The sequence below is a fragment of the Triticum urartu genome, chromosome 5A (genome assembly GCF_056163025.1).
Source record: "Triticum urartu cultivar PI428250 chromosome 5A, HENAU_Tu73, whole genome shotgun sequence".
NCBI lineage: Eukaryota > Viridiplantae > Streptophyta > Magnoliopsida > Poales > Poaceae > Triticum > Triticum urartu.
Window position 1 is genome coordinate 561,778,950 of NC_141877.1, and position 144,179 is coordinate 561,923,128.

General features: G+C 44.4%; 2 protein-coding genes and 1 pseudogene across 2 annotated transcripts; 2 read left to right on the forward strand and 1 right to left on the reverse strand.

Annotated features, from left to right (window-relative positions):
• Window positions 1-39,703: 39,703 nt before the first annotated feature.
• LOC147972880 (uncharacterized) lies at window positions 39,704-102,131 on the reverse strand (annotated as a pseudogene).
• Window positions 102,132-104,866: 2,735 nt separating this feature from the next.
• On the forward strand, window positions 104,867-107,550 carry LOC147972881 (uncharacterized). Its single transcript, XM_087523816.1, has 2 exons — window positions 104,867-105,617; window positions 107,276-107,550. Exons 1-2 carry the CDS (start codon window positions 104,867-104,869, stop codon window positions 107,548-107,550), a joined length of 1,026 nt encoding a protein of 341 aa, XP_087379942.1.
• Window positions 107,551-121,325: 13,775 nt separating this feature from the next.
• On the forward strand, window positions 121,326-123,860 carry LOC147972882 (uncharacterized). Its single transcript, XM_087524487.1, has 7 exons — window positions 121,326-121,337; window positions 122,321-122,476; window positions 122,884-123,039; window positions 123,137-123,244; window positions 123,381-123,626; window positions 123,712-123,769; window positions 123,856-123,860. The coding sequence occupies exons 1-7, from the start codon at window positions 121,326-121,328 to the stop codon at window positions 123,858-123,860; spliced, it is 741 nt and encodes a 246-aa protein (XP_087380613.1).
• Window positions 123,861-144,179: the final 20,319 nt, after the last annotated feature.

The window sequence follows — 144,179 nt, forward strand, 5'->3', positions numbered from 1 at the left end:
ACCCAACATTTGACCAAAGACATGATTCGGAACTGATGCATATAATGCTATAAGTTCGGGGTGCCGCACTTGTGAAAGTGTTCGGACTTTTCACACCGCATTGTGGGGTACGTAAGCCCCTGGTGTGTTGGCCGTACCAGAGTGTACGGTTGCAAGGCGTCATTAATGAACACACACACATATATATATATAACAAAAATGCAATAATAGTCGTAATGTCATGCATTGTTTATTAAAAAATTGCATTAAAGCAGAGTGATACAGATAGTGCGATAAGCAAAGAGTAGGACTAAGTCCCTTCCAAGGGCAAGCTGAGGAATGATATTAAATTGAATTTTTCACTCGTTACTGTAATCAACCTGGGAATTCCGTGGTATGACATAGCTGTCTGCCTCCTTGGTTGCTGCATCATCTGTTCGGCAATAGTGCTGCTGGACAGTGTTTCCAGGGATTAAGGTCCTGAAAGAAAAAGCAAAATAACCAAACGGGAAGCCCCTAGTGCGGTTTAGGCCGCGTTTTGGGGCTTGCCGCAGTTGTGCCCCCCTTCCCACCTGTGCCCATGGTATTTTTAATGTGTAATTATGTACGCGCGGCACGAATATCGCCGTTGGGCTGGGATTGGGGTGGCCGCCGTATTGCTACGCGAGCCTAGATCGCGCCGGGTGGTCTATTTGCCGATTGCCCCGAGCGCGCTTGAAGGTGTCTGGGCTTTGAAGCGCCGAACTGGTTGATTGCCTTGAGAGACTGCTTTGCGCTTCTGCTGCGAGGGCCGCGGTGTGCTCCTCTGTTCAGAGAGAGTGCTCTGTGTTTCCATTGGCTGTAATAACTCCGCGAGGTCCTGGCATCTTGAGCTTGAGGTATGCATAATGCGGTACCGCATTGAATCTAGTGAATGCGGTTCGCCCGAGCAGCGCATGATAACCACTGCGGAACGGGACTATATCAAAGATTAACTCTTCGCTTCGGAAATTATCCGGGGATCCGAAGACCACTTCCAATGTAACTGAGCCTATGCAATGGGCCTCTACACCTGGAATGACGCCCTTAAAGGTCGTTTTTGTGGGTTTGATCCTTGAGGGGTCTATACCCATTTTGCGCACCGTGTCCTGATAAAGCAGGTTCAGGCTGCTGCCGCCGTCCATAAGGACTCGGGTGAGGTGAAATCCGTCGATGATTGGGTCTAGGACCAGTGCGGCGAATCCGCCATGACGGATACTAGTGGGATGGTCCCTGCGATCGAAGGTGATCGGAAAGGAGGACCAAGGGTTGAACTTTGGGGCGACTGGCTCCAACGCATATAAGTCCCTAAGCACATGCTTCCGCTCCCTCTTGGGGATGTGGGTTGCGTATATCTTGTTCACCGTCCGCACTTGCGGGGGAAACCTCTTCTGTCCTCCAGTGTGTGGCTGCCGTGGCTCCTCCTCGTCATCGCTATGCGGCCCCTTGTCCTTGTTTTCGGCAATTAATTTGCCGGCCTTCTTGAACACCCAACAATGACGAGGTGGCTTTCCAGTGCCCTATAGGTGCTGGTTCATATTCGTCTCCTACATCGTCGTCCATACCATCGATGTCTTCGGAGTCGAAGTCGAGCATGTCGGTTAAACCATCGACAGTGGCTATGAAGTGGTTGGTGGGTGGGCGTCGAATTTCTTCGTCGTCCACATCCCAATCATGTTGGCCATAATCCGGCCAGGGCTCTCCTGACAAAGAGAGAGACCTTAGTGAATTCAGAATGTCGCCGAAGGGCGAGTGTTGAAAGATATCCCCGGCTGTGAATTCCATGATCGGCGCCCAATCGGATTCGATTGGCACGGGCGCGGATGGTTTGGAGTCCGGGAAAGAGTCCGGCACCTTGGAGTAACGGGCTGCGCAGAGGGTTAGGCAGGTGTTCGGCTCGATCGCCGTTGAGACTGCAGCCCCTGAGGCGGTGTCTAACCACCCGTCCTCGATTGGCGCAGTTGGCTCTAAACTAAGGGTCGGAGCTGATGCGGGCGCGGCCTCTGGGGTACAGTTCGGCGGCAGAGCTAGGTCATACCCATCGCGACAGTGCGGCGCGCCCGGCTGTGGCTCGAATCCGTCGAAGATCAAGTCTCCGCGGATGTAGGCCGTGTAATTCAAACTTCCAAATCTGACCTGATGGCCAGGGGCGTAGCATTCAATCTGCTCCAGATGGCCAAGCGAATTAGCCCGCAGTGCAAAGCCACCAAATACGAAGATCTATCCGGGGAGAAAAGTCTCACCCTGGACTGCATCGCTATCGATGATAGTAGGAGCCATCAAGCCTAACGGCGACGACACAGAGGAACTCTCAATGAAAGCACCAATGTCGGTGTCAAAACCGGCGGATCTCGGGTAGGGGGTCCCGAACTGTGCGTCTAGGCCGGATGGTAACAGGAGGCAGCGGACACGATGTTTTACCCAGGTTCGGGCCCTCTTGATGGAGGTAAAACCCTACGTCCTGCTTGATTAATATTGATGATATGAGTAGTACAAGAGTAGATCTACCACGAGATTAGAGAGGCTAAACCCTAGAAGCTAGCCTATGGTATGATTGTATGTTGTGATTGTTGTCCTACGGACTAAAAACCCTTCGGTTTATATAGACACCGGAGAGGGTTAGGGTTACACAAGGTCAGTTACAAAGGAAAAGATATCCATACACGTATTGCCTAGCTTGCCTTCCACGCCAAGTAGAGTCCCATCTGGACACGAGACGAAGTCTTCAATCTTTTATCTTCATAGTCTAACAGTCCGGCCAATGGAGATAGTCCGGCAGTCCGGAGACCCCCTAATCCAGGACTCCCTCAGCGCTGCTACTAGGTAGTTTAGCAGTAGCGTCTTTCTCTATAGCGTGCTACTGCTAAGCCATTCCATCTCCCACCCCATCTCCTCTATCCGATCCACTCACAGTCACACACACTCACTGGATCCCTCTCTATCCCCCGCGCCGGTCCTCCCCCGTCGCCCTTCCTCCCTCTGCGCCGCCGTCACCTCCTCCTCCTTGCTGGACTTGGTACCGGCCTCCTCCTCCATCCTCCCTCTCCACTAACCGCTGGCCGGCCCCTCCTCGCTCCGCCTTCCTCCTCCGTCCTCCCTCCACTGGCCGCCGCCCGGCCCCTCCTCCTCCTTGCTGGACTCGGCACCGGCCTCCTCCTCCGTCCTCCCTACATTTTGATTTAGTTGATTTAGTAGGCTAGTTGATTTAGAACATTTTGATTTAGTTGATTTAGTAGGCTAGTTGATTTAGTTGATTTAGAACATTTTGATTTAGTTGATTTAGTAGGCTAGTTCATTTAGTTGATTTAGAACATTTTCATTTAGTTGATTTAGTAGGCTAGTTCATTTAGTTGATTTAGTATGCACCATTTTCATTTAGTTGATTTAGAACATTTTCATTTAGTTGATTTAGAACATTTTCATTTAGTTGATTTAGTTACTTTTTTGGCAAAATGTAGGTGGTACCTTGTCATCTAATATGTTAATAGATCTTAGGATTATAATTGTCCATCAAATTGCTTCTTGTGGAAGAACCAAAAATATCTCATGCTACTTTTTTTCTTTCCTGTGAAGTCGATCGTTAATCCTTTACTCATATTGCTTTAGGAAAAATGGCGCCACCACCACCACCACTATGTCGACTATGCAAGTCAAGGTGCGCCAGCAGCCTTGTAACTGGCAAGCTGTTCGGCATCTACTTCCAGCCGGGTTTTCGTCATGCGGTGGTAAGAAATTAGATGAAATGTAATAACTATTTTATTTTTAGTGTTGGCATTACTGCATTGTGTCATTTTGCTTATTTTACATAGATCGTCCCATGCAATGTGAGGTTGAAATTCAACAAGCTGACAGGAGCCACTGTGACATTTGAGGCTCCTGGGGGACGTACACTATGGAGGTCGAGAAAGGACGCAATATGTCGCAGATTGGAGGAGATGGATGGGCCCGTTTCGTCGCTCGCATGCGTCTTACTGGTGGTGAGTTGATCAGCTTCTCCTTCAGAGCAGAAAGACCCAAGCTGGCTGTCATTTATCTCAACCTGGTGGAAGATGATGAAGATGACAAAGATGATGAAGATAATGAGGACCCACTCGATGAAGATGATGAGGACCCACTTCATGAAGCCATCGTAGCTCAAAGAACAAGGCTGAGCGAGGAGGAGGTGTCCAACCTGTGGGACATAATTCCGCCACGTGCTGACTTTGTCGGGGTGCCATTCATGACCCGCCTGGCAAATACCATGGTTGATCGACATGATATGGTATGTTATGAAGGAAATATGCCCTAGAGGCAATAATAAAGTTATTATTTATTTCCTTATAATCATGATAAATGTTATTATTCATGCTAGAATTGTATTAACCGGAAACATAATACATGTGTGAATACATAGACAAACAAAGTGTCACTAGTATGCCTCTACTTGACTAGCTCGTTAATCAAAGATGGTTATGTTTCCTAACCATGAACAACGAGTTTTTATTTGATTAACGAGGTCACATCATTAGTTGAATGATCTGATTGACATGACCCATTCCATTAGCTTAGCACCCGATCGTTTAGTATGTTGCTATTGCTTTCTTCATGACTTATACATGTTCCTATAACTATGAGATTATGCAACTCCTGTTTGCCGGAGGAACACTTTGGGTGCTACCAAACGTCACAACGTAACTGGGTGATTATAAAGGAGCATTACAGGTGTCTCCAAAGGTAGATGTTGGGTTGGCATATTTCGAAATTAGGTTTTGTCACTCCGATTGTCGGAGAGGTATCTCTGGGCCCTCTCGGTAATGCACATCACTTAAGCATTGCAACTAAATGAGTTAGTTGCGAGATGATGTATTACAGAACGAGTAAAGAGACTTGCCGGTAACGAGATTGAACTAGGTACTAGAATACCGATGATCGAATCTCGGGCAAGTAACATACCGATGACAAAGGGAACAACGTATGTTGTTATGCGGTCTGACCGATAAAGATCTTCGTAGAATATGTAGGAGCCAATATGGGCATCCAGGTCCCGCTATTGGTTATTGGCCGAAGACGTGTCTCGGTCATGTCTACATTGTTCTCGAACCCGTAGGGTCTGCACGCTTAAGGTTACGATGACAGTTATATTATGAGTTTATGCATTTTGATGTACCGAAGGTTGTTCGGAGTCCCGGATGTGATCACGGACATGACGAGGACTCTCGAAATGGTCGAGACATAAAGATTGATATATTGGAAGCCTATGTTTAGATATCGGAAGTGTTCCGGGTGAAATCGGGATTTTACCGGAGTACCGGGAAGGTTACCGGAACCCCCCGGGAGCTAAATGGGCCATGATGGGCCTTAGTTGAAAATAGAAGAGGCAGCCCTACATGGGCTGTGCGCCTCCCCTTTCCCCTAGTCCTATTAGGACTAGGAGAGGTGGCAGGCCCCCTCTCTCTCTTTCCCCCTCTGCGAATCCTATTCCAACTAGGATTGGGGGGGGGGGAATCCTACTCCCAGAGGGAGTAGGACTCTCCTGGCGCGCCACACCTTGGCCGGCCAGCCTCCCCCCTCTGGTCCTTTATATACTGAGGCAGAGGCACCCTAGAACACACAAGTTGATCCACGTGATCTATTCCTTAGCCGTGTGCGGTGCCCCCTGCCACCATAGTCCTCGATAATACTGTAGCGGAGTTTAGGCGAAGCCCTGCTGCTGTAGTGCATCAAGATCATCACCACGCCGTCGTGCTGACGGAACTCTTCCCCGACACTTTGCTGGATCGGAGTCCGGGGATCGTCATCGAGCTGAACGTGTGCTCGAACTCGGAGGTGCCGTAATTTCGGTGCTTGATCGGTTGGATCGTGAAGACGTACGACTACTTCCTCTACGTTGTGTCAGCGCTTCCGCAGTCGGTCTGCGTTGGGTACGTAGACAACACTCTCCCCTCTCGTTGCTATGCATCACATGATCTTGCATGTGCGTAGGAAATTTTTTGAAATTACTACGAAACCCAACAGTGGCATCCGAGCCTAGGTTATTTATGTTGATGTTATATGCACGAGTAGAACACAAGTGAGTTGTGGGCGATATAAGTCATACTGCCTACCAGCATGTCATACTTTGGTTTGGCGGCATTGTTGGACGAGACGACCCGGACCAACATTACGCGTACGCTTACGCGAGACCGGTTCCCCCAACGTGCTTTGCACATAGGTGGCTTGCGGGCGACTGTCTCTACAACTTTAGTTGAACCAAGTATGGCTACGCCTGGTCCTTACGAAGGTTAAAACGGAGTCTATTTGACAAACTATCGTTGTGGTTTTGATGCATAGGTTAGATTGGTTCTTGCTTAAGCCCGTAGTAGCCACGTAAAACTTGCAACAACAAAGTAGAGGACGTCTAACTTGTTTTTGCAGGGCATGTTGTGATGTGATATGGTCAAGACATGATGCTGAATTTTATTGTATGAGATGATCATGTTTTGTAATCGAGTTATCGGCAACTAGCAGGAGCCTTATGGTTGTTGTTTTATTGTATGCAATGAAATCGCGTTGTAATGCTTTACTTTATTACTAAGCGGTAGTGATAGTCGTGGAAGCACAAGCTTGGCGAGACGACAACGATGCTACGATGGAGATCAAGGTGTCACGCCGGTGACGATGGTGGTCACGATGGTGCTTCGGAGATGGAGATCACAAGCACAAGATGATGATGGCCATATCATATCACTTATATTGATTGCATGTGATGTTTATCCTTTTATGCATCTTATCTTGCTTTGATTGACGGTAGCATTATAAGATGATCTCTCACTAAATTATCAAGAAGTGTTCTCCCTAAGTATGCACCGTTGCAAAAGTTCTTCGTGCTGAGACACCACGTGATGATCGGGTGTGATAGGTTCTACGTTCAAATACAACGGGTGCAAAACAGTTGCACACGCGGAATACTCAGGTTATACTTGACAAGCCAAGCATATAAAGATATGGCCTCGGAACACGGAGACCGAAAGGTCGAGCGTGAATCATATAGTAGATATGATCAACATAATGATGTTCACCATTGAAGACTAATCCATTTCACGTGATGATTGGTTATGGTTTAGTTGATTTGGATCACGTGATCACTTAGAAGATTAGAGGGATGTCTATCTAAGTGGGAGTTCTTAAGTAATATGATTAATTGAACTTAAATTTATCATGAACTTAGTCCTGGTAGTATTCTGCAAATTATGTTGTAGATCAATAGCTCGCGTTGTTGTTTCCCGTGTTTATTTTGATATGTTCCTAGAGAAAATTGTGTTGAAAGATGTTAGTAGCAATGATGCGGATTGGATCCGTAGTCTGAGGTTTATCCTCATTGCTGCACAGAAGAATTATGTCCTTGATGCACCGCTAGGTGACGGACCTATTACAGGAGCAGATGCAGACGTTATGAACATTTGGCTAGCTCAATATGATGACTACTTGATAGTTTAGTGCACCATGCTTAATGGCTTAGAATCGGGACTTCAAAGACGTTTTGAACGTCATGGAGCATATGAGATGTTCCAGGAGTTGAAGTTAATATTTCAAGCCAATACCCGAGTTGAGAGATATGAAAGTCTCCAACAAGTTCTATAGCTAAAAGATGGAGGAGAATCACTCAACTAGTGAGCATGTGCCCAGATTGTCTGAGTACAACAATCGCTTGAATCAAGTTGGAGTTAATCTTCCAGATAAGATAGTGATTGACAGAATTCTCTAGTCACCATCACCAAGTTAGTAGAACTTTTTGATGAACTATGATATGCAAGGGATAACGGAAACGATTCCCAAGCTCTTCGTGATGCGGAAATTGACGAAGGTAGAAATCGAGAAAAACATCAAGTGTTGATGGTAGACAAGACCACTAGTTTCAAGAAAAGGGCAGAGGGAAGAAAGGGAACTTCAAGAAGAACAGCAAGCAAGTTGCTGCTCAAGTGAAGAAGCCCAAGTCTGGTCCTAAGCCTGAGACTAAGTGTTTCTACTTCAAAGGGACTGGTCACTGGAAGCGGAACTACCCCAAGTGATTGGCAGATAAGAAGAATGACAAAGTGAACATAAGTATATCTGATATACATGTTATTGATGTGTACTTTACTAGTGTTTATAGCAACCCCTCAGTATTTGATACTAGTTCAGTTGCTAAGATTAGTAACTCGAAATGGGAGTTGCAGAATAAACAGAGACTAGTTAAGGATAAAGTGACGATGTGTGTTGGAAGTGGTTCCAAGATTGATATGATCATCATCGCACACTCCCTATACTTTCGGGATTAGTGTTGAACCTGAATAAGTGTTATTTGGTGTTTGCGTTAAGCATGAATATGATTTGATCATGTTTATTGTGATACGATTATTCATTTAAGTAAGAGAATAAATTGTTGTTCTGTTTACATGAATAAAACCTTATATGGTTACACGCCCAATGAAAATAGTTCGTTGGATCTCGATCGTAGTGATACACATAATCATAATATTGAAACCAAAAGATGCAAAGTTAATAATGATAGTGCAACTTATTTGTAGCACTGCCGTTTAGGTCATATTGGTGTAAAGCGCATGAATAAACTCCATGCTGATGGGATTTTGGAATCACTTGATTATGAATCACTTGATGCTTGCGAACCATGCCTCATGGGCAAGATGACTAAGACTCCGTTCTCCGGAGCAAGAAACTGACTTATTGGAAATAATACATACTGATGTATGCGGTCCGATGAGTGTTAAGGCTCACGGCAAGTATCGTTATTTTCTGAACTTCACAGATGATTTGAGCAGATATGGGTATATCTACTTGATGAAACATAAGTCTGAAACATTTGAAAAGTTCAAAGAATTTCAGAGTGAAGTGAAAAATCATTGTAAAAAGGAGAATAAAGTTTCTACGATCTGATCGTAGAGAAGAGTATTTGAGTTACGAGTTTGTCCTTCAATTAAAACAATATGAAATAGTTTCACTACTCACGCCACCTGGAACACCATACTGTAATGGTGTGTCCGAACGTCATAACCGTACTTTATTGGATATAGTGTGATCTATGATGTCTATTACCGATCTATCACTATCGTTTTGGGGTTATGCATTAGAGACAGCTGCATTCACGTTAAATAGGGCACCATCTAAGTCCGTTGAGACGACACAATCTGAACTGTGGTTTGGCAAGAAACCAAAGTTGTCGTTTCTTAAAGTTTGGGGTTGTGATGCTTATATGAAAAAGTTTCATCCTAATAAGCTCAAACCCAAATCGGAGAAATATGTCTTCATAGGATACCCAAAGGAGACTGTTGGGTACACCTTCTATCACAAATCCGAAGGCAAGACTTTTGTTGCTAAAATTCGGAGTTTTTCTAGAGAAGGAGTTTCTCTCGAAAGAAGTGAGTGGGAGGAAAGTAGAACTTGACGAGGTAACTGTACCTTCTCCCTTATTGGAAAGTAGTTCATCACAGAAATCTGTTCTTGTGACTACTACACCAATTAGTGAGGAAGCTAATGATGATGATCATGTAACTTCAGATCAAGTTACTATCGAATCTCGTAGGTAAACCGGAGTGAGAATCCGCACCAGAGTGGTACGGTAATCCTATTCTGGAAATCGTGTTACTAGACCATGACGAACTTGCGAACTATGAGGAAGCGATGATGAGCCCAGATTCCGCGAAATGGTTTGAGGCCATGAAATCTGAGATATGATCCATGTATGAGAACAAAGTATGGACTTTGATGGATTTTGCCCGATGATCGGCAAGCCATAGAAAATAAATGGATCTTCAAGAGGAAGACGGACGCTGATAGTAGTGATACTATCTACAAAGCTAGAATTGTCGCAAAAAGGTTTTCGACAAGTTCAAGGTGTTGACTACGATAAGAGTTTCTCACTCGTATCTATGCTTAAGTCTGTCCGAATCATGTTAGCAATTGCCGCATTTTATGAAATCTGGCAAATGGATAAAACTACATTCCTTAATGGATTTATTAAAGAAGAGTTGTATGTGATGCAACAAGAAGGTTTTGTCAATCCTAAAGGTGCTAACAAAATATGCAAGCTCTAGCGATCCATTTATGGACTGGTGTAAGCATCTCGGAGTTGGAATATAGTTTTATACAGACTTGCGGTGAAGCCTGTATTTACAGGAAAGTGAGTGGGAGCACTACAGCATTTCTGATAAGTATATTGTTGATCGGAAATAATGTAGAATTATTCTGTAAAGCATAAAGGAGTGTTTGAAAGGAGTTTTTCAAAGAAAGACTTCGGTGAAGCTGCTTACATATTGAGCATCAAGATCTATAGAGATAGATCAAGACGCTTGATAAGTTTTTTCAATAAGTACATACCTTGACAAGATTTTGAAGTAGTTCAAAATGGAACAGTCAAAGAAAAATAATTTCTTGCCTGTGTTACAAGGTGTGAAGTTGAGTAAGACTCAAAGCCCGACCACGGCAGAAGATAGAAAGAGAATGAAAGTCATTCCCTATGCCTCAGCCATAGGTTCTATAAAGTATGCCATGCTGTGTACCAGATCTATTGTATACCCTACACTGTGTTAAGCAAGGGAGTACAATAGTGATCTAAGAGTAGATCACTCGACAGCGGTCAAAATTATCCTTAATGGAATTAGGAAATATTTCTCAATTATGGAGGTGACAAAAAGGTTCGTCGTAAAAGGTTACGTCGATGCAAGTTTTGACACAGATCTAGATGACTCTAAGTCTCGATCTAGATACATATTGAAAGTGGGAGCAATAAGCTAGAGTAGCTCCGTGCAGAGCATTGTTGACATAAAAATTCGCAAAATACTTACGGATCTGAATGTGACAGACCCGTTGACTAAAATTATCTCACAAGCAAAAACATGATCACACCTTAGTACTCTTTGGGTGTTAATCACATAGCGATGTGAACTAGATTATTGACTCTAGTAAACCCTTTGGGTGTTTATCACATATCGATGTGAACTATGGGTGTTAATCACATGGTGATGTGAACTATTGCTGTTAAATCACATGGCGATGTGAACTAGATTATTGACTCTAGTGCAAGTGGGAGACTGAAGGAAATGTGCCCTAGAGGCAATAATAAAGTTATTATTTATTTCCTTATAATCATGATAAATGTTTATTATTAATGCTAGAATTGTATTAACCGGAAACATAATACATGTGTGAATACATAGACAAACAAAGTGCCACTAGTATGCCTCTACTTGACTAGCTTGTTAATCAAAGATGGTTATGTTTCCTAACCATGAACAACGAGTTGTTATTTGATTAACGAGGTCACATTATTAGTTGAATGATCTGATTGACATGACCCATTCCATTAGCTTAGCACCCGATCGTTTAGTATGTTGCTATTGCTTTCTTCATGACTTATACATGTTCCTATAACTATGAGATTATGCAACTCCCGTTTGCCGGAGGAACACTTTGGGTGCTACCAAACGTCACAACGTAACTGGGTGATTATAAAGGAGCATTACAGGTGTCTCCAAAGGTAGATGTTGGGTTGGCATATTTCGAGATTAGGTTTTGTCACTCCGATTGTCGGAGAGGTATCTCTGGGCCCTCTCGGTAATGCACATCACTTAAGCCTTGCAAGCATTGCAACTAAATGAGTTAGTTGCGGGATGATGTATTACAAAACGAGTAAAGAGACTGGCCAGTAACGAGATTGAACTAGGTACTGGAATACCGACGATCGAATCTCGGGCAAGTAACATACCGATGACAAAGGGAACAATGTATGTTGTTATGCGGTCTGACCGATAAAGATCTTCGTAGAATATGTAGGAGCCAATATGGGCATCCAGGTCCCGCTATTGGTTATTGACCGAAGACGTGTCTCGGTCATGTCGACATTGTTCTCGAACCCATAGGGTCCGCACGCTTAAGGTTACGATGACAGTTATATTATGAGTTTATGCATTTTGATGTACCGAAGGTTGTTCGGAGTCCCGGATGTGATCACGGACATGACGAGGAGTCTCGAAATGGTCGAGACATAAAGATTGATATATTGGAAGCCTATGTTTGGATATCAGAAGTGTTCCGGGTGAAATCGGGATTTTACCGGAGTACTGGGAAGGTTACCGGAACCCCCCGGGAGCTAAATGGGCCATGATGGGCCTTAGTGGAAAATAGAAGAGGCAGCCCTACATGGGCTGTGCGCCTCCCCTTTCCCCTAGTCCTATTAGGACTAGGAGAGGTGGCCAGCCCCCTCTCTCTCTTTTCCCCCTCCGTGAATCCTATTCCAACTAGGATTGGGGGGGAATCCTACTCCCAGAGGGAGTAGGACTCTCCTGGCGCGCCACACCTTGGCCAGCCAGCCTCCCCCCTCTAGTCCTTTATATACTGAGGCAGAGGCACCCTAGAACACACAAGTTGATCCACGTGATCTATTCCTTAGCTGTGTGCGGTGCCCCCTGCCACCATAGTCCTCGATAATACTGTAGCGGAGTTTAGGCGAAGCCCTGCTGCTGTAGTGCATCAAGATCGTCACCACGCCGTCGTGCTGACGGAACTCTTCCCCGACACTTTGCTGGATCAGAATCCGGGGATCGTCATCGAGCTGAACGTGTGCTCGAACTCGGAGGTGCCGTAATTTCGGTGCTTGATCGGTTTGATCGTGAAGACGTACGACTACTTCCTCTATGTTGTATCAGCGCTTCCGCAGTCGGTCTGCGTTGGGTACGTAGACAACACTCTCCCCTCTCGTTGCTATGCATCACATGATCTTGCGTGTGCGTAGGAAATTTTTTGAAATTACTACGAAACCCAACATGTTATACATACAAATGCAAATTATCCGATGAAATACTTAGTGTACAGTCCAATGATATGGTATGTTGTGTGGAATCTAGTCGATGATATATTTTAGTGTAGAGTTCTATCACATGCTTATTAGTGTAGAATCTAAGGAAACTATTAATAGTGTAGATAATCCATATGTACTTATTTGTGAGGCTATTTATTAATTGAAATGTTTTTCTTAATCAGAAATTAGCAAAGAGCATATCCATGACTTATGGTATCGAGCCTGATGAAGAAGGCTTAGCTGGACTACGCCTTACTGCAAGGGGCTCCATCACAACGTGTACTTACCGCGTGGACACGGACGGTCGCACACACTTAAACTCGGTTGGCTGGAAGAAATTCCTCGATGGAAAGAATCTTCGTGTTGGACAGGCCATCCTAATTACTATCAGGAACACCAACCGCCCAGGCTTGAGGATGATGATTGTCTTTGATATCATCTAGAACTACATATGTGTGTGTGGCTATATCATCTAGAACTACATATGTGTGTGTGGCTATATCATCTAGAACTACATATGATGATCGTCGTCGATATCATCTAGAACTACATATGATGATCACCGTTGATATGACCTTGTACTGCTTGAGGATGCATGTTGACTATGCATTAAATTGTTATCTAGTACTCCCTTCGTTCCAAATTACTCGTCGTGGTTTGAACTAAAACCACGACCAGTAATTTGGAACGAAGGGAGTACTACCCAGTAATGGTTTATGAATTTGATATCTACTAGCAGTACCTACTATCTAGATTCTGAAAGGGAAACTGAAAGGGAAAGGGGTACGGGGGAAAATGATGAAAGATATAGCAGTAGCGAGGGACTGCGAAATCGCTACAGCTAAGTAATAGTAGTGCGTTCATAAAAAGCGCTGTTGATATCGTCAACAGTAGTAGCGCGGGTAAGGACCACGCTATGACTATAAGTTAGCTGTAGTGCCTTATTAGTAGCGCGGCCACCCGCGCTGCTACTAGCCTCAAAACCCGTGCTACTACTAGGGTGTTCCCTAGTAGTGGGTGTTTAGCGCAACGAACCAAGCAATCGGGCTATGTGGCTTTATCACCCTCACTTAGCCATAGTAGTTTGACAATAAAAATGTAGGTGCAACCCCTAGTCAGCATTTAATCCGGACTAGGGTGCTTGTAAACACCTGATCGAATGAAGGCCGATTCATCACATAATGTGGAAAAAATCACAAAAAAAATTTAACCTACGAATAGCTGACCAGCTCTCGCCGCATCATGACAGTCAGTTTTCGGCTTTCTCTACTGAGGTGTTTGCTCGGATAAACTAGAAACACAATCGCAGTAGTTCTCCCTTTACTACCCTAGCCAATAGGACGGAACTTAAGGTAGCAAGCACATGAGTCGGGGAACCCAACTATTGACCAAAGACATGATTCGAAGCCGATGCATATAATGCTAAAACTCGAGGTGCCGAACTGTACTATAAAAGTGTTCGGACTTTGCTGCCATAGTATATGGAGCGCAATGAAGCCCCTAGCCAAAAAGCATACCAAAGTGTACGGGTGCAATCGATAAGAACAGCGAAATAAAATGAAGTAGTAAGTTAGTGCCACATAAGTTGGGCCACAAACTATTTCCATTATGATTTGATTGATACGTCCAAGCGTATTTGTACAAATAGTGTGATAAGCAACCGGGCTATTTGACATGCCAAGATCAGGGGGGAGCTTGCGTGCGGGTCCTGAAAACAGGTAGAAGTATCGTCGAGAAGAACATATAGAGATTCCCCCCGCACGTCTGTGCTACTTGCCGCCTTGGTGTATCCGTCCTTCGAAAGGACCAATGAGCAGGCCGCCGCGAGGGGCCTGTGGAAAAGAAACATGAAAAGGATAAAAAGAAAAGTGAAATTTTTGTGTGTCCAGGGAAGGTCGAGCCATATTGTGGACCACAGTCTGGTTATGCCTCCGTCTCTGCCCATGGTATTTTAAGTGCGTAGTTATGTACGCGCGGTACGTATGCCGCCACTTGGTCGGGACTGAGATGGAGGTCGAATTGCTAGTCTAACTTCTGACAAGACAGACTGTCATGCTGCGGAGTAGTCCGGACTCATTTGCCAGTGTCCGGGAGCTTGGCCGCTGAATTAAAGTTCTGCCTTAAAAGGCCGCTCTATACTTCCACTGCCAGGGCCGCAGTGTGCTCCTCGGTACGGAGGGAGCGCTCCATGTTTCCATTGACTGTTATGACATGGTGTGGTCTGGGCATCTTGAGCTAGAGATAAGCATAGTGTGGCACCACATTGAATCGAGCAAATGTGGTTCATTCGAGCAATGAGTGATAGCCACTGCGGAAGGGGGCGATATCGAAGATTAACTCTTCGCTTCGGAAGTTGTCTCGAGATCCGAAGACGACCTCCAATGTGATTGAGCCTGTGCAACGGGCCTCTACACCTGGTATAACTCCTTTAAAGGTAGTTTTTGTGGGCTTGATCCTTGATGGATCGATGCCCATTTTGCGCAATGTATCCTGATAGAGCAGGTTGATGCTGCTGCCACCGTCCAAGAGGACTCGTGTGAGGTGGAATCCATCAATTATTGGGTTGAGAACTAGTGCGGCTGAACCTCCATGACGGGTACTGGTCGGATGGTCCCTCCGATCGGAGGTGATCGGGCAGGATGACCATGGGTTGAATTTTGGGGCGAATGGCTCCATCGCATAGACGTCCCTGAGCGCGCGCTTGCGCTCCCTCTTGGGGCTATGGGTAGTGTATATCATGTTCACCGTTTTGACCTAAGGGGGAAACTTCTTCTGTCTCCCTGTGTTCGATGGACAGGTCTCCTCGCCATCGTCCTCACTTTGCGACCCCTTTTCCTTGCTCTTGGTATTTAACTTGTCGGCCTGCTTAAAGACCCAACAGCTTTTGTTAGTATGATTGGCTGGCTTATCGGGGGTGCTGTGTATCTGACACACATGATCGAGTATGCGGTCCAAGCTGGATGAGCCCAGATTGTTCCTTTTAAATGGCTTCTTCCGCTGGCCGGACTTGGAGCCACTGAATCCGGCATTGACCGTCGTGTCGTCGGTATTGTTATCGTTGCTTCGACGCTTGTGTCTGTTGCGTCAGGGCTTGCCGTTGCAATTTCTGGCTTCAAAGGTGCCAGGTTCGCTTGCATTGTTATTGCTACGGGCTATCCAGCTATCTTCTTCCATGCAAAAGAGGGTCATGAGTGCCGTGAGGGCTGCCATGGACTTCATCTTTTCCTGGCTGAGGTGTCGAGCGAGCCATTCGTCGTGGATGCTGTGTTTAAAGGTCACTAGGGCTCCGGCATCCTGACAATCGACAATCTGGTTCTTTTTAGTTAAGAACCTAGTCCAGAATTTCCTGGCTAACTCTCCGGGATGTTGGACTATGTGACTTAGGTCATCGGCATCCGGAGGTCGGACGTATGTACCTTAGAAGTTATTGCGGAAGGCGTCTTCCAGGTCCTCCCAGCTGCCAATGGAATTTTCGGGCAGGCTGTTCAACCAGTGCCGAGATGGTCCCTTGAGTTTTAGTGGGAGGTATTTGATGGCATGAAGATCGTCACCACGGGCCATATGAATATGGAGAAGAAAATCTTTGATCCATACCACGGGGTTTGTTGTCCCATCATAGGATTCGATGTTCATGGGTTTAAACCGTTCTGGGAATTCGTGCTCCATTACTTCATCAGTGAAGCAAAGGGGGTATGCGGCGCCTCTATATCGGGCCGCGTCGCGACGTAGCTCGGATGGAATTTGTCTGCGGTTTTCGGCCCGGGCGTTATTATGCTTGTCACGTTCGGCTAGATGGCCATCGTCGCGTGTCGGGGCAAGCCCCCGTGATCCGTAGATCGATTTGGTCTATCCTGCTCTACTATCCAGGTCCTGCCACAGGTTATATGTATATCCCCGAGCTGTTTTATCTCTGCCTTTACGGCGAGGTAGGATGGGCTGGTGTTTGACTTGAGTTGCCGCTTTGTCCCGGCCACGTGGTGATCGATCAGCCGCATTACGCACTGATGGTACGGCTCAAGTGCCTCGTCATCGAATTGAGGTAGCAATTTGCGCTTCGGGTAACTTTTGGTTGGGTGCTCGAGGCCGTATTCCACGGCTGCCAGGACATTTGTCCATCTATCATTGAGCAGATCTTGATCAGCTTGAAGCTGCGGCTACTTCTTTTTCAGGCTCCTTGTAGTGGCTATTAGCCGGTGCTTCAAGCGCTCCTGCTCAAGAGGTTCCTCAGGCACGATAAAATCCACGGTGCCGAGGCTTACCTCATCCTCGGAGAGCGGAAGATAGTTAATGTCCTCCGAGTCTTTGTTTACGGCCTGTTCATCAGGGCTGACTCGCCCATCTTCCCGTTCGTCTTGTTCGGTGGTTGGCTCAATGGGGTCTTCATTGTCCTCGGCATCGTCTAGAGTATTGTTTTCTCATGTGCCAGTATTGTTGTCTTTTCCGCGGCGTGACTTAGAGCGGCGCCGCCATCGTCGGTCCTTTGGCTGTATCTCATGAGGTTTATCCTCGACTGGGTCTTCTTTGTCATCACCGTTAGCTTCTTTCGGTGTATCCACCATGTGCATGTCATACAAAGAGGTGGCCGTCCAACGTCCGGCAAACGGTGGGTTTTGGGCCTCCTATTCTCCGGCATCGTCATCCATACCGTCGATGTTTTCGAAGCCATAATCGAGCATGTCTGTTAAGTCCTCGACAGTGGCTATGAAGTGGGTGGTGGGTGGGACGTAAAATTACCTGGTCTCAGCCCCTAGTCAGAGTTGGGCATAGTTCAGACGTTGCTCCTCCGTAATGACAACGGATCACATTAAGTCCAGAGCCTCGCTTAAAGACGAGGTTTGGCCCGAGAGAAGAGAGCCCGTGGAGTACAATGAGAGGGAGACTCCTTGGCTGAACTCACACGATGCTGACTACGAGGATTCAGAGCCCGTGTCCAGAGAAGAGTTTGGCTCCATGATGGCTTCTAGCGCCACTACTTCCCTCGGCTCTCCCACAATGGGCCTAGTGGCCGCAGATAGTCCAGCGAGCTCAGGGAGCCCGTCTTCGGACCTGGCGATACACTCTGGATCTAAGGCCAGAGCGGAGGTTGGGGGCGCGAATCCTTGGAAGATCATGTCTCGTCGGATATCAGCGACATAGTACAGATTTCCAAAACTAATCTGGTGACCTGGGGCACAGCTGTCGATCTGCTCTAGATGGCCAAGCGAGTTGGCCCGTAGTGCGAAGCCGCCGAACACAAAGATCTAGCCGGGGAGGAAAACCTTCCCCAGGGCAGCATTGTTGTAGATGATTGATGGAGCCATCGAACCTTCTGGTGACGACGCAACGGAACTCTCAATGAAAGCACCAATGTCGGTGTCAAAACCGGCGGATCTCTGATAGGGGGTCCCGAACTGTGCGTCTAAGGTTGATGGTAACAGGAGACAAGGGACACGATGTTTAACCACACTACTAGGAAAAGGGCTATAGCTAATATGGACATTAACGGCGCACCATGTATGTGGTGTGCCACTGCTATATAGCAGTGGCGCACCAGATACAGGTGCGCCATTAGTGTCCTCATTACTAATGGCGCACCACACCTACGGTGCGCCACTACTAACAAATTTTATTTTTTATATTTTTCCAAAACTAGTAATGGCGCACCAGGGCATAGTGCGCCATTACTAGTTTTAACTAGTAATGGCGCACCACACACTCTGTGCGCCACTACTAACAATTTTTTTACTTTTTTTTCAAAACTAGTAATGGCGCACCTTGGCATAGTGTGCGCCATTACTAGTTCAAACTAGTAATGGCGCACCACAACCACGGTGCGCCACTACTAACAATTTTTTTTTGCAACTAGTAATGGCGCACCATGTAACAGGTGCGCCATTAGTAACCAGGGTTACTAATGGTGCATTGGTAGGTGGTGCGCCATTGGTAGCTTTGACCAAATGCACCCCCCCCCCCCCGTGGATCGCCTTTTCAGCTTTTTAAAAAAATAAAAGAAAATGATGGAAAAGTCAAGAAAAAAGAAAATAAGTAACAGAACGAAAGATACAGGGCTTTTAAGATCTAGCAAATGGTGCGCCACTAGTAACAGAAAAAAAATTGGTTTTGAATTTTTTTTGGAAATGTTTTTCAAAATATGATACGTAATATGACCGGGAAGTTTGAAATATTTTTTCAAAATTTCATCACACTCATGAACATGAACAAAGTCCTAGACATCAACAAGGTTTAATATGATTGATATGATAGATATATCAACAAGTGCCTGTTCAGTGAGGTGGTGCTGTGGTTGGATACAACTACGAAGTTAAGAGCATCTCCAGCCGTTGGCCCCCAGGGGGCGCCTAAAATCGCCGCCTGGGGGTGAGCCGGCGCAAAAATTGGGCCTAGGGGCGAGTTGGTCCCCAGCCGCCGGCCCCAGGGCCGCCCCCAGGTGCGTTTAAAAATAAAATTTGTATAGAAAATTTCGGCACAGTTCGGCAAAGTTCGGCTAAACACGATAAATTTCGGCAAACTTGGGCATATATTAGACATGTTCGCGGATTTTCATTACATAGAAAAATAGATAACTAATCTAAAAAAGAAGCTGGCTGAACGCTGAGTAGTCGCCGTCGTTGCCGCCATCGTCGCCTCCATCGTCGGACTTCTCCTTGACGCGGCCATGCCTGGTGGACCCATGACCGGCGTTGCCAACGCGGGCTGGTGGCGGCGGTGCGTCGTCGTCGCTGTCGCAGATGACGACGACTCCGCCTTCGTTGCGGCCGCATTGGTGCTCCACGAAGCGGCACAGGGCGGCGCACTGGCGTTCCTTTGCCTTCTCCAGGCGCTCCTTCTCCATCGCTATGGAGTCCCTGCGCACCCATTCCAGGGCCGCGTCGTCGTCGTCGAGCTCCCTCTTCACCGACGCGAGCCCCGGCTCCGTCTTTGGCTTGACGAAGCACGGAGGAGGGGCGACGAGGAGGCGCGCCGGCCGCCCTCGTTGATGACGATGCCGATGCTGCGAGTGCGCCGGCCGAGCGGCGTCTCCGCTGCGGGCGCGGACTTGACACCGAGCAGGGCCGGAGTACCAGAGGAGTGCGAGAAAGATCGTGAGGAAGAAGAAGAGGAGGAGGACCCGAACCTCCTTGGCGCCCATGGCCCGACGCGTCGGTGGTACTCCGGCCCTGCTCGGTGTACGTCAGCACGCCCTTGAGGTACGTCAGCACGCCCTTGAGTGTGCGGCCGGGGACGCCCCACCACAGGTGGCGCCCCTCGCTGTTCTTCTGGCTGCCGACCACTAGCGCGTCGTTGGTGGATGCCAACCGCTGCTGCTGGCGGCGCTCGAAGTACGCGGCCCAAGCTGCGTTGTTATCGGCGGCGTACTGGGGGAGGGAGAGCTGGGCTTCGGTGAGGGAGGCGCGTACGACCTCGACCTCCTCAGCGAAGTATTTTGGCTTGGCCACGGCATCGGGCAACGGGGGAACGGGCACTCCCCCGTCGCTGAGTCTCCACCCCGTCGGCCTGGCGCGCATGTCCGGCGGCGCCTGGATGTTCGCATGGAACAGGAGCCAGGACTCATGTTCGCGCAGCGAACGGCGGCCGAAGCCGTTGGCCGCCGCCTCGTCTCTGGGGAAACGCTCTGCCATGGCGACGGGCTCGGGAGAGGTAGAGAGGGAGAGGGAGGGGCTGGGCGGCGGCGCTCGGGAGAGGTAGAGGGAGGGGCTGGGCGGCGGCGAGGAGCGGGGCTGGTGTGGGATGATACGTCTCCGTCGTATCTACTTTTCCAAACACTTTTGCCCTTGTTTTGGACTCTAACTTGTATGATTTGAATGGAACTAACCCGGACTGACGCTGTTTTCAGCATAATTGCCATGGTGTTGTTTTATGTGTAGAAAACAAGTATTCTCGGAATGACCTGAAACTCCACGGAACATCTTAGAAAAAATAATAAAAAATCCTCGCCAAAGATGAAGACCAGGGGGCCCACCCCCTACCTCGTGGGCCCCTTGGATGCCCTCCGACGCCAACTCCAACTCTATATATTTGCTTTCAGAGAAAAAAATAGGAGACAAGAAATCATCGCGTTTTACGATACGGAGCCGCCGCCAAGCCCTGAAACCTCTTGGGAGGACTGATCTTGAGTCCGTTCGGGGCTTTGAAGAGGGGGATTCGTCGCCGTCATCATCATCAACCATCCTCCATCACCAATTTCATGATGCTCACCGCCGTGCATGAGTAATTCCATCATAGGCTTGCTGGACGGTGATGGGTTGGATGAGATTTATCATGTAATCGAGTTATTTTTGTAAGGGTTTGATCCCTAGTATCCACTATGTTCTGAGATTGATGTTGCTATGACTTTGCTATGCTTAATGCTTGTCACTAGGGCCCGAGTGCCATGATTTTAGATCTAAACCTATTATGTTTTCATGAATATATGTGATTTCTTGATCCTATCTTGCAAGTCTATAGTCACCAACTATGTGTTATGATCCGGCAACCCCGAAGTGACAATAATCGGTACCACTCCTGGTGATGACCATAGTTTGAGGAGTTCATGTATTCACTATGTGCTAATGCTTTGTTCCGGTTCTCTATTAAAAGGAGGCCTTAATATCCCTTAGTTTCCAATAGGACCCCGCTGCCACGGGAGGGTAGGACAAAAGATGCCATGCAAGTTCTTTTCCATAAGAACGTATGACTATATTCGGAATACATGCCTACATTACATTGATGAATGGGAGCTAGTTCTGTGTCACCCTATGTTATGACTGTTACATGATGAACCGCATCCGGCATAATTATCCATCACTGATCTAGTGCCTACGATTTTTCCATATACTGGTTCTCGCTTATTTACTTTCCCGATGCCACTGTTACAATCACTACAAAATACCAAAAACATTACTTTTGCTGTCTTTACTTTTGTTGCTGCTACCACCACTATGATATTACTGTGCTACTAAACACTTTCCTGCAGATACTAAGTTTCTAGGTGTGGTTGAATTGACAACTCAGCTGCTAATACTTGAGAATATTCTTTGGCTCCCCTTGTGTCGAATCAATAAATTTGGGTTGAATACTCTACCCTCGAAAGCTGTTGCGATCCCCTATACTTGTGGGTTATCAAGACCAATTTCTGGCGCCGTTGTCAGGGAGCATAGCTCTATTCTTTGAGTCACTTGGGATTTATATCTAATGGACACTATGAAGAACTTGTGAGATCCAAAAACCAAGATATATCCCTCAACTACGAGGGGAGGTAAGGAACTGCCATCTAGCTCTGCACTTGATTCACCTTCTGTTATGAGTAAGTTTGCGACACCTACACCTACTTCTGCTATTTGTTCTGATATGTCGCATGTTATTGATGATGCCACTTCTGCTATGTATGATACTTATGATGAAACTGCTTCTATGCCTGATACTACTGTGCCCCTTGGTGAATTTCTTGATGAACAAATTGCTAGGGCTAGAGAAAAAGAAATTATTGAATCTGAATACGATGATGATAGTGATGATGAAAATATGCCTGTTATTCCTGAGGGCTATCTTTTTGATATGGAATCTTCTGCCGCTATTTTAGCTTGCAAAGATAGATATGAGCTTAAGAGGTTATTAGTTAAATGGAACAAAGAATCACTTAGAGATAAAATGAAACCCGACCCTGCTTTTGCTACTTCACCTATTTGTGTTCCTGATAAGGATTATGAATTCTCTGTTGATCTTGATATAATTACTTTGGTTGAATCTGATCCGTTTTATGGCTATGAATCTGAAACTCTTGTGGCACATCTTACTAAGTTAAATGATATAGCTGCCCTGTTCACTAAGGATGAGAGATCGCGTTACTTTTATATACTCAAAATATTTCCGTTCTCATTAAAGGGTGATGCTAAGATATGGTTTAATTCTCTTGATCCTGGTTGTGTGCGTAGTCCCCAGGATATGATTTATTACTTCTCTGCTAAATATTTCCCTGCTCATAAGAAAAAAGCTGCTTTGAGGGAAATATACAATTTTGTGCAAATTAAAGAAGAGAGTCTCCCACAAGCTTGGGGAGGCTTCTCAAGTTACTTAATGCTTTGCCTGATCATCCTCTTAAGAAACCTGAAATACTTGATATCTTTTATAATGGACTAGCCGATGCTTCCAGAGATTACCTGGATAGTTGTGCTGGTTCTCTTTTCAGGGAAAGAACACCGGATGAAGCTGAAATCTTATTGAATAATATGTTGACAAATGAAAATAATCGGGCACCTCCTGAGACAACTCCTGCTCCAATTACTGAGCCTATTCCTAAACCAACTCCGAAGAAGAGAGGTGTTCTATTTCTCAGTCCCGAAGATATGCAAGAGGCAAAGAAATCTATGAAAGAAAAAGGTATTAAAGCTGAAGACGTTAAGAATTACCGCCTATTAAAGAAATACATGGTCTTAATATACCGCATGTTGAAGAAACATATGATCTTAATTCTTTATTTACTGAAGAACCTCCTGATCCCGATATCCCGACACAGGTAGTAAAGGTAAATTCTCTCTATAGATATGATAAAGCTGAAATCCCTCCTCCTAAAATTGCTAGTCAGTGCTTGGATGAGTTTGATAACTTTATGTTTAAGCAAGATGACTTCAATGCTTATTTTGGTAGACAATTAGAAGAAAATGCTTATATGATTAGACGCTTGGGTGATTATATGGCTAATATTAAAGGTGAACTTAAACTTGTTAGCAAACATGCTTCTATGGTTACCACTCAAGTAGAACAAGTACTTAAGGCTCAAAAAGAAGTGCTTGATGAAATGAATAGTAAGAAAAATGATTATGCTGTTAGAGTGGCTACTAGAACTGGTAGAATGACTCAGGAACCTTTGTATCCTGAAGGCCACCCTAAGAGAATCGAGCAAGATTCTCAAAGAAATAATATTGATGTTCCTAGTTCTTCTAAAAAGAAGAAGAAGAAAAATGATAGAACTGTGCAAACTTCTAGTGAACCTATTGCTGAACCACCTGATAATCCAAATGATATATCTATGTCCGATGCTGAAACACAATATGGTAATGAACGTGAACCTAGTGAAAATATTAATGATGATGTTCATGATGATGCTCAACCTAGTAATGACAATGATGCTGAAATTGAACCTGCTGTTGATCTTGATAACCCACAATCAAAGAATCAATGTTATGATAAAGAGACTTTGTTGCTAGGAAACATGGTAAAGAAAGGGAACCTTGGGTTCAGAAACCCATGCCTTTTCCTCCGAAACCATCCAAGAAAAAGGATGATGAGGATTTTGAGCGCTTTGCTGAAATGATTAGGCCTATCTTTTTGCGTATGCGATTAACTGATGTGCTCAAAACAAATCCTTATGCTAAATATATGAAGGATATCATTATTAATAAAAGAAAGATACCGGAAGCTGAAACTTCCACCATGCTTGCTAATTATACTTTTAAGGGTGGAATTACAAAGAAACTTGGAGACCCCGGAGTACCTACTATACCTTCCTCCATTAAAAGAAATTATATTAAAACTGCTTTATGTGATCTTGGTGCCGGTGTTAGCGTTATGCCTCTCTCTTTATATCGTAGACTTGACTTGAATAAGCTGACACCTACTGAAATATCTTTGCAAATGGCTGATAAATCAACTGTTGTACCTGTCGGTATTTGTGAGGATGTGCCTGTTGTGGTTGCAAACGTTACTATTTTAACGGACTTTGTTATACTTGATATTCCCGAGGATGATCGTATGTCTATTATTCTTGGAAGATGTTTTCTTAATACTGTAGGGGCTGTTATTGATTGCAACAAAGGCAATGTCACTTTTCATGTTAATGGTAATGAGCATACGGTACACTTTCTGAGGAAACAACCTCAAGTTCATAGTATCAACTCTATTGGAAAAATTCCATCGATTATATTTGGAGGTTTTGAATTTCCTCTTCCTACTGTCAAAAAGAAATATGATATACTTATTATTGGGGATGTGCATATCCCCGTTGTGGTAACTTAGTGTTATTCGAAATTTCTCCGGTTTCATGATTATCGGAATGAGTTTGTTAACAAGACTTGATCAACCTTGTTAGTGGATTCTTTTTGATGAGCATGAGATGGATGAAACTAGAAGCACAAACTTATGTACCCTCTCTATACTTTCTGTTAATTAGTAGAAATAAAGTAAAAATAGTATTTTTCTGTCTGTTTCCTGACTTATTCGTGCAATATAAAAATATCTCGAAAATAAAAGTCCTTAGAATGACATGCCAATTTAATACGATTTTTTCGGGAATATTTGAGGATTTACTGTGCAAACATTACCGCGGGAGGAGCTGCCACCTGGCCACGAGGGTGGTGGGCGCGCCCCCTGCCTCATGGGCCCACGGTGGCCCTCCTCCACTTATCCCCGCACCCATCTTCTTCCTCTATCTCACACAAACCCGAAAAACCAACTCAAGCACAAGTTCCAGCCACTTTTGCTGTGAGTTTTGATCTCCTTGCTCAAAGCACCTCTCGCAAAACTGTTTGGGGAGATTGTTCCTTGGTATGTGACTCCTCCAATGGTCCAATTAGTTTTTGTTCTAGTGCTTTACTCTTTGCAAATTTGTGCTGCATAGGTGACCATGTTCTTGAGCTTGCATGTCAAATTTATATGGTTCCAAGTAGTTCTAATGCTTGATTTAGGCTCTAGGCACTTGTAGGAGTAGTTGCTATCAATATTATTGAAGTTGGTTTACTTTTGTTTGAAGTTACTAAAAATTTCAGAATTTTTCACAGAATAACAATATGCTTAGGAAGATATTCCAAGGTGGTTCCTCTAAGAAGCAAGGACCCAGGATTGCTATGCGCGATGCTGATGAGGATCCACCAAGAAACGCTCCAGTACGGCCTTGTGAATGCTCGTCGGAAAATTTTATGGACCGTGTGGGAATTAAAGAAGAATTCAAAGAATATTTGTGCAATGCCGGTCTTGAGGATTTTGAGGCTAACAAATGCCCACAGTATCATGATCTCACAACTTCCTTTGTGAGGAGGTTTGAGTATTCATCTTCGCGTAATTCTCCTTCAGTCATGTTTGATCTCTATGACAAATCTTATACCATGGACTTAGAGGATTTCACTTCTGCTTGCAAACTTCCATCACGGGGTAGTGTTAGGGATCCCCCTTAATCTGAATTTAGAAACTTTATTGCTAGTATAACTATGGGGGAATCTAGAGATATAACGCAGGCTACCATAGGGAGCATTCACTTTCCTGCTATACATTATTTTGCTCTCTTCATCGGTAGATGCATAAATGCTAAGGATGAAGCATGTCATATGTGTCCCCCTGATCTTAGCATTCTTAGGAGTGCTGTGTTAGGAGACCAATCTTATCATATGGGAGCCATTGTAGCTCGTAGGTTGCATCATAATAGACATAATGGAGATTTCTTTGGACGAATTTATGCAACCCGCTTAGCTCATTTTCTTGAGATAGACATTCGTGAGGGTGATACGGAGTTGCCTCCTGCATATTTAGATTATGACTCTATGGCTTCGCACCAGTTTGTCGAGAGGCCTAAATCACCTCTCTTATATCGTTTAATTTTTGATAAACGACGTGTTTTCCGTATTACTATCCCTGCTCCTGCCTTCTTTGATTTACAGACAAAAAGAAGATATGTTATTACCAGAGAGGAGGCAAAAGAGTATGTGAAGAGAGCGGAGGCAGCTCGACTCCACGCTGCAGCTCATCAGGCGATAACCGTTGCACATCAGTATGATCCCAACTATTCTTCCTCATCACAGTACGACCCCAACAACTATTATTATGGATATCCGCCAGGCCAGCCGTGGCCATAGACCAACTTAGGCCAAAAGCCTAAGCTTGGGGGAGTACGTATTTCTCACCGACATTACATTTATGTTCACACACACTCATTGCTAGATGTCGGTGCTCATACTCTTTCACTGTAATATCCATGCTAGTTTATTTTCTTTTTCCTGCTTTCTTCTTGTGTGTTTGTTAAACCTTAAGAAAAACCAAAAAAATAGTAGTAGTTTATTTTTCTGCTATAGTAGTAATAATTAAAAAGAAAACCCAAAAATATTTCCCGTTCTTCTTTTTGCTTGTTGGGAGCTTTCCCATGTAAATAGTTTTATTTCTTTTCTTTTATGTGGGGATCAGTAGGAGAAGACCATAATTAAATTGTTGAAGTGGCTCTTATATGCATTATTGTTGATTTAACCAAGAGCCCATATTGCCTTGTCTTCTCCTGTTTATTGAATGCTCACAGATTCCAGATAGTCCAATGCACGTACACTCTTATTATTATTCACACCGTTCGGTCGTGCAAGTGAAAGGCAATTATGATGATATATGATGGGCTGACTGAGATGAGAAAAGCTGGTATGAACTCGACCTCTTTTGTTTTTGTAAATATGATGAGTCCCTCGTTCTTGATTCAGCTTATTATGAATAAACATGTTTGGAATGACAATTAGAGATCATAGTTGCTTGTGCCATGCTTGATTAGCTATGAGTTATAATGATTTACCTTGTGTGCCAACATGCTATTGAGATGATTATGATGTGGTATGATGGGGTGGTATCCTCCTTTGAATGATTTAAGTGACTTGACTTGGCACATGTTCATGCATGTAGTTGAAACAAAATCAACATAGCCTTCAAGATATTTATGTTCATGGTGGATTATATCCTACTCGTGCTTGCATCCAATGTTTATTAATTTTAATGCATGTAGATGGCTGTTGTTTCTCTCTAGTTGGTAGCTTCCCAGCCTTTTGCTAGCCTTCATTTGTACTAAGCGGGAATACTTCCTGTGCATCCAATCCCTTAAACCCCAAAGTTATTCCAGATGAGTCCACCATACCTTCCTATATGCGGTATCTACCTACCGTTCCAAGTAAATTTGTATGTGCCAAACTCTAAACCTTCAAATAAACATTCTATTTTGTATGCTCGAATAGCTCATGTATCAACCAAGTTTGTCCTTATCTTCCGTGTTAAGAGGGTTATTCTCAAGAGGAGTGGACTCCGCTCCTCACTCACGAGAAAATGGCTGGTCACCGGGATGCCCAGTCCCATGCTTTATGCAAACTAAATCAAAATTAGTTGCAAACAAAACTCCCCCTGGGACCTGATGTATGTTGGAGGCACTCGTTGTTTCGAGCAAGCCATGGATTGATGCTTGTTGGTGGAGGGGGAGTATAAACTTTACCATTCTGTTTGGGAACCGCCTATAATGTGTTTAGCATGGAAGATATCGCCATCTCTTAGTTGTTACGTTGACAATGAAAGTATATCGCTCAAAATACAATTTATCTCTATTTCAAAACCGAGCTCTGGCACCTCTACAAATCCCTGCTTCCCTCTGCGAAGGGCCTATCCATTTACTTTTATGTTGAGTCATCACCCTCTTATTAAAAAGCACTAGCTGGAGAGCACAACCGTCATTTGCATTCATGACTATGATTGGATCTCTTTTACCATGAATTACAATGTCTAGTCAGTCCTTGATCTTTAAAGGTGCTCTGCATTTATGTTTTGCGGTCTCAGAAAGGGCTAGCGAGATACCATCTTGTTATATCATATTATGATTGTTTTGAGAAAGTGTTGGCATCCGAGATTTATTATTATGGCTTGCTAGTTGATTATGCTATTGATATGATTAATTATGAGACCTGAGAATTATTGCAAATGTGGTTAGTTTTGATCTATGCTGAAAACTTAAATGCTGGCTTGACATAGTTACAACAACAAGAGCAAACAGAGTTTGTGAAAGTTTTTCTTTCTTTCTTTCAGTTTGTCAACTGAATTGCTTGAGGACAGCAAGGGTTTAAGCTTGGGGGAGTTGATACGTCTCCGTCGTATCTACTTTTCCAAACACTTTTTCCCTTCTTTTGGACTCTAACTTGTACAATTTGAATGGAACCAACCCGGACTGACGTTGTTTTCGGCAGAATTGCCATGGTGTTGTTTTATGTGCAGAAAACAACTATTCTCGGAATGACCTGAAACTCCACGGAACATCTTAGAAAAAATAATAAAAAATCCTCGCCAAAGATGAAGACCAGGGGGGCTACCCCCTACCTCGTGGGCCCCCTGGATGCCCTCCGACGCCAACTCCAACTCTATATATTTGCTTTCGGAGAGAAAAAATAGGAGAGAAGAAATCATCACGTTTTACGATACGGAGCCACCGCCAAGCCCTAAAACCTCTTGGGAGGGATGATCTGGAGTCCGTTCGGGGCTCCGAAGAGGGGGACTCGTCGCCGTCGTCATCATCAACCATCCTCCATCACTAATTTCATGATGCTCACCGCCGTGCGTGAGTAATTCCATCATAGGCTTGCTGGACGGTGATGGGTTGGATGAGATTTATAATGTAATCGAGTTAGTTTTGTTAGGGTTTGATCCCTAGTATCCACTATGTTCTGAGATTGATGTTGCTATGACTTTGCTATGCTTAATGCTTGTCACTAGGGCCCGAGTGCCATGATTTCAGATCTGAACCTATTATGTTTTCATGAATATATGTGAGTTCTTGATCCTATCTTGCAAGTCTATAGTCACCTACTATGTGTTATGATCCGGCAACCCCGAAGTGACAATAATCGGGACCACTCCCGGTGATGACCATAGTTTGAGGAGTTCATGTATTCACTATGTGCTAATGCTTTGTTCCGGTTCTCTATTAAAAGGAGGCCTTAATATCCCTTAGTTTCCAATAGGACCCCGCTGCCACGGGAGGGTAGGACAAAAGATGTCATGCAAGTTCTTTTCCATAAGCACGTATGACTATATTTGGAATACATGCCTACATTACATTGATGAATGGGAGCTAGTTCTGTGACACCCTATGTTATGACTGTTACATGATGAACCGCATCCGGCATAATTATCCATCACTGATCCGGTGCCTACGAGTTTTCCATATACTGGTTCTCGCTTATTTACTTTCTCGCTGCTACTGTTACAATCACTACAAAATACCAAAAACATTACTTTTGCTGTCTTTACTTTTGTTGCTGCTACCACCACTATCATATTACTGTGCTACTAAACACTTTGCTGCAGATACTAAGTTTCTAGGTGTGGTTGAATTGACAACTCAGCTGCTAATACTTGAGAATATTCTCTGGCTCCCCTTGTGTCGAATCAATAAATTTGGGTTGAATACTCTACCCTCGAAAGCTGTTGCGATCCCCTATACTTGTGGGTTATCATGGGCACAGACGAGTGAGGCCACCGGCTATATAGCCGCACCCGTGTGAACGCATGCGAGGGAGGGGAGGCGTCGGTGCGCTGTCTCGTGACGCGCCGCCCATGAGGAATCAATGGCAAGGCTGACCGGCGGCACCCTTGCCATTGATTCCCCACGGGAACCAAGGCCGTTCGGGGAAGACGAGGTGTCGTGTCGCTGATGCGGCTGGCCCGCGGCTTTTTCGCGCCAAAACAGCTCGCCCCGGCGCCCTCGGGCGCCCCCCAGTGCGCCGGGTTCGGCCTGGGTCCGCCGGCGCTGTTTTCGGCCCAGGCCGGCGAAAATCGGGCTCTTGGGGGCGCGACTGGGCCGTTTTTTTGGCGCTGGCGCGAGAAAATCTCCTGGGGAGGCCTTCCTGGGAGCGCGGCTGGAGATGCTCTAAGCGTGCTCGGGCTGGAGTAGTGTGATGATGGGTTTCTGGGAAGTTTGACCACTTAGTGCGATTTGACTTGAGATTAAGCATATTGACCACTTAGTGCGATTTGACTTGTGATTAAGCATATTGACCACTTAGTGCGATTCAACCACACCTGGGTTTTCGGGCGCAACAGTTTTCGAGGGTAGAGTATTCAACCCAAATTTATTGATTCGACACAAGGGGAGCCAAAGAATATTCTCAAGTATTAGCAGCTGAGTTATCAATTCAACCACACCTGGATAACTTAATATCTACAGCAAAGTATTTAGTAGCAAAGTAATATGATAGTAGTGGTAACGGTATCAGAAGTAATGGTAGCAAAAGTAATATTTTTGGTGTTTTATAGTGATTGTAACAATAGCAACGGAAAAGTAAATAAGCGAAGAACACTATATGAAAAGCTCGTAGGCAATGGATCAGTGATGGAGAATTATGCCGAATGCGGTTCATCATGTAACAGGCATCACATAGGGTGACACGGAACTAGCTCCAATTCATTAATGTAATGTAGGCATGTATTCCGAATATAGTCATAAGTGCTTATGGAAAAGAACTTGCATGACATGTTTTGTCCTACCCTCCCGTGGCAGCGGGGTCCTATTGGAAACTAAGGGATATTAAGCCTCCTTTCAATAGAGTACCGGACCAAAGCATTAACACATAGCGAATACATGAACTCCTCAAACTACGGTCATCACCGGGAGTGGTCCCAATTATTGTCACTTCGGGGTTGCCGGATCATAACGCATAGTAGGTGACTATAGACTTGCAAGATAGGATCAAGAACTCTCATATATTGATGAAAACATAATAGGTTCAGATCTGAAATCATGGCACTCGGGCCCTAGTGACAAGCATTAAGCATAGCAAAGTCATAGCAACATCAATCTCAGAACATAGTGGATACTAGGGATCAAACCCTAACAAAACTAACTCGATTACATGATAAATCTCATCCAACCCATCACCATCCAGCAAGCCTACAATGGAATTACTCACGCACGGCGGTGAGCATCATGAAATTGGTGATGGAGGAAGGTTGATGATGATGATGATGATGGCGACGGATTCCCCTCTCCGGAGCCCCGAACGGACTCCAGATCAGCCCTCCAGAGAGAGTTTAGGGCTTGGCGGTGGCTCCGTATCATAAAACACGATGAATCCTTCTCTCTGATTTTTTTCTCCCTGAACACTAATATATGGTGTTGGAGTTGAGGTCAGTGGAGCTCCAGGGGGCTCATGAGGTAGGGGGCGAGCCCCCACCCTCGTGTACAGGGTGTGGGCCCCCTGGCATGGATCTTTCTTCCAGTATTTTTTATATATTCCAAAATAATTCTCCGTTGATTTTCAGGTCATTCCGAGAACTTTTATTTCTGCACAAAAATAACACCATGGAAATTATGCTGAAAACAGTGTTAGTCCGGGTTAGTTCCATTCAAATCATGCAAGTTAGAGTCCAAAACAAGGGCAAAAGTGTTTGGAAAAGTAGATACGACGAAGACGTATCAATGAGTATTACAAGAGTTGATCTACCACGAGATCATAATGGCTAAAACCCTAGAAGTCTAACCCGTATGATTGTGATTGCCTCTACGGACTAAACCCTTCGGTTTATATAGACACCGGAGGGGGCTAGGGTTGTACAAAGTCGGTTACAGTGAAAGGAATCTTCATATCCGAACGCCAAGCTTGCCATCCACGCCAAGGAGAGTCCCATCCAGACACGGGAGAAAGTCTTCTGTCTTGTAGCTTCACGGCCCATCAGTTTAGCCCATGTCCAACAGGTCGGATGCCCGAGGACCCCTTAATCAAGGACTCCCTTAGCCGGCTATATGGGACCGGTAGCGCGTGCGGAACGGAGGCGGCTGGCGCATGGTGTTCAGCAGCGAGACGCACCGTGCGGCAGCGGCGTATCGAGTCCATCTGGAATGCGGCGCGCTAGGGCAGTAGTCAGCAGGCCAAAGCCAGGCGAAGGACACGTCAAGGCCCAGGTAGGCAGCTGGTAGCTACGTGGGCCAAAGGGTTTATGGCCCAAGCAAGCTGGTGGGCCGGTGTACGTGGGGCTGGCCAAGCTAGCAGGGACGCTGGTCGTGTCTCGACTGTGCTCTGCGGACGCATGTGAGGTTGAGGCAGGTCTGGAGGCGCTCAGGTTTTGTGATTAGAAACTAGACAGAGGAAAGAGTTAGTGTTGTGGATGCACGTGAGATTTGTTGGATAAAAAAAGCTACATAAAAGAGATAGGAAGCCTAATGGACCTATGGCCTACAGGAGCACATGGTGGAGTTGGAGATTTTGGATCATTTAATCTTCATGTTTAAGTGCATGCGGGAAGGCTTATGTGTGGAGTTCGGCTTTATTTCTTTGTGCACATGTTGTGTGTAGGGATGATAGCATGACGGTTTGTGGTGCATGTGGAGAGGATGGCGGCGTGCGTATAAGGCTTGGAGGAGTCTGGAGTGCGTCGTGACAGGATCGCGTCGTGACAGGATCATGCAAACACAGGGCATCAAGGCAATGCACAGTTGTGTGAAGCGGACACAACGGAGGGTGGAGCATGGTTGCAGTCAGATAATTCGGCTCGGTCGAACTGGACAGTCTGATGGATCGACGTGGATATTGGTCAAAGAAGAAGACGGTGGTGATTTTGGCGACGACGACATAGGAGCGTGCTGTTGATGGTGGCCGAATTCTGGGGCGTGAAAACACGTGGTGCAGGCTTGAGGGCTTTTACGGCTTCGACAGACTATGGCGCGGGGTTGATTCAAGATGGTGCGCACAAGGGAGCTTGAAGTCAACAGGGCGCGGGATAGCATGGCACAACAGCATGGAGTCATGTTGAAGGTGGATCTGAGGTCTGGTCGAAGACTGCACTCTATGCTGATGGAGGGGCTACAGCGTAAGTCGACAGAGTCGAAGCCTATTTCAGCGTGATAGCGAGAGACACGTGAATCGGACCGGGGCCCAGTGGTCTAATGGAGGCGTGATACTCGACATCGGTCAGTGATGATCGATGGTTCTCTGCGGTGGGAGTTGAGACAGTGGGGGCTAGCTACCCGGGAGACTCGACCAGGACAGCAGAGGCTCGACGCGGTGATAACGGCGAGGCGTGCGGTAAGCACGGGACACAGCGACAGACCAGGGCACCGATGGTTAGATATATTGTTAGACAAAGTGTGCAGGGTGTGCTGAAGCAGTGTTGATGAGTACCGAATTCAAGTTGGTGCTGGGTCTATTGGTGCCGGTTGCTAGACAGGAGTTAACCATGAAGAATCTGACAAAGTGGCAGAGAGTCTGAAATTGTCAAAAGCTGAGAGAGTACATGGCCGTATATTCTATGGTGTTCGGTGCACATGCCAAAGTGCGGATGACAAGTAAAGAAGGAGGCGGAGTGCTATAGCTATCGGACATGCTAGAGACTATCCCAGGAAAAAGGGTGAGACAACTGCGAATTTGACTCAGGGTGACACAAGGCGACAGTGAAATTCCTTCAAGTTTCAGATAGGCGGTCAAGGAAGAGCGATGATGTTGAGTTTAGGTAACTATTATGTGTGACACCCAATATGTGAGTTGTTCACTTTCACACAGGTCAGTGATCGGTGTGTGATGGCATTGAATGGATACTCCAAAAGTTGGGAGCACAAAGTAGAGTAATGAGGAACTTAATTTTGCTCGAGTGTTGACTGTGAAGAAGACGAGAAGGGACTATAGTTGCAGGTGGAGTCACATGGAGTCTGGGAGTAGCGCCGGTGCTCATGGCGTATCTCAAGTCCAATGTACATGGAGGTTCGACGCATGGATGAATTCAAGGTGGTGAAGAATATTCGCCAAGGTGGAGTTTGTTAGAATTGTGTCGAATATTATTGTACAAGGTAGGTTACAATTAGACTTGGTTTTGGACTGTGTGTAGACAGGGTGGAAGTTGTGTCCTAATACGACACTTGTATCCTAGGCCTCTCATATATATCAGGGTAGACACGCGATGTTACCTATGCCAACATAATAGCACAGGCACACAGGGCCGGGGAGTCGGCGGCATGTGCCGGCGCTTGGGCGGCCGGTGTGCGGTATTGTAGCGGTGTCATGGGGAGGAGCACCCATAGTCAGGCCCCGGGGATGTAGCCATATCGGTGAAACTCGTTAACAAATCTCGGTGTCATGCTCATGTGATTGCTTGGTCCTCGGATGATCAACGGTGGTCCTCGGATTTATTCTAACATATCTGATTGGTTTCAAGGCCTCATGGAATTCACTCATTCCCATCTTTCACTCTTTCACGCATCAAACCTCGAGTCGCCCCCCCTGGAATGCGGCGCGCTAGGGTAGTAGTCTGCAGGACGAAGCCAAGCGAAGGACATGTCACGGCCCAGGTGGGCAGCTGGTAGCAACATGGGCCAAAGGGTTTGTGGCCCAAGCAAGCTGGCGGGCCGGTGTATGTGGGGCTGGCCAAGCTGGCAGGGACGCTGGTCGGGTCTTGGTTGTGCTCTGTAGACACATGCGAGGTTGAGGCAGGTCTGGAGGCACTCGGGTTTTGCGATTAGAAACCAGCCATAGGAAAGAGTTAGTGTTGTGGATGCACGTGAAATTTGTTGGATAAAAAAAGCTACGCAATAGGACAGGGTGAAGCTAGTCATCAGGTGGAAGAGATAGGAAGCCTAATGTACCTATAGCCTATAGGAGCACACGGTGGAGTTGGAGATTTTGGATCTTTTAATCTTCATGGTTAAGTAATTGCGGGAAGGCTTACGTGTGGATTGCGGCTTTATTTCTTTGTGCACATGTTGTGTGTAGGGATGATAGCGTGACAGTTTGTGGTGAATGTGGCAAGGATGGCGGCATGTGTATAAGGCTTGGAGGAGTCTGGATCGCGTCGTGACGAGATCATGCAAACACAGGGCGTCAAGGCAATGCACAGGTGTGCGAAGCGGACACAATGCAGGGTGGAGCATGGTTGCAGTCGGATAATTCGGCTGGGTCGGACTGGACAGTCTGATGGATCGACATGGATGTTGGTCAAAGAAGAAGACGGAATTGATTTCAGCGATGACGACATAGGAGCGTGATGCTGATGGTGGCCGACTTCTGGGGCGTGGAAACATGTGGTGCAGGCTTGAGGGCTTGTATGGCTTCGACAGACTATGGCGCAGGGTTGATTCAAGACGGTGCGTGATACGTCCATTTTGCATCATGCTTTTATATCGATATTTATTGCATTATGGGCAGTTATTACACATTATGTCACAATACTTATGCTTATTCTCTCTTATTTTAGAAGGTTTACATAAAGAGGGAGAATGCCGGCAGCTGCGATTCTGGGCTGGAAAAGGAGCAAATATTAGAGACCTATTCTGCATAGCTCCAGAAGTCTTGAAACTTCACGGAAGACGTTTTTAGAATATATTAATACCCCTCTGATGATGAACATGAATATGCTTTGTGAGTAGTTACATTTGTTCCTGAGGACATGGGAGAAGTCTTGCTATTAGTAGTCATGTGAATTTGGTATTCGTTTGATATTTTGATGAGATGTATGTTGTCTCTCCTGCAGTGGTGTTATGTGAACGTCGACTACATGACACTTCACCATTATTTGGGCCTAGAGGAAGGCATTGGGAAGTAATAAGTAGATGATGGGTTGCTAGAGTGACAGAAGATTAAACCCTAGTTTAAGCGTTGCTTCGTAAGGGGCTGATTTGGATCCATATGTTTCATGCTATGGTTAGGTTTACCTTAATACTTTTGTTGTAGTTGCGGATGCTTGCAATAGAGGTTAATCATAAATGGGATGCTTGTCCAAGTAAGGGCAGTACCCAAGCACTGGTCCACCCACATACCAAATTATCAAAGTACCGAACGCGAATCATATGAGCATGATGAAAACTAGCTTGACAATATTCCCATGTGTCCTCAGGAGCGCTTTTCTCTATGTAAGAGTTTGTCCAGGCTTGTCCTTTGCTACAAAAAGGATTGGGCCACCTTGCTTCACCTTATTTACTTTTGTTACTTGTTGCTCGTTAGAAATTATCCTATCACAAAACTATCTGTTACCACTTATTTCAGTACTTGCAGAGAATACCTTGCTGGAAACCGCTTGTCATTTCCTTCTTCTCCTCGTTGGGTTCGACACTCTTACTTATCGAAAGGACTACGATAGATCCCCTATACTTGTGGGTCATCAAGACTCTTTTCTGGCGCCGTTGCCGGGGAGTGAAGCGCCTTTGGTAGGTGGAATTTGGTAAGGAAAATTTTATATAGTGTGCTGAAATTTACTGTCACTTGTTACTATGGAAAGTAATCCTCTGAGGGGCTTGTTCGGGGTATCTTCACCCCGACCAGTAGAGCAAAGAGTTGCTCCTCAACCTACTGAACCTACGGAAAATGAAAATGTCTGCTTTGAAATTCCTTCGGGTATGATAGAAAAACTGCTAGCTAATCCTTTTGTAGGAGATGGAACAAAGCATCCTGATGAGCATCTAATATATGTGGATGAAGTTTGTGGATTATTTAAGCTTGCAGGTGTACCCGGAGATGTTGTTAAGAAGAAGGTCTTCCCTTTATCTTTGAAGGGAGATGCATCGACATGGTATAGGCTATGTGATGATATGGGGTCATGGAACTACAAACGATTGAAATTGGAATTTCATCAGAAGTTTTATCCTATGCATCTTGTTCATCGTGATCACAATTATATATATAATTTTTGGCCTCATGAAGGAGAAAGCATCGCTCAAGCTTGGGGGAGTCTTAAATCAATGTTATATTCATGCCCCAATCATGATCTCTCAAGAGAAATTATTATCCAAAAAAATTATGCTCGGCTTTCTGATAGCAATTGCACCATGCTTGATACTTCTTGTGATGGCTCTTTTATGATGAAGACTATTGAATTCAAATGGGATTTATTGGAATCAATTAAACGCAACTCTGAAAATTGGGACCTCGACAAAGGTAAGGAGTCAGGTATGACACCTATGTATGATTGTGTTAAATCTTTTATGGATACCGATGTTTTCCGTAAATTTAGCACTAAATATGGACTTGACTCTGAGATAGTAGCTTCTTTCTGTGAATCTTTTGCTACTCATGTTGATCTCCCCAAGGAGAAGTGGTTTAAATATCATCCTCCCATAGAAGTAAAAGTAGCTGCACCTATTAAAGTTGAATAAAAGACTATCACTTATAATGATCCTATTGTTCCTACTGCTTATGTTGAGAAACCACCTTTTCCTGTTAGGATAAAGGATCATGCTAAAGCTTCAACTGTGGTTCGTAAAAGCAATATTAAAACTTATACACCTCCTGAGCAAGTTAAAGTTGAACCTAATATTGCTATTGTTAAAGATCTCTTGTCTGATAATATTGATGGGCATGTTATTCATTTCCTTGATGAGACTGCTAAAATTGCTAAACCTTGTGCTAAAGATAAAAACAAACATGTGGTAGGCATGCCTGTTATTTCTGTTAAAATAGGAGATCATTGTTATCAGGGCTTATGTGATATGGGTGCTAGTGCTAGTGCAATACCTTACACCTTATACAAAGAAATTATGCATGATATTGCACCCGCTGAGATAGAAGATATTGATGTCACAATTAAACTTGCCAATACAGATACGATTTCACCTATGGGAATTGTTAGAGATGTTGAAGTCTTGTGTGGGAAAACTAAATATCCTGCTGATTTTCTTGTTCTTGGTTCCCCACAAGATAGCTTTTGTCCCATTATATTTGGTAGACCCTTCTTGAACACTGTTAATGCTAAGATAGATTGCAAAAAGGATGTTGTTACTATCGGTTTAGATGATATGTCTCATGAATTTAATTTCTCTAAATTTAGTAGACAACACCGTGAAGAAGAATTACCTAGTAAGGATGAAATTATTGGTCTTGCTTCTATTGCCATACCTCCTAGTGATCCTTTTGAACAATATTTGCTAGACCATGAAAATGATATGTTTATGAATGCAAGAAGGGAAATAGATGAAGTATTCTTTAAACAGGAACCTATTCTGAAACACAATTTGCCTGTTGAAATCCTAGGGGATCCTCCTCTACCCAAGGGTGATCCCGTGTTTGAGCTTAAACCATTGCCTGATACTCTTAAATATGCTTATCTTGATGAGAAAAAATATGTATCCTATTATTATTAGTGCTAACCTTTCAGAGCACGAGGAAGAGAGATTATTGAAAACTCTAAAGAAGCACCGTGCTGCTATTGGGTATACTCTTGATGATCTTAAGGGCATTAGTCCCACTCTATGTCAACATAAAATAAATTTGGAAGAAGATGCTAAACCAGTTCGTGATCATCAACGATGGCTGAATCCTAAAATGAAACAAGTGGTAAGAAAGGAAATACTAAAGCTCCTTGAGGCAGGTATAATCTATCCCATTGCTGATAGTCAGTGGGTAAGTCCTGTCCATTGTGTCCCTAAGAAGGGAGGTATTACTGTTATACCCAATGATAAAGATGAAATGATTCCTCAAAGAATTATTACAGGTTATAGGATGGTAATTGATTTTCGCAAATTAAATAAGGCCACTAAAAAGGATCATTACCACTTACCTTTTATCGATCAAATGCTAGAAAGATTATCCAAACATACACATTTTTGCTTTCTAGATGGTTATTCTGGTTTCTCTCAAATACCTATGTCAGCCAAAGATCAATCAAAGACTACTTTTACTTGCCCTTTTGGTACTTTCGCTTATAGACGAATGCCTTTTGGTTTATGTAATGCACCTGCTACCTTTCAAAGATGCATGATGGCTATATTCTCTGACTTTTGTGAAAAGATTTGTGAGGTTTTCATGGACGATTTCTCCGTCTATGGATCTTCTTTTGATGATTGCTTGAGCAACCTTGATCGAGTTTTGCAGAGATGTGAAGAAACTAATCTTGTCTTGAATTGGGAGAAGTGCCACTTTATGGTTAATGAAGGCATTGTCCTGGGGCATAAAGTTTCTGAAAGAGGTATTGAAGTTTATAAAGCCAAGGTTGATGCTATTGAAAACAGAGGCGGAACCAGGATTTCTCAAAGCCTAGGGCTAAAACTAACTAACTAAATATATTGTCAAATACTACGCACATCAATGTGCTTTATAAGTATGACACAAAAGCACACTCAAGATGAAATTAAAATTCATTATTATCACGAGAGAAAAATCCATAAAACAAATAGTTTAACAAAGTGCATCATTGCAAACATGGTTTGGTACCAAATTAGCGAAGAATTGCTTAATTCAAGGCCCTCGTTTCTTCACCAGCAATAGTAGAAGGACCTGGATCTGCAAACATAAAGTCAAGTATTTAAAATCAAGACACTGTACATAGACTAAATCAATTGTCCGTATGAAATTTTTCGAAAAAAACATATTATACCACTAGCACGAAGTCCACGAGGTAATAGCCCCTTGCGTTTCCTCATTTTTTGATAGCACTGTATAATCTTAATATCGTCAATGCTTGCAAATACATCACGCTCAATATAGCACACCAAACGGTGATTCATCCATTCATCATTCAGCTTGTTTCGCAGATCAGTTTTGACAATGCTCATAGCTGAGAAAGCTCTTTCTACGGTTGCCGTTGCGACGGGCAGAATCAAGGCCAATTCTATGAGACGATATACCAATGGGAAATGTGTGTGCCTATCTGTTTGAACCATCTTTATAGCAAGCTGGACAAGATCAATGCAACTAAAAAATTCAGTATCAGCTCTAGCTTCAGTAACAAATGTGTCAAGTTGGTACCTAAGAACTCTGCACTCATATTCTGAGAAATCTGCGCCATAAATCTGAGCAAGTTCAACCAGCTTATTTATATCAAAGTTGGCAAAAGAATTTCTTGTCTCAAGACAAGCGACGCATCTCAATAGTTTGGTAGATTGCTCAGCAAAGCGATTGTTGAACTCAACAATAACCTGGTCAAGCACCACATTAAATATTTCATGATGGAAATAATGTAAGTGAGTTACCATCTGGCCGCTGCGAACTCTCGAACGACCTCCAATAGCTAATGTTTCCGTCATGTTTGGAACAATGATGTTATGTTTGAGACAAAAGGCATTTACATCTTGAAATAGCTCATCCCACCCTTGATGCCTCATGTCATTAAGTTTCTACAATGTGGTCTGAATCAAGCCCATAGCACGAACAATGTTCGAGTTCTTCTTTTACAAGCATTGTGATAGATCATTAGTTTTTCCCAACAATTTCATCATAAGATGTAGTATAAACACAAACTCAAAGCTCTCCATATGACGTATCAATCCTCGTGCTGTGGTTTTTTGTGATGTGTTAGTGGCATCATCAGGCATATTCTCCAATACCTCTAGCACTGCATACCACATGAGATGAAGATGGCACAAGGTTTTATGATGTGAGCCCCACCTAGTATCACCGGGTCTTGTGAGGTTAGTTTGTTGGTTCCTCCCTCTCCCTGTAAAAATTTCTCCGGTCTCTAATTTCTGCACAAGATCATCATATTGCGCTTGGGCTAACTGGTCATGTCTCTTACAAGAACCATTAACACTGTTGACAATCATAGAAGTGTAGCTAAAGAAATCCAAGACAGAAGGACAACACTTGGCAATGGCAACAACCACTAACTGCAACTGATGTGCAAAGCAATGTATTTAAAAAGCATAAGGATTCTCATCTAGTACCCTTCTTTGCAGCCCATGAAATTCACCTCTCATGTTCGATGCTCCATCATATCCTTGGCCTCGGATTCTATGGATAGATAGGCCATGTTTAAGAAACATAGAGTCCAAGGCTGCCTTCAAAGAAGATGATGTTGTGTCGGCAACATGTTTAATCACAAGAAATCTCTCAATCACTTCCCCTTGACTATTCAAATACCTAGATGAGATAAGAAAGAAAATCAATATGTGCATACTTCATAACAAAGAAGCACTAAATCAATTCATGGCATACAAACCTCAAAGCCACAGCCATTTGCTCCTTGAGAAATGCATCTCAAGCCTCATCAACAAGGACGGCAAATTTTTTATCCCCAATATCCTTCACAATTGCTTTAGTCGTCTCTTCCCCACAAGCTTTGCACAAATGCTTTTGTGTTTGTGCAGATGTCAACAAGTTATTTCCAGGAGCACAATCTAACAACTTAGCGGCATTCGGATCCTTTTTTATACCATTGCACCATCTCTAAGAAATTCCCCTTATTGTTTGAGTTAGCAAATGAAGGAAATATGCCCTAGAGGCAATACTAAAGTTATTATTTATTTCCTTATATCATGATAAAAGTTTATTATTCATGCTAGAATTGTATTAACCGGAAACATAATACATGTGTGAATACATAGACAAACAGAGTGTCACTAGTATGCCTCTACTTGACTAGCTCGTTAATCAAAGATGGTTATGTTTCCTAACCATGGACAAAGAGTTGTTATTTGATTAACGGGATCACATCATTAGTTGAATGATCTGATTGACATGACCCATTCCATTAGCTTAGCACCCAATCGTTTAGTATGTTGCTATTGCTTTCTTCATGACTTATACATGTTCCTATGACTATAAGATTATGCAACTCTCGTTTGCCAGAGGAACACTTTGTGTGCTACCAAACATCACGACGTAACTGGGTGATTATAAAGGAGCTCTACAGGTGTCTCCAAAGGTACATGTTGGGTTGGCGTATTTCGAGATTAGGATTTGTCACTCTGATTGTCGGAGAGGTATCTCTGGGCCCTCTCGGTAATGCACAGCACTGAAGCCTTGCAAGCATTGCAACTAATGAGTTAGTTGCGGGATGATGTATTACGGAACGAGTAAAGAGACTTGCCGGTAACAAGATTGAACTAGGTATGGGATACCAACGATCGAATCTCGGGCAAGTAACATACCGATGACAAAGGGAACAACGTATGTTGTTATGCGGTCTGACCGATAAAAGATCTTCGTAGAATATGTAGAAGCCAATATGAGCATCCAGGTTCCGCTATTGGTTATTGACCGGAGACGTGTCTCGGTCATGTCTACATTGTTCTCGAACCCGTAGGGTCCGCACGCTTAAGGTTTCGATGACAGTTATATTATGAGTTTATGCGTTTTGATGTACCGAAGGTTGTTCGGAGTCCCGGATGTGATCACGGACATGACGAGGAGTCTCGAAATGGTTGAGACATAAATACTGATATATTGGAAGCCTATGTTTGGATATCGGAAGTGTTCCGAGTGAAATCGGGATTTTACCGGATTACCGGGATGTTACCGGAACCCCCCAGGAGGTATACGGGCCTTAGTGGGCCTTAGTGGAAGAGAGGAGAGGTGGCCAGAGATGGGCCGCACGCCCCTCCCCCCTTTGGTCTGAATAGGACAAGGAGAGGGGGCCGGCCCCCCTTCCTCCTCTCTCTCCTCTTTCCCCCCCCTCCACGAATCCTATTCCAACTAGGAAAGGGGGGAGTCCTACTCCCGGAGGGAGTAGGACTCCTCCTGGCGCACCTCTCCTGGCCGGCCGCACTCCCCCCCTTGAGCCTTTATATACGGAGGCAGGGGCACCCCCTAGAGACACAAGTTGATCCACGTGATCATATTCTTAGCCGTGTGCGGTGCCCCCTTCCACCATAGTCCTCGATAATATTGTAGCGGTGCTTAGGAGAAGCCCTGCAACAGTAGTACATCAAGATCGTCACCACGCCGTTGTGCTGACGGAACTCTTCCCCGACACTTTGCTGGATCGAAGTCTGGGGATCGTCATCGAGCTGAACGTGTGCTAGAACTCGGAGGTGCCGTAGTTTCGGTGCTTGATCGGTCGGGCCGTGAAGACGTACGACTACATCAACCAAGTTAACGCTTCCGTTGTCGATCTACAAGGGTACGTAGATCACACTCTCCCCTCTCGTTGCTATGCATCACCATGATCTTGCGTGTGCGTAGGAAATTTTTTGAAATTACTACGTTCCCCAACAGTGGCATCCGAGCCTAGGTTTTATATGTTGATGTTATATGCACGAGTAGAACACAAGTGAGTTGTGGGCGATATAAGTCATACTGCTTACCAGCATGTCATACTTTGGTTCGGCGGTATTGTTGGACGAAGCGGCCCGGACCGACATTACGCGTACGCTTACGCGAGACCGGTTCTCCCGACGTGCTTTGCACATAGGTGGCTTGCGGGTGACAGTTTCTCCAACTTTAGTTGAACCGAGTGTGGCTACACCCGGTCCTTGTGAAGGTTAAAACAGCATCAACTTGACAAACTATCATTGTGGTTTTGATGTGTAGGTAAGATTGGTTCTTGCTTAAGCCCGTAGCAGCCACGTAAAACATGCAACAACAAAGTAGAGGACGTCTAACTTGTTTTTGCAGGGCATGTTGTGATGTGATATGGTCAAGACATGATGCTAAATTTTATTGTATGAGATGATCATGTTTTGTAACCGAGTTATCGGCAACTGGCAGGAGCCATATGGTTGTCGCTTTATTGTATGCAATGCAATCGCGCTGTAATGCTTTACTTTATCACTAAGCGGTAGCGATAGTCGTGGAAGCATAAGATTGGCGAGACGACAATGATGCTACGATGGAGATCAAGGTGTCGCGCCGGTGACGATGGTGATCATGATGGTGCTTCGGAGATGGAGATCACAAGCACAAGATGATGATGGCCATATCATATCACTTATATTGATTGCATGTGATGTTTATCTTTTATGCATCTTATCTTTGCTTTGATTGACGGTAGCATTATAAGATGATCTCTCACTAAATTATCAAGAAGTGTTCTCCCTGAGTATGCATCGTTGCGAAAGTTCTTCGTGCTGAGACACCACGTGATGATCGGGTGTGATAGGCTCTACGTTCAAATACAACGGGTGCAAAACAGTTGCACACGCGGAATACTCAGGTTATACTTGACGAGCCAAGCATATACAGATATGGCCTCGGAACACGGAGACCGAAAGGTCGAGCGTGAATCATATAGTAGATATGATCAACATAGTGATGTTCACCAATGAAACTACTCCATCTCACGTGATGATCGGACATGGTTTAGTTGATTTGGATCACGTAATCACTTAGAGGATTAGAGGGATGTCTATCTAAGTGGGAGTTCTTTAAGTAATATGATTAATTGAACCTAAATTTATCATGAACTTAGTACCTGATAGTATCTTGCTTGTTTTAGATAAATGGCCCGTGTTGTTGTTCCGTTGAATTTTAAAGCGTTCCTTGAGAAAGCAAAGTTGAAAGATGATGGTAGCAATTACACGGACTGGGTCCGTAACTTGAGGATTATCCTCATTGCTGCACAGAAGAATTACGTCCTGGAAGCACCGCTGGGTGCCAGGCCTACTGCTGGAGCAACACCAGATGTTGTGAACGTCTGGCAGAGCAAAGCTGATGACTACTCGATAGTTCAGTGTGCCATGCTTTACGGCTTAGAACCGTGACTTCAACGATGTTTTGAACGTCATGGAGCATATGAGATGTTCCAGGAGTTGAAGTTAATATTTCAAGCAAATGCCCGGATTGAGAGATATGAAGTCTCCAATAAGTTCTATTGCTGCAAGATGGAGGAGAACAGTTCTGTCAATGAGCATATACTCAAAATGTCTAGGTATAATAATCACTTGATTCAAATGGGAGTTAATCTTCCAGATGATTGCGTCATTGACAGAATTCTCCAATCACTACCACCAAGCTACAAGAGCTTCGTGATGAACTATAATATGCAAGGGATGAATAAGACTATTCCCGAGCTCTTCGCAATGCTGAAAGCTGTGGCGGTAGAAATCAAAAAGGAGCATCAAGTGTTGATGGTCAACAAGACCACTAGTTTCAAGAAAAAGGGTAAAGGGAAGAAGAAGGGGAACTTCAAGAAGAACAGCAAGCAAGTTGCTTCTCAAGAGAAGAAACCCAAGTCTGGACCTAAGCCTGAAACTGAGTGCTTCTACTGCAAGCAGACTGGTCACTGGAAGCGGAACTGCCCCAAGTATTTGGCGGATAAGAAGGATTGCAAGGTGAACAAAGGTATATGTGATATACATGTTATTGATGTGTACCTTACTAATGCTTGCAGTAGCACCTGGGTATTTGATACTGGTTCTGTTGCTAATATTTGCAACTCGAAACAGGGACTACGGATTAAGCGAAGATTGGCTAAGGACGAGGTGACGATGCACGTGGGAAACGGTTCCAAAGTCGATGTGATCGCAGTCGGCGCGCTACCTCTACATCTACCTTCGGGATTAATATTAGACCTAAATAATTGTTATTTGTGCCAGCGTTAAGCATGAACATTATATCTAGATCTTGTTTGATGCGAGACGGTTATTCATTTAAATCAGAGAATAATGGTTGTTCTATTTATATGAGTAATATCTTTTATGGTCATGCACCCTTGAAGAATGGTCTATTCTTATTGAATCTCGATAGTAGTGACACACATATTCATAATATTGAAGCCAAAAGATGCAGAGTTGATAATGATAGTGCAACTTATTTGTGGCACTGCCGTTCAGGTCATATCAGTGTAAAGCGCATGAAGAAACTCCATACTGATGGACTTTTGGAACCACTTGATTATGAATCACTTGGTACTTGCGAACCGTGCCTCATGGGCAAGATGACTAAAACGCCGTTCTCCGGTACTATGGAGAGAGCAACAGATTTGTTGGAAATCATACATACCGATGTATGTGGTCCGATAATATTGAGGCTCGTGGCGGATATCGCTATTTTCTCACCTTCACAGATGACTTAAGCAGATATGGATATATCTACTTAATGAAACATAAGTCTGAAACGTTTGAAAAGTTCAAAGAATTTCAGAGTGAAGTTGAAAATCATCGTAACAAGAAAATAAAGTTTCTACTATCTGATCGTGGAGGAGAATATTTGAGTTACGAGTTTGGTGTACATTTGAAACAATGCGGAATAGTTTCGCAACTAATGCCACCCGGAACACCACACCCTAATGGTGTGTCCGAACGTCGTGATCGTACTTTACTAGATATGGTGCGATCTATGATGTCTCTTACTGATTTACCGCTATCGTTTTGGGGTTATGCTTTGGAGACGGCCGCATTCACGTTAAATAGGGCACCATCAAAATCCGTTGAGACGACGCCTTATGAACTATGGTTTGGCAAGAAACCAAAGTTGTCGTTTCTGAAAGTTTGGGGCTGCGATGCTTATGTGAAAAAGCTTCAACTTGATAAGCTCGAACCCAAATCGGAGAAATGTGTCTTCATAGGATATCCAAAGGAGACTATTGGATACACCTTCTATCACAGATCCGAAGGCAAGACTTTTGTTGCTAAGTTCGGAAACTTTCTGGAGAAGGAGTTTCTCTCGAAAGAAGTGAGTGGGAGGAAAGTAGAACTTGACAAGGTAACTGTACCTGCTCCCTTATTGGAAAGTAGTGCATCACAGAAAACTGTTTCTGTGACACCTACACCAATTAGTGAGGAAGCTAATGATAATGATCATGAAACTTCAGAACAAGATACTACTGAACCTCGTAGATCAACCAGAGTGAGATCCGCGCCAGAGTGGTACGGTAATCTTGTTCTGGAAATCATGCTACTAGATCATGATGAACCTACGAACTATGAAGAAGCGATGGTAAGCCCAGATTCCGCAAAATGGCTTGAAGCCATGAAATCTAAGATGGGATCCATGTATGAGAACAAAGTGTGGACTTTGGTTGACTTGCCCAATGATCGGCAAGCAATTGAGAATAAATGGATCTTCAAGAAGAAGACTGACACCGACGGTAATATTACTGTCTACAATGCTCGACTTGTCGCAAAAGGGTTTTGGCAAGTTCAAGGGGTTGACTACGATGAGACCTTCTCACCCGTAGCGATGCTTAAGTCTGTCCGAATCATGTTAGAAATTGCCGCATTTTATGATTATGAAATTTGGCAGATGGATGTCAAAACTGCATTCCTGAATGGATTTCTGGAAGAAGAGTTGTATATGATGCAACCGGAAGGTTTTGTCGATCCAAAGGGAGCTAACAAAGTGTGCAAACTCCAGCGATCCATTTATGGACTGGTGCAAGCCTCTCGGAGTTGGAATAAACGCTTTGATAGTGTGATCAAAGCATTTGGTTTTATACAGACTTTTGGAGAAGCCTGTATTTACAAGAAAGTGAGTGGGAGCTCTGTAGCATTTCTGATATTATATGTGGATGACATATTACTGATTGGAAATGATATAGAATTTCTGGATAGCATAAAGGGATACTTGAATAAGAGTTTTTCAATGAAAGACCTCGGTGAAGCTGCTTACATATTAGGCATAAAGATCTATAGAGATAGATCAAGACGTTTAATTGGACTTTCACAAAGCACATATCTTGACAAGATTTTGAAGAAGTTCAAAATGGATCAAGCAAAGAAAGGGTTCTTGCCTGTGTTACAAGGTGTGAAGTTGAGTCAGACTCAATGCCCGACCACTGCAGAAGATAGAGAGAAAATGAAAGATGTTCCCTATGCTTCAGCCATAGGCTCTATCATGTATGCAATGCTGTGTACCAGACCTGATGTGTGCCTTGCTATAAGTCTATCAGGGAGGTACCAAAGTAATCCAGGAGTGGATCACTGGACAGCGGTCAAGAACATCCTGAAGTACCTGAAAAGGTATAAGGATATGTTTCTCGTATATGGAGGTGACAAAGAGCTCATCGTAAACGGCTATGTTGATGCAAGCTTTGACACTGATCCGGACGATTCTAAATCGCAAACCGGATACATGTTTACATTAAACGGTGGAGCTGTCAGTTGGTGCAGTTCTAAACAGAGCGTCGTGGCGGGATCTACGTGTGAAGCGGAATACATAGCTGCTTCGGAAGCAGCAAATGAAGGAGTCTAGATGAAGGAGTTCATATCCAATCTAGGTGTCATGCCTAGTGCATCGGGTCCAATGAAAATATTTTGTGACAATACTGGTGCAATTGCCTTGGCGAAGGAATCCAGATTTCACAAGAGAACCAAGCACATCAAAAGATGCTTCAATTCCATCCGGGATCTAGTCCAGGTGGGAGACATAGAGATTTGCAAGATACATACGGATCTGAATGTTGCAAACCCGTTGACTAAGCCTCTTCCACGAGCAAAACATGATCAGCACCAAGGCTCCATGGGTGTTAGAATCATTACTGTGTAATCTAGATTATTGACTCTAGTGCAAGCGGGAGACTGAAGGAAATATGCCCTAGAGGCAATAACGAAGTTATTATTTATTTCCTTATATCATGATAAAAGTTTATTATTCATGCTAGAATTGTATTAACTGGAAACATAATACATGTGTGAATACATAGACAAACAGAGTGTCACTAGTATGCCTCTACTTGACTAGCTTGTTAATCAAAGATGGTTATGTTTCCTAACCATGGACAAAGAGTTTTTATTTGATTAACAGGATCACATCATTAGTTGAATGATCTGATTGACATGACCCATTCCATTAGCTTAGCACCCGATCGTTTAGTATGTTGCTATTGCTTTCTTCATGACTTATACATGTTCCTATGACTATGAGATTATGCAACTCCCGTTTGCCAGAGGAACACTTTGTGTGCTACCAAACGTCACAACGTAACTAGGTGATTATAAAGGAGCTCTACAGGTGTCTCCAAAGGTACATGTTGGGTTGGCGTATTTCGAGATTAGGATTTGTCACTCCAATTGTCGGAGAGGTATCTCTGGGCCCTCTCGGTAATGCACATCACTGAAGCCTTGCAAGCATTGCAACTAATGAGTTAGTTGCGGGATGATGTATTACAGAACGAGTAAAGAGACTTGCTGGTAACGAGATTGAACTAGGTATGGGATACCGACGATCGAATCTCAGTCAAGTAACATACCGATGACAAAGGGAACAACGTATGTTGTTATGCGGTCTGACCGATAAAAGATCTTCGTAGAATATGTAGAAGCCAATATGAGCATCCAGGTTCCACTATTGGTTATTGACCGGAGACGTGTCTCGGTCATGTCTACATTGTTCTCGAACCCGTAGGGTCCGCACGCTTAAGGTTTCGATGATAGTTATATTATGAGTTTATGCGTTTTGATGTACCGAAGGTTGTTCGGAGTCCCGGATGTGATCACGGACATGACGAGGAGTCTCTAAATGGTCGAGACATAAAGATCGATATATTGGAAGCCTATGTTTGGATATCGGAAGTGTTCCGGGTGAAATCGGGATTTTACCGGATTACCGGGAGGTTACCGGAACCCCCCGGGAGGTATATGGGCCTTAGTGGAAGAGAGGAGAGGTGGCCAGAGATGGGCCGCACGCCCCTCCCCCCCTTTGGTCTGAATAGGACAAGGAGAGGGGGCCGGCCCCCCTTCCTCCTCTCTCTCCTCTTTCCCCCCCTCCGCGAATCCTATTCCAACTAGGAAAGGGGGGAGTCCTACTCCCGGAGGGAGTAGGACTCCTCCTGGCGCGCCTCTCCTGGCCGTCTGCACTCCCCCCCTTGAGCCTTTATATACGGAGGCAGGGGAACCCCCTAGAGACACAAGTTGATCCACGTGATCATATTCTTAGCCGTGTGCGGTGCCCCCTTCCACCATAGTCCTCGATAATATTGTAGCGGTGCTTAGGCGAAGCCCTGCAACAGTAGTACATCAAGATCGTCACCACGCCGTCATGCTGACGGAACTCTTCCCCGACACTTTGCTGGATCGAAGTCCGGGGATCGTCATCGAGCTGAACGTGTGCTAGAACTCGGAGGTGCCGTAGTTTCGGTGCTTGATCGGTCGGGCCGTGAAGACGTACGACTACATCAACCAAGTTAACGCTTCCGTTGTCGATCTACAAGGGTACGTAGATCACACTCTCCCCTCTCGTTGCTATGCATCACCATGATCTTGCGTGTGAGTAGGAAATTTTTTGAAATTACTACGTTCCCCAATAGCAGACTCATCATGTCCACGAAAAGCCAGAGCTTGCAATAAAAGAAACCTCACGACACCTAACATGATAGTGAGACGACCCAAGTACTCTTCCTCCTTCTTCTTGTCTGAACCAGCCCATACATGCTCCACATTTTGCCTCAGGTTTTGAAAAGCTTGAGATTGTCTTTTTGCTCTATTATGAGCACTGTTAACCTTACCGAGATGAGTATCAAAAGATGCAATAGCATTTTTCCAGTTACTAAAACCTTTCTTTGTATATGCTTCTATTTCATAGTTTTCAGCTCTTGGTTGCTTAAAGAGAAAACAATGAAAACAGAAGGCAGCTTGTTTAGCAACACTATATTCCAACCAGTCATGCGATTTATACCACTCTCCACGAAATTCTCTCGTCTGCTTCCCAATTCTTTCCTGTTCATAAACATGGCATGTTGACCAACATGTTCCCATGGCCAAATACTCTCTTCTAGCTGAATCCCTAACATCTGGATGCAACTCTTCAATTGGTTTTCGGAGGCCGGGATCAGGATTAATGTCATCCGGATTAAGCTCCACACGTGGTTCACTTTCTTTTGCATTACTAGCTCCCACTGGTACCGATTCTGTAGGTGACACATCAGGGTTGGTATTGTTGGCTGCAGGCTGGTTGGATGTTGACTGAAAGAAAGATTCAATTGTACGGATCCTCTTCACCTTGTATTTCTAATTTCGTGACAACAATGAAATAAAATTGACTAAATAAATATAACTCACTGAGTTTGGCTGGTATAAACTATAAAGGAACTAGGGAAAATAAAATTTGATGATACAAATGAGATATTACCTATGCAGCACAGAGTGCGTTGTCGTGGGTGTGTGCACTGCAAATCTGCAATTCAGAAATAGATTGAGAAGAACAACATGCGGGAGGTCAGAGGTAGGACAGTGGAACCGGCGGCGGGTGCGGCGGGGAATCGCCAATCACGGGTTGATGAGGGCGGCGGGCGCTTGCGTGCTCTGTTCGAGCGAGGCGAGGGTTTCTGTTGCCGTGATCAGAGGGGTGTTTTTTTCCTTTCTTGATTGACTTGATTGACAACGATCAGGATACAGATGGAGGCGTAAACTGGGCGATTTGTTGTACATGGGCCACGTGCAAGTAAAAGGCATGTATGTGAAGGCTGGGACTAATGGGTTGAAGCCTTGATGACCGCACATGAAGCCTGGGGCTGGGCTTGTATGTGTCCCAAATTCTGAATTTTTTTTCTTCTATGTGTACATGTGCTACATGGGCCACGCCTGGGGCTACAGCCCCAGTTGCCCCAGGCCCAGTTTCGCCCCTGATTGAAAAGATGCCATGTCCCAAGGACATCAAAGGTATAAGAAGTTTCCTTGGTGATGCCGGTTTTTATAGGAGGTTCATTAAGGACTTCTCCAAAATTTCTTGGCCTCTGACTAATTTATTACAAAAAGATATACCATTTGTCTTTGATGATGATTGTGTAGAAGTATTTGAAATACTTGAGAAAGCATTGATCTCTGCACCTATTGTTCAGCCACCTGATTGGAATTTACCCTTCGAAATTATGTGTGATGCTAGTGATTATGCTATAGGTGCTGTTCTAGGGCAAAAAGTTGATAAGAAATTAAACGTTATTCAATATGCTAGTAAAACTCTATACAATGCTCAAAGAAATTATGCTACTACTGAAAAAGAATTCTTAGCAGTTGTATTTGCTTGTGATAAGTTCAGACCTTATATTGTTGATTCTAAAGTAACTATTCACACTGATCATGCTGCTATTAAATATCTTATGGAAAATAAAGATGCTAAACCTAGACTTATTAGATGGGTTCTCTGATAGAGGCTAAGGTGTCCCGATGTTTCGATGAGATGGTGGCTTTCGTTTTCTGTGGGAGTCGACCTTGACGATCCAACTACGAACGTGCGAGACGTCGCGCCTTAGCAATCGCTAAACCAACTTCCGAGGGTTATTGACCACGCCGGAGCACGATCAACCTGACCACGAGGGTCTGTTTCCTGCGAGCAAACGAAGAACAAGCAAGAAACTAAGATTGCAATCTGGATATTGCGAATATAAGATGAAAGCTTTATTGATCAAGGTGGGGTTCTGTGACGTCTTGGTCTGGTCGTTGGACACAAACGAAGTACGCGAAGTTGCAGCTATGGCGAACTTTTAATCTAAACAAAACCCAAAGTCTAAACGACGCCCTAAGGGCTGTATAAATGGAGGAAGAGGGGGGAATTTCGTGGCCCTTGAGGGTGGGGTCCGAAACCAACCCTAACTCTTGTTTCCCCACACATACGGACTCTAAAAATAGCCTATACTTAAGTATTTCGAAATTACATGGGCCTGGCCCATTAATAAGGTGACGCAGCACCTAGAATAGCCTATGGACGAATATTATGAAGTGGCATCTTGTATATTTCGTCCAAGGCTTCATGCACTCCTTATGGCGGCTTCAAAGTCCTGAAATCATCACTTGTAACTCCGTTCTTGATCCCCTTGCGCATGCCATCAACTCCATGCGTGTTCTTGCTCCAATGTTCATCCTTCTCCAAGCTAGGCCCTTCATTTGTAAGCAAAACAAATGTATCCAATTTAGGCAGCATCATAATCTCATGAACATTAGAATCATTACCAAGAAACGAAAGTACCTGGTAATTTAATTGGCGTGCGCGAGCTCTATTAATTGGTCCAGTATATGTAACAGTAGGGGCTGTGGGTGTAACAATGGTATTGATGTCCTCATCATCCTCCCCTTCTTGAAATGAAGTTGTCCTCGACGGAAGCGCATCTTCCTCACCCAAATAAGGCTTCAAATCTGCAATGTTAAAAGTGGGACTAACCCCAAAATCTACAGGTAGCTCAAGTTTATATGCATTATCATTTATTTTCTCTAACACCTTAAAAGGACCATCAGCACGTGGCATTAGCTTTGATTTGCGCAGATTAGGAAATCTATCTTTACGCAAATGTAACCAAACAAGATCTCCAGGCGCAAACACAACATGTTTTCTACCCTTATCTCCAGCAAGTTTATATTTAGCATTCATACGCTCAATGTTTTCCTTAGTTAACTCATGCATTTTTAAAATCAATTTAGAACGTTCTTTAGCATCAAAATTAACCTTCTCTGAAGATGGAAGAGGCAACAAATCAATAGGTGCACGAGGTAGGAAACCATACACAATTTCAAAAGGGCACATCTTAGTAGTAGAATGCAATGAACGATTATAAGCAAATTCAATATGAGGCAAGCATTCTTCCCACATTTTCTTGTTATTCTTCAAAACAGCCCTAAGCATAGTAGACAATGTTCTATTGACTACTTCAGTTTGTCCATCAGTTTGGGGGTGACAAGTAGTACTAAAAAGCAGCTTAGTCCCCAACTTAGCCCATAAACATCTCCAAAAGTGGCTAAGAAATTTAGTATCACGATCTGAAACAATAGTATTTGGCGCACCATGTAAGCGAATAATTTCACGAAAGAACAAATCAGCAACATTAACAGCATCATCGCTTTTATGACATGGTATAAAGTGTGCCATTTCTGAGAACCTATCCACGACAACAAATATGCTATCCCTCCCCTTCTTTGTTCGAGGTAAACCTAAAACAAAGTCCATAGATATATCCTCCCAAGGAACACTAGGTACAGGCAAAGGTATATATAAACCATGAGGATTGAGTCGTGACTTAGCTCTTTGACATGTAGTGCAGCGAGCAACAAAACGCTCAACATCCCGTCTCATCTTTGGCCAAAAGAAATGTGTAGCAAGTATATCCTCCGTCTTCTTGATGCCAAAGTGTCCCATTAATCCTCCTCCATGCACCTCCTGCAACAACATAAGACGAACGGAGCTAGCTGGAATGCATAGCTTGTTAGCACGAAACACAAATCCATCGTTAAGAACGAACTTGTTCCAAGTTCTCCCTTCCTTACAATTCTGCAATACATCTTTAAATTCAGCATCATGAACATATTGATCTTTGATGGTCTCCAAACCAAATATTTTAAAGTCAAGTTGTGAAAGCATAGTATAACGATGAGACAAGGCATCAGCAATAACATTTTCTTTACCCTTCTTGTGTTTAATGACATAAGGGAAAGTCTCAATGAATTCAACCCATTTAGCATGTCTACGGTTCAGTTTTGCTTGACTTTTAATGTGTTTCAAAGATTCATGATCAGAATGTATAACAAATTCCTTGGGCCATAAATAATGTTGCCATGTTTCTAAGGTCCAAACAAGAGCATATAATTCTTTATCATAAGTAGAATAGTTCAGACTAGGCCCACTCAATTTTTCAGAAAAGTATGCAACAGGTTTTCCATCTTGTAATAGCACACCTCCTAATCCAATTCCACTAGCATCACATTCAAGCTCAAAAGTCTTATTGAAATTAGGAAGTTGGAGTAAAGGAGCATGTGTCAACTTATCTTTCAATACCGTGAAGGCTTCTTCCTGTGCGATACCCCAAACAAAAGGCACATCCTTCTTTGTAAGCTCGCTGAGAGGTGCAGCAATGGTGCTGAAATCTCTCACAAAACGCCTATAGAAACCAGCGAGGCCAAGGAAACTCCTCACTTGTGTGACCGTTTTGGGCTGCGGCCAACTCTCAATAGCTTCAATCTTGGCTTTATCAACTTCAATTCCCTGTGGAGTAACAACATAGCCAAGAAAAGATACTCGGTCGGTGCAAAAGGTGCACTTTCCAAGGTTTCCAAACAAACGTGCATCACGTAGAGCAATAAAAACAGCACGTAAATGTTCCAAATGTTCCTCCAAAGATTTGCTATAAATCAATATGTCATCAAAGTAAACTACCACAAATCGTCCAATGAAAGCACGTAAAACTTCGTTCATTAACCTCATGAAAGTACTAGGTGCATTAGTTAACCCAAAAGGCATGACTAACCACTCATATAATCCGAACTTAGTTTTAAATGCTATTTTCCATTCATCTCCCAATTTCATACGAATTTGATGGTATCCACAACGCAAATCAACTTTGGAGAATATTGTAGAGCCACTCAATTCATCAAGCATATCATCTAGCCTAGGAATAGGATGACGATAACGAATAGTAATATTATTTATGCCTCTACAATCAACGCACATACGCGACGTACCATCCTTTTTCGGCACTAAAATGATAGGAACAGCACAAGGACTAAGGGATTCGCGTATATAACCTTTGTCGAGCAGTTCTTGTACTTGACGCATAATCTCCTTCGTCTCCTCTGGATTGGTACGGTATGGTGCACGGTTGGGTAGCGAAGCACCGGGAATTAAGTCAATTTGATGCTCAATCCCTCGAATAGGTGGTAATCCCGGTGGCACGTCTTGTGGAAAGACGTCAGCGAACTCCTGCAAAATGTTAGTGACAGCAGGGGGCAAAGAGGAAGGCACGTCCTCGAATGAAAATAATGCCTCTTTGCACACAAAAGCATAGCAAACAGATTTGCTGAAATCTAGCTCATCAATATCAGATTTGGTGGCAAGTAAACATGCACTTTTCAATTTAATTTCAGAAACAACAGTAGATGGTTTATTATTAGGCTTCATTTGGTGCTCAAATTCTTTTGCCACAATCTGATTTTCACTCTTATTTGTATCTTGTTTTGCTTTATTAGCTCTATTAATATCATCTTTCAAAATGGAATCAGGAGTCATAGGAAGCAAAGTAATATTTTTATCGTTATGAACAAGAGTATACTGATTGTTTCTACCATGGTGTACAGAATTTTTATCAAATTGCCATGGTCTACCAAGTAATAAGGAACATGCTTGCATAGGTACCACATCACAATCAACATAATCAGCATATGTAGAGATACTAAAATGCACACGAACAGTACGTGTTACCTTAACCTTGCCGCTGTTGTTGAACCATTGGATGTAGTAAGGATGTGGATGTGGTCTTGTGGTGAGAGATAGCTTCTCCACCATCTCCATGCTAGCCAAGTTATTGCAGCTCCCTCCATCTATGATCACGCGAACAGAACGTTCCTTCACAACTCCCTTTGTATGGAACAAATTATGCCTCTTTGCTCAGCTTGTGTAACCTGCACACTCAAAACACGTTGAGCAACTAAACATCCATACCTGTCAGCATCTTCAGGAGCCATGTATTGCGTCTCATGATCAGAATCGTCCCCACCGTGTTCGTCACGTGTAATAAGAGCCAAAGTCTCCTCATCATAGTCACTAGCGGACTCATACCCACCATCCTCAGTAACAATCATCACACGCTTAGATGGGCATTCTCTCGCATAATGACCTCCACCCTTGCAACGTCGATAAATAATATCATGTGTTTGCCCTGTTGATGCCATGGATGAAGAAGAGCTCTTTGCAGGCCCTGAAGGTGTGCTCTTGGCAGATAGTGGTGATTGTGCTTGCTTTATTGTATCATGGTTGGAGGTGGCAGCCGACGGAGGTGCCGGTGTAGCAGAACGTGTGGAAGTAGATGATGCACGTGGTGTCCATGATGAAGGTCGACCTGCAGAAAAGTTAGTCCGCGCCAATGCATGTCGATCCTGCACTTCACGTTCAGCTTTACAAGCAAGATGGAATAAACGAGTGATATTAGTATACTCCTTATACTCTAGAATGGTCTGAATCTCTCTATTTAATCCACCCATAAAACGTGCAAGCATAGCTTCATTCTCCTCAACAATACCACATCTAATCATGCCAGTTTGTAATTCCTGATAATATTCTTCTACAGAATTTTTTCCCTGTCTTAAGCGCTGCAATTTTTGAAGTAATTCACGTTGATAATATGGTGGAACCCAACGAGTACGCATAGCAGTTTTCAAAGCAGCCCAAGTAGCCGGAATAGGATATAATCTACAATGCTCAGACCACCAAACACATGCAAAACTAGTGAAAGCACAAACAGCAGCAGGAACACGTCTCTCCTCGGGATATTGTAAACATGTAAATCGTTGTTCAGTTTCTAACTCCCAAGTAAGATATATATCAGGAACATATCTACCCTCAAAAGGTGGAATATTCAATTTTAGTTTAGGGAGATGGTCATGATCTCGTACCTGAGGGTGAGCCCTACCATTGCCATTATTTGCATGTGGACGACCTGGTGGTTGCTGTGCTGGTGGTGGCACGTAGTTCTGATTTTGATCAACCTCATCCTCATAATCTCCCACATAATCATCCTCCTCCACATTAGTAGTAGGAGCCACAGAAGTATCAACAGCAGCACCAGCAGTTTGGCCTGACTGAAGAGGGACACGGCTCGCTCGGCGGAGGGCTGTTTCCCGACGTGGAGGTAGTTGGTGTTGTTGCTGTTGTTGCAGAGGTGCGGCAGGAGCAGCCGGTGGTGGTGGTGGAAAACGCGAAAGCAATTCAGCAAACTTGTTATCGAGCTTTGTTTCAAACGTCTTCTCCATGCCATCTATCTTCTCCATGGCCTCTTCAAATCTGTTTATCACATCTTGCACCTGTACACTCATCATTTGCTGAAACGTATCATGAAGCTCCTTGTTCGTCAAGTTCTCCCAGTCAGTCTCGTCGGATTGTGATCTTGGCATGGTTAGCAGCAATAGAAACACACAAGAATATGATCCTACAGGCTACTAACAAGTGGTGGTGGTGGCGGGTGTCACAAATCCGTCAAGCAAATCTCAAATTCTTACCAGTTCTTACCCAGCAGCAGGCGGTGATCGGCAACCGTTATAGTCAAAACTCTCAAAAGCTTGGATAGAGCGATTGCCAGGGAGAGTCAAACGCATGACGTAGATGTATGTGGAGCTGGGAAGGCTTATAGTATGGTAGCAAAAGGGTCAGCAATAATCAATTCAGAGATGCAAAGTTGAATAAACGCTCAACGACGGTACTGTGCTGGTCCTAGGCTAGACCGTGCTAGAGACGCGAGCCTAGAACACTAACAAAATCATGGCGCTACACGTAAATAAGGGAAAAGCACACTCTGGAACTCTTTTTTTTCGCTCTTTTTTTTGCGCTCCTCTTGTTTTATTTATTTTTTTTGCGCTCCTCTTTTTTTTTCTGCGCTCCTCTTTTTTTTGCGAAAAATCACTATAATGGAGAGTGTCTCAAAACTCTTCCCTCGTCAAACTGATAGGATGGGCACGAATTTTTTTTTTCACTTTTTTCGGAAATCAGGGCAGCGACGACGAAAAAGTGCGACAAAAAAATCACTATGATGGCACGTGGCTCAAAAGACTCAGAAAATCCTAAAAATAGGATAGGGAAAAAAAATTTGCCCGTGAAAATTTTGGCCTAAAAACTGCCCGGGGGTCTCCAGACTTTTTTTTCCGAGACCTACGCAGGCAAGGAAACACGAATCGGAATTTAGATTGATCTCAAGAACAAACCTAATATGAGAAGAACTCAGATTGGTGGTGGATATATGGTTGTGGTATATGGCAGCGGTGGTGGTATACGGTAGCGGTGGTGGTAGTATATGGATATGGATTGGTGGTGGTATATGGATATGGATTCAGAGCAGTGGCGAATAAGAAAAAGTGGTAGATGGGCGATGATGATGGTGCGGCGGCGGCGTGACAACTTATGACCAGAACTCGAAACTCTAAAAGACTAGACTCTAAGACCAGCAACTTGACACGACGATGCAACCGCAAATTCAACAAAGCAAAAACCCTAAAAAGATTATGCAAAGGCTCAGATTGGTTCGGATATGATGAACTAACCCTAATTTTTTTTGTGGCTTTTTCGTGGACTGTAGGTATGAAGAACAGACTCGATCTAATCTACGAAAAACTGTAAAATCTCACCGAGCAACCTGGAAATCTGATACCACTTGATAGAGGCTAAGGTGTCCCGATGTTTCGATGAGATGGTGGCTTTCGTTTTCTGTGGGAGTCGACCTTGACGATCCGACTACGAACGTGCGAGACGTCGTGCCTTAGCAATCGCTAAACCAACTTCCGAGGGTTATTGACCACGCCGGAGCACGATCAACCTGACCACGAGGGTCTGTTTCCTGCGAGCAAACGAAGAACAAGCAACAAACTGAGATTGCAATCTGGATATTGCGAATATAAGATGAAAGCTTTATTGATCAAGGTGGGGTTCAGTGACGTCTTGGTCTGGTCGTTGGACACAAACGAAGTACGCGAAGTTGCAGCTATGGCGAACTTTTAATGTAAACAAAACCCAAAGTCTAAACGACGCCCTAAGGGCTGTATAAATGGAGGAAGAGGGGGGAATTTCGTGGCCCTTGAGGGTGGGGTCCGAAACCAACCCTAACTCTTGTTTCCCCACACATACGGACTCTAAAAGCCTATACTTAAATATTTCGAAATTACATGGGCCTGGCCCATTAATAAGGTGACGCAGCACCTAGAATAGCCTATGGACGAATATTATGAAGTGGCATCTTGTATATTTCGTCCAAGGCTTCATGCACTCCTTATGGCGGCTTCAAAGTCCTGAAATCATCACTTGTAACTCCGTTCTTGATCCCCTTGCGCATGCCATCAACTCCATGCGTGTTCTTGCTCCAATGTTCATCCTTCTCCAAGCTAGGCCCTTCATTTGTAAGCAAAACAAATGTATCCAATTTAGGCAGCATCATAATCTCATGAACATTAGAATCATTACCAAGAAACGAAGGTACCTGGTAATTTAATTGGCGTGCGCGAGCTCTAGTAATTGGTCCAGTATATGTAACAGTAGGGGCTATGGGTGTAACAATGGTATTGATGTCCTCATCATTCTCTTCCTACAAGAATTTGACTTACATATTGTTGATAGAAAGGGAGCTGAGAACCCCGTTGCAGACAACTTGTCTAGGTTAGAAAATGTGCTTGATGACCCACTACCTATTGATGATAGCTTTCCTGATGAGCAATTAAATGTCATAAATGCTTCTCATACTGCTCCATGGTATGCCGATTATGCTAATTACATTGTTGCTAAATTCATACCACCTAGTTTCACATACCAGCAAAAGAAAAAGTTCTTCTATGATTTGAGGCATTACTTTTGGGATGACCCACATCTTTATAAAGAAGGAGTAGATGGTGTTATTAGATGTTGTGTACCTGAGCATGAATAGGAATAGATCCTACGCAAGTGTCACTCCAAAGCTTATGGAGGACACCATGCTAGAGATAGGACTGCACATAAGGTGTTACAATCTGGTTTTTATTGGCCTACTCTCTTCAAGGATGCCCGTAAGTTTGTCTTATCTTGTGATGAAGTCGAAGAATTGGTAATATTAGTAGACGTCAAGAAATGCCTATGGACTATTCACTCGTTATTGAACCATTTGATGTTTGGGGCTTTGACTATATGGGGCATTTTCCTTCCTTTAATGGTTATACACATATTTTAGTTGCTGTTGATTACGTTACTAAGTGGGTAGAAGCTATTCCAACTAGTAGTTCTGATCATAACACTTCTATTAAAATGCTTAAAGAAGTTATTTTTCTGAGGTTTGGAGTCCCTAGATATTTAATGACTGATGGTGGTTCACATTTTATTCATGGTGCTTTCCGTAAAATGCTTGCTAAGTATGATGTTAATCATAGAATTGCATCTCCTTATCACCCACAGTCTAGTGGTCAAGTAGAATTGAGTAATAGAGAGCTCAAATTAATTTTGCAAAAGACTGTCAATAGGTCTAGAAAGAATTGGTCCAAGAAACTTGATGATGCATTATGGGCCTATAGAACTTCATATGAAAATCATATGGGTATGTCTCCGTATAAAATGGTTTATGGAAAAGCATGTCACTTACCTCTCGAACTAGAACATAAGGCTTATTGGGCTATTAAAGAGCTCAATTATGATTTTAAACTTGCCGGTGAGAAGAGGTTATTTGAGATTAGCTCACTCGATGAATGGAGAACCCAAGCCTACGAAAATGCCAAGTTGTTTAAAGAAAAAGTTAAAAGATGGCATGATAAAAGGATACAAAAGCGTGAGTTTAATGTAGGTGATTATGTATTGCTATAGAACTCTCATTTAAGATTTTTTGCAGGAAAACTTCTCTCTAAATGGGAAGGTCCTGACGATATCGAGGAGGTCTATCGTTTCGGTGCCATAAAAATCAACAACTTCGAAGGCACAAATCCGAAGGTGGTGAACGGTCAAAGAATCAAACACTATATTTCAAGTAATCCCATAAATGTTGAAACCAATGTTATTGAAACCGTAACCCCGGAGGAATACATAAGGGACACTTTCCGGAACGTTTCAGACTCCGAAAAGGAATAGGTATGTGGTACGGTAAGTAAACCGACTCCAAAACAGTCTTTAAGGCAATATTTCTCCATTTTGGAATATTTAGAAAAATAGAAAAATAAGAAGCAGTCCGGGAAGGACACGAGGGCTCCACGAGGGTGGAGGGCGCGCCCCCTACCTCGTGGGCACCTCGTGCGCTTTCCGAACTCTGTTTTATTACACGATACGTATCTTAGTCGGTAAAAATTCATTATATAATCTCCCGGGGGTTTTGACTCCCGTATCACGCAAATTTCTCCTGTCTTTGATTCGAGCTGTCCTACTGCAGATTTGAGCAACATGTCTTCCCAGGATTCGGAAGGAGAGAGCTATGTGGCTGATTACCTTGCAGATACTAAAGTCTATGGGGATGTGGAGCATTGTGGTTGGACTACAGAAGAAGAAGAGGACTATGAACCTAAGGGAAAGGAGGAGACGAGCTCAGATGAAGATGAAGTCCCACTACCTCAACCTGGGGACATGCATGTGGAGTTCAAAAAGTCAAGCCTCCCTGATAGAGTAAAGAAACCTAAGATCGAGTTTATCCCTTTTCGCCTCTTGCAGGAGAACAAGTAGGAACTATGCAAAAAGATACTGAGCTTGGAGCAGGAAATCGAGGACCTAAGGGACCAAAATTCTGTCCTCAAGCGCAAATTAAGGAAGAAGCCCACGTCATCAAAAAAACCATCACCTTCTTCACCAACAAAGAAGAACTGAGTATCTGGTATGGGCACTCCCCTTGGCAACTGCCAAGCTTGGGGGAGTGCCCCGGTATCGTATCACCAACACTTCTATCTTTACCGTTTTTCTTAGTTCGATCCTTTTGATAATATCTTGATCTAGTAGAATAAAAGCTTTTAGTATGATCTAGTTGTGAGTTTTGCTTTAGGGTCCCTCTATGTAATCGAGTCCGTGAGCTATATATAATAAATATTAGTGTTGAGTCAAGGGCTTGATTATTTTGCCATGATCCTAAGTGAATAAAAGAAAAGAGAAATAAATAAAACAGGAAATAAAGAGATCATATGGATCTTATGGAGAGTAATGAGCTCACATAGAAAAAGTATGATGAATAAAAGTTGTTGAGAGTTGACAAGCATAGTTTTGGTCATCATTGCAATTAATAAGAAGTAATAAAGAAAGAGAGGTCTTCACATATAAATATACTATCTTGGACATCCTTTATGATTGTGAGCACTCATTAAAATATGACATGCTAAAGAGTTGACGTTGGACAAGGAAGACAACGTAATGGGTTATGTTTTCTTACATCTAAGATAAACTATATTGTCATGGATCATCCAACATGGTTGAGCTTGCCTTTCCCCCTCATGCTAGCAAACTTCATCGCACCAAGTAGAGATACTACTTGTGCTTCCAAATACCCTTAAACCAGTTTTGCCATGAGAGTCCACCATACCTACCTATGGATTGAGTAAGATCCTCCAAGTAAGTTGTCATCGGTGCAAGCAATAAAAATTGCTCTCTAAATATGTATGACTTATTAGTGTGGGAGAAAATAATCTTTATACGACTGTGTGATATGGAAGAAATAAAAGTGACAGACTGCATAATAAAGGTCCATATCACAAGTGGCACTATAAAGTGACGTTCTTTCGCATTAAGATTTTGTGCATCCAACCATAAAAGCGCATGACACCCTCTGCTTCCCTCTGCGAAGGGCCTATCTTTTACTTTTATCTCCTACCTTGCATAAGAGTCATGGTGATCTTCACCCATCCTTTTTACATTTTATCCTTTGGCAAGCACAGTATGTTGGAAAGATCCTGGTATATATGGCTAATTGGATGTGAGTTTTCATGAACTATTATTGTTGACATTACCCTTGAGGTAAAACATTGGGAGGCAAAACTATAAGCCCCTATCTTTCTCTGTGTCCGATTAAAACTCCATACCCATAAGTATTACGTGAGTGTCAGCAATTGTGAAAGACTATATGATAGTTGAGTATGTGGACTTGCTGAAAAGCTCTTATATATTGACTCTTTCCTATGTTATGATAAATTGCAATTGCTCCAATGACCGATATTATAGTTTGTTAGTTTTCAATAAAGTTTATGATTCATACTTGAAATTGTGATTGAATTATTACTTTAGCATAAGGAATCATATGACAAGAATTATATAAGTTGTTGTTCTAAGAATGATCATGATTCCCTCATGTCTGTATTTTATTTTATCGACACCTCTATCTCTAAACATGTGGACATATTTTTCGGTTTCGGCTTTCGCTTGAGGACAAGCGAGGTCTAATCTTGGGGGAGTTGATACGTCCATTTTGCATCATGCTTTTATATCGATATGTATTTCATTATGGGCTGTTATTACACATCATGTCACAATACTTATGCTTATTCTCTCTTATTTTACAAGGTTTACATAAAGAGGGAGAATGCCGGCAGGTGGGATTCTGGGCCGGAAAAGGAGCAAATATTCTAGACCTATTCTGCACAGCTCCAAAAGTCTTGAAACTTCACGGAAGACGTTTTCAGAATATATAAAAAATACTGAGCGCAAGAAGTTCACCGGGGGGGCACACCTTGCCCACGAGGGTGGGGGGCACGCCCTACCCCCTGGGCGCGCCCCTGTCGGTGTACTAGAGTAGGGGTACCCTAGTATCCCGAACCTGTGCACGGGTAGTCGCAGCATCCCCGCGGCAAGGCTTGCCGGGTGACCGCCAAGATCCTCCGCGTCTACTTTGAAGACCATTCAAGAACAAAGTATCCAAGACAAGACCCCGGCGAGAGGAGCTTGCCGGGAAAGCTATCAAAAGCATCTCAAGGCCCCGGCAAGGGGAGCTGGCCGGGAAGGAAACGAGACCCCGGCAAGAGGAGCTTGCCGGGAAGGCCAACCCAGGCATACCAAGAAAACCTGCCGCGACGCGCCACGCGTCCCGACAAGACCCGGTGAGCGACAAGCTCCCGGACGCGACAAGACGACGACCGCGGCGAGGAGTTTGCCGCGGGAACCGCCTCTCCGAGCCCACGCTCCAGCACAACCACCACGTGTCGCTCTGGGGGCCCCTCCCAAGCACACGTGGCAGGAGGTCACGCAGCTAGGGGTGCGAGGTGGCGAGCAGGCGCTGACGAGATAACCATCGTGGCAAACGGTGGCGTCCCTAGCGGTCCCTCTCGGTACTGTTTAGGCGACACAGACGGGCATTTAATGCCCTTGTCCCCTGTCGTCAGGGTTAGGTATGATAACACTGTAGCGGGTAGCTGTGCCTACTACAGCACCTAGCCGTGCCTATCCACGGCACCCTTTCCATTTTTTCCCTTGGCCCCCGTTGCCCTATGTCGGTAACCCCTTGAGTATAAAAGGAGGCCCGTGAGCAACGTAGGGGAGGGTCGGCCATTTTGAGAGCCTTGGGGAGGAGGCCATTCCAACACGCACGCTCGGTCTCGCTAGCCGCCGGTGTGTACTGTAGCACTCCGCGCTCCCGAGCTAGAAATCAATACAAACCACAAAGCAGGAGTAGGGTTTTACGCATCCGTGCGGCCCGAACCTGGGTAAATCGCTCACGTGCTTCGCCTCGATTTACTCTTCGCACGACCAACCGCCCGCGTGCTTCGCCTCGATCTGCTCTTTGCGCAATCTCCGCCCCCCGCCGAACCGAAAGGGACCCGGTCCGCCGGTCCCATAGGTGTCCGTGGATCAGAAACCCCGGCATCTTCGGCGCGCCAGGTAGGGGGGCGTCGAAGTTGTGCGAACCAGATCCGGTGTCCTCGCGGGATAGATCTTCATCGTCCTCAGATCCGGCGTCCTCTCGGGCTAGATCTTCATCATCTTCGTCAACATGCCGCCGAAGAAGAAGGTTTCGGAGGCAGCTGCTCCGTCCGCGCCGAGCCAACCACCGCCGGAGCAAACGGCCGGTGGGGCAGGCGCCGGCGGAGGAACACGCGTCGACGAGGGAACTCGCGGTGCTGCCAGGTCCCAGGGCAAGGCTCCGCTGCCCATCGGCGGCGTAGCCGGCTCCCACAACGACCGGGCGCACTCCAAGACCTCGGCGTCCGTGCATGCACCGCGCCCATCTCAGGAGGCGCGGGACCGGCAGCGTCATGGTACTCACGGTACCATGCGCTCGTTGGATCCGGATCGGGCTGGTGGATCTTGGAGCGCTCCGGACCACCATGCACGTCAACCTGCTGGCGCGAGCGACACGCGGTCGCCTGGACGGGACGCTTCTCCTTCTAACGTGGTTAGAAGTCCGAGCATGTCCCGCTCCTCGCACCATTCGCTACCGCCGCCCGCCACCGCAGCCGAAGCTTTGGCGCGAGCTCAGCTGCTCCTCGACTACCCCCCAGCGCCGGACAAGATAGACGACTGGAGGGCCACTATCCAGAGTCTCATCGGCTTCGCCAACGGCGACACTCCTCGGCAGCCGAGCGCGTCGCAGCCGCAGCGAGTCAGCCAGGCACGAGCCGGTGGTGACAAGACTGGTGGGGGTGCAACTATTGTGCACTCCCCACCCCGAAGGCCGAGGTCGCCGGCTCGCCGGATCCACCTCGACAGCGACTCCACCGCGTCGTCAGATCCCCGAGCTCGTCGCGATCAGCGCCAAGTTCTTCAAGAACGGCAGCGGGAAGACGCTCGTACTCGCATCGAGCGCCGGAGAGAAGCGCAACGTCAATCAGACCAGCGCGCTGGGCCCTCTGTTGACATGCATGCGCCAGGGGAACCAGGCGACTTGCCGTACCCGGTAGGTTGCCCTGCGTTCACTCGTGAGCTGCGGCAAGTCCAGTGGCCCAGTACGAAGAACTTCAAGCCAGATGTACCAGAGAAGTACGACGGCAAGTTGCATCCGTCGGAGTTCCTCAGCGTCTACACCATCGCGGTGCAGGCTGCTGGGGGACGGGACGACAAGATCCTTGCCAACTACTTCCCGTTGGTGCTCAAGCCCAACGTCAGCTCCTGGCTCATGCACTTGCCGGACAACTCCATATCCTCCTGGGCTGACCTGTGCCATCAGTTTGTTGGCGCCTTCACAGGCGCCCACAAACCTCATGGCCAAGAGAGCGATCTTCATCTGCTCGTCCAGAAGGAAGGAGAGCCCCTGCGCCAGTACATCCAGAGGTTCAGCCGTGTACACCACAACATCCCAAATATCCACCCCGCCGCGGTAATCAGCGCGTTCCATCAGAACGTGCATAACCGCAGGATGCGGGAGGAGATGGCGATGTGCAAGATTCGGGACGTCAGCGAGCTATATGCCCTGGCCGACAAGTGTGCACGCGCTGAGGAAGGGAGGAAATTCCCCGGAGGGAGCGCTGGAGCGGAAGGATCTGACAGTGAGGATGCTGCCCCGGCAAAGAAAAACCGGCGGCGCAACAGGAAGAAGAGAGGCAACATGGTGCTGGTCGTTGAGCAGTCCGGCGATGAAGGTGGCGCCAAGAAGGCTGCAGTTGGTAGCTCCGGCAAGGAAGTTGCCGCATGCACCAACTGTCAGGCCGTGGCGGTCGCCGACAAGCGGGACGGCTCCGACAAGCAATATTGCAAGATCCACCGCACCAAGGGCCACGACCTCCAAAACTGCAAGAAGGTCGAGCAGCTTGTCCAGCAACAGAAGGCTGAGTACGAGCGGCGCGACAAGGAGAGAGCCCAAGGGGGTGCCGAGAAACCTGGTCAGAAGCGCACCGGCCAGGAAGGACGCCGCGGCAAGGCCAAGCAGCGGCAAGGAGACAGACCTCCCCGCGGTCGCGACAAGGACGAAGACGACGATGAGGATGAAGACATGGATGACGTTGAGACCAGTGAGCAGGAGTTTCAGAAAGCCACAAAGGTCTTGTGCGTTGACGGGGGTGCTTCCCTGCATACCTCGCACCGCCAACTCAAACAGTGGGTGCGGGAAGTCAATGCAGCAGAACCACCCATCGAATCGCGCAAGCTTCTGAAGTGGTCCAGCACGCCTATCATCTTTGACATTGAGGACCACACTAATCGCACAACCGCGGTCGGGTGTCTGCCGATGTTGGTTTCGCCAACTATCTGCAACCTCAAAGTCACCAAGATGCTAGTTGACGGCTGGGCCCGCTTAAACCTGATCTCCTCCGCTGTACTCCGAAAACTCCAGATCCCTGACAACGAGCTCGAAGAGACCGGCACATTCCAAGGAATCAATCCGGGAAGGAGCAAGCCGAAGGGGAAGGTCACGCTGCCGATGACATTCTGCAGCGAGTTAAACTTCAGGACTGAGAGGGTCACATTCGACGTTGCCGATATCCCGTTGCCTTACAATGGGATACTTGGCCGTCCAGCACTCGCCAAGTTCATGGCGGCCTCTCACTACGCGTATAACGTGCTGAAGATGCCAGGCCCGATAAGCGTCATTTCTGTCCCTGGCGACAAGAAGGATGCTCTTATCTGTGCCGACAAGATCTACCGGGAAGCAGCAGCCACGGCAGACCGCGATCCACTTGCCGCTGAGGCTCCCGGGACCAAGGAGACCAAGTCCGGCAAGAGTTCTGGTGCCTACTCCGGCAAGCGCACCTCTTCGGAGTGCTGTGCTGCCGTTGAGGACACACCATCGAGCTCCAGGAGGACCAAGCCCGGCAAGAGTTCTGATGCCCACTCCGGCAAGCGCGCCTGTTCGGAGTGCTGCGCTGCCGTCGAGGACGCACCATCGAGCTCCACCGGCAAGTGCAAGAAGACGATGGCAGCTCCGCCAGAGACGAAGAGGGTATCCGCCAAGGTGGACGGCGCTGGTGGTACCTTCACCATCAGTGCCACGCTTGACCCTAAATAGGAAAGCGCGCTCGTTACTTTCCTGCGGGCGAATGTCGACGTGTTTGCATGGCAGCCGTCTGACATCCCCGGTGTTCCCAGGAAAGTGATTGAGCACCACCTTGCCGTCTGTCCCCACGCGCGGCCCGTCAAGCAGAAAGTCAGGAAGCAGGCAATGGAGCGCCAAGAATTCATTGCAGAAGAGATCAAGAAACTGGAAGCAGCAGGCCTCGTTAGAGGAGTGCTCCATCCCACGTGGTTGGCCAATCCTGTAGTCGTGCGCAAGGCAAATGGGAAATGGAGGCTTTGTATCGATTTCACCGATGTTAACAAAGCTTGTCCCAAAGACCCGTTTCCTTTGCCGCGCATCGACCAGATTGTTGACTCCACAGCCGGATGTGATTTGCTTTCATTTCTTGACGCATACTCAGGGTATCATCAAATCTTCATGGCAGAAGAGGATGAGGAGAAGACCGCATTTATTACTCCATGTGGCACGTACTGCTTTGTACGGATGCCTTTCGGATTAAAAAATGCTGGTTCAACATTTGCAAGAGTAGTCCATATTGCTCTTGAGCCACAAATACACAGAAATGTGGAAGCCTACATGGATGATATAGTGGTCAAGAGCAAGGACAGAGCAACCCTGGTTCAAGATTTGGACGAGACCTTCGCAAATCTGCGCAAGATCGGCCTCAAGCTCAACCCAGAGAAGTGCGTGTTCGGAGTTCCCTCCGGCAAGCCTCTCGGGTTCTTCGTGTCTCAGCGGGGAATTGAAGCCAACCCCGACAAGATCAAGGCCATTGAGCAAATTGAAGCACCAAAGCGCGTCAAGGATGTACAGAAACTTGCCGGTTGCATGACTGCTCTCAGCAGGTTTATTTCTCGGTCTGCTGAGCGCGCCCTGCCATTTTTCAAATTATTGAAAAAAGCAGGTCCAATGAAATGGACTCCGGAAGCGGAGGCTGCGCTGCAAGACCTGAAGAGATACCTGTCCTCCCCTCCAATACATGTCGCGCCTAAGCCACAAGAGAAGTTGCTGCTGTACATAGCGGCAACCAATCAAGTGGTTAGTGCTGCGTTGGTAGCAGAGAGGGAGGCAGATGATGAGCCAGCAACCGCGGCAAGCGCATCCAGCGACAAGCAGGGGGCTTCCCCGACAAGCTCTGGTCCCGACAAAGATGGATCTACGCAGATGCATGAGCAGATGCGGAAGAAAATGGTGCAGCGCCCAGTTTACTTTGTCAGTTCCCTCCTGCAGGGGGCTAGGTCAAGGTACTCTGGTGTACAGAAATTGCTTTTCGGCCTTCTCATGGCCTCGAGAAAGCTGCGCCATTACTTCCAAGCACATGAGATCACAGTTGTCACTCGCTTTCCGCTGAAGAGGATACTGCAGAATCCAGAAGCGACAGGCAGGATTGTTGAGTGGGCACTGGAGCTGTCAAGCTTTGGCCTCAAGTTTGAAAGCACTTCAACTATCCAGAGAAGAGCATTGGCAGAATTCATAGCGGAATGGACGCCAACTCCGGATGAAGAAATTCCAGAGACGAGCATCCCCGACAAAGAAGCGAGCAAAGAGTGGCTGATGTACTTTGATGGTGCCTTTTCGCTGCAAGGCACCGGCGCTGGTGTGCTGCTTATCGCACCCACCAGAGAGCACCTCAAGTACGTAGTCTAAATGCACTTTCCCAAGGAGCAAGCAACAAATAATACTGCAGAGTACGAAGGCTTGCTTGCCGGTCTCCGGATCGCAGCAGACCTTGGGATCAAGAAGCTCCTTGTCAGGGGTGACTCACAGCTTGTCGTCCGCCAAGTAAACAAGAATTATCAGAGTCCATTGATGGAATCTTACGTCGACGAAGTGAGAAAGCTAGAAGAGCGCTTTGACGGCCTACAAATGGAGCACGTTCCGAGATCTCAGAACGCCCTTGCTGATGGCCTGTCAAAGTGCGCCGCACTTAAGCTACCTGTAGAACTAGGGACCTTTGTGCTCAAGCTGACCCAACCGTCTGTAACACCATCAATTGGACAAAGCAAGAAGAGGAAGTTGATTCCTGGTGACTACCTGCCGGTAGAGCTTCCCGAAGCCGCCGCCAAGAAGGTCCCCAAGATCAACACCAAAGGCGCTGAGGAGCAGTCTGCCCCGGCGAGCCCTAGGGCTTGTTCTGTTGAAGCAGAAGCTCCCGGCAAGCTTGTCGCGGAATGTCATGCTCCGGCAGAGACACAGCTTCTCGCCGTAGAAGCGGATATTCCCGCAGCAATCTCCAAGATAAACGCCAAGAGCGCCGGGGAGCAAGATGCTCCGGCAAGCCCTAGGGTTTGTTCCATTGAAGTTGAAGCTCCCGGCAAACTTGTCGGGGAACGTCAAGCTCCGGCAGAGACACAGCTTCTCACCGTAGAAGCGGATGTTCCCGCGGCAGCAGAGTTGCCTTTAGTCCTTGTTGTCGAGCCACAGGCTCCAACGTGGGCGCAGCAGATTGTCCGTTTCCTTCAGACAGGAGAACTTCCCGAAGAGCAAGAAGAAGACGGACAAAAGCTGTTGGCAGAGATACATGGAGGCATATGTGGACACCACATTGGCGCAAGAGCACTCGTCGGCAAAGCATTCCGGCAAGGTTTCTTCTGGCCAACAGCCCTCCAGGATGCAACTGCACAAGTAACCAAGTGTGAAGCATGCCAGTTCCATTCCAAGCAGATACACCAGCCAGCTCAAGCTCTCCAGACGATCCCTTTATCCTGGCCATTTTCGGTCTGGGGGCTCGACATCCTTGGCCCCTTCCCCCGAGCTATCGGGGGCTTTGAGTACTTGTACGTCGCAATCGACAAGTTCACAAAGTGGCCAGAAGTGGAACCAGTGAGGAAGGTGACCGCACAGTCAGCCGTCAAGTTCTTCAGGTCGATTGTTTGCCGCTTCGGGATCCCTAACCGGATAATCACCGACAACGGCACACAATTTACGAGCCACACCTTCATGCAGTACGTCCAAGATCTCGGCACCAAGGTCTGCTTCGCTTCTGTTGCTCACCCAAGGAGCAACGGTCAAGCGGAGAGGGCGAACACCGAAGTGGTGCTCTCAAGACCAGAACTTTTGACAGGCTGCACAAGTGCGGAAGAAACTGGATCGAGGAGCTACCGGTGGTTCTTTGGTCGATCAGAACGACGCCGAATCGAGCCACCGGACAGACACCCTTTGCTCTAGTCTATGGAGCAGAGGCAGTTATCCCCACGGAACTCGTATACGGGTCACCTCGAGTGCTCGCTTACGATGAGCTTGAGCAAGAGCGGCTGCGGCAAGATGATGCGCTGCTCCTTGAGGAAGATCGTCTTCAGGTCGTTGTGCGAGCTGCTCGCTACCAGCAAGCTTTGCGCCGCTACCATAGCCGCAAAGTTAACGCCAGAAGCCTCGAGGAAGGCGACCTTGTTCTTCGGCGCGTTCAGTCGGCCAAGAATTCCAACAAGTTGACGCCGAAGTGGGAAGGCCCTTATCGGGTGAAGCGAGTCACAAGGCCTGGCGCTGTCCGCCTTGAGACCGAAGATGGCATTCCAGTGAGCAACTCCTGGAACATCGAGCATCTTCGTAAGTTTTACCCGTAAGGCGCGGTTGTCGGGCCTTGCCCGGCAACCACCTTTCTGTACAAGTCTTGCCGCTGTTGCATGTAATCCTTTGTACAGAGCCAGGCGCAGACCCTGAGCACCAGTAAATGAAGCGCTGCCACCCCGGGGTTATAGCATGCATGCTAGGTTGAGTCTCGTCCTTGGTTAGGGTTGATAGTGCCTAACAGCGGCTAACCCCTAACTTAGAGGTCGAGTGTCTGTCCCTTTGCTCTTCTTTCGTTCGCAGGGCTTGCATATCCTGGCTAGACCGCTTGAGGACGAAAAGGAGAAGAAGGGCGCGCCGGCACCTGAGCCCCGGCAAGCCAATATTGCCGAGGGTTGCGGGTACCAAGATCCGTTCCCGGCAAGCCAGAGTTGCCGGGGGCTGCAAAATCAGATAAGTCTTTCGTCCCTCATAATGCATCCTCTTATGGACTAGGGAATGTGAAACCGCGTTTCTTCCCGAAAACTGTCGTGCTCCCCCGACTCTAGGCCCTGGAGCGCGTTCCCGGGGCCAAGTTTGGTCGTAGCCGCGACAGCAAAGGGATGAAACGAGGAGGCCGCACCCACCTCGTTCCCGCCTCCGTCAAAGGCGTGAGGAAGGTCGAGCGACGTGGGAAGGCGGCAGGGCCTGTTGCCGGGAATGTCTGTCCGAGGGATACTAAGGATTTGCTCCTTGGCGTGGGTTCGACCCGCGAGGTGAATAACCCGGCAAACATCCCCTTTTCATTAAAAAACATCCCACTCAGGTACAGTCCATAGAGGATGAAAAACATGAAAGAGAGGATTACAAGTTTTAGGTGCAGCTAAGGCCCGAGGGCTTACAAATTAAAAAGATAAGGTGCCCATAATCCCTTTCCTGTCCCTCTTTTCAGGAGGTAGGTCAAGGAGGCGAAAAGGGGAAAAGGGGCGCCTAGGCGAGCCGCAGGTGCCAGAAGACACCAAGAGAACATCCCGGGGGGCCGACCGAGGGCTTGACGGTGATGGCGACGCCGGAAGCAGGGCTCGAAGACGGGGCGGCGGGACATCAGCACGCTGTCGAGGGCACCACGCCCTCGTACTCCGACCTAACGGCCTTGCCGCCAGCCCTCTTCCCCTTCCGCAGCCTCCCTACGCCAGTCGCCCAAGGAGACGCCCCCGGGGAGTTCAAGGAGCCGGCGACACAGATGATGGGGTCGCCGGTGCCGCGCGGAGCGGCGTCCGACACCTAGTCGGACCCGCCATCCCACCGCCCGCTCCCTTCATCGTCGCTATCGCTCCCCTCCTCGTTACTCTCGCTCGAGGGGGAGCCTTCGCTATCGGAGGAGCTGTCCACGCAGCACTTCGCCCGAGTGCCGAAGCACCCGAAGGCCTTGACGGAGAGGAGATCGCCCTCCATCAGCTTGAAATGGAGGGTAAACCCCCCCATCAGGCTGTGGATCCGGGTGAACGTCTTCCACCCTCGGTCAAGATACATCACATTAGGGGCTGGGAATACAACGCGGACTCGTGTGCCGCTGATCCCACAGCCCCTCATGTGCAGCCTCAGTGTCTCGGGCGGGTCCGACTCCATCGCGCTCGCGAACGGAGCTGGGAGCCGGAGGCGACGACGAGGCGCCCGGCGCAGCCTGACGAAGAACTCGCAAGGGTTGTCCCCTATATGGACCGCCGCGGGGAGAGGAACCGCTGGCGGAGGCGAAGCTGGCGCGCCGCCCCGTCCGCCTCTTCCCCGAGCGCCTCGACCTCGCCCTCGACCTCGCTCATGACCTCGCCCCCTCCCTCTTCCCCTTATGGCTGGCTCTGCCACCACGGGCGCGGGAGAGGGAGAGGCGCGCTGTCTGGCGGCGACCCTTGCCGCCACCGATGAAGGGCCAGGGTTCCCTTTCTCCATAGCAGATGAGAGGAAGGGGAGCAGAAGCTGAAGAAGGGAGGAGATGGAAGAGTGCGGGCTTCCGTGCTCCCATCCCGCTCTTTATAAAGGAGCAAGGTGGGGGCTCAGCCGCCCCGCTCAGCGAATCGAGGCACGGGAAGGGCAGGGAGTCGGGTCCGACCCGCTGCCTCTGCCCGCGGCGGCCCAGATTCCCACTTCCACCGTCCACGGCCCCAAGCGCATGGGAGCCACGTGGCGAAGATGCGGAACCGAGGCGGCGAATGAGGCGGCTCGCCCCACCCCGCGATCGCGGGGAGTGGGCGCCTCGGAAACCGCGCACCGGCTCCGTCCAGTAAATGCACCACGCCTACCTCCGTTTAAGAAGGAGGGCGTGAACCGTCCCCTTCATCATGGCCTGACGCATGCCCACGGGGCCCAGCCCCACGCACGCCGCCCGCGCCGTTCTGGGTGTGCGCGGTGGAAGCGGGGAGATGTACGGCGTGACCTAGGCCGCGCGTGCCCGTGCACTGTTTTGGGCCTGGCCCAACAGCACTCGGCACCGTGTCTGGCCCAGGCCCGGGGGCTCCTGTCGGTGTACTAGAGTAGGGGTACCCTAGTATCCTGAACCTGTGCACGGGCAGTCGCAGCATCCCCGCGGCAAGGCTTGCCGGGTGACCGCCAAGATCCTCCGCGGCTACTTTGAAGACCATTCAAGAACAAAGTATCAAAGACAAGACCCCGGCGAGAGGAGCTTGCCGGGAAAGCTATCAAAAGCATCTCAAGGCCCCGGCAAGGGGAGCTGGCCGGGAAGGAAACGAGACCCCGGCAAGAGGAGCTTGCCGGGAAGGCCAACCCAGGCATACCAAGAAAACCTGCCGCGACGCGCCACGCGTCCCGACAAGACCCGGTGAGTGACAAGCTCCCGGACGCGACAAGACGATGACCGCGGCGAGGAGTTTGCCGCGGGAACCGCCTCTCCGAGCCCGCACTCCAGCACAACCACCACGTGTCGCTCTGGGGGCCCCTCCCAAGCACACGTGGCAGGAGGTCGCGCAGCTAGGGGTGCGAGGTGGCGAGCAGGCGCTGACGAGATAACCATCGTGGCAAACGGTGGCGTCCCTAGCGGTCCCTCTCGGTACTGTTTAGGCGACACAGACGGGCATTTAATGCCCTTGTCCCCTGTCGTCAGGGTTAGGTATGATAACACTGTAGCGGGTAGCTGTGCCTACTACAGCACCTAGCCGTGCCTATCCACGGCACCCTTTCCATTTTTGCCCTTGGCCCCCGTTGCTCTATGTCGGTAACCCCTTGAGTATAAAAGGAGGCCTGTGAGCAACGTAGGGGAGGGTCGGCCATTTTGAGAGCCTTGGGGAGGAGGCCATTCCAACACCCACGCTCGGTCTCGCTAGCCGCCGGTGTGTACTGTAGCACTCCGCGCTCCCGAGCTAGAAATCAATACAAACCACAAAGCAGGAGTAGGGTTTTACGCATCCGTGCGGCCTGAACCTGGGTAAATCGCTCGCGTGCTTCGCCTCGATTTACTCTTCGCACGACCAACCGCCCACGTGCTTCGCCTCGATCTGCTCTTTGCGCAACCTCCGCCCCCCGCCGAACCGAAAGGGACCCGGTCCGCCGGTCCCATAGGTGTCCGTGGATCAGAAACTCCGGCAGCCCCCTACCTCGTGGGCCCCCTGGTGGCCCTACGATGGCCATCTTCTGCTATATGAAGTCTTTCGATGGGAAAAAGTCAGAAGCCATCTTCTCAGACGAAACTTCGCCGCCATGAGGCGGAACCAATCTAGGGCTCTGGCGGAGCTATGCTGCCGAGGAAACTTCCCTCCAGGAGGGGGAAATCATTGCCATCGTCATCACCAATTCCCCTCTCATCAGGAGAGGGCAATCTCCATCAACATCTTCACCAGCACCATCTCCTCTCAAAACCCTAGTTCATCTCTTGTATCCAATTCTTGTCTCCAAGTCCGGGATTGGTACTAGTAGGTTGCTAGTAGTGTTAATTACTCCTTGTAGTTGATGCTAGTTGGTTTATTTAGTGGAAGATCATATGTTCAGATCCTATATGCATATTAATACCCCTCTGATTATGAACATGAATATGCTTTGTGAGTAGTTACGTTTGTTCCTGAGGACATGGGAGAAGTCTTGCTATTAGTAGTCATGTGAATTTGGTATTCGTTCGATATTTTGATGAGATGTATGTTGTCTCTCCTCTAGTGGTGTTATGTGAACGTCGACTACATGACACTTCACCATTATTTTGGCCTAGAGGAAGGCATTGGGAAGTAATAAGTAGATGATGGGTTGCTAGAGTGATAGAAGCTTAAACCCTAGTTTATGTGTTGCTTTGTAAGGGGCTGATTTGGTTCCATATGTTTCATGCTATGGTTAGGTTTACCTTAATACTTTTGTTGTAGTTCCGGATGCTTGCAATAGAGGTTAATCATAAGTGGGATGCTTGTCCAAGTAAGGGCAGTACCCAAGCACTAGTCCACCCACATACCAAATTATCAAAGTACTGAACGCGAATCATATGAGCGTGATGAAAACTAGCTTGACGATATTCCCATGTGTCCCCGGGAGCGCTTTTCTCTATATAAGAGTTTGTCCAGGCTTGTCCTTTGCTACAAAAAGGATTGGGCCACCTTGCTGCACCTTATTTACTTTTGTTACTTGTTGCTCGTTACAAATTATCCTATCACAAAACTATCTGTTACCACTTATTTCAGTACTTGCAGAGAATACCTTGCTCGAAACCACTTGTCATTTCCTTCCGCTCCTCGTTGGATTCGAAACTCTTACTTATCGAAAGGACTACGATAGATCCCCTATACTTGTGGGTCATCAGTGCGCACAAGGGTGCTTGAAGTCAACAGGGCACGGGGTAGCATGGCGCAGCTACATGGAGTCATGTTGAAGGTGGAGCTGAGGTCTAGACCGGGGCCCAGTGGTCTGATGGAGGCGTGATACTCGGCATCGATCGGTGATGATCGATGCTTCTCTGCAGTGGGAGTTGATACACTGGGGGCTAGCTACCTGGGAGACTCAACCAGGACAACAGAGGCTCGACCCGGTGATAGCGGCGAGGCATGCGGTAAGCACGGGACACAGCGGTAGGCCAGGGCACCAGTGGTCAGATATGTTGTTAGACAAAGTGTGTAGGGGGTGCTGAAGAAGTGTTGACGAGTACCGAATTCAAGTTGGTGCTGGGTCTATCAGTGTCGGTTGATGGACATGAGTTGACCATGAAGAATCTGAGAAAGTGGCGGAGAGTCTGAAATTGTCAAAAGCTGAGAGAGTACATGGCCATATATTCTATGGTGTTCGGAGCACATGCCAAAGTGCGGATGACAAGTACAGAAGGAGGCGGAGTGCTATAGCTGTGGGACATGCTAGAGACTATCCTAGGAAAAAGGGTGAGACAACTGCGAATTTGACTCAGGGTGACACAAGGCGATAGTGAAATTCCTTCAAGTTTCAGACAGGCGATCAAGGAAGAGCAGTGATGTTGAGTTCAGGTAACTCTTATGTGTGACACCCAATATGTGAGTTGTTTACTTTCACGCAGGTCAGTGATCAGTGTGTGATGGCGTTGAACGGATACTCCGAAAGTTGGGAGCACAAAGTAGAGTAATGAGGAACTTAATTTTGCTCGAGTGTTGACTGTGAAGAAGACGAGAAGGGACTAAAGTTGCAGGTGGAGTGACATGGAGTCTGGGAGTAGCAGCGGTGCTCATGGCGTATCTCAAGTCCAATGTACATGGAGGTTCGACGCATGGATGAATTCAAGGTGGTGAAGAATATTCGCCAAGGTGGAGTTTGTTAGAATTGTGTCGAACATTATTGTACAAGGTAGGTTACAGTTGCACTTGGTTTTGGACTCTGTGTAGATGATACGTCCATTTTGCATCATGCTTTTATATCGATATTTATTGCATTATGGGCTGTTATTACACATTATGTCACAATACTTATTCCTATTCTCTCTTATTTTACAAGGTTTGCATGAAGAGGGGGAATGCCGGCAGCTGGAATTCTGTGTTGGAAAAGGAGGAAATATTAGAGACCTATTCTGGACATCTCCATAAGTCCTTAAACTTCACGGGAGCACGTTTCAGAATATATATAAAATATTGGGCGAAAGAAGTACCAGAGGGGGGCCACCCACCGTCCACGAGGGTGGGGGCATGACCCTGCCTCGTGGGCCCCATGGTGGCCCTCTGATGCCCATCTTCTACTATATGAGGTCTTTCTTCCGAGAAAAAATCATAAGCAAGCTCACGGGACGAAACTCCGCCGCCACGAGGCAGAACCTTGGCGAAACCAATCTAGGGCTCCAGCAGAGCTGTTCTGCCGGGGAAACTTCCCTCCGGGAGGGGGAAATCATCACCATCATCATCACCAACAATCCCCTTATAGGGAGGGGGTCAATCTCCATCAACATCTACACCAGCACCATCTCATCTCAAACTCTAGTTCATCTCTTGTATCCAATCTTTGTACCCAAACCTCAGATTGGTACCTGTGGGTTGCTAGTAGTGTTGATTACTCCTTGTAGTTGATGCTAGTTGGTTTACTTGGTGGAAGATCATATGTTCAGATCCATTATGCATATTAATACCCCTCTGATTATGAACATGAATATGTTGTGTGAGTAGTTACGTTTGTTCCTGAGGACATGGGAGAAGTCTTGCTATAAGTAGTCATGTGAATTTGGTATTCGTTCGATATTTTGATGAGATGTATGTTGTCATCCCTCTAGTGGTGTCATGTGAATGTCGACTACATGACACTTCGCCATTGTTTGGTCCTAGAGGGAGGCATTGGGAAGTAATAAGTAGATGATGGTCAAAGATCATGGATGTTGCCTAGAGGGGGGTGAATAGGCGTTTTAAAATAATTACGGTTTAGGCTTGAACAAATGCGGAATAAACCTAGCGGTTAATTTGTCAAGCATAAAACCTAAAACAACTAGGCTCACCTATGTGCACCAACAGCTTATGCTAAGCAAGATAAGCAACTATGTGATAGCAAGATATATGACCAAGAATAATATGGCTATCACAAAGTAAAGTGCATAAGTAAAGGGCTCGGGTAAGAGATAACCGAGGCACGCGGAGACGACGATGTATCCCAAAGTTCACACCCTTGCGGATGCTAATCTCCGTTTGTAGCGGTGTGGAGGCACATTGCTCCCCAAGAAGCCACTAGGGCCACTGTAATCTCCTCATGCCCTCGCACAATGCAAGATGTGATTCCACTAAGGGACCCTTGAGGGCGGTCACCGAACCCGTACACTTTGGCAACCCTTGGGGGTGGTCACCGGAACCCGTCAAATTGCTCGGGGCTATCTCCACAACCTAATTGGAGACCCTGACACTTGCCCGGAGCTTTACACCACAATGATTGAGCACCGAACACTACCAACCGTCTAGGGTGCCCAAGCACCCAAGAGGAACAAGCTCAAGGGTACCAAGCACCCAAGAGTAATAAGCTTCTCAACTTGTAACTTCCACGTATCACCGTGGAGAACTCAAACTGGTGCACCAAATGCAATGGCAAGGGTACACGGAGTGCCCAAGTCCTTCTCTCCCAAGTTCCACCAAAGCAACTAACGCTAGGGAGGAAAATGAGAGGAAGAACAAGAAGGAGGACACCAAGAACTCTAAGATCCAGATCCAAGGGGTTCCCCTCACATAGAGGAGAAAGTGATTGGTGAAAATGTGGATCTAGATCTCCTCTCTCTTTTCCCTCAAAAACTAGCAAGAATCCATGGAGGGATTGAGAGTTAGGAAGCTCAAAGAAGGTCAACAATGGGGGGAGAACATGAGCTTAAGAGGTTAGGTATAATGGCGAAGAAGATCCCCTTTTATAGGTCCCCACGAATCTGCCCGTTATGTGCAGAAAACAGTAGGACCGGTACAACCATTGCACGAACTGGTACAACAGGTCAAAGCAGAGGAAAAACCAACCTGTAGGAAAAAGCCCTGAGTGGTACAACAGCCCGGGAACCGGTAGTACCGGTTAAACTGAACTAACCGGTCAACAACCGCCCAAGAACCGCTCCAAAACAGAAACTAGTCTGGTGGTAGAGCGGTACATGGCCGGTACAACCTTCGGACCAATTCTGGAGTGGTACAACCGCTCCAAACACCGGTTGTACCGGTCAACCAGTACAACCTCTCTGTGTAAAACAGGTAATATCAAAACTGCAACAACTTTCACATATGAGCTCCGAATTCGACGAAATCAAGTTTGTTGGAAAGCTAAGGACAAGAGCAAACACAATATTGATAGAAATATCAAGAAATAGCAATTGAGAAAATACCAAAAATAAAATGGTGAGAACCCTTTCTCAATTAAGACCGGTAAAAACTCCAACACCGAAAACACAAAAGAAGATGCATATGAAATCGGTTTTCGATGAACTCGAGCTTGTCAAGAAGATGACCATAAGAACCAAATCTCACAAGGATAAGAACCAAACAAGAACCAAGAGAGATGATGCAAGGATGCAATGGTTTGAGCTCTCGGCGAACGATACGATCAAGCTTCTCACTAGAGAGCCCCCCCCTTAATAGTACGCCAATCTATCCTACAATCCGGTCTCCCAACTACCACTATGAGACCGGTAAAATAGAAAACCTATCAAGGGCAAACCTTTGCCTTGCACATAGTCCACTTGAGCTAGATGATGACGATCTTGACTTTCTCAAGTTGGACCACCTTTCTTGATTGTGTTGGCTTGATGAAGACTAGTTGATTGCCCCCCCCCATACTCCACTATGGGTGAGCCACTCTTCAGCACATCTTCACAATTGCATTGACGCCACAATGTATGGCAAGCTTCAAGCTTTATTGCTCCCCCATACTCCATTATGGGTGAGCCACTCTTCGTGTTGCTCCACTTGAACTTGCACACTTCAAACTTGATGACGATCACCACTTGATGTCATCCTCCATGGGTTGTATGAGATCTTCCTCTTAACGCAAGACCATGGAAACATACCTAACCCCCCAAAGAACTCTCGCGTAGACCATGGGTTAGTACACAAAGCGTAATGGACAATGCTCACCATACCATGGGATCACTTGATCCCTCTCGGTACTTCTTCTACGCTTTGTGAGTTGATCAACTTGATTCACTCTTGACTTAGTCTTGACCAACCTTGAATATTTCCAACTCTCTTCATTTGGATGATTTCTTGAAGGTAAACATGAATGATCACACAATCTTCTTCTTCAAGACATGCTTGCAATAAGCTCAACTCTCACATGACCAATCTTTGGATAATTCCTTAAGAGCAACTTGGTCAACACATAAACTCCTTGAAACCAACACATGGACTTCAAGACATGCCTATGGACAAATCCTTCAAATATAACTCAATGCAACCATTAGTCCATAGAGATTGTCATCAATTACCAAAACCACACATGGGTGCACCGCATGTCCTTTCAGATGGGTTGCTAGAGTGACAGAAGCTTAAACCCTAGTTTATGCTTTTCTTCATAAGGGGCTGATTTGGATCCATATGTTGCATGCTATGGTTAGGTTTACCTTAATACTTCTATTGTAGTTGCGGATGCTTGCAATAGGGGTTAATCATAAGTGGGATGCTTGTCCAAGTAAGGACAATACCCAAGCATCGTTCGACCCTGATACGTCTCCGTCGTATCTACTTTTCCAAACACTTTTGCCCTTGTTTTGGACTCTAACTTGCATGATTTGAATGGAACTAACACGGACTGATGCTGTTTTCAGCAGAATTGCCATGTTGTTATTTATGTGCAGAAACAAAAGTTCTCAGAATGACCTGAAACTCCACGGAGCGTCCTTTTGGAAATAATAAAAAATACTGGCAAAAGATCAAGACCAAGGGGCCCACACCCTAGCCATGAGGGTGGGGGCGCGCCTGCCCCCTAGGCGCGCCCTCCTACCTCGTGGGCCCCCTGGAGCTCCTCCGACCTTGACTCCAACTCTATATATTCACTTTCGGGGAGAAAAAAATCAAGGAGAAGGATTCATCATGTTTTACGATACGGAGCCGCCGCCAAGCCCTAAAACCTCTCGGGAGGGCTGATCTGGAGTCCGTTCGGGGCTCCGGAGAGGGGAATCCGTCGCCATCGTCATCCTCAACCATCCTCCATCACCAATTTCATGATGCTCACCGCCGTGCGTGAGTAGTTCCATCGTAGGCTTGCTAGATAGTGATGGGTTGGATGAGATTTATCATGTAATCGAGTTGTTTTGTTAGGGTTTGATCCCTAGTATCCACTATGTTCTGAGATTGATGTTGCTATGACTTTGCTATACTTAATGCTTGTCACTAGGGCCCGAGTGCCATGATTTCAGATCTGAACCTATTATGTTTTCATCAATATATGAGAGTTCTTGATCCTATCTTGCAAGTCTATAGTCACCTACTATGTGTTATGATCCGGCAACCCCGAAGTGACAATAATTGGGACCACTCTCGGTGATGACCGTAGTTTGAGGAGTTCATGTATTCACTATGTGTTAATGCTTTGGTCTGGTACTCTATTAAAAGGAGGCCTTAATATCCCTTAGTTTCCATTAGGACCCCACCGCCACGGGAGGGTAGGACAAAAGATGTCATGCAAGTTCTTTTCCATAAGCACGTATGACTATATTCGGAATACATGCCTACATTACATTGATGAATTGGAGCTGGTTCTGTGTCACCCTATGTTATGACTGTTACATGATGAACTGCATCCGGCATAATTCTCTATCACCGATCCATTGCCTACGAGCTTTCCATATATTGTTCTTCAGCTATTTGCTTTTCTGTTGCTATTGTTACAATCACTACAAAAAACCAAAAACATTACTTTTGCTACCGTTACTTTTCTATCGTTACCACTACTATCATATTACTTTGCTACTAAACACTTTGCTGCAGATACTAAGTTTCCAGGTGTGGTTGAATTGACAACTCAGCTGCTATTACTTGAGAATATTATTTGGCTCCCCTTGTGTCGAATCAATAAATTTGGGTTGAATACTCTACCCTCAGAAACTGTTGCGATCCCCTATACTTGTGGGTTATCAAGACTATTTTCTGGCGCCGTTGCCGGGGAGCATAGCTCTATTCTTTAAGTTACTTGGGATTTATATCTGCTTATAATTATGAAGAACTTGAGAGATCCAAAAACCAAGATTTATCCCTCAACTACGAGGGGAGGTAAGGAACTACCATCTAGCTCTGCACTTGATTCACCTTCTGTTTTTAGTAAGCTTGCGACACCCAAACCTGCTTCTGCTATTCATTCTGATATGTCGCATGTTATTGATGATGCCACTTCTGCTTTGCATGACACTTATGATGAAACTACTTCTATGCTTGATACTACTATGCCACTTGGTGAATTTCTTGATGAACAACTTGCTAGGGTTAGAGAGAATGAAATTATTGAAACTGATAATATTGATGAAAGTGATGATGAAGACTCTCCCCCTAATAAATATGAATTGTCTGTTGTTCCTGAGGGTTATGTTATGGATGAAGAATCTGCTAGAGCTATTCTTGCTTGCAATGATAGATATGATCTAAAGAGGTTATTAGCTAAATGGAGGCAGCAATCTCTTAATGCTAGAATGAAACCTGACCTTGCTTTTGCTACTTCACCTATCTGTGTTACTGATAAGGATTATGAATTTTCTATTGATCCTGATATAATTACTCTGGTTGAATCTAATCCTTTTTATGGTAATGAATCTGAAACTATTGTGGCGCATCTTACTAAATTAAATGATATAGCCACCCTATTCACTAATGATGAGAGAACTCGCTAATTTTATATCCTTAAAATATTTCCGTTCTCATTAAAGGGTGATGCCAATATATGGTTTGATTCTCTTGATCCTGGTTGTGTGCGTAGTCCCCAGGATATGATTTATTACTTCTCTACTAAATATTTCCCTGCTCATAAGAAACAAGTTTCCTTAAGGGATATATATATATAATTTTGTGCAAATTGAAGAAGAGAGTCTCCCACAATCTTGGGGGAGGCTTCTCCAATTACTCAATGCTTTGCCTGATCATCCTCTTAAGAAAAATGAAATACTTGATATCTTTTATAATGGACTAACCGATGCTTCCAGAGATTACCTGGATAGCTGTGCTGGTTCTGTTTTCAGGGAAAGAACACCGGATGAAGCTGAAATTCTATTGAATAATATGTTGACAAATGAAAATAATTGGACACTTCCTGAGCCTATGCCTAAACCAACTCCGAAGAAAAGGGGTATTCTATTTCTCAGTCCTAAAGATATGCAAGAGGCAAAGAAATCCATGAAAGAAAAGGGTATTAATGCTGAAGAAGTTAAGAATTTACCTCCTATTGAAGAAATACATGGTCTTAATTTACCGCCTATCGAAGAAATTCATAATTTTAATCCATCTCCTATTGAAGAAATACATGGTCTTGATAACCCGACACAGGTAGTAAAGGTAAATTCTCTCTATAGATATCATAAAGCTGAAATCCCATTTACTAAGTTTGCTAGCCCATGTTTAGATGAGTTTGATAAATTTATGGTTAAGCAAGAAGACTTCAATGCTTATTTTGGTAGAGAATTAAAACACAGTGTTGATATGCTTTAACACTTGGGTGATTATATGTCTAATGTCAAAGGTGAACTTAAACTTATTAGTAAACATGCTTCTATGGTTACTACTCAAGTAGAACAAGTACTTAAAGCTCAAAATGATTTTCTCAATGAATTGAATAGTAAGAATAATGATTTTGCTGTTAGAGTGGCTACTAGAACTGGTAAAATGACTCAGGAACCTTTGTATCCTAAAGGCCACCCTAAGAGAATTGAGCAAGATTCTCAGAGAAATAATATAGATGCACCTAGTCCTTCTAAAAGTAAGAAAAAGAAAAATGATAGGACTTTGCATGATTATAGTGAACCTATTACTAAAACACCCGAGAATCGAAATGATATTTATATTTCTGATGCTAAAACTCAATCTGGTAATGAACCTAAAACTAGTGATAATGTTAATGATAATGTTCATGATGATGCTCAACCTAGCAATGATAATGATATAGAAATTGAACATGCTGTTGATCTTGATAACCCACAATCAAAGAATCAACGTTATGATAAGAGAGACTTTGTCGCTAGGAAACAAGGTAAAGAAAGAGAACCATGGGTTCAGAAACCCATGCCTTTTCCTCCCAAACCATCAAAGAAAAAGGATGATGAGGATTTTGAGCGCTTTGCTGAAATGATTAGACCTATCTTTTTGCGTATGCGATTAACTGATATGCTTAAAATGAATCCTTATGCTAAGTACATGAAAGAAATTTTCACTAATAAAAGAAAGATACCGGAAGCTGAAATTTCCACCATGCTTGCTAATTATACTTTTAAAGGTGCAATACCTAAGAAGTTAGGAGATCCAGGAGTACCCACTATACCATGCTCCATTAAAAGGAACTATGTTAAAACTACTTTATGTGATCTTGGAGCCGGTGTTAGTGTTATGCCTCTCTCCTTATATCGTAGACTTGATTTGAATAAGTTGACACCTACTGAAATATCTTTGCAAATGGCTGATAAATCAACTGCTATACCTGCCGGTATTTGTGAGGATGTGCCTGTTCTGGTTGCAAATGTTACTATTTTAATGGACTTTGTTATTCTTGATATTCCCAAGGACGATAGTATGTATATTATTCTTGGAAGACCCTTTTTGAATACTGCAGGGGTTGTTATTGATTGCAACAAAGGCAATGTCACTTTTCATGTTAATGGTAATGAGCATACGGTACACTTTTTGAGGAAACAACCTCAAGTTCATAGTATCAATTCTATTGGAAAAATTCCATCGATTATTTTTGGAGGTTTTGAATTTCCTCTACCTACTGTCAAGAAGAAATATGATATTCTTATTGTTGGGGATGTGCATATCCCCGTTGAGGTAACCTAGTGTTATTCGAGAATTCTCTGGTTCCATGTTATTCGGAATGAGTTTGTGAACAAGACTTGATCAACCTTGTTAGTGGATTCCTTTTGATGATCATGAGATGGATGAAGTTAGAAAAAACAACTCTCTATACCCTCCTTTTACTTTCTGTTATTTATATTAAATAAAATAAAAATAGTATTTTCTGTCTATTATCTGAATTATCCATGCAATATAAAAATAGCCCGAAAATAAAAGTTCTCCAAATGCCCTGAAATTTAAAAATGTTTTTTCTGGAATATTTGAGAATATTTGGCACTGAGAACACAGCAGGGGGGCATCCACCTGGCCACGAGGGTGAAGGGCGCACCCTACCCCCCTAGGCGCGCCCCCTGCCTTGTGGGCCCACGGTGGCCCTCTTCCACTTATTCCTGCACCCACACACTTCTTATTCCTCCCACAAACACCAACATCCAACTCAAGCACGAGTTCTAGCTCATTTTGCTGCGATTTTTGATCTCCTTGCTCAAAGCACCTCTCACAAAACTGCTTGGGGGTTGTTCCTTGGTATGTGACTCCTCGATTGGTCCAATTAGTTTTTGTTCTAGTGCTTTAGTCATTGCAAATTTGTGCTGCCTAGGTGACCCTGTTCTTGAGCTTGCATGTCAAATTTATATGGTTCCAAGTAGTTTTGATGCATGATATAGGCACTAGGCACTTGTAGGAGTAGTTGCTATCAATTTTGTTGAGTTTGGTTCACTTCTATTTTGAAGTTACTAAAAATTTCAGAATTTTTCAGAAAATAATGAAGAGATTTTTGAGGGGCTCATCAAGCCGAAGCTCGAAGGAAAAGAAAAATAAAGAAGCAAAGAAGCCCAAATATAATCTGCCTTGCACTGCGGAGGTTCGACCGTGTGAATGGCCCTCCGATGATTTCTTGAGAGCAACCGGGATTTATGAAGATTTTTATGAATTGGCTAAGAATGCAGGCCTCACCGACTTCCTCCGCGACCAATGCAAACAGTATATCTTACTCACCAATACTTTTGTGCAAAACTTCTACTATTATCCTAGGGAATCACCTCCTTCAGTAGAGTTTCATTTATATGATGTGGTTAAGAAGATGTCACTATATGAATTTTGCAGGGTTTGCAAAATACCTTTTGAGGGTAGCTTAGAGGAACCACATCGTAAATATGTGGATGGGTTTATTGACACTATCACTGTAGGGGCAAACTAGGAAGGTTTTCGATGCAAGAATCACTAGCATAGATTTTCCTGTTTTATGCTACTTTGCAATATTTTCTAGTCGTTGCTTAATTGGTCGCGAAAACTGTGGAAACCTTAGTGTTCCTGATATTTTTATTTTGTTCCATGGTTTATTTAGTGATGACTCTGTTAGTATGGCCGGTATTATAGCTAAAAGGTTAAGTCTGAACCGTACAAAAGGACCCATCTTTGGTGGTATCTATGCTTCACGCCTTGCTGCACACTATAACATACCTATTAGGCACTATGAAAAATAAGAAAAATTGCTGCCTACTGTTTATTTAGATTATAAGAGTATGGTAGCGCATGATTTTATTATAAAGAGTAGGGAAGGGGAGCTGAAATACAAATTGTTCTTTGATAAACGTCATCTTGAGACTATCACCTTGACTGGTCCTTCCTTGTTTGGTTTATCTACAGGCCAGTACCTCGTCTTGCCGGAGCACATTCACGCTTACCGGAACCCTACATCAGCCACAGAGCCAGAGTCGGAACCACAAGTTGATCCTCCACGACAGTCTAATTACCAGTGGGATCCGGAGATGATTGCCTACCAGTGGCAATCGGAGTCTTCTTCTTTGCAGTACGACCCCAACTATTACTATGGATATCCGCCAGGCCAACCATGGCCATTTCTCACCGCCATTACATTCATGTTCACACACTCATTGCTAGATGGCGGTGCTCATACTTTTTCATTGTATCATCCATGCTAGTTTATTTTCCTTTTTATTCTTTCTTCTTGTGTGTCTAATAAACCTTAAGAAAAACAAAAAAATTTAGTAGTAGCTTTTAGCTAGTTTTACATTCCATGCTTGTAGTAGTAATTAAAAATAAAACCCAAAAATATTCCATGCTCTTCTTTTGCTTGTTGGGAGCTTTCCCGTGTAAATAGTTTAATTTTTTTCTTTGGGGGTCGATAGGAGAAGACCATGATTAAATTGTTGAAGTGGCTCTTATATGCATTATTGTTGATCTGACAAAAGAGCCCATATTGCCTTGTCTTCTCCTGTTTATTGAATGCTTGCAGATTGTAGCTTAGTTCAATGCACGCGCACTATTATTATTATCCACATCGTTCAGTCGTGCAAGTGAAAGGCAATTATGACGATATATGATGGACTGACTGAGATGGGAAAAGCTGGTATGAACTCGACCTCTCTTGTTTTTGTAAATATGATTAGTTCATCGTTCCTGATTCAGCCTATTATGAATAAACATGTTTGCAATGACAATTAGAGATTATAGTTGCTTATGCCATGCTTAATTAGCTAGGAGCTTATAATGGTTTGCCTTGCGTGCCAACATGCTATTAAAATGGTTGTGATGTGGTATGATAGGGTGGTATCCTCTTTTGAACGATTCGAGTGGCTTGACTTGGCACATGTTCACGCATGTAGTTGAAACAAAATCAACATAGCCTCTACGATATTTATGTTCATGGTGCATTATATCCTACTCATGCTTGCATTCGGTGTTCATTAATTTTAATGCATGTTCATGACTGTTGTCCATATCTACTAGGGTTGTCCGTATCTTCCATGTTAGGCGGGTTATTCTCAAGAGGAGTGGACTCGGCTCCTCGCTCACGAGAAAATGTGGTTACCAGGATGCCCAGTCCCATGCTTTATGCAAACTAAATCAAAATAATTGCAAAAAAAAAACCCTGGGAATCTTGTTAGTTGGAGGCACTCATTGTTTCGAGCAAGCCATGGATTGATGCTTGTTGGTGGAGGGGAGTATAAACTTTACCATTCTGTTTGGGAACCACCTATAATGTGTGTAGCATGGAAGATATCGCCATCTCTGGGTTGTTACGTTGACAATGAAAGTATACCGCTCAAAATATTATTCATCTCTATTTCAAAACCGAGCTCTGGCACCTCTACAAATCCCTGCTTCCCTCTGCGAAGGGCCTATCTATTTACTTTCATGTTGAGTCATCATCCTCTCATTAAAAAGCACCAGTTGGAGAGCACCGCTGTCATTTGCATTCATTACTGTTAGTTTACATTGAGTATGACTTGACTGGATCTCTTTTACCATGAATTACAATGTCTAGTCAGTCCTTGATCTTTAAAGGTGCTCTGCATTTATGTTTTGCGGTCTTAGAAAGGGCTAGCGAGATACCATCTTGTTATATCATATTATGATTGTTTTGAGAAAGTGTTGTCATTCGAGATTTATTATTATTGCTCGGTAGTTGCTTATTCCATTGATATGAGTAAACATGAGACCTGAGAGTTATTGTGAATATGGTTAGTTCATAATCTTTGCTGAAAACTTGAATGCTGGCTTTACATATTTACAACAACAAGAGCAAATTGAGTTTGTAAAAGTTTTTCTTTATCACTTTCAGTTTGTCAACTGAATTGCTTGAGGACAAGCAAAGGTTTAAGCTTGGGGGAGTTGATACGTCTCCGTCGTATCTACTTTTCCAAACAATTTTGCCCTTGTTTTGGACTCTAACTTGCATGATTTGCATGGAACTAACCCGGAATGACGCTGTTTTCAACAGAATTGCCATGGTGTTATTTATGTGCAGAAACAAAAGTTATCGGAATGACCTGAAACTCCATGGAGCGTCTTTTGGGAAATAATTAAAAATACTGGCAAAAGATCAAGACCAGGGGGCCCACACCCTAGCCACGAGGGTGGGGGCGCGCCTGCCCCCCTGGGCGCGCGCCCCTACCTCGTGGGCCCCCTGAAGCTCCTCCGACCTCGACACCAACTCTATATATTCACATTCGGGGAGAAAAAAATCAAGGAGAAGGATTCATCACGTTTTACGATACGGAACCGCCGCCAAGCCCTAAAACCTCTCGGGAGGGCTGATCTAGAGGCCATTCGGGGCTCCGGAGAGGGGAATCATTCGCCATCGTCATCATCAACCATCCTCCATCACCAATTTCATGATGCTCACTGCCGTGCGTGAGTAGTTCCATCGTAGGCTTGCTGGACGGTGATGGGTTGGATGAGATTTATCATGTAATCGAGTTAGTTTTGTTAGGGTTTGATCCCTAGTATCCACTATGTTCTGAGATTGATGTTGCTATGACTCTGCTATACTTAATGCTTGTCACTAGGGCCCGAGTGCCATGATTTCAGATCTGAACCTATTATGTTTTCATCAATATATGAGAGTTCTTGATCCTATTGCAAGTCTATAGTCACCTACTATGTGTTATGATCCGGCAACCCCGAAGTGACAATAATCGGGACCACTCCCGGTGATGACCATAGTTTGAGGAGTTCATGTATTCACTATGTGTTAATGCTTTGGTCCGGTACTCTATTAAAAGGAGGCCTTAATATCCCTTAGTTTCCATTAGGACCCCGCTGCCACGGGAGGGTAGGACAAAAGATGTCATGCAAGTTCTTTCCCATAAGCATGTATGACTATATTCGGAATACATGCCTACATTACATTGATGAATTGGAGCTAGTTCTGTGTCACCCTATGTTATGACTGTTACATGATGAACCGTATCTGGCATAATTATCCATCACTGATCCGGTGCCTACGAGTTTTCCATATACTGGTTCTCGCTTATTTACTTTCTCGCTGCTACTGTTACAATCACTACAAAATACCAAAAACATTACTTTTGCTACCGTTACTTTTTCTATCGTTACCACTACTATCATATTACTTTGCTACCAAACACTTTGCTGCAGATACTAAGTTTCCAGGTGTGGTTGAATTGACAACTCAGCTGCTAATACTTGAGAATATTCTTTGGCTCCCCGCATGTCAAATCAATAAATTTGGCTTGAATACTCTACCCTCAGAAACTTTTGCGACCCCCTATACTTGTGGGTTATCTCACCCACATATCAAATTATCAAAGTACCCAACGCTAATCATATGAACATGATGAAAACTAGCTTGACGATAATTCCCATGTGTCCTTGGGAGCGCTTTCCTTCTTATAAGAGTTTGTCCAGGCTTGTCCTTTGCTGCAAAAAGGATTGGGCCATCTTGTTGCACCTTATTTACTTTAATTACTTGCTACTCGTTACAAATTACCTTATCACAAAACTATCTGTTACTGATAATTTTAGTGCTTGTAGAGAATACCTTACTGAAAACTGCTTATCATTTCCTTCTGCTCCTCATTGGGTTCGACACTCTTACTTATCGAGATGGCTACGATAGATCCCCTACACTTGTGGGTCATCAGTAGACAGGGTGGAAGTTGTGTCCTAATAGGACACTTGTATCCTAGGCCTCTCATATATATCGGGGGTAGACACGCGTTGTAACCTATTCCACCATAATAACACAGGCGCGCAGGGGGAGTCGGCGGCGTGTGCCGGCTCTTGGGCGGCCGGTGTGCGGTATTGTAGCGGTGTCATGGGGAGGAGCGCCCATAGTCAGGCCCCGGGGATGTAGCCATATCAGTGAACCTCGTTAACAAATCTCGGTGTCGTGCTCATGTGATTGCTTGGTCCTCGGATGATCAACGGTGGTCCTCGGATTTATTCTAACAGATCTGATTGGTTTCAAGGCCTCATGGAATTCACTCGTTTCCGTCTTTCCCTCTTTCACGCATCAAACCTCGAGTCGCCCACCACCACCCCCCCCCCCCCCGAAAAGCGGCACGCTAGGGCAGCAGTCAGCAGGTCGAAGCCAGGCGAAGGACACGTCAAGGCCCAGGTGGGCAGCTGGTAGTAGCATGGGCCAAAGGGTTTGCGGTCCAAGAAAGCTGGCGGGCCGGTGTACGTGGGGCTGGCCAAGCTGGCAGGGACGGTGGTCGGGTCTCGGCTGTGCTCTACGGACGGATGCGAGGTTGAGGCAGGTCTGGAGGCGCTCAAGTTTTGCGATTAGAAACCATCCAGAGGAAAGAGGTAGTGTTGGGGATGCACGTGAGATTTGTTGGATAAAAAAGCTACGCAACAGGATAGGGTGAAGCTAGTCATCAGGAGGAAGAGATAGGAAGCCTAATGGACCTATAGCCTACAGGAGCACATGGTGAAGTTGGAGATTTTGGATCTTTTAATGTTCATGGCTAAGTGCACGTGGGAAGGCTTATGTGTGGATTTCGGCTTTATTTCTTTGTGCACATGTTGTGTGTAGGGATGATAGCGTGACGGTTTGTGGTGCATGTGGCGAGGATGGCGGCGTGCGTATAAGGCTTGGAGGAGTCTGGAGCGCATCGTGACAGGATCGTGCAAACACAGGGCGTCAAGGCAATGCATAGTTGTGCGAAGCGGACACAATGCAGGGTGGAGCATGGTTGCAGTCGGATAATTCGGCTGGGTCGGACTGGACAGTCTAATGGATCGACATGGATGTTGGTCAAAGTAGAAGATGGTGGTGCTTTCGGCGACGACGACATAGGAGCGTGATGCTGATGTCTACTACACAACCTTCTTCTTGTAGACGTTGTTGGGCCTCCAAGTGCAGAGGTTTGTAGGACAGTAGAAAATTTCCCTCAAGTGGATGACCTAAGGTTTGTCAATCCGTGGGAGGCATAGGATGAAGATGGTCTCTCTCAAACAACCCTGCAACCAAATAACAAAGAGTCTCTTGTGTCCCCAACACACACAATACAATGGTAAATTGTATAGGTGCACTAGTTCGGCGAAGAGATGGTGATACAAGTGCAATATGGATAGTAGATAATGGTTTTTGTAATCTGAAAATATAAAAACAGCAAGATAACAAGTGGTAAAAGTGAGCGTAAACGGTATTGCAATGCGTTGAAACAAGGCCTAGGGTTCATACTTTCACTAGTGCAAGTTTCTTTCAACAATAATAACATAATTGGATCATATAACTATCCCTCAACATGCAACAAAGAGTCACTCCAAAGACACTAATAGAAGAGAACAAACGAAGAGATTATGGTAGGGTACGAATGAAGGAAATATGCCCTAGAGGCAATAATAAAGTTATTATTTATTTCCTTATATCATGATAAATGTTTATTATTCATGCTAGAATTGTATTAACCGGAAACATAATACATGTGTGAATAGATAGACAAACAGAGTGTCACTAGTATGCCTCTACTTGACTAGCTCGTTGATCGAAGATGGTTATGTTTCCTAACCATGAACAAAAGAGTTGTTATTTGATTAACGGGATCACATCATTAGAAGAATGATGTGATTGACATGACCCATTCCATTAGCTTAGCACCCGATCGTTTAGTATGTTGCTATTGCTTTCTTCATGACTTATACATGTTCCTATGACTATGAGATTATGCAACTCCTGTTTGCCAGAGGAACACTTTGTGTGCTACCAAACGTCACAACGTAACTGGGTGATTATAAAGGAGCTCTACAGGTGTCTCCAAAGGTACATGTTGGGTTGGCGTATTTTGAGATTAGGATTTGTCACTCCGATTGTCGGAGAGGTATCTCTGGGCCCTCTCGGTAATGCACATCACATAAGCCTTGCAAGCATTGCAACTAATGAGTTAGTTGTGAGATGATGTATTACGGAATGAGTAAAGAGACTTGCCAGTAACGAGATTGAACTAGGTATTAAGATACCGACGATCGAATCTCTGGCAAGTAAGATACCGATGACAAAGGGAACACTGTATGTTGTTATGCGGTCTGACCGATAAAGATCTTCGTAGAATATGTGGGAGCCAATATGAGCATCCAGGTTCCGCTATTGGTTATTGACTGCAGACATGTCTCGGTCATGTCTACATTGTTCTCAAACCCGTAGGGTCCGCACGCTTAAGGTTTCGATGATAGTTATATTATGAGTTTATAAGTTTTGATGTACCGAAGGAGTTCGGAGTCCCGGATGAGATCGGGGACATGACGAGGAGTCTCGAAATGGTCGAGACGTAAAGGTCGATATATTGGACGACTATATTCGGACATCGGAAAGGTTCCGAGTGATTTGGGTATTTTCGGAGGTACCGGGGAGTTACGGGAATACGAGGAAGAAGCAATGGGCCTTAATGGGCCTTAGTGGGAAGGACCAGGAGGTGGCGCGCGCCCCTCCCAAGCCCAGTCCGAATGGGACAAGGGGTTTGGGGGCGGCCCCTCTCTCCCTTCCTTCCCCTCTTCCCCCCTTTCCCCCCTTCTCCTAGTTGGACTAGGAAAGGAGGAAACCTACTCCAACTAGGAGTAGGAATCCTACTCCCCTGGCGCGCCCCTCCTAGGGACGGCCTCCTCCCCCCTTGCTCCTTTATATACAGGGGCAGGGGGGCACCTCTAGAGACACAAGTTGATCTTCAAGATCGTTCTCTTAGCCGTGTGCGGTGCCCCCCTCCACCATAGTCCTCGATAATATTGTAGTGGTGCTTAGGTGAAGCCATGCGATAGTAGAACATCAAGATCGTCACCACGCCGTCATGCTGACGGAACTCTTCCCCAACACTTTGCTGGATCGGAGTCTGGGGATCGTCATCGAGCTGAACGTGTGTTAGAACTCGGAGGTGCCATAATTTCGGTGCTTGATCGGTCGGGCCAGGAAGACGTACGACTACATCAACCGCGTTGTCATAATGCTTCCGCTGTCAGTCTACGAGGGTACGTAGATTACACTCTCCCCTCTCGTTGCTATGCATCACCATGATCTTGCGTGTGCGTAGGACAAATTTTGAAATTACTACGTTCCCCAACAGTGGCATCCGAGCCTAGGTTTTATGCGTTGATGTTATATGCACGAGTAGAACACAAGTGAGTTGTGGGCGATATAAGTCATACTGCTTACCAGCATGTCATACTTTGGTTCGGCGGTATTGTTGGATGAAGCGGCCCGGACCGACATTACGCGAACGCTTACGCGAGACTGGTTCTACCGACGTGCTTTGCACACAGGTGGCTGGCGGGTGTCAGTTTCTCCAACTTTAGTTGAACCGAGTGTGGCTACGCCCAGTCCTTGCGAAGGTTAAAACAGCACCAACTTGACAAACTATTGTTGTGTTTTTGATGCGTAGGTAAGAACGGTTCTTGCTAAGCCTGTAGCAGCCACGTAAAACTTGCAACAACAAAGTAGAGGACGTCTAACTTGTTTTTGCAGGGCATGTTGTGATGTGATATGGTCAAGACGTGATGAGATATAAGTTATTGTATGAGATAATCATGTTTTGTTGAAGTTATCGGCAACTGGCAAAAGCCTTATGGTTGTCTCTCTATTGCATAAGATGCAAGCGCCAAATATTTGCTTTACTTTATCGCTATGCGATAGCAATAGTTGCAAGAGCAGTAGTTGCTGAGACGACCATGTGACGACACATTGATAAAGATCAAGATGATGGAGATCATGGTGTCATGCCGGTGATGATGGAAATCATGACGATACTTTGGAGATAGAGATCAAAGGCACAAGATGATGATGGCCATATCATGTCACATATTTTGATTGCATGTGATGTTTATTTTTTTATACATCTTATTTTGCTTAGTTTGATGGTAGCATTTTAAGATGATCTCTCACTAATTATCAAGAAGTGTTCTCCCTGAGTATGCACCGTTGCAAAAGTTCTTCGTGCTGAGACACCATGTGATGATCGGGTGCGATAGGCTCTACGTTCAAATACAACGGGTGCAAAACAGTTGCACACATGGAATACTCAGGTTATACTTGAAGAGCCAAGCATATACAGATATGGCCTCGGAACACGGAGACCAAAAGGTCGAGCGTGAATCATATAGTAGATATGATCAACATAGTGATGTTCACCATTGAAACTACTCCATCTCACGTGATGATCGGACATGGTTTAGTTGATTTGGATCACGTGATCACTTAGATGACTAGAGAGATGTCTGTCTAAGTGGGAGTTCTTAAGTAATATGATTAATTGAACTTAAATTTATCATGAACTTAGTCCTGGTAGTATTTTGCAAATCATGTTGTAGATCAATAGCTCGCGTTGTTGCTTCCCTGTGTTTATTTTGATATGTTCCTAGAGAAAATTGTGTTGAAAGATGTTAGTAGCAATGATGCGGATTGGATCCGTGATCTGAGGTTTATCCTCATTGTTGCACAGAGGAATTATGTCCTTGATGCACCGCTAGGTGACAAACCTATTGCAGGAGCAGATGCAGACGTTATGAATGTTTGGCTAGCTCAATATGATGACTACTTGATAGTTTAGTGCACCATGCTTAACAGCTTAGAATCGGGATTTCAAAGACGTTTTGAACATCATGGACCATATGAGATGTTCCAGGAGTTGAAGTTAATATTTCAAGCAACTACCCGAGTTGAGAGATATGAAGTCTCCAACAAGTTCTATAGCTAAAAGATGGAGGAGATTCGCTCAACTAGTGAGCATGTTCTCAAATTGTCTGGGTACTACAATTGCTTGAATCAAGTGGGAGTTAATCTTCCAAATAAAATAGTGATTGACAGAATTCTCTAGTCACCATCACCAAGTTAGTAGAACTTCATGATGAACTATGATATGCAAGGGATAACAGAAACGATTCCCAAGCTCTTCGTAATGCTGAAATTGACGAAGGTCGAAATCGAGAAAAACATCAAGTGTTGATGGTAGACAAGACCACTAGTTTCAAGAAAAGGGCAGAGGGAAGAAGGGGAACTTCAAGAAGAACAACAAGCAAGTTGCTGCTCAAGTGAAGAAGCCCAAGTCTGGTCCTAAGCCTGAGACTAAGTGCTTCTACTGCAAAGGGACTGGTCACTGGAAGCGGAACTACCCCAAGTGATTGGCGGATAAGAAGGATGGCAAAGTGAACATAATTATATTTGATATACATGTTATTGATGTGTACTTTACTAGTGTTTATAGCAACCCCTCAGTATTTGATACTAGTTCAGTTGCTAAGATTAGTAACTTGAAACGGGAGTTGCAGAATAAACAGAGACTAGTTAAGGGTGAAGTGACGATGTGTGTTGGAAGAGGTTCCAAGATTGATATGATCATCATCGCACACTCCCTATACTTTCGGGATTAATGTTGAACCTAAATAAGTGTTATTTGGCGTTTGCGTTGAGCATGAATATGATTTGATCATGTTTATTGTAATACAGTTATTCATTTAAGTAAGAGAATAAATTGTTGTTTTGTTTACATGAATAAAACCTTATATGGTTACACACCCAATGAAAATAGTTCATTGGATCTCGATCGTAGTGATACACATATTCATAATATTGAAACCAAAAGATGCGAAGTTAATAATGATAGTGCAACTTATTTGTGGCACTGCCGTTTAGGTCATATTGGTGTAAAGCGCATGAAGAAACTCCATGCTGATGGGATTTTGGAATCACTTGATTATGAATCACTTGGTGCTTGTGAACCATGCCTTATGGGAAACATGACTAAAGACTCCGTTCTCCGGAACAATGGAGCGAGCAACTGACTTATTGGAAATAATACATAGTGATGTATGTGATCCGATGAGTGCTGAAGCTCGTGGCGGGTATCGTTATTTTCTGACCTTCACATATGATTTGAGCAGATATGGGTATATCTACTTGATGAAACATAAGCCTGAAACATTTGAAAAGTTCAAAGAATTTCAGAGTGAAGTGGAAAATCATCGTAAAAAGAAAAATATGGTTTCTACGATCTGATCGCAGAGACAAATATTTGAGTTACGAGTTTGGTCTTCAATTAAAACTATGTGGAATAGTTTCACAAATTCGTGCCACCTGGAACACCACAGCATAATGGTGTGTCCGAACATCATAACCATACTTTATTGAATATAGTACAATCTATGATGTCTCTTACCAATTTACCACTATTGTTTTGGGGTTATGCATTAGAGACAGCTGCATTCACGTTAAAAGGGCACCATCTAAATCCGTTGAGACGACACCATATGAACTGTGGTTTGGGAACAAACCAAATTTGTCGTTTCTTAAAGTTTGGGGTTGTGATGCTTATGTGAAAAAATTTCATCCTGATAAGCTCAAACCCAAATCGGAGAAATGTGTCTTCATAGGATACCCAAAGGAGACAATTGGGTACACCTTCTATCACAGATCCGAAGACAAGTTATTCATTGCTGAGAATGGATCCTTTCTAGAGAAGGAGTTTCTCTCGAAAGAAGTGAGTGGGAGGAAAGTAGAACTTGATGAGGTAACTGTACCTACTCCCTTATTGAAAAGTAGTTCATCACAGAAATCTGTTCCTGTGACTACTAGACCGATTAGTGAGGAAGCTAATGATGATGATCATATAACTTCAGATCAAGTTACTACTGAACCTCGTAGGTAAAACCAGAGTGAGATCCGCACCAGAGTGGTACGGTAATCCAGTTCTCACTACAACAAAAACAACTTGTATGGTCGCTTTTTCTGAGACGCTATTTGTCTTCGTCTCTATGCCAATGAACACTAGCAAGCTAAAGACGCTTCTTAAGACATTTATGGGGCGTCACAAACTTTTGCTTATAATTAGCCATTTAGAAAATAGGTATATAATTTTAATTAACTTAGAGACGATTTGTGAGACGTTTTATGCGACTATAATAAAAGATTTTGTACTCAAAAGGTAAATAAAATTGTACTTGTGGTAAAATTCGAATGGATGACCCGAGTAATTGCACGAACAAATTGACCAAGAGGCATTTTGTTATTTGATTGTGACCTTAATCATCACATTCAAAATATTCTCCTAAGTAATATTATATTACCTTTGTAATATTCTCATGTTAAAACAGAAACCTTAATCATCTCTCCCTGGAAAAAAAATCCTTAATCATCCGAAAGATACAAGGGATTTGATGATTTGCCCTATTATAGTTTGGCACTTGATGATTTGCAACATTTGATTTAGACTTATGTATAGTTTATAATAATTTAGTGATCATTTGCCCTGAGTGGCGTTTTGCTGAATTTTAATTTATTTAACTTTGACAAATCCTAGTGGAATGACTTATATATACCCTTTGGTATTTTTGCAATCTGCTTTCTACTACTATATGCGGCTCCTGGACTAAAAAAATCGATCTACTATGAGGGTTCATCCTTAGCGCCGCCGCTCTCCCGCCGCCGTTTGCCCCCAGCCAGAGCTCTCAATCCGCCGACAGTCGCCACCTATCATAGATCTGACGCCACCGCCACTTGCCCTTAGCCTCAACTCCTACTTCGCTCCACTCTGCCTCCCCCCCTCCCGCCGCTCGATGGTTGTTCCCTCTGGCCAGAGCTTCCCGGCGCCCCCTGCTGCTTCTCCCAGCCAAGTTCCCCAGCCGCCATATGCTGATATCCTCCCTCCAGCCCAAGTTTCCCCGCCACCCGACGCCGGTCTCCCCCAGCCCAAGCTCCCCTGTCGCCTGACGCGATGACGGAGCTAGGGGTCTTCCTGGGAATTCCGGGCAAATCCTATATGACACCCATGTCCATCCGTTCGTCGCTGCTTTGCTGAAGCGAAGCGAGCGAACGAGGCGCACGGGCCGGCTCACTTTGAGCGAGACCTGGTTTTGGGAACCTTCTAGTAGGTTCCCTAAACCGAGTTTTTTTCTTTTGCTAGTTTTTCTGTTTTTTACCTTTTTGTGTCCTTTTTCTGTTTCTTTTCTTTCATTTTATCCTTTTTTGTTTTACTTTTATACTTTGTTTTCAAGAAAATGGTTCGAATTCCAAATTTTGTTCATGATTTTAAAAATTGTTCATGGATTTAATTTTTTTCACTCTTTTTAAAAAATGTTTAAAATTTCAAAAAATTTCAGCGTATATCACAAAATGTTCAATATATATTTAATATTTGTTTAGTGTATATAACAAAATTGTTCCATGTGTAGTTAAAAATAGTTCAATGTATATTACAAAAATGTTCAATGTACGTTTAAAATTTGTGCATCATATATCACAAAAATTTACACTGTGTAGTTAAAAAATTGTTCGGCATATATTCACAAAAAATTCAATGTATATTTGAAACCTATAAAAATTCAACAAATGTTTGGAGTTTCATCTGTGGTCAATAATTATTCACGTTCTTTTTTTGTAAAAATCACGTTTTGAAATTTTGTTTGAGAAAATGTTATTCATTTCTTGAAGGAATGATTACAAGACGGATCTACCTCTGTACATAATACCTATCTTTGAGCGTTGTAATTTAACATATGGTCAGTCGCTGGTGCAGCGGGGAACAAAGCTGCTATATCGCGATGGGTCGCGGGTTCTAGTCCATGGAACGCTCCATTTTTTTCGTGGCATTTCTCTCTTTAGGTTCGCTCGTTGGAATGGCCGGCCCTTTTTGCGCTAATCCTTCAGCGTGTGGGTGAGCTCGTTGCCGGCCATTTCTCTTTTTAGGCGTGGACTATGAAAGAGTTTTGGAGTTTTGTGCAAAACAAATACTACATGTATTATAAGGTAATGAGTGACTAGGCCGTTGGCCCATGAGCCCAAACACAACCAGGCAGCCACGCTCATTACCAGACACGAGCGACGTCGCGCCTGGCTCGGAATTTCCTATTTGCCGCTCTTTGCGGCAAGTAGTCGACCGGACGCACCGGCAGATTGACGAGCGCGTTATGATGGGCCAGCCCGTTTAAAAGTTAAAGCGAATCCGGTTTTGGGAATCTTCTAGATAGTTCCCAGCCGGTTTTTCTGGTTTTGGGAACCTTCTAGAAGGTTCCTGTACCGGTTTTTCTATTTCCCCCTTTACCCCTTTTTGTTTCTTTTCTTTTACTGTTTCTTTTTCTTTTTCGTTTTAATGTTCTTTTTTTCTGTTTTCTTTTTATCTTTTTTTCGTTTTTTATGTTTCTTTTTTCCTGTTTTCTCTTTCTTTTTCATTTTTTCGTTTTTTGTTTTTGTCTTTTCAAAGTTATATTATTAATTTTTCAATTTTTTTGTGTTGCTCACAATTGTTCAAAACTTCACAAAATGTTCTCATTTTTTAAATTTTGTTCATGCTTTCAAAAAATTGTTCAAAACTTCACAAAACGTTCTCATTTTCAAATTTTGTTCATCCTTTCAAAAAAATTGTTCAAAACTTCACAAAATGTTCTCATTTTCAATTTTTGTTCCTAATTTGAAAAAATGTTCATGCTTTCAAAAAATTATTCAAAGTTAAAAAATGTTCTCATCTTCAAATTTTGTTTCTCTTTTCTTTTTTTAGTTTCCTTTTTCTTTTTTATGTTTTTTCACAATTTCACAACTTTGCAAATTAAGAAAAATGTTCGTTTTTGCAAAAAAAATAGTGAGTTTCAGTAAATGTTCCTTTTCAAATTTTGCTTGCATTTTTTCAGAAAATGTTCGTGTTTGAAAATTTTGTTTGTGAGTTTCATAAAATGTTCCCATTTCAAAAATTTGTTCACATATTTCAAATTTTGTTCGGGAGTTTTAAAGAATGTTCACATATTTCATACGAACTTAACTTTTTCTCTCAAACATAATGTTCGCGTACAAAATTTTGTTCTCTAAATTTAAAAAATGTTCGGGATTTTAAAAAGTGTTCATTTTATCAAAACTTTGTTCAAGTTTTTTAGTTCTTCTAGCATTCAGCAAACGCGAACAATTTTTGAATTTTTAAATTTTTTGAACATATCCAATGTTTAAGGTTTCTAGGTGGGGGTGTTAGATATGTAGTAGATGATCTTTTAAAGTACCCGCGTTACATATGACTGAAGGAGGTAGTTAGCTCGCCTGGTTAGTGACAAGAGTATACTAGCTCCAGATACTGGGATCGATCCCCCGCTCCGCGTTATAATTTTAGGTGATCATTTTGCTGTTTCGTCGCGACGATGGGCCGGCCCATTCGGGGGGCTGTACCTGTGCGGCGCGTGCGAATTGGACGCAAAGAGCGGCGCATAGGAGGTCCCCGTGGCGTCTGGTCAGGCGCGCGAGTCGCCGACCATGTTTCCCTTCCTCGATTCCAACTTTTCCCCAACCTAGCGCTAGCTGAAGGCTCTGGCGGCGGCGAGCGATTCTTGGTCCGGCGGCGGCGGCCGGCTCTCCTGCCTCTCCCTTGGTTCCTCCCGTCCCCTCCATCCGGCCATCTCACTCCCCTGCCCTCGCACTCCGGCGCCCAGCCCTCTCCTCCGCGGCTCCCCCAGGCGCCAGGCCACCAGTCCGCCTCCAGCCTCCCGAGCGCGGCGGCAGCCGGCAGCGCCCTCCAGGCTCCAGCCACCGTTCTCGGGCCTCCCCGACGCGGCGGCAGCAACATCCAGCAGTCCGGCCTCCGTTCCTCAACAGCCACAATGTAGTGCATCTATTCTTTCCCTCCGTTTCTATTTTCTAAACAAATTGAAGATTATTCTGTGATTGCTTGTAAAATTAAATTGAACTTGATTCATTCGCTGTGTATGATCATAAATGATTGCTACTTACTAATTACTATGTGATTCATTTGCTTCTTACTATGGAAATTGAAATGTTTATCCAATGTACATCAGACCCTGACGCCGGTTGCCCCGGCAAAACACCGCTCCCCGCCAACGCCCCTCTCTCTCAGCTGCCGACCTCGGCAACGAGCTCACCCACACGCCTCTGCTGCCAAAAGATTGCCCACAGGTTGTTGTTTTCTTTTTTATATCTCTGCATCATGTGGAACATAGCTTGAATTGAGATACATCACTTGTGTTTTCCCTTTCTATCTTACTATGATGCACTGTATTATTGCAATTTGAAAATTTTTGTTAAAAATCGGTGAACCTTTTTGGTTTTTGAATAACAATTGTTGTTAAAAACAGTGGTACTGTTGATTGGATGGCGCTCATTTATGACATAATATTCTTAAGTCGATCTAGTTAGGGGGAACTGCCTATGAATGCCAGAGAAGAATATTCAGCAGTGTGATGCAAAATTTGAATTACCTAAGTTGTGTGTCATCTCTACTTTTCTTGATTTAGCAAAGCGAAACTAGTGGATATTACTTAGATTTTTAGTAACTAGTTACACCAGCTAGCCTTCTGCTGTTTGTCACTTGAATGCAGAAAAAAAATCAAGCATTGGAGACATCCATTTTTGTCATCGAGGAAAACTTCTTTATGTACTTCACATAAATTCTTCTAGTAAAGACACATCTCGATTTATGTTTTGTAATGTAAGGTTAATGATGTCGGTAAATCATATTATACAATTTGAACCTAAGTATCGAATGCATAGTTTAAAATATTCATATAAACCTATGCTTAATGTAAAAGAGCATATGGAAAATTATAAACTGATCTATTTTGTTTTCATTACTACAGCTAGCAAAGGCTAATGGATCGAGGTTGGATGAGTAAACCAAGATCAACTACTGATTATAAAGAAGGTGTCGAGCAATTTCTATCTTTTGCCTTTCATGATGTTACACTCGGTGATAAAATTCTTTCCATGATGTTACACTCGGTGATAAAATTCTCTGTCCCTGTGTAAATTGTGGAAATAAGGCAACGCAGAATTACGACGAAGTGAAAATCCACCTAAGATGTGATGGTATTCTTCAAGGTTATACAAAATAGGTTTGCCATGGAGAAGAGTAGGGCCGGGCATTCGGTAGAAACTGAAAATTCGGTTTATACCATTCAGTTATTTCTAAAATTCGGTTAGCAAGAATCAAAACCGAAATAGGCAACCCAATCCAGCTAACCGATAGTTCGGTTAACCGACTGGTTCGGTTCAGTTTTCGGTTTACACCGAAGCTGCGTTGTTGCCTACTACTATGAAGCTGCGAGTGCTTCAGTTTCACCCCGCCCTCTTATATAACCAAGCACCTTGTCTCCTTCAGTCTAGCCAGGCGAGGTGGGACTAAAGAATTGACAGTGTCCTGCCACTGGGCACTTCGCTAGCCCACAAAGTACTCTCAGTTGTGTTTGGGCCATGCAAATAGGTGGCCGGCCCATGCTTTATTTTACGTGGGGCTCGGTTCAAAAAAATGTAGCACGTGGAGTTGCCTCAAGAAGATAAAAAGGTAGCAAGTGGGGGCTGCTCGTATATTGTACGGCCACATGGGCGCGCGGCCGCGAGCGGTTGATAAGATGCCTGATGGACGCTGTACAGGGAGCTGCGTGGAAGGCTGCGTCATGCACGCTTCGGTTTCTTTTTCGGTTATGAGTTTAATACCAAACCGACCGATATGAGTTCGGTTATTGAAAGTAAAAACCGAATTTAGCTGAACCAACAATAAAAACCGAAAATTCAGTTTATTCGGTTACGGTTTCGGTTCGGTATTCGGTTGGTCGGTTTTTATGCCCACCCCTAGAGAAGAGTATGATTCACCGTCATTTGCATTTGCTCCCATATCAAATAACAACAACAATTTTCATATTCCGGGTTTTCCAGTGAATTCTGATGTAGAAGGCAGTAATAGAAGATTGCTTGACATTTCTGGGCTCTTAAGTGCCATTTTCCCCATGGCTGACAGCTTCCAATCACTATCAAGCGCATCTGATGGGGAACTAGATGGTGTTCCATCTGAATTTGAGAACTTGGAACCTGGTATGGCTGAGAATGTCAATACAACATCTGTAGATGATGATGCAATGAGAGAACAAGACATATATGCAAGTTTCCTCCAGGAAGCAAACACAGATTTTATACCCTGGATGTGCAACATATTCGAGGTTGTCATTTCTTGTCACTTTATATCACATGAAAGTCTTGCATGGATGGTCACAGGAATCATTCACACAGCTACTTGGTGTATTATCGGTTGCATTTCCTCATATAAACCTACCCAAGAAATATTATGAGGTGAAAAAAATCATACGCGGATTAGGGCTGGACTATGAGAAAATTCATGCATGCCCAAGAGACTGCATGCTTTTTAGAGGCGAAAGAGCTAACCGGGAGTCTTGCCATGTGTGTGGTGCCTCTCGTTGGGTTACCAATGAAAATGAGAAGAAAGATTCGGCAACTGAATCTAAAAAGAAGAAGAAGAAACCAGCCAAGGTGTTGCGATATTTCCCATTGATTCCAAGGCTCCAAAGGTTATTTGCAACCAAGAAGACATCAACTGACATGCGTTGGCATGATGAGGGTCGTACAAAAGATGGATTGCTGCGATGTCCAGCTGATGGAGAGGCTTGGAAAGATTTTGATGCCAGATATCCTAAATTCACTGAGGATTCCCGGAATGCGCGGCTAGGCATTGGGTCCGATGGGTTTAATCCTTTACGACTCATGAGTGCAAAACATAGTACTTGGCCAGTGATGCTTATTCCATACAACCTACCACCTTGGATCTGCATGAAGCAAACATCTCTAATTTTATCAATGATTATTCCTGGACCAAGTTCCCGTGGCAATGACATTGATGTATATTTGCAGCCGTTGGTGGATGAGCTGCAACAACTTTGGAAGGGTGTGGACACTTTTGACTCATGTACTCAGGAGAAATTTTCTCTTCGAGTTGCACCATTATGGACTTTGAACGATTTTCCAGCATTAGCTTACCTCTATGGGTGGAGCACGAGCGGTAAATATGCTTGCTCGTCTTGTGGTCCTTTCACAAGATCATATTGGCTAAAGAAGAGTAAGAAATTTTGTTATATGGGTCATCGCCGATGGCTACCACAGAATCATGTATTTCGGAGACGAAAGAAGGAGTTTAATAACACCGAAGAGATGGAACTTGCACCTATAACAATGAGTGGCAGCTCAGCTTTGAGAATGTTGCAGGGCAGAGTGTTTGTCTTAGGAAAAAAGGTTATTGTGGCAAAGAAAGGGAAGGGGAAAAAGAAGGGCAAAGACAGTGAAAAAGGAACTGAAGGTCCTGAAAACAGAAGCGTAAAAGAGCGCCTAACAAGAAATCAGGTAACGTCGCATGTAAACCTGAAAAGAAGCCTGAGGATTGTTTCAAAAAGAAGTCGATATTCTTTGATTTGGAATACTGGGAGCACAACAAGTTAAGGCACAATCTAGATGTAATGCATATTGAGAAAAATGTCTTCGAAAATTTAATTGGAACCTTACTGGATATTGATTCTAAAACAAAGGATGGCCTTAATGCACGACTTGACTTAGGAGAAATTGGAATTTGATCTAGCCTTCAACCTCATGAAGGTGATAAGGGTAAAACTGAATTTCCGCATGCACCTTTTAATATGTATAAAGAAAAGAAGGAGATTCTTTGTACAGTGGTTAAGAATTGTAGGACACCTGATGGTTGTGCATCAAACTTTTCGAGGTGTGTGAACATGAAAGAATTGACATTGACTGGCCTCAAAAGCCACGACTGCCATGTTATTCTACAAGACATCCTTCCTGTGGCACTTTTACACCGTTATCCCAGTAAAGATGTCATGATAATAGTTGTTGAGCTGGCTAATTTCTTCAAGAAGCTATACTCCAAAGTGTTAGATGTCTCTAAGCTTGACAAACTGCAAGAGAGTATTGTGAAGACACTTTGTAATATGGAAAAGGCTTTTCTTCCATCATTTTTATTGTCATGGTACATTTAATGGTGCATTTAGTTGAAGAAGCTAAACTTGGTGGCCTGGTGCATTACAGGTGGATGTACCCTCTAGAGAGGTATTCTACTTTGATTGATTTGTTATTTTCCACAGTGCATCTAAGTATGTGATTTGATTTATTGTTTCCCATTATGCATATAACATTGTTGTTTTATGATGTTCAGATCATTTGTTTGGCTAAAGTCACTTGTGCGCAATAGAGCTTATCCTGAAGGTTCTATTGCTGAAGGATATACTGTTGAAGAATGCTTGATCTTTTGTTCAAGATTTCTAGAAGGAACCACACGTTTCACAAGAACATCTAGGAACCCTGATCCTTCAGATAATACAAAGGGCTTGTACATGTTTGATAGTGTTGGTGAGCCAATTGGAAAGGCTGTCACTATAGGCCAGTTGGACGATCAGCTTCTAGTTCAAGCACATCGATATGTCTTGCGACACTCTGATGAGCTTGATGATCTCCGTAGGTGTGCTTCAATGTTGTCTCCTATTTCTTTTATTTTTCACAAGTTGGAAAAATCATGATGTTATTTGTCTTATTATTACAGAGAATTTCTAGACCAAGAGAGGAGGAAACCGGGTAACTTAAATTTGACGGATGATGACTATGAGGATTTGATTGGTAGACACTTTGCTGACTGGTTGGAACAAAAGGTATAATTCACCTTTAGCATGTTCCTTCACTGTAGTTCCATGTGAACTCAATGTAACCACTCTTACATACGGGTTATACTAGATGATGGACCGGATATCACAGAAAAGATAAGAGCATTAGACGTAAAACCAAGCAAATGCGGGGTGCGCTATAGTGGCTATATAATTAATGGTTTCAGGTTTCATACTATCAGTCACGAGACATGACACGTGACACAAAATAGTGGTGTCGTGAACCTTGCTAAAAATGGTGTGTCCTATTATGGTCGGTTATCTGACATCTTCGAATTGTCATACAAAGATTACAAGGTGGTCTTCTTTAAATGTGATTGGTATGATGTTCATCACAAAGCTGGTATTATAAGAGATGAGTTTGGATTCACTCATGTGAACTTCTCCCGAAAAATACATACAGGGGAGAAGTTAGAGGATGAACCTTTTGTATTTTCTTCCCAAATGGACCAGGTCTTCTATATCCAAAATCCGAGAAGTGAGAATTGGAATACCATGGTGAAATTCAAAGCTCATGATATTTTTGACATGGGTGGAGAACCATCTTCAGATGAAACAGAGTAGTCTTTGTGTTTTTAGCTTGTTATCTCCAGCTAAGATATAGGTTGAGCAATTGTCATCCATGCTCCTAGGTAGAATTACTCCAACATAATTATTCTAGCTGGGTGGATCTTCTTTGGAATGTATGTTACTTTGTGATGAACGAGCCTATGGTATTTTTTTAATGTGTATGTTCCCTTTTGTTATGAATGAGTTGTATGTCTGTCCATTCTTTGAACAATTTTTTAACTTTCACTGACAGTACTACTGCTAAATTTTGGAACCTTCTGATGAAGTGTGCTTCAGGTTAATTTGTCCTGATTGCATGCTTCTTTGTGCTAGTTTATAGAAAAGGAAAGTAGTCTAGTCAATATTTCAATAATATTTTGCAAGTGCATGACATCGACTTTGCACGATTAACATCCCAGTTAACTAGAAAAAATTATAGTCAACAAAGATGGAGAAACTGGAAAATCATAAAAATCAAACGCAGTAAGGGATATTTGGTGAAATCAGTGAAGTGTTACAGTAACTAGTACATTTCTTTTGTTACTTTTAAAATCCTCGGAATGGCTACATATGGCCGTTGACTTTTATAAAAAGTTAATTTTTTGGGGGGAAAATCAAATTTGAAAATGTTTGCGATCTTGAAAAAAACATGAATTTGAAAAGGATTCACGCCTTCTGAAAATGTTCATGAATTTGAAAAAAGTTCACCAATTCAAAGAAATATAATCACGAACTAAAAAATCAATTTAAAAAATATTCATGACCTTTAAAAACTTTGAGTATTTGAAAAAGTTTCTTGAATTGGAAAATGGTTTATGGTTTCAAAGTTTTTTTGCAAAAAATTGATTTTTTTCAAAAATTAGGGAACAATTCACAAATTCAAGAAATGTTTGTGAACTTGAAATTATTGTGAACTTAAAAAATGTTCACGGTTTGAAAAAAATATTCACGAATTAAAAAAATTGGGAATTCTAAACAAAAGTTCACAAATTTGGAAGAACCTCAAGAATTTGAAAAATAAGAAAGAAAGGGAAATAAAAAATAGAAAGGAAAAAGAAATAAAAATTAAAACAAAAGGTAAAAAATAAAAGATAAAGGAAAAAAAGGAAAACCCAGGAAAACATAGTAAAACCCGGCCGAAATAAACCTAAACAAGATAAAGATAACCGACTTTAAAAAGCTAACAAAGCTTCTAGATGCTTCCTAGAACCCAAGCAAGGAAGCTTTTGGGGGCCTCGAAACCAGGGAGCAAGAGGGAGGTTCGCGCTTGTGCTTTAATTGGGCCGGTTATTTGTAACAAAAATAGCATGTCACGAGATGCTGCAACCGGCCACGCCGAGAGCTGGAAATGGTGACGGTGGCCCTGCTGGATGCTCGAGCTAGCCACACGGTTTGCTGGAATCGGTGTGGCAGGTTTATTTCGGACCAACTGCATTTTTTGATCCAACCGGAGTTGGGTATGGACTACGACCGGCGGCATGAGATGCTGGAAATGAGTGGCGGCGCGGTGCTTCATGTGAGGTACTACGTTGATCACTCCTACAAGGATAAATGAACACGGGGACTAAGAAGCCTACTCCGGTCGATGTGCCACATTGAAGCAGTGTTGGTCTGTCTGCCCTGGCTATTTAAGTACGATGCAAACACCGGCCAACATACATGTTGAGGAGGAGCCCCTCTCCTATGATGAAACTCCTGATACCAAACTGGACGTCGCATCAAAAAGGAGCCACCCCCTCGCGCAACATGTTTGACTGTTTCGACCAACTGGCATCACCACCGCGCCGCAACTGGCGTGACAAGGTCGTGAAGGAGGAGGAGCCCTCCCGGACGCCTCCTCCATTACCTCTACATGGCGACGACACATCATCACCCAGCACCCTGACGTCGGCCAAGAGGATGGCACAGGAGAAGGAGCGGCAGGAGTGGCACAATGCTGGGCCACGTTTGCAACATCAGACGCCGACACCGCAGAGATGCCGACGCCGCAACAATGACCAGCTGGTCTAGATCGGCTTGGAGGAGTCGCTGTGCGCCGCCGCCCCTATCGCCGACAAGGGCTAGGTGAAGGGATGACACGTCGGGGCGGCGTCCGCAGTCGACACGGCATCGCGCGGAGGAGGGGCAAGCCCAACTTCGATCTACCACTGCCTTTATTATTATTTTTTAAGCTCTATCAAAAATACTTGGAACATATATTACCCAATGAAGTTTCATATTTTTTCAGAAAAGAACAAAGCATATGGATTTATCCAATAAATGATACACCTAAAAAAATTGGCGCTAAAATGTTTTATTTACCGTGGGAAAGACTTCCCACGTCTCTCCTATTCCCCCCTCCATCTTCTCCACCTCCCCATCATCCAACCTCCCCCAATGTGCCGCCATTCCCGCACACCGCGCGGTGGCAGCCTCCGCCGCTAGCTCCGCCCGCTGACGACTCCCTTCTTCCTCCATCAACAAGGTCGCTAGTTGGAACCTCGTCGGCGTTTGTCGTCCTCACCATCACGAAGCCGCGCTCCTCCCGACTTCGTCCTCACATCCACGAAGCTGCATCTGTGCTGATCTCTCAGCCTTCACACGAAGCTGCGTCTGTCCATCCTGTACACCGCCCACCAAGCAGCTCTTGCCTCCATCTAGCATCTTCAGCCTCCACCACGTCAAGCAGGTGATCCCTCCGTACATTCAGAGAAGTATGCTTTAGTAGTACAGTAGGTAAGGTAACCCACTAGTATGCACTCTAATTGTTTATTGAATTGCTTGCTTGCCTATAAATCAATTCCTTTTTAGGTAAAAGAGTTACAGTTGTTCTTTTTACAGTATCAGACAAGATGACTACAGATTTTCAACCTTACAGACTGAACACTAGTCATAAGCAGGCACTGTCAGTGTCATGCACAATGAATTAGCCAAGTGACTTTAAACTCTGAGAGCTTGAGTAGACAAGCCTTGGTTAAGTAGTTACAAACTCGGATCCAAATTTGAGCCTAATCCATGAGAACATTTTGTTATGATGGCTAAACACACAAACCATTTGCTAAAATCCTCTCGAACCATAGCAAGGCATTCATGATAATCACCTAGACCGACTTGCTGTTAATAGCAAGTTTATACAAACATGTACTGTACATGAAGGATGGAGTTAGTTAAATGCCATGAACACTCAAGGTCAGATATAGGACTTAGAACCCAGCAACCTGATTCCTTTACTTTATGCATGCATACAGCAAGATATCCCTATACTACTGAAGCATACTTCTCTGAATTTGGTACAGAGAAGTATGTGCACATACTAATGGGTTACCTACTGTACTACTAAATTATACTTCTCTGAATATATCCTTTGCCCAAAATAATTGTAAACTTCCAAGCTACTTCTACTCGTGATAAAAAGTACAGTATGTTATGTAAACTAAGTGTCCATATGCTTAGTATTTTATAAATTTGGTCCCAAGAAATTTGTGAAATCATATGTAGGACCTTGACATATACTTTGATGCTTGACCTTAACATATGATTTTTGAAGGAAATATGCCCTAGAGGCAATAATAAAGTTATTATTTATTTCCTTATATCATGATAAAATTTTATTATTCATGCTAGAATTGTATTAACCAGAAACATAATACATGTGTGAATACATAGACAAACAGAGTGTCACTAGTATGCCTCTACTTGACTAGCTCGTTAATCAAAGATGGTTATGTTTCCTAACCATGGACAAAGAGTTGTTATTTGATTAACGGGATCACATCATTAGTTGAATGATCTGATTGACATGACCCATTCCATTAGCTTAGCACCCGATCGTTTAGTATGTTGCTATTGCTTCCTTCATGACTTATACATGTTCCTATGACTATGAGATTATGCAACTCCCGTTTGCTAGAGGAACACTTTGTGTGCTACCAAACGTCACAACATAACTGGGTGATTATAAAGGAGCTCTACAAGTGTCTCCAAAAGGTACATGTTGGGTTGGCGTATTTCAAGATTAGGATTTCTCACTCCGATTGTCGGAGAGGTATCTCTGGGCCCTCTCGGTAATGCACATCACTGAAGCCTTGCAAGCATTGCAACTAATGAGTTAGTTGCGGGATGATGTATTACGGAACGAGTGAAGAGACTTGCCGGTAACGAGATTGAACTAGGTATGGGATACCGACGATCAAATCTCGGGCAAGTAACATACCGATGACAAAGGGAACAACGTATGTTGTTATGCGGTCTGACCGATAAAAGATCTTCGTAGAATATGTAGGAGCCAATATGAGCATCCAGGTTCCGCTATTGGTTATTGACCGGAGACGTGTCTCGGTCATGTCTACATTGTTCTTGAACCCGTAGGGTCCGCACGCTTAAGGTTTCGATGACCGTTATATTATGAGTTTATGCGTTTTGATGTACCGAAGGTTGTTCGGAGTCCCGGATGTGATCAAGGACATGACGAGGAGTCTCTTAATGGTCGAGACATAAATATTGATATATTGGAAGCCTATGTTTGGATATCGGAAGTGTTCCTGGTGAAATTGGGATTTTACCGGATTACCGGGAGGTTACCGGAACCCCCCGGGAGGTATATGGGCCTTAGTGGGCCTTAGTGGAAGAGAGGAGAGGTGGCCAGAGATGGGCCGCGCGCCCCTCCCCCCTTTTGGTCCGAATAGGACAAGGAGAGGGGGCCGGCCCCCCTTCCTCCTCTCTCTCCTCTTCCCCCCCCCTCCGCGAATCCTATTCCAACTAGGAAAGGGGGGAGTCCTACTCCCGGAGGGAGTAGGACTCCTCCTGGCGCGCCTCTCCTGGCCGGCCGCACTCCCCCCCTTGAGCCTTTATATACGGAGGCAAGGGCAACCCCTAGAGACACAAGTTGATCCACATGATCATATTCTTAGCCGTGTGCGGTGCCCCCTTCCACCATAGTCCTCGATAATATTGTAGCGGTGCTTAGGCGAAGCCCTGCAACAGTAGTACATCAAGATCGTCACCACGCCGTCGTGCTGACGGAACTCTTCCCCGACACTTTGCTGGATCGAAGTCCGGGGATCGTCATCGAGCTGAACATGTGCTAGAACTCGGAGGTGCCATAGTTTCGGTGCTTGATCGGTCGGGCCGTGAAGACGTACGACTACATCAACCAAGTTAACGCTTCTGTTATCGATCTACAAGGGTACGTAGATCACACTCCCCCCTCTCGTTGCTATGCATCACCATGATCTTGCGTGTGCGTAGGAAATTTTTTGAAATTACTATGTTCCCCAACAGTGGTATCAGAGCCAGGTTTTATATGTTGATGTTATATGCACGAGTAGAACACAAGTGAGTTGTGGGTGATATAAGTCATACTGCTTACCAGCATGTCATACTTTGGTTTGGCGGTATTGTTGGACAAAGCGGCCTAGACCGACATTACGCGTACGCTTACGCGAGACCGGTTCTCCCGACGTGCTTTGCACATAGGTGGCTTGCGGGTGACAGTTTCTCCAACTTTAATTGAACCGAGTGTGGCTGCGCCCGGTCCTTGTGAAGGTTAAAACAGCATCAACTTGACAAACTATCGTTGTGGTTTTGATGCGTAGGTAAGATTGGTTCTTGCTTAAGCCCGTAGCAGCCACGTAAAACATGCAACAACAAAGTAGAGGACGTCTAACTTGTTATTGCAGGGCATGTTGTGATGTGATATGGTCAAGACATGATGCTAATTTTTTTGTATGAGATGATCATGTTTTGTAACTGAGTTATCGGCAACTGGCAGGAGCCATATGGTTGTCGCTTTATTGTATGCAATGCAATCGCGCTGTAATGCTTTACTTTATCACTAAGCGGTAGCGATAGTCGTGGAAGCATAATATTGGCGAGACGACAACGATGCTACGATGGAGATCAAGGTGTCGCGCCGGTGACGATGGTGATCATGATGGTGCTTCGGAGATGGAGATCACAAGCACAAGATGATGATGGCCATATCATATCACTTATACTGATTGCATGTGATGTTTATCTTTTATGCATCTTATCTTGCTTTGATTGACGGTAGCATTATAAGTAATATGATTAATTGAACCTAAATTTATCATGAACTTAGTACCTGATAGTATCTTGCTTGTTTATGTATGATTGTAGATAAATGGCCCGTGCTGTTGTTCCGTTGAATTTTAATGCATTCCTTGAGAAAGCAAAGTTGAAAGATGATGGTAGCAATTACACAGACTGGGTCCGTAACTTGAGGATTATCCTCATTGCTGCATAGAAGAATTACGTCCTGGAAGCACCGCTGGGTGCCAGGCCTGCTGCTGGAGCAACACCAGATGTTGTGAACGTCTGGCAGAGCAAAGCTGATGACTACTCGATAGTTCAGTGTGCCATGCTTTACGGCTTAGAACCGGGACTTCAACGACGTCTTGAACGTCATGGAGCATATGAGATGTTCCAGGAGTTGAAGTTAATATTTCAAGTAAATGCCCGGATTGAGAGATATGAAGTCTCCAATAAGTTCTATAGCTGCAAGATGGAGGAGAACAGTTCTGTCAGTGAGCATATACTCAAAATGTCTGGGTATAATAATCACTTGATTCAAATGGGAGTTAATCTTCCAGATGATTGCGTCATTGACAGAATTCTCCAATCACTGCCACCAAGCCACAAGAGCTTCGTGATGAACTATAATATGCAAGGGATGAATAAGACTATTCCCGAGCTCTTCGCAATGCTGAAAGCTGCGGAGGTAGAAATCAAAAAGGAGCATCAAGTGTTGATGGTCAACAAGACCACTAGTTTCAAGAAAAGGGGCAAAGGGAAGAAGAAGGGGAACTTCAAGAAGAACAGCAAGCAAGTTGCTGCTCAAGAGAAGAAACCCAAGTCTGGACCTAAGCCTGAAACTGAGTGCTTCTACTGCAAGCAGACTGGTCACTGGAAGCGGAACTGCCCCAAGTATTTGGCGGATAAGAAGGATGGCAAGGTGAACAAAGGTATATGTGATATACATGTTATTGATGTGTACCTTACTAATGCTCGCAGTAGCACCTGGGTATTTGATACTGGTTCTGTTGCTAATATTTGCAACTCGAAACAGGGACTACGGATTAAGCGAAGATTGGCTAAGGACGAGGTGACGATGCGCGTGGGAAACGGTTCCAAAGTCGATGTGATCACAGTCGGCGCGCTACCTCTACATCTACCTTCAGGATTAATATTAGACCTAAATAATTGTTATTTGGTGCCAGCATTAAGCATGAATATTATATCTGGATCTTGTTTGATGCGAGACGGTTATTCATTTAAATCAGAGAGTAATGGTTGTTCTATTTATATGAGTAATATCTTTTATGGTCACGCACCCTTGAAGAATGGTCTATTCTTATTGAATCTCGATAGTAGTGACACACATATTCATAATGTTGAAGCCAAAAGATGCAGAGTTGATAATGATAGTGCAACTTATTTGTGGCACTGCCGTTTAGGTCATATCGGTGTAAAGCGCATGAAGAAACTCCATATTGATGGACTTTTGGAACCACTTGATTATGAATCACTTGGTACTTGCGAACCGTGCCTCATGGGCAAGATGACTAAAACGCCGTTCTCCGGTACTATGGAGAGAGCAACAGATTTGTTGGAAATCATACATACTGATGTATGTGGTCCGATGAATATTGAGGCTCGTGGCGGATATCGCTATTTTCTCACCTTCACAGATGACTTAAGCAGATATGGATATATCTACTTAATGAAACATAAGTCTGAAACGTTTGAAAAGTTCAAAGAATTTCAGAGTGAAGTTGAAAATCATCGTAACAAGAAAATAAAGTTTCTACTATCTAATCGTGGAGGAGAATATTTGAGTTACGAGTTTGGTGTACATTTGAAACAATGCAGAATAGTTTCGCAACTCACGCCACCCGGAACACCACAGCGTAATGGTGTGTCCGAACGTCATAATCGTACTTTACTAGATATGGTGTGATCTATGATGTCTCTTACTGATTTACCGCTATCCTTTTGGGGTTATGCTTTGGAGACGGCCGCATTCACGTTAAATAGGGCACCATCAAAATCCGTTGAGACGACGCCTTATGAACTATGGTTTGGCAAGAAACCAAAGTTGTTGTTTCTGAAAGTTTGGGGCTGCGATGCTTATGTGGAAAAGCTTCAACCTGATAAGCTCGAACCCAAATCAGAGAAATGTGTCTTCATAGGATATCCAAAGGAGACTATTGGATACACCTTCTATCATAGATCCGAAGGCAAGACTTTTGTTGCTAAGTTCGGAAACTTTCTGGAGAAGGAGTTTCTCTCGAAAGAAGTGAGTGGGAGGAAAGTAGAACTTGACGAGGTAACTGTACTTGCTCCCTTATTGGAAAGTAGTGCATCACAGAAAACTGTTTCTGTGACACCTACACCAATTAGTGAGGAAGCTAATGATAATGATCATGAAACTTCAGAACAAGATACTACTGAACCTCGTAGATCAACCAGAGTGAGATCCGCGCCAGAGTGGTACGGTAATCCAGTTCTGGAAGTCATGCTACTAGATCATGATGAACCTATGAACTATGAAGAAGCGATGGTAAGCCCAGATTCCGCAAAATGGCTTGAAGCCATGAAATCTGAGATGGGATCCATGTATGAGAACAAAGTGTTGACTTTGGTTGACTTGCCCAATGATCGGCAAGCAATTGAGAATAAATGGATCTTCAAGAAGAAGACTGACGCCGATGGTAATATTACTGTCTACAAAGCTCGACTTGTCGCAGAAGGGTTTCAGCAAGTTCAAGGGGTTGACTACGATGAGACCTTCTCACCAGTAGCGATGCTTAAGTCTGTCCGAATCATGTTAGCAATTGCCGCATTTTATGATTATGAAATTTGGTAGATGGATGTCAAAACTGCATTCCTGAATGGATTTCTGGAAGAAGAGTTGTATATGATGCAACCGGAAGGTTTTGTCGATCCAAAGGGAGCTAACAAAGTGTGCAAACTCCAGCGATCCATTTATGGACTGGTGCAAGCCTCTCGGAGTTGGAATAAATGCTTTGATAGTGTGATCAAAGCATTTGGTTTTATACAGACTTTTGGAGAAGCCTGTATTTACAAGTAAGTGAGTGGGAGCTCTGTAGCATTTCTGATATTATATGTGGATGACATATTACTGATTGGAAATGATATATAATTTCTGGATAGCATAAAGGGATACTTGAATAAGAGTTTTTCAATGAAAGACCTCGGTGAAGCTGCTTACATATTAGGCATAAAGATCTATAGAGATAGATCAAGACGTTTAATTGGACTTTCACAAAGCACATACCTTGACAAGATTTTGAAGAAGTTCAAAATGGATCAAGCAAAGAAAGGGTTCTTGCCTGTGTTACAAGGTGTGAAGTTGAGTCAGACTCAATGCCCGACCACTGCAGAAGATAGAGAGAAAATGAAAGATGTTCCCTATGCTTCAGCCATAGGCTCTATCATGTATGCAATGCTGTGTACCAGACCTGATGTGTGCCTTGCTATAAGTCTAGCAGGGAGGTACCAAAGTAATCCAGGAGTGGATCACTGGACAGCGGTCAAGAACATCCTGAAGTACCTGAAAAGGACTAAGGATATGTTTCTCGTATATGGAGGTGACAAAGAGCTCATCGTAAACGGTTACGTTGATGCAAGCTCTGACACTGATCCGGACGATTCTAAATCGTAAACCAGATACGTGTTTACATTAAACGGTGGAGCTGTCAGTTGGTGCAGTTCTAAACAGAGCGTCGTGGCGGGATCTACGTGTGAAGCGGAATACATAGCTGCTTCGGAAGCAGCAAATGAAGGAGTCTGGATGAAGGAGTTCATATCCGATCTAGGTGTCATGCCTAGTGCATCGGGTCCAATGAAAATCTTTTGTGACAATACTGGTGCAATTGCCTTGGCGAAGGAATCCAGATTTCACAAGAGAACCAAGCACATCAAAAGACGCTTCAATTCCATCCGGGATCTAGTCCAGGTGGGAGACATAGAGATTTGCAAGATACATATGGATCTGAATGTTGCAGACCCATTGACTAAGCCTCTTCCACGAGCAAAACATGATCAGCACCAAGGCTCCATGGGTGTTAGAATCATTACTGTGTAATCTAGATTATCGACTCTAGTGCAAGTGGGAGACTGAATGAAATATGCCCTAGAGGCAATAATAAAGTTATTATTTATTTCCTTATATCATGATAAAAGTTTATTATTCATGCTAGAATTGTATTAACCGGAAACATAATACATGTGTGAATACATAGACAAACAGAGTGTCACTAGTATGCCTCTACTTGACTAGCTCGTTAATCAAAGATGGTTATGTTTCCTAACCATGGACAAAGAGTTGTTATTTGATTAACGGGATCACATCATTAGTTGAATGATCTGATTGACCTGACCCATTCCATTAGCTTAGCACCCGATCGTCTAGTATGTTGCTATTGCTTTCTTCATGACTTATACATGTTCCTATGACTATGAGATTATGCAACTCCCGTTTGCCAGAGGAACACTTTGTGTGCTACCAAACGTCAAAACGCAATTGGGTGATTATAAAGGAGCTCTACAGGTGTCTACAAAGGTACATGTTGGTTTGGCGTATTTCGAGATTAGGATTTGTCACTCCGATTGTCGGAGAGGTATCTCTGGGCCCTCTCAGTAATGCACATCACTGAAGCCTTGCAAGCATTGCAACTAATGAGTTAGTTGCGGGATGATGTATTACGGAACGAGTAAAGAGACTTGCCGGTAACGAGATTGAACTAGGTATGGGATACCGACGATCGAATCTCGGGCAAGTAACATACCGATGACAAAGGGAACAACGTATGTTGTTATGCGGTCTGACCGATAAAAGATCTTCGTAGAATATGTAGGAGCCAATATGAGCATCCATGTTCGGCTATTGGTTATTGACCGGAGACGTGTCTCGGTCATGTCTACATTGTTCTCGAACCCGTATGGTCCGCATGCTTAAGGTTTCAATGACAGTTATATTATGAGTTTATGCGTTTTGATGTACCGAAGGTTGTTCGGAGTCCCGGATGTGATCACGGACATGATGAGGAGTATCGAAATGGTCGAGACATAAAGATTGATATATTGGAAGCCTATGTTTGGATATCGGAAGTGATCCGGGTGAAATCGGGATTTTACCGGATTACCGGGAGGTTACCGGAACCCCCCGGGAGGTATATGGGCCTTAGTGGGCCTTAGTGGAAGAGAAGAGAGGTGGCCAGAGATGGGCCGCGCGCCCCTCCCCCCTTTTGGTCCGAATAGGACAAGGAGAGGGGGCCGGCCCCCCTTCCTCCTCTCTCTCCTCTTCCCCCCCCCTCCATGAATCCTATTCCAACTAGGAAAGGGGGGAGTCCTACTCCCGGAGGGAGTAGGACTCCTCCTGGCACGCCTCTCCTGGCCGGCCACACTCCCCCCTTGAGCCTTTATATACGGAGGCAGGGGCACCCCCTAGAGACACAAGTTGATCCACGTGATCATATTCTTAGCCGTGTGCGGTGCCCCCTTCCACCATAGTCCTCGATAATATTGTAGCGGTGCTTAGGCAAAGCCTTGCAACAGTAGTACATCAAGATCGTCACCACGCCGTCGTGCTGACGGAACTCTTCCCCGACACTTTGCTGGATCGAAGTCCGGGGATCGTCATCGAGCTGAACGTGTGCTAGAACTCGGAGGTGCCGTAGTTTCGGTGCTTGATCGGTCGGGCCGTGAAGACGTACGACTACATCGACCAAGTTAACGCTTCCGTTGTCGATATACAAGGGTACGTAGATCACACTCTCCCCTCTCATTGCTATGCATCACCATGATCTTGCGTGTGCGTAGGAATTTTTTTGAAATTACTACGTTCCCCAACAATTTTAACATTCTTTGGTAAAGATATGATGTCGATGATACCTCGACGGCTTCAAAGCCTAAACATCCCAGAGCAAGCTTCTGAAAGTGTACAACCAGATGAAGAAAATTTACAAGGCCCTCCAGAGATTGATGATCTAGTACGGTAGTACCAAAAAAGCCCCCTGAATCTACTAGGCAAATTAAAATAATTTGTAAGCTTAATTTTCTTTTTCAAACACATATCTATTATGATGTATATGGTCCAGTTATATGCCACTGTGATACTCTTGCATGCAGGGCCAAATGGAGATGTGCGACAGATTATAGGGGAATTCCGAGGTAAAAATTTGTCGGAATTACGCGGGGGGAAGATAATTGTGGAGACTGACAGAAGTGGAATTCCAAATGGAAGGTCGGCTGCCATTCTCGGTTAGCATCTTACCTGGCTTGCAGAAAACTCAACATTTGCACCATTGCATATTCCAAGATGGGACAATGAATTGTTTCTACAAAACATGGGTAGATGATCACAGATGTGGAGGTAAAAAATTTATAGCACTGTTCAAGACTGTTCATTTCACATTGCTGATTGTCAATTTTAATATTTGAAGGAGAAATTTATCTACCCCAATGAGACTAGACAACTTACGAGAGACTGGATCCTATTGAATATTAACAAAAAATGGAGAGTGTACAAGTCTCGTTTGAAGAGTAAATATTTCAAGCGTGACAAGAAGTCTTTGGCTGAAATTGTAGCAGCTGTTCCCAAAGGTGTTAATGAACATCAATGGGGTACTCTTGTTGGGTTTTGGTGCCAGGATTCACACATGGTAATGTGTTATATTCTCATACTTAATCTAGTGTACATAACTAGTTTGGTGACATTAATATTGACTATATGTGTTGTTTTCCCAGAAATTATGTGAAAAGAACACCGAGTGTGCAAAGAAGCAGAAGACTCCACATACAACTGGGAGAAAAAGCCATGCTAGGCTCAAAAAAGAGATGGTAACACCTTTTCTTTCTGAAGATGGATCAGAGAATGTGAAGAAAATTGAACATGTTCTAACAGAAATAGAACATTCTAATTTACTTTGTTGAACTGGAAATTAAGAGCAATCGAAAGGTTAGCAAGATTGAACTATGGGATGAAGCTCATAAGCAGAAGAAGGACGGTGAATACAAAAATGTGAATACAAAGATAGTGATGGTATACTTCTACTTGTGATTAAAGTAAAGGTTTTAATTTAAAACTACTTAGTACAATGAGATGTTTGTATTTATTTCAATATGAGAAACTGGAAGAAAGAAAGAAAGGTAACAATGGGAGCCTTTCATTTAGTGATTATAAAGAAGTATTTAAAAGTGTGCATGGGGAAGAGGCAAAAAAACTTCGAGGGTATTATGGTGATAAGTATTGGAGCGAAATAAAAGTTTCTCAGGGACTGACTTTTGTTCAGCATCCTGAGAAAGAAGGAAATGTTCAATTTAGACTACGGGCACTAGGAGATAATGTAGAAAATGTGACAGATGAGTTGGCTATGATCCGTTCATTCCTGAAGAGAAAATTCCCCACAGAGGATTTGATAAATGAATATGTAACCGTGGGAAGTTATGAAGTTAGTACGTAGACCACACCTCTTTCTGCAAAGATAAAAATATGAGTACTAATATACTGCTATCCAATTCTCGTTTCAGGTTGATCTCAATGAAAGAGTTGTTGGCAGTGATCTCCCAAATGAATCACATAACGAAGCTGAAGAATATGCTCGGTTGAGTGCTATGTAGGTGATGTAATAGTTTCTTCACTAATAAATATTCTACTTCATTCTCATACTTAAACAATTGTTCATCATAAGTTGCAGGAACTACATCCTAGCGATTGTGTGCGAACCAAAGAGTGTTACACCGGTTTATCGTTACCACAAGAAAAAATGGTTGCTAAGGTGTGTGCATAAATTTCTGCTTTTTTATACTTGGACCCTGTTTTGATTGAAACGGGCCAGTTTTGAAGAGGTCAATTAAGTGTTTGTGCAAGAGTATGTGTGTGTGCTTGTGTACAAGTTAGTCTATGGGAGCAAGAGAAAAGTAAAGTGTTTGCACTTCTACTTGTGTGTGAACAAGAGAAAGGCAGCTGTACTGAATATAGCTTAAGAAAATCTGAATATAACTGAACATAGTTTGGACATTTGAGAGCATCGTACTGAATTTAGTTGAACATAGTTTGAACACAATTTAGTTGAAAATAGTCTGAACATATTCTCAGCCCAATTTAGTTGAACATAGTCTGACAAAGTACTAAATGGGAAAGGGAAATAGTACTGAATAGAGCTTACAATCAACGACAGACATGAATTCTCACATGGTTTGACGTAAGAACAGATAGCAGCAAATAAGCCATTCATAAGAACAGACAGCAGTAAATAAGCCTCTGAATCTTCATTTGCAGCATCTGGATCTTCATTTGCAGCCTCTAGATCTTCATTTGCATGCTCATTTGAGTTACCTGCAATGATTGCAAGACAATCAGTAGGTGCAGAACTAGCAACCACCGCCGTTGCCACGCCTCACTGCCTGCCGCCGCCGCCCATGAGGGACTCGCCGCTCTATTTAGGGTTCATGAATGGGAAAGGGGATTGAGAGAATGTGAGAGCGAGAGTCGACAGGTGCCCCTTTTAGTCAAAAAACCAGACCACGTGGTTCTTTTTAGTTAAAACAGGGTCACATCACTGTAAAACCACCTTAAACCATATTAGTGATGAAAAGTATCTGGTTTAGATAGTTGAGGGATTAACTTTTGGTGGTTTTGAAGTTGAGGGACGATTTCTCAACTTTGGGAAGAGTTCGAGGACGAAAAATACTTATCCCTATTAAAAATACCTATGTTTTGTTTAAGTTTACTTACAACTGAACTAAACCTCAATTGTAGAAAGCACACATTGAAAATTTTGATAGGGCCAATCAAGGAAGTGCAGAATCAACTTTGCCGGACAAGCAGATCACTACCCAGGAATTTTATCCTAGTTTTTCTGTGAGAACCAAAGAGGGTTACACTGGTTTATCTTTACCACACATGGTTGCTAAGGTGTGTGCGTGGGCATAATTTTTTTTACTTCATTATCGACCAATGCCTATGATTATGTATGTTTATGTCGTACTGGACTGAACCTCAAATGTAGAAGGCACGCATTGAAATTTTTGAAAAGGACAATCAAGGTCGCGCAGAATCAACCAAAGAGGGTTACACCAATGAAGGAAGTGCAGAATTAACTTTGCCGGATAAGCAGATTACTACCCAGGAATTGCATCCTAGCTTTTCTTCGAGAACCAAAGAGGATTACACCGGTTCATCTTTACCAAACATGGTTTCTAAGGTGTGTCTGTATGCATAAACTTCTGATTCTTTGTTATGCATAAACTTCTGATTCTTTGTCAAACATTGTCTATGTTTTGTGTATGTTTACTTACAACTAAACTAAACCTCAACTTTAGAAAGCGAACATTGAAAAAATTGATAGGATAAATCAAGGTTGTGCAGAATCAACTTTACTGGACAAGACTAACCAGGAATTGCATCCTAGCAATTGTGCAAGAACCAAAGAGGGTTGCACTAGTTTATTTTCACCACATGAACACATAGTTGCTAAGGTGCGTGTGCATGCGCGCATAAATTTCTGCTATGTTATCAAACTATGTCTATGTTTTCTATAAGTGTACTTACAACTAAACCGAACATCAACTGTAGAAAGCACATGATGGTCCTGAAGCAAAGAATGGTCATGCTGAAAATAACAATGCGACCAACCAAGGTGGTCCTGAACCAAGTGTACAACTTCATCGCATCACTAAGCAGGTATATTATATATATCTGAATGACAATGGTTAGAATAGTTAGTTGGTCTAATTCCATGTGCAATCGTCCCTTTCTGTGTAAAGTGAAATCTTCCATGGTTTGTGATAATGGATGTTTCATTTCTTGAAAAAAATAGGATAAAATGAAAGTATTCTTGGTTTCATTGAACCCGAGATGCAAAGATAAATTTGTGGCCAATGGAACTTTAGTGAGTAGAGATATGACATACATGGTTGGAGAAAACATGCTTGGAGAGCAATATGTAGTGGTCTCTGTTTGTGCTGTTTCAAAACTTGGAGATCAGACACTGGTTAGACCATATGGAAAATTGCAAACAGTAAGGGATGCTATTGGTCATGTTATTGCGTGGCCTCTATCACATGTAAGTGCACTTCCATGCAATCATCGTATGCTCCAATGTGCGTGCTTAAGGCTTTTTATTTATGAAGGATCTTTGTGATTTTTAGGTTAAAAAACCGAAATTAACCATTCCTACACAACCTCAAAACAAGCCACCAAACACTGGTATGGTACATCATCAAAACATAGTTCTTCTCACAATAGTCCTAAAGCTATGTTCTAAATTTTTCTCTGTTATCTTTCCTTTTCAGGGTAGCTCAAGATTTAGAAAAGGAGTGCATTGCAGGAGCCAAGAGCAACTATAGAAGAATTAGTCTGTAGATGGACAAATATTATGTTTTATATATAGATTTTAGCTTTATAGGGAAACTTAGTTCAAGTTTGTATTATCTCTTCTAAATTATTTGCACATTTTATATGAAGATCTTATTTTATTCAGTTGTGAACCTAAGGTGTTTGTTCCTAGTAAATGAAATTGTACGAATGGGATGGTTGTGTATACAATCGGTGATATGGGTGGATCCCTTCATATAATGATATTTGTTGCTTATGAATGCGATTGGTGATATGGGTGGATGTTGTTATATACAATATCTCTTGATCATTCTGCACAAGCATATGGCATGATAAAGTTACTGGATTTGAAATGGCGAAGTACAAATTTGGAATAAATCAAATATTATTTAAATTCAAATTTTACATGGTTAAAGCTTTTGTATATTTAGAGATGAATACAACGTCTGTACATAGAGTGTATAGGAAAGGGCATAGGGCCTATGACAAATCAAATGGCCCTGTTAGTAGAGACGCACGAGCGCGCCTAACATAACGACTCTACATATCAGAGACGCTTTTGAACGTCCAAATATAGCGTGTCATATCTAGAGACGCCTTTGGACGTCCCAATATAGCGTCTCATGCCATGTACAGACGCTTAGACAGCGTGTCTATATGTTTTGAGACGGTCCGTGGGGAGACGCTCCAAAGACGCTTTACGAAGTCGACTCTATGATTGCCTAGAGATGAAATAACAAGTCTCTAGCTTTGGAATATGACGTCTCTACATGCAGTTTTTGTTGTAGTGTCTGGAGGTCATGTTACTTGACCATGACGAGCCTACGAACTATGAGGAAGCGATGATGAGTCCAGATTCCGCAAAATGGCTTGAGGCCATGAAATCTGAGATGAGATCCATGTATGAGAACAAAGTATGGACTTTGATTGACTTGCCCAATGATCGGCGAGCCATTGAGATTAAATGGATCTTCAAGAGGAAGACAGACGCTGATAGTAGTGTTACTATCTACAAAGCTAGAATTGTCGCAAAAAGGTTTTCGACAAGTTCAAGGTGTTGACTACGATGAGAGTTTCTCACTCGTACCTATGCTTAAGTCTGTCCGAATCATGTTAGCAATTGCTGCATTTTATGAAATCCGGCAAATGGATAAACAAAACTGCATTCCTTAATGGATTTATTAAAGAAGAGTTGTATATGATACAACCAGAAGGTTTTGTCAATCCTAAAGGTGCTAACAAAATGTGCAAGCTCCAGCGATCCATCTATGGACTGGTGCAAGCATCTCGGAGTTGGAATATGCGCTTTGATGAGATGATCAAAGCATATAGTTTTATACAGACTTGCGGTGAAGCCTGTATTTACAAGAAAGTGAGTGGGAGCACTACAGCATTTCTGATAAGTATATGTGAATGACATATTGTTGATCAAAAATAATGTAGAATTATTCTGCAAAGCATAAAGGAGTGTTTTGAAAGAAGTTTTTCAAAGAAAGACCTCGGTGAAGCTGCTTACATATTAAGCATCAAGATCTATAGAGATAGATCAAGACGCTTGATAAGTTTTTTCTCAATGAGTACATACCTTGACAATATTTTGAAGTAGTTCAAAAATTGGAACAGTCAAAGAAAGAGTTCTTGGCTGTGTTACAAGGTGTGAAATTGAGTAAGACTCAAAGCCCTACCACGGAAGAAGATAGAAAGAGAATGAAAGTCATTCCCTATGCCTCAGCCATAGGTTCTATAAAGTATGCCATGCTATGTACCAGATCTATTATATACCCTACACTGTGTTAATCAAGGGAGTACAATAGTGATCTAAGTGTAGATCACTGGACAGTGGTCAAAATCATCCTTAGTGGAATAAGGAAATATTTCTCAATTATGGAGGTGACAAAAGGTTTGTCGTAAAAAGTTATGTCGATGCAAGTTTTGACACAGATCTGGATGACTCTAAGTCTCGATCTAGATACATATTGAAAGTGGGAGCAAATAGCTAGAGTAGCTCCGTGCAGAGCATTGTAGACATAGAATTCGCAAAATACTTACGGATCTGCATGTGACAGACCCGTTGACTAAAATTATCTCACAAGCAAAACATGATCACACCTTAGTACTCTTTGGGTGTTAATCACATAAACGATGTGAACTAGATTACTGACTCTAGTAAACCCTTTGGGTATAGGTCACATGACGATGTGAACTATGGGTGTTAATCACATGGTGATGTGAACTATTAGTGTTGAATCACATGGCGATGTGAACTAGATTATTGACTCTAGTGCAAGTGGGAGACTGAAGGAAATATGCCCTAGAGGCAATAATAAAGTTATTATTTATTTCCTTATATCATGATAAATGTTTATTATTCATGCTAGAATTGTATTAACCGGAAACATAATACATGTGTGAATACATAGACAAACAGAGTGTCACTAGTATGCCTCTAATTGACTAGCTCGTTAATCGAAGATGGTTATGTTTCCTAACCATGAACAAAAGAGTTGTTATTTGATTAATGGGATCACATCATTAGAAGAATGATGTGATTGACATGACCCATTCCATTAGCTTAGCACCCGATCGTTTAGTATGTTGCTATTGCTTTCTTCATGACTTATACATGTTCCTATGACTATGAGATTATGCAACTCCCGTTTGCCGGAGGAACACTTTGTGTGCTACCAAACGTCAAAACGCAACTGGGTGATTATAAAGGAGCGCTACAGGTGTCTCCAAAGGTACATGTAGGGTTGGCGTATTTCGAGATTAGGATTTGTCACTCCGATTGTCGGAGAGGTTCTGGGCCCTCTCGGTAATGCACATCACATAAGCCTTGCAAGCATTGCAACTAATGAGTTAGTTGTGAGATGATGTATTACGTAACGAGTAAAGAGACTTGCCGGTAACGAGATTGAACTAGGTATTAAGATACCGACAATCGATTCTCGGGCAAGTAACATACCGATGACAAAGGGAACACTGTATGTTGTTATGCGGTCTGACCGATAAAGATCTTCATAGAATATGTGGGAGCCAATATGAGCATCCAGGTTCCGCTATTGTTTATTGACCGGAGCCATGTCTCAGTCATGTCTACATTGTTCTCGAACCCGTAGGGTCCGCACGCTTAAGGTTTCGATGATAGTTATATTATGAGTTTATAAGTTTTGATGTACCGAAGGAGTTCGGAGTCCCGGATGAGATCGGAGACATGACGAGGAGTCTCGAAATGGTCGAGACGTAAAGATCAATACATTGGACGACTATATTCGGACATCGGAAAGGTTCCGAGTGATTCGGGTATTTTCGGAGGTACCGGGGAGTTACCGGAATACGAGGAAGAAGCAATGGGCCTTAGTGGGAAGGACCAGGAGGTGGCGCGCGCCCCTCCCAAGCCCAGCCCGAATTGGACAAGGGGTTTGGGGCGCGGCCCCTCTCTCCCTTCCTTCCCCTCTTCCCCCTTTCCCCCCTTCTCCTAGTTGGACTAGGAAAGGAGGAAACCTACTCCAACTAGGAGTAGGAATCCTACTCCCCTGGCGCGCCCCTCCTAGGGCCGGCCTCCTCCCCCCTTGCTCCTTTATATACGGGGGCAGGGGGGCACCTCTAGACACACAAGTTGATCTTCAAGATCGTTCTCTTAGCCGTGTGCGGTGCCCCCCTCCACCATAGTCCTCGATAATATTGTAGTGGTGCTTAGGCGAAGCCCTGCGACAGTAGAACATCAAGATCGTCACCACGCCGTCGTGCTGGCAGAACTCTTCCCCAACACTTTGCTGGATCAGAGTCCAGGGATCTTCATCGAGATGAACGTGTGCTAGAACTCGGAGGTGCCGTAGTTTCGGTGCTTGATCGGTCGGGCCATGAAGACGTACGACTACATCAACCGCGTTGTCATAACGCTTCCGCTGTCGGTCTACGAGGGTACGTAGATTACACTCTCCCCTCTCATTGCTATGCATCACCATGATCTTGCGTGTGCATAGGATTTTTTTTGAAATTACTACCTCAAAGTTATCCTTTCTGATCGATCTATTCAAGAGTTTGTAGTAAAATAACACGAAGCTATTCTTTCCGTTCAATCTATCATAGAGTTCGTACTAGAATAACACCTTAAGACACAAATCAACCAAAACCCTAATGTCACCTAGATACTCCAATGTCACCTAGATACTCCAATGTCACCTCAAGTATCCGTGGGTATGATTATACGATATGTGTCACACAATCTCAGGTTCATCTACTCAAACCAACACAAAGTACTTCAAAGAGTGCCCCAAAGTTTCTACCAGAGAGTCAAGACGAAAACGTGTGCCAACCCCTATGCATAAGTTCACGAGGTCGCGGAACTCGCAAGTTGATCACCAAAACATACATCAAGTGGATCACGTGATATCCCATTGTCACCACAGATAAGCACATGCATGACATACATCAAGTATTCTTAAATCCTTAAAGACTCAATCCAATAAGATAACTTTGAAGGGAAAACTCAATCCATTACAAGAGAGTAGAGGGGGAGAAACATCATAGGATCCAACTATAATAGCAAAGCTCGCGATACATCAAGATCGTACCACCTCAAGAACACGAGAGAGAGAGAGAGACCAAACACATAGCTACTAGTACATACCCTCAGCCCCGAGGGATAACTACTCCCTCCTCGTCATGGAGAGCACCGGGATGATGAAGATGGCCACTGGAGAGGGATTCCCCCCTCTGGCAGCGTGCCGGAATGGGTCTAGATTGGTTTTTGGTGGCTACGGAGGCTTCTGGCGGCGGAACTCCCGATCTATTCTGTTCTCCGAAGTTTTTAGGGTATATGGACATATATAGGGGAAAGAAGTCGGTCAGGGGAGCCACGAGGGTGGGGGGCACGCCTAGGGGGCAGGCGCGCCTCCCTGCCTCATGGCCACCTCGAAGCTTCCTTGACTTCTACTCCAAGTCTCCTGGATCACGTTCGTTCCAAAAATCACGCTCCCGAAGGTTTCATTCCATTTGGACTCCGTTTGATATTCCTTTTCTGCGAAACACTGAAACAAGGGGAAAAACAGAAACTAGCACTGGGCTCTGGGTTAATAGGTTAGTCCCTTAAATAATATAAAAGTGTTTAATAAAGCCCATAAACATCCAAAACAGATAATATAATAGCATGAAACAATAAAAAATTATAGATGCGTTGGAGACGTATCAGCATCCCCAAGTTTAATTCCTGCTCGTCCTCGAGTAGGTAAATGATAAAAACAGAATTTTTGATGTGGAATGCTACCTAACATATTTATCAATGTAATCTTCTTTATTGTGGCAAGAATATTCAAATCCATAAGATTCAATACAAAAGTTTAATATTGACATAAAAATAATAATACTTCAAGCATACTAACAAAGCAATTATGTCTTCTCAAAATAACATGGCCAAAGAAAGCTATCCCTACAAAATCATATAGTCTGGCTATGCTCTATCTTCACCACACAAAATATTTAAATCATGCACAACCCCGATGACAAGCCAAGAAATTGTTTCATACTTTTGATGTTCTCAAACTTTTTCAACTTTCACGCAATACATGAGCGTGAGCCATGGACATAGCACTATATGTGGAATAGAAGGGCGGTTGTGGAGAAGACAAAAAAGGAGAAGATAGTCTCACATCAACTAGGCGTATCAACAGGCTATGGAGATGCCCATCAATAGATATCAATGTGAGTGAGTAGGGATTGCCATGCAACGGATGCACTAGAGCTATAAGTGTATGAAAGCTCAACAAAAGAACTAAGTGGGTGTGCATCCAACTTGCTTGTTCATGAATACCTAGGGCAATTTTGAGGAAGCCCATCATTGGAATATATAAGCCAAGTTCTATAATGAAAAATTCCCACTAGTATATGAAAGTGATATCATAGGAGACTCTCTATATGAAGAACATGGTGCTACTTTGAAGCACAGGTGTGGAAAAAGGATAGTAACATTGTCCCTTCTCTCTTTTTCCCTCATTATTTTTATTTGGGCCTTGTTTATTTTTTTCTTTTTGGTCCTTTTTATTATTATTATTTTTCGTCCGGAGTCTCATCCCGACTTGTGGGGGAATCATAGTCTCCATCATCCTTTCCTCACTGGGACAATACTCTAATAATGATGATCATCACACTTTATTTACTTACAACTGAAGAATTACAACTCAATACTTAGAACAAAATATGACTCTATGCGAATGCCTCCGGCGGTGTACCAGGATGTGCAATGATGCATGAGTGACATGTATGAAAGAATTATGAATGGTGGCTTTGCCACAAATACGATGTCAACTACATGATCATGCAAGCAATATGACAATGATGAAGCGTGTCATAATAACGGAACGGTGGAAAGTTGCCTGGCAATATATCTCGGGATGACTATGGAAATGCCATAATAGGTAGGTATGGTGGCTGTTTTGAGGAAGGTATATGGTGGTGAGGGAGTCCTGGATTAGGGGGTGTCCGGATAGCCAGACTATACCTTCGGCCGGACTCCTGGACTATGAAGATACAAGATTGAAGACTTTGTCCCGTGTCCGGAAGGGACTTTCCTTGGCGTGGAAGGCAAGCTTGGCAATACAGATATGTAGATCTCCTACCATTGTAACCGACTCTGTGTAACCCTAGCCCTCTCCGGTGTCTATATAAACCGGAGGGTTTTAGTCTGTAGGACGAACATACAATCATACCATAGGCTAGCTTCTAGGGTTTAGCCTCTCTGATCTCGTGGTAGATCTACTCTTGTACTACCCATATCATCAATATTAATCAAGCAGGATGTAGGGTTTTACCTCCATCGAGAGGGCCCGAACCTAGGTAAAAACATCGTGTCCCTGGTCTCCTGTAACCATCCGCCTAGACGCATAGTTCGGGACCCCCTACCCGAGATCCGCCGGTTTTGACACCGACATTGGTGCTTTCATTGAGAGTTCCTCTGTGTCGTCACTTTTAGGCCCGATGGCTCCTCCGATCATCAACGACGATGTGATCCAGGGTGAGACTTTTCTCCCTGAACAGATCTTCGTATTTGGCGGCTTTGCACCGCGGGCCAATTCGCTTGGCCATCTGGAGCAGATCGAAAGCTACGCCCCTCGCCATTAGGTCAGATTTGGAAGTTTAAACTACACAGCGGACGACCGTGGAGACTTGATCTTCGACGGATCTGAGCCGCAGCCGAGCGCACCGCACTGTCCCGGTGGGCATTATCTAGCTCTGCCGCTGGACAGTGCCCTGGAGGCCACACATGTGTCCGCTCCGACCCTTGGCTCGGAGCCGACCACACCAATCGAGGATGGGTGGTTAGACACCACCTCGGGGGCTGCAATCTCTACGGCGATCAAGACGAACACCAGCCTTATCCTCCACGAAGCCCGTGACTCCAAGATGCCGGACTCCTTTCCGGACTCCGGGCCCTCCGCGCCCCTATCGATCGAATTCGATTGGGCAGCGATCATGGAGTTCACCACCGCAGGCATCTTTCAGCACTCGCCCTTCGGCGACATTCTAAATTCACTCAGGTCTCTCTCTTTGTCAGGAGAGTCCTGGCCAGACTCGGACCGGCAGGATTGGGATGTGGACGACGAAGAAATTCGATGCCCACCCACCACCCACTTCGTAGCCACTGTCGATAATTTAAACGACGTGCTGGAACTTCGACTCCGAAGACATCGACGGTATGGACGACGATGTAGGAGATGAACATGAACCAACGCCTATAAGGCACTGGACAACCACCTCATCTCATGATGTATACATGGTGGACACACCCAAAGGAAGCGACGACGAGGAACACAGGGATGCAACGAGGGATCGTTCACTCGAAAAGCAATAAAAGCGGCGACGTAAGCACCGCTCCAAGCCACACCTCGACAGAGACAGCAGCCATACAGACCCAGCCATAGAGCAGGACGAGCCGGCGGACGACGAACATGCCTTCGAGCAACCGTCCGAACAGGGCAACTTGGATAAACAAACCGAACACCCCGTCCCCGGCGAAAACAACAGTCCGGACGACCTTACGCCGGATAGGCTCATGGAGCAGAAGAACCTCCACAAAAGGCTCGTCGCCACTGCGCGTAGCCTAAAAAAGCAGAAGCGGAAGCTCAAAACTGCGGAAGATGCACTCAGAATCAGATGGAGCAAAGTACGCAACACCGTAGACAAATATGGCGGCAGTCACCGCACAAAAAGCAATCCAAAGCGAAAGCTAGTGCCTGAATTTGACGAGGAGGCCTTAGAGCCCCCGCAGTCAAAAAATAGGAATGCCACCTGGTCGGATAGACGACCGCATGGCCAGCATGGAGCGGCAAGCGGCGCCGCACACAAGCCGGCTCGCGATCCACCAAAGGATCCACATCAAAAAGATGGTCCGGCCAGATCTATCTAGGGGCCAAGAAAGCAAGCTCTAGTAAGCAATGCAACACAACAAATATCCGAACATCACGGCACACCCAAATACAGGGGTGCCGCACACCCCCTATGTTTCACCGATGAGGTGCTGGACCATGAATTTCCAGCGGGATTCAAGCCCGTAAACATAGAGGCGTACGACGGAACAATAGACCCTGGGGTCTGGATCGAGGATTATATCATCCACATACACATGGCCAGAGGAGATGACCTCCACGCCATAAAATATTTACCCCTCAAGCTTAAAGGGCCAGCCCAGCATTGGCTCAAAAGCCTTCCCGCAAACACCATTGGAAGTTGGGAAGAGCTTGAGGATGCTTTCCGGGAAAATTTTCAAGGGACCTATGTCCGCCCTCCGGATGTAGACGATCTCAGTCACATAACTCAACAGCCCGGAGAGTCAGCCCGGAAATTCTAGAATAGATTTCTGTTGGGGAACGTAGCACAATTTTAAAATTTTCTACGCATCACCAAGATCAATCTATGGAGTTGTCTAGCAACGAGGGAAAGAGGAATTCATCTACATACCCTTGTAGATCACGAGCGGAAGCGTTCAAGAGAACGGGGTTGATGGAGTCGTACTCGACGTGATTCAAATCACCGATGACCAAGTGCCGAACGGACGACGCCTCCGCGTACAACACACGTACGGTTGGGAAGACGTCTCCTCCAACTTGATCCAGCAAGGGGAAGGAGAGGTTGATGAAGATCCAGCAGCACGATGGCGTGGTGGTGGAAGCAACGGTGATCTCGGCAGGGCTTCGCCAAGCGCAAGGGAGATGGAGGAGTGTCATGGGAGGGAGAGGGAGAGGCCAGGGGCTTGGGTGCGCAGCCCTCCCTCCCCCCACTATATATAGGGTTCCTAGGGGGGGGCGGCCCTAGGAGATCCAATCTCCTAGGGGGGGCGGCGGCCAAGGGGTGCCTTGCCCCCCAAGGCAAGGGCGGCGCCCCCACCCCTAGGGTTTCTAACCCTAGGTGCAGGGGAGGCCCAACGGGGGGGGGGGCGCACCAGCCCACTAGGGGCTGGTTCCCCTCCCACTTCAGCCCATGGGGCCCTCCGGGATAGGTGGCCCCACCCGGTGGACCCCCGGGTCCCTTCCGGTGGTCCCGATACAATACCGGTGACCCCCGAAACCTTCCCGATGGCCGAAACTGGACTTCCTATATATAAATCTTTACCTCCGGACCATTCCGGAACTCTTCGTGACATCCGGGATATCATCCGGGACTCCGAACAACTTTTGGGTTACCGTGTGCTAATATCTCTACAACCCTAGCGTCACCGAACCTTAAGTGTGTAGACCCTACGGGTTCGAGAGACATGCAGACATGACCGAGAAGCCTCTCCGGTCAATAACCAACAACGGGATCTGGATACCCATGTTGGCTCCCACATGTTCCACGATGATCTCATCAGATGAACCACGATGTCGAGGATTTAATCAATCCGTATACAATTCCCTTTGTCAATCGGTACGTTACTTGCCCGAGACTCGATCATCGGTATCCCAATACCTTGTTCAGTCTCGTTACCGGCAAGTCACTTTACTCATACCGTAATGCATGATCCCGTGATCAACCACTTGATCACATTGAGCTCATTATGATGATGCATTACCGAGTGGGCCTAGTGACACCTCTCCGTCATACGGAGTGACAAATCCCAGTCTTGATTCGTGCCAACCCAACAGACACTTTCGGAGATACCTGTAATGTACCTTTATAGTCACCCAGTTACGTTGTGACGTTTGGCACACCCAAGGCACTCCTACGGTATCCGGGAGTTGCACAATCTCATGGTCTAAGGAAATGATACTTGACATTCAGAAAAGCTACAGCAAACGAACTGCACGATCTTTGAGCTAAGCTTGGGATTGGGTCTTGTCCATCACATCATTCTCCTAATGATGTGATCCCGTTATCAATGACATCCAATGTCCATAGTCAGGAAACCATGACTATCTTTTGATCAACGAGCTAGTCAACTAGAGGCTCACTAGGGACGTGTTGTGGTCTATGTATTCACACATGTATTACGATTTCCGGATAACACAATTATAGCATGAACAATAGACAATTATCATGAACAAAGAAATATAATAATAACCATTTTATTATTGCCTCTAGGGCATATTTCCAACAGTCTCCCACTTGCACTAGAGTCAATATTCTAGTTACATAGTGATGAATCGAACACCCATGCAGTTCTGGTGTTGACATGTTTTGCTCTAGGGAGAGGTTTAGTCAATGGATCTACTACATTCAGGTCCGTATGTACTTTACAAATCTATATGTCTCCATTTTGAACACTTTCACGAATGGAGTTGAAGCGACGCTTGATATGCCTGGTCTTCCTATGAAACCTGGGCTCCTTGGCAAGGGCAATAGTTCCAGTGTTGTCACAGAAGAGAGTCATCGGGCCCGACACATTGGGTATGACTCCTAGGTCGGTAATGAACTCCTTCACCCAGACTGCTTCTTGTGCTGCCTCCGAGGCTGCCATGTACTCCGCTTCACATGTAGATCCCCCCACAACGCTTTGCTTGCAACTGCACCAGCTTACTGCCCCACCATTCAAAATATACATGTATCCGGTTTGTGACTTAGAGTCATCCAGATCTGTGTCAAAGCTAGCATCGACGTAACCCTTTACGACGAGCTCTTCGTCACCTCCATAAACGAGAAACATTTCCTTAGTCCTTTTCAGGTACTTTAGGATATTCTTGACCGCTGTCCAGTGTTCCATGCCGGGATTACTTTGGTACCTTCCTACCAAACTTACGACAAGGTTTACATCAGGTCTGGTACACAGCATAGCATACATGATAGACCCTATGGCCGAGGCATAGGGGACGACACTCATCTTTTCTCTATCTTGTGCCGTGGTCGGGCTTTGAGTCGTGCTCAATCTCGTACCTTGCAATACAGGAAAGAACCCCTTCTTTGACTGATCCATTTTGAACTTCTTCAATATCTTGTCAAGGTACGTACTCTGTGAAAGACCAATGAGGCGTCTCGATCTATCTCTATAGATCTTGATGCCTAATATATAAGCAACTTCTCCAGGGTCCTTCATTGAAAAACACTTGTTCAAGTAGGCCTTTATGCTTTCCAAGAATTCTATATCATTTCCCATCAACAGTATGTCATCCACATACAATATGAGAAATGCTACAGAGCTCCCACTCACTTTCTTGTAAATGCAGGCTTCTCCATAAGTCTGCATAAACCCAAACGCTTTGATCATCTCATCAAAGCGAATGTTCCAACTCCGAGATGCTTGCACCAGCCCATAAATTGAGCGTTGGAGCTTGCACACCTTGTCAGCATTCTTAGGATCGACAAAACCTTCCAGCTGCATCATATACAATTCTTCCTTAAGGAAACCATTAAGGAATGTCGTTTTGACGTCCATTTTCCATATCTCATAATCATAGAATGCGACAATTGCTAACATGATTCGGACGGACTTCAGCTTCGCTACGGGTGAGAATGTCTCATCGTAGTCAACCCCTTGAACTTGTCGATAACCCTTAGCGACAAGACGAGCTTTATAGATGGTCACATTACCATCCGCGTCTGTCTTCTTCTTAAAGATCCATTTATTTTCTATGGCTCGCCGATCAACGGGCAAGTCAGTCAAAGTCCATACTTCGTTTTCATACATGGATCCTATCTCGGATTTCATGGCTTCTAGCCATTTTTCGGAATCCGGCCCCGCCATCGCTTCTTCATAGTTCGAAGGTTCACCGTTGTCTAACAACATGATTTCCAAGACAGGGTTGCCGTACCACTCTGGTGCGGAACGTGTCCTTGTGGACCTATGAAGTTCAGTAGCAACTTGATCTGAAGTTTCATGATCATCATCAACTTCCTCTCTAGTCGGTGCAGGCACCTCAGGAACATTTTCTTGAGCTGTGCCATTTACCGGTTCAAGAGGTAATACTTAATCAAGTTCTACTTTCCTACCACTTATTTCTTTCGAGAGAAACTCTTTCTCTAGAAAGGACCCATTCTTGGCAACAAAGATCTTGCCTTCGGATCTGAGGTAGAAGGTATACCCAATAGTTTCTTTAGGGTATCCTATGAAGACGCATTTTTCCGACTTGGGTTCGAGCTTTTCAGGTTGAAGTTTCTTGACATAAGCATTGCATCCCCAAACTTTTAGAAACGACAGCTTAGGTTTCTTCCCAAACCATAATTCATACGGTGTCGTCTCAACGGATTTCGACGGAGCCCTATTTAAAGTGAATGCGTGTAGCGACCCGATCCGAATGGATCAAGTCTCTGTGCTTAAGTGTCATCCCTGGATCGGTATGCTGACACACACAGTACTCGAAGGATTTATAACAGAGGTAAATCACATGTATAAAGTAACGTAAATACCATTACCTCAATCCATATAGCGGAAGCAACAAGGTTGTGGATTCCCATCAACACCAACGGCAAAGTTGAGTGTAGAAATCGTAACCCTAACGTATCACTTACTCGTCGTAAGAAACCTGCAACATAAGACGTTGCAGCCCGAAAACGGGTCAGTACATTGAATGTACTGGCAAATTCACACCATAGAGAATGATGAACAATGGCTATCACTACATGCATATTTGGCTGGTGGAAAAGCTCTATGGTTATAAGGTTTTTGCGTAAAGCCAATTTTTCCCTACTGCAAAGGAATACATTTTAATTAACTATCATGGTGGTTGTTGAACATTGAGAATGGTTGACAGCATTCTCAATCCCAATTAAGTAACATCATTAAACCCAACAATATTCATTTAAAGTAACATGATGGGATCAATAGGATATTCCAAGAACTAGATACTCAAGTTGTCCATAACCGGGGACACGGCTAATCATGATTAGTTTGTACACTCTGCAGAGGCTTGCGCACTTTTCCCCACAAGACTCGATCACCTCCGTTTGGTTTCTCGCACTACATGGTGTTTGAGAAGACGGTTGACCGAGATACAGTCTTTCAGAAGCACTAGCACCTTACATGTGGGGTAGACCGTACCACCTACAACCCCTACATCTGCTAGTCCACCCCGTAAGAGTTCGCACAACTTAGTCAACTATGCCAGAGCCCATAATGGCTTGTGGCTGCACACGGAAGTTTCTAGCATGAAAGATCTTATGATCCCTTTGAGCCTGGGTGGCGGTCCAAAAAAAAGGCAAGTCCTAATAGACATCAGGTGCCTCAATCCACCCAGATGTGTGTTTAAGTTGCCACCTTAGATAAACCATTAAAATTATCAACTCACATCTGTCATGGATATCACTCACCTAATCCACGTCTACTAGCATAGCATGGCATAATAAGCAAACGTAGAAGTAACTCCCAAAGGTTTCATAATAATACAGGTGATCGGTACTACCTCATCTACTTCCCATCCCACAATTTAATTAGATCCTAATCATGCAATGTGTGAGGATCGATCTAATGCAATAAAACATGGGTTGTAGAAAGGTATGATCAAAGTGTTACTTGCCTGCAATGTTGATGAAGATGATTCGCACTCAAAACTCTTGATAGTTCTACTCGTCACACTCCGGTCAATCTATCGTAAGCAAACAATAGTAACCACACATAAGCAATCACTCAAAAGATCAGAAAGAACGAAGAAGACGATTCGGAAACATCAAAACCAAGCGAATAACTCTTGCAACATAAAACAATTTCTAACAGTACCAAAATTATGTGAATTTGGCCTTATTAGAATGTTTAGGTCAAGAGCTTCGATTTGCAAAAAGAATCAACTCAAACGGAGCTACGAAACTCAAGTTATGATCAAACGAAGTTTGAATTCAAATCTGATCTAATTCAAATTTTAAACTTTTCAAAAACATGTTTGAGTTGGATTAATGGATAGAGGGGATCATAACGAAGATGTGAGCATTGGTTTCGTTGGATTTGGACTAACGAGTAAAAAGTTATAGTCGTTTGAAAACCAGGGGCTATTCTGCAAATAAAGTATTCACATCTAGGTCCCTGGCCGAAATTACAGAAAAAGAAAAAACCTAAAAGGCGAACGTTCATTTTCTATACCTAACTAGCGAACGTTCTCTAAATAGATCTAACTAAAAAAAATTAAACCGATTTTTTTTAAGAAAACCGAAGTAGAACTAAACCCAAAAAAACCGGACCAGGCTTGTGCGGTTTTTTTACCGGCTTGGTGAAATAGACCGACGGTGGCGGCGGCAGCGGCGGCTCCGGCGGGCGGCGCGGGCTACGGCGGAGTACGGCGAACGCGAGCGGTGGCGGCGGCGGCGCGCGCGGGGCGGAGGTGCGGCGAAGCAGGCGAGCGGCGTGGCGGGGCAGCGACTGCGGCAGTGAGGCGGCGAAACGCAGCGGCGGCGGCGGCGGTGGATGCGGGCTCCGGCGAGGAGAGGAGGCGGGGCCGGCCTCGGGTTATAAAGGGGCCGGGGCGGCTCCTTGCTTGGGGAAGGGGCGGCCGGAGGCGGGCGGTGCTCGGACTCCGGCGAGTCCGGGTCGCACACGGGAGGAGGAGGCGGTGGCGCTGACGGGCCGGCTGGGCCTTCGGCCCAGTTCGGTCCGCGGGAGAGATTTTTTTTTAACATTTTGGCAGAAGGGAAAAGAAGCAAAACAAAATAAAAATAAAAATATAATATAGGCATATTATATATCAAAATTTTCAGAAAAAGATTTCCAACAACATGGACATTTTTAATATGCCAAATAAAATCCACACAAAATCAAATAAAACAAAGAGTGCTACTAGTCTATTAAAATCTAACAAAAAGCATTTTTAAAATACCAAAATGATTTCAAATTAATTTTTCTCCAATTTTCTATTGTAGGGAATCATGTTACCCTAATTCCCATATATTTTATTTTTGGAGAAAAATAATTTGAATAAAACTCAAATAACTCCAAATTGAAAATAAATTCAAAAGAACTTTGAATTTAATTTCTTTGAAACTCCCAACTCATATTTCATAATTTGAAGAAGTCATTTTATCTTCTCTCGTGAAAATCATTGAGTTGCATAAAGTTTCAGAATTGGAAAATATTTTCCAAATGAAATTCAAATATTTTCAAACACCCCATTTCATTTAAATAAATGGAAGAAGTCATATCATCTTCACTCAAGGGTTTTGCATTTGAAAAGAATTTGAATTCACGAAGATCAGAAAACAAATATGAAAGTTTGGGAAAGTCCTTTCATTCCCTCTCATTTAACTTTCAAAAGTTTCGAATTCACTCACTTTCAGACAATCAATCAAACAATCAATCAAATCTATCTATTTATTATAACATTCCAAAATTTAGAATTTTGGGATGTTACAAACCTACCACCCTTAAATGAATCTCGTCCTCGAGATTCGGAGATGCTAGCAAGAAAAAGGTTAGGGTTTGGGGGTCTTCTCAAAATCCATCAATCATCACAGTGGTCTGGGGTGCTACCACCCTTAGAAGCATGGTTACAGCTCCATCGAATCTCATATACTTCATCCATATTGTTAACGGTGTCGGTCTCCTCAAATCCTTGGAAAAATTCCTTCTCTGGCTCTTCCGGTAGTGGCATAACCTTTTCCTCAATTCTTCTGTCCTTTCCTCTTGGTAAGGTTATTCCGAGATTGGGTCTGCTTAGCTGACGGGTCGGTCGCCAAAACTAAACAACTATCGATATCTCATGGTGGTCAAAAATTTATGGTTTCTCCTGCAGGGAATGGGTCTGGGTTGATCCTTAGCGTATAACCTACGGTTGGCAAAGCTGCCTTGTACAAGGGAAAAATACCTATACCCTTCTAAGGTTTAACAAGGTTTAATATCGTCGTCTCTCTACTATAGGCAAGTCACTCAGATTTACCATTCCATATTGCAAGGCGAAAAATAAGAGTAAGTCGGTATGGTGATCAATCCATCCCGCACCCAAATCATTACCTTGTATACAGTTTAGCGAATCTCGCATTCTAACACTCGGTCATCCTGACAAGCATTGCAGAATTTCTCTTGTCGACGAACCAAGTTCGGATAAATCCATAGATTCTGCAAGCCAAACAACCATCTATCGTTCCTTCACAACTCTCAGGTTTTGCGTTACTCCTATAAGATCATCTATCGATAAGGGCATATCCTCTTCCAGGTTTTTTTTCCTTCAGCAAGAGTGTGTTTGCTTCTTGGCAGGTCCTGGGCCTATGGGTTATGGGCCCACCTCATCACTTGTAGTCCTTGAACTTATCATCGGGCAAAGGATCTCTAATCCAACATCCAACTTCCAGCTTCCTAGCATACTAAAAATCCATCCAATTGTATTGTCTTCCTTCCTTCTATTGGCACCAAACTAAGACATGATTACTCGGACTCATCATGGAGTTTCCATTGATCCATATTTCCAACATCATACCTCCTTTATATCCAATAGTAATTCATCTCTTCATCCTCGTGGGTTGTCCCACATACCGAGATATAAACTTATACTTATGAAGTCCATATTCTACTTCGTGGAACATCATTATCCTTTCTGCGGTCAAGCGTTCTTACAGGGGAATATTGGCCATCTCTGCATGGCACTTCTTCAACCGGGAAACGTGAAACACACCATGAACTCCTGACAGTCCTTCGGGTAACTCCAACTTATAGGCCACTTCTCTCATGTGCTCCAAAACTCGGTATGGTCCTACAAATCTCGGGGCTAACTGTCCCTTAACTCCAAATCGTTTTACTCCTCGCAGAGGGAACACATGAAGACATGTTCTGTCTCCAATTTCATAGACTACCTCCTTGAGTTTTTGAGTCTACATAACTCTTCTGCCTGGACTGAGCTACCTTCAGTCTATCTCGAATCAACTTAACATTCTCTTCTGACTCCTTGATCACATTTGGTCCAAACAATTGACGGTCTCCAACTTCATCCTACATACTCTTGGGGTATCACACATATCGAGACAAAACTCGTATTCATTTTGTCCGAAATCCATTACAGGGTACTACCACCCTTAAAATGCACAAATCTTCCATAGACCATATTTCTCTTATACTCAAAATGGTCAAAATCCTTCTTCATAGAGTAACAACTCATAAAATCCATATCAGTACCAACGATGCTACTTTATTCATTCTCAAATGATTACAACCTCTTGCTTTTCCATTACATGTCTCAACTCAACACCTCAATATAAAAGAAAGTGTTCTCACTTCTACTACTCCATTACTTCTGTTGCAAACTCAACTACCTAGCACAGGTTTCCTTCTCCTTGGGGCATTCTCTGGCAAAGTGCCCTGCTTCATTACAACGGAAACATATTACTTCTGGGAAGATTCGAGGTTTCCTTGTGATTATATAGCCTACTTGGGTCCTTGGCTTCCTTTTTGGGCAATTGTTGTGGTAGTGCCCTGACTCCTTGCACCCATAACAGGTGACATGACTCAGATCCTTCCTGGAATCCAATCTACTTCTCTTTCTGGACTTCTCCATTCCAATCAGGGCTTCTATTTCCTGTGGGTCATACTCTACTTCCTCAGCCGGGAATTCTACTAGATTCCCATTCATACAATCCTGGGAGATGTGTCCTTCTTCTCCACATGAATAGCAAGACTTGGTGTAGGGTTTAATTGGTTCCTCTTTCGATGTGTCCTCCACATCTTCCTTCATCATGGTTTCTTCTAAAAAATTTATAAGGGCTCCTTTCTTTACTTCTTTCTTCAGCTGTACGGTTCTTCGTACCATGGGGTAAATGTGACACTGAGCAGGATAGTGGGTAGTCCCTTCACACAAGAAACAAGTAATCTGCCTAGTTGGGCATTCTTCAACTCGGTGACTTCCTTCACAATTAGGGCATCCATCCTTGTGTTCTTTATGGGTGTGTCCCATTTCTCCACAAATCTTGCATGCACAAGTTTTCTTCATATCCTTTCCATAAGACTTCAACTTCTGGGAAACAAGTCGAGACTTTGGCAGAGTCAACTTTAATTCTTTCCAAGTGGTTACTCCTTGCCATCCATTCATGGTTTGGTACATCCTCCACCAAGTAGCAGCACCTCTTTCAAAGCACTGAAGAGCATGCTGTGTCATATCATTTCCAACTATGGGGTTGTTCTCCATGTGATCCTCCATATTCTGAATCCATTGGTCCGTCTCCAATTGACTCATCAGTCCAGAAAACATAAGCTCATCTTCATTCATCCTCTATTGGGTCCATGGGTTTGGGGTGAGATAAGAGAGATAGAGAGGGATACACACAATACAAACAAAAGTTTTGAAAAGACAGATTTTATTTGTGGCTGTCGGGAAAAACATCAAACAAAGGATAGCTCACAAGCATCGCATCTAACGTAGGTATATAACAGGGGTTTGGTCTTCTAAAGGTCAATAAATCATCAACTCTTCAAGCCTTGTTCATGCCTCCAATGGCTTCTTCCGATCATGCTTGTCTTTCTTAAGTTCTTTTGACAGATCAACTATGTTGATGCGAAGTCTCTCGTGATCTCCTTTAATATTTCTGGAGCTGCATTTCAAACTTCCGGGTTTCAACATCCTTGACATGAACCATGATCCTGCTGTCCTTCGGTTCTTAATGAATCTCCGGTATCTCGAGGTTGTGCTCCTCCAGCTTGGCTACTTTCAGCTTTTGGTTCCTGAGTTCTTCACGAAATGCTTCCTTGTCTAATATGCTTTCATGGAGCTCCACTTTAAAATTCTTGATGTACTACTCCAGATCCTGGTGATACACCGGCTAAGGTTAAACTTCATCTTACTAATAGGCGCTCCATCAGCCTTCTTCCATCAAATCCATTCTGATGACATGCATCCTTAACTCAGCATGGTGACAATAGCATCAGCGGGTAATGACATCACGGATAACCGTGTTCCTGCTCTTGTCATTCCCATGAGCTATCTCTCCACAGTTGATATCTCCTGCCTTAGGGTTTCTTGACAAAACTTTAAGTCCTATGCTCCATGTTCCAGTCTTTCTCCAACAACCTTGATCTCGGGTATTGACAACTTCCATAGTCTGCCAAGTTCCATAAGGGTAGCCTTCCTAGGTCATACAAATCTGGGAATTCTTCAGAGCCTTCAAATTCTACTTGTCTTCGGTCTTCAACCGTTGTAGTTTCCATTATTCAGAAGCACGGAAAATACTCTTCATTCCGAAGTGGTCTTAGTTGTCCGATATCTTGTGCTTCTTGGAGTGGTCTCATTAGTCGAATCTTCATGTGGTCAAAAGGGGAAAGGGGTATGGTCTCACTAAAGGGAATTTTTTGAATAAGCTCAGAAGAGAAGAGAGGTAAAAGATCTTTTTGAAAGGGAAAGTTGTAGAAAAAAAATCTTTGCTATGGGCTTGCCAATTTCTAGGGTCACGTCCTACAGTCAACATGTGCTCTGATACCATCTTGTAGCAACCCGACCCGAATGGATCAAGTCTATGTGCTTAAGTGTCATCCCTGGATCGGTATGCTGACACACACAGTACTCGAAGGATTTATAACAGAGGTAAATCACATGTATAAAGTAACGTAAATACCATTACCTCAATCCATATAGCGGAAGCAACAAGGTTGTGGATTCCCATCAACACCAACGGCAAAGTTGAGTGTAGAAATCGTAACCCTAACGTATCACTTACTCGTCGTAAGAAACCTGCAACATAAGACGTTGCAGCCCGAAAACGGGTCAGTACATTGAATGTACTGGCAAATTCACACCATAGAGAATGATGAACAATGGCTATCACTACATGCATATTTGGCTGCTGGAAAAGCTCTATGGTTATAAGGTTTTTGCGTAAAGCCAATTTTTCCCTACTGCAAAGGAATACATTTTAATTAACTATCATGGTGGTTGTTGAACATTGAGAATGGTTGACAGCATTCTCAATCCCAATTAAG

Bases quoted from the DNA above. Each gene is read 5' to 3' on its own strand.
- LOC147972882 (XM_087524487.1), top strand. The intron at 122,477-122,883 runs GTGTGTGCGTGG...CCTCAACTTTAG, and splicing joins TACCACACATGGTTGCTAAG to AAAGCGAACATTGAAAAAAT. The intron at 123,627-123,711 runs GTAAGTGCACTT...TGTGATTTTTAG, and splicing joins TTGCGTGGCCTCTATCACAT to GTTAAAAAACCGAAATTAAC.
- LOC147972881 (XM_087523816.1), top strand. From the start codon at position 104,867: ATGCGTTGGCATGATGAGGGTCGTACAAAAGATGGATTGCTGCGATGT. The intron at 105,618-107,275 runs GTCCTGAAAACA...TGTCATACAAAG, and splicing joins CAGTGAAAAAGGAACTGAAG to ATTACAAGGTGGTCTTCTTT.